The sequence below is a fragment of the Ylistrum balloti genome, unplaced genomic scaffold (assembly GCF_031769215.1).
Source record: "Ylistrum balloti isolate Yb309-2 unplaced genomic scaffold, AGI_CSIRO_Ybal_v1 Utg371152, whole genome shotgun sequence".
Lineage (NCBI taxonomy): Eukaryota > Metazoa > Mollusca > Bivalvia > Pectinida > Pectinidae > Ylistrum > Ylistrum balloti.
Window position 1 is genome coordinate 1 of NW_026782631.1, and position 111,359 is coordinate 111,359.

Sequence of the window (111,359 nt, forward strand, 5' to 3'; positions counted from 1 at the left end):
GAACTTTATCAATAAATTTCCATGATACCGCATCGAACGCTTTTTCAAAATTCACCATAAGGAGCATTCCTGGAATATTAAGTTCCTATGCATAAAACATTATATCATAAAGAGTATGCACATTTTCCCCAATATCACGACCTGATGAGAAACCTGTCTGATCTTCATAAATAAGCTTGTCAAGAACTGTTTTAATCCTTGAAGAAATTACTCCAGATGCAATTTTAAAAATATCCAAAAGAGGAATAGGTCTCCAATTTTTTAAAAGATGCCGACGTGGCATTGAGGCCCTCAAATGTCGTTTAAAAGTGTATAGATACTGACGGATATCATGTTGAAATGATGCAATATGTCCGCCAAAAGTCCAACCCTTATATATTAGGCTCACAACTTATCAATCAACCCTCGTAAATGAGTTGTTCAGTATTGATATTAAATTGCATTGTCGTAGATTTAAAGATCACCAGTACGCAGTAATTTGGTGTATGGAAATGCCTTAAAGTCATTTTATCTTTTATTTGCTTACTGCACATCGATATTAACATATAAGCGACAACTTTCGTGTAGATGAAAACAATACCATTCTATATGATTTTGCCCGTTTTTCAATTTTCGTCTTGTACTCACTTCAGTGAGTTGTCTTTCACTTTTTTCAGATTTTGTTTTAAAAGGAAAATACTGTTTAATCTAAACATTAAATGTTTGTTAAATGCAATATTCATCACATTATTCATATCTGTGAAGTCTTTTACAAGTGTTTTCAGCGACTAGACTTACCAACCATGAACCTTCATCGCACTAGAGGAAAACTGATCAACACATATAAAATTTTAAAAAGATATGTACGACTAAAGGGTCACCAGGAACGTTTTTGATATCGATAACACTGGTAGGAAAAGAAGAGATGAAAATTGATAAAAAGCATTGCCGTCTAGATGTAAATAAGAATTTGTTTTAGATTCCGGGTAGTGGATATTTGAAATATTTTACCTCAGCACGTGGATAATGCTTCTGCTCTGAAGCAAATTGAAATCTTGTTGGACGAATATTGGAAAATGATAATAGTACCATTGGACAACTAGGTACCTGAAATTGTGCGCCTAAAGTAATGTCCTTTTTGTTTCTTAAATGTATTCAATATGAACATAAAGACTGTGAACTTATGTCCTTTAGCGAGATCTAGAGTATACATGAGAGCGCAGACATGTTTTAGACTGTTCAGTGATATGTTAGGAATAACCTTACAAATGTCTCATGGATTTTAATAATGTTGGACGTATGAAACATATAAAGGATGAATCCCACATTCATTCAGGTTTTTTTTCTGTTAAAATTATAAGATAAATTACATTTGAAGGCCAACATACATAAAATATACAATGGGACTTACCTGTAGAGTTGACAAGTGCTTAGAGCAACTTACTTGTACACGGTGTACATGCCTGCCTCATTTGTATAATAGCTAGATTACTTAGTTGGACAGCTGAATTTAAGACTGAATGTAATGTAAAATAGGTCTAAAAATGATGATGTATTGTATAAGAATAGTATTTCATGTATTCGTCTCAGACCTCATAAGCTTTCTATGCTATGTATGTTACCTGGCCACGGGAATCACGCCGTGTGTGCAAGCTCAAATTAATTTGTCTAATATCGACAGAAATACGGCGATGTTTTCACAGCAAAATGGTATAGAGGTTTGTAATGGTTAGTGGTATTAAGTGTTTTACTCATATCGTCTATAAATGTGCAATTTTATGCGTTTTTCTAAGATTTAGAAAATATAATGGACTACACTCAACTGTATTCAAATTGAGGTATAAATAGACTCTATGCTCACCTGTGTGACATTTGCTTTACCTGTGAACGCGCACTCACTACAAACGTGTCTGGGACAAGTACTATACGGCCTATAGTTTTGACTTGTTGACCTTATTTGTGAATATTTTGAAAACGCAATTCCAATAAGGATGGAATATGATGGGGAGGTGGGTGATATTGAACGTTCAGATAAAAATACACTCACAGAATTATTACCAGTCAGTCAAGTGTACATGCAGCCGTCATCTTGGCAAAATGGTCAAATCTACTTTCATGATGACCATACTGAATTTGAGGAAAATTAGGTACATGATGACAACGTATACTATAGTGAAGAGTCGACCACAACGGACAAAAAAAGTTGTATAGAGATATACATGGAGCAGATTGAAAAGATAAAAAATTGTCCGCAAACGCTGTTAGTCGACGAGACGACAAGTGATAACGTTGCGGATATTGAACTGCCGCGTGAATCATTATTTGATGAAACGCGACTTGTACTTAAAAGTGAGCACAATAAGGAAATTAGACATCTGAACTCGAGAATTGACTATTTACTGAAGGAAAAGGAAAATGCAAAAAACAGGGCGACAAAGTACAGAGATCATGTAAAAAGAATACAGACATAATTAGAAGAATGCAAAACGGCCTGTGATACTTACCAGCAATCCATAGCAAAGCTGCAAGAAGCTGTAGAGAAATAAATTACAGGACGTGTCATGAATCAGACCTAGATGAGATAAAGGACTCAATCAAGCCATGTGCAGCGTCAGTTGTCAGTCTTAAGAAACAAATCGACAAAGTACGCGCTGAAGTACAGAGAAAGATCTTTCTGTCAGAAAAAAACATCAGCTCGAATACAATAGAAGCGATACCATCTGTCGTGACCTCCAACAGTTTTGAGGTCCTGGGTTCAGGAAACCAGGAAGATATCACAAAAGGTGTAGCAGCTCAGACCGCATCAGGCCGGGACACTCCTCAGGATTCTGATCAGTCCATTAAGGTGACTGGTACGCAACGCACGTCTGTGAACGGTTCTACGCAATCTTTCCACACTGGGCACAACAACAATGTAGAAAGGCACCACGAGTCTGATGCAGAATCACACTCTTTTAGTGTTCATTTTCCTTTTTCAGTTTGCAAATCAATAGCAAATCGATTTGTAGGATGCAGTCAAAAGCCAAGAAGGAGAATCAAACGTTTCTATGTACATGGCATTAACCGCCACATATATTCTGAAAACGCTATGCGAAGTTATCTCGAAGAGGCAAATATACGCGTAACATAGATAAGATATTTTGAGAAACGTTGGAAAAATACCGCTTCGGCACAACTCAGTATCGTGACGGAAGATGAGGAGATTATCAGAAACAAGTCCTTCTGGCCAGAAGGACTTTACATGAGGGAGTGGCAGCCGCGTGAAAGTTTTGGATTGAACACAGGCATGGCTGACTATGTGAATGCACTGTGTCGGAACATTGAAGGTATCATGGCAGGATCACCTTACCTTGTGAACTGTCTCCAGATATGCAACGTTAATATTTGAGGTATATCCGAACACTGGTTATGCGAATTTAATGTCTTTTTCAATACATTTAAATCCATCGGGTATAGTGTTATAGCTAAACCTGTTTTTGAAAGAGATCCGTTCAAATACAAATGCTCGGTTGTACAAAGAATCATTTTTCAGAGATCAAGAAATAGAGGTTGATAGTCCAAGAATAGTAGGGACGGAGATTACTCTTTCCAACGATTTGATTTTGTATTGTTTTTTTGTATATATGCCTGCCGCGTCTAGAACAATAGAAATGTTTACAGAACATGTTGAACTGCTGGAATGCCTATCCTCACTTTATTCTGAGAAGGGACAGTTATGTTTATGTGCTATATGAATGTCAAGATTAAAGGTCCCCGGTGTTGCTTTGTCAAAAATGATAGATCTAGGATGTTTCAGGAGTTTTTAAGCCGGTGTGATTTGATATCCATCAATGTATAAAATCCGTGTAGAGGTCCATTTGATTCTTTTTCCCCAAACGGGTAAATCAACACTTATTGGCCATATTATCATTGCAGAAAGCTCGCTTGGTTTAGTACGGATTGTATCAATTTTAGTTTTAAATAATATAAATGGACGAAGAAAGAATTCAGGAGAAACCTTAGACAAGCTTTCGATAAATACAGCATGTCAGATCAATTAAAAAGAAATGGAGTGAGCAAATGACGTAGATGAGAAACCTTTTTGGCATTTAATCACAAATAAAACGACACAACAAAGACATTGCCAAACTGAATTTAGATGTGACAGAAAAACTTTCAGAGACCCGGAAATTATTGTAGATAAATGGGCTTCTCACTTTAAGAGAATTTTAACAGATGATTATAATAGTATATTTTATGAAAACTTCTGGATCCATATATCAAATAAAGTGAAAGAAATAGAAAGAAAGATTTGAAAGATGTGAGATTTTTAAAAGATCCAAATGCGCAAGCTGAAATCGAAATAATCTGCAGGAATTTAAAATCAAATAAGGCAAGAGGTATGGACGGTCTAGTATTTGAATACTTGAAATTATGAAACTCGGACCGTTCTGCCCATTTATCAAAATGATTCAATGCAGTAGTTGAGAGTCAGTATATATTATATGGATGGAAGAAGGGGACTATTATCACATTGTACAAAGGTCATCCTAAACCTAAGGATGATCCTAATAGTTATAGGGGGTTAACTCTTCTACCAGTTATCTTTAAAGTGTTCGAAATGATTTTCGCGAAAAGATTGGAACCAGTTCTTTCTCCTGTTTCTTTTCCAAATAAGCAACAATCAGCTTACCAAAAAGGGCTCTATAGTTTGTTAGTCTCATTTAACCTGCAGGAATGTATGCATTATAATGTTGAAACGAAAGAAAACGTTTTTGTAGCCTTTTTAGACAGTAACAAAGCTTTTAACACTGTCTGACATAACGGTCTGCTTTATAAATTACATCAATTGGGAATAACTTCTAAGTCATGGCATATTTCTGAAAGCAATATATACAGATATATGAAGCAGTGTTTAAGATAAAGATGGGAATGTATGGAAAGGGGGATCTTACAGGGGAGCGCATAATCTGCAATAATGTATCTCGTCTTCATTTATGATTTACTAGATTGTGTTGAAAAATGTGTAATGGGTGTTATTACGGCCGATTCAACAACTAATATACCAATACATGCAGATGATATTTGCCTAGTCAGTACACAACTTAAAAGTCTATAACACATGTGCATGAAGATTATAGTAAAAAGTGGCGCTTTGTGTTTTCTGCAGTGTAATATATTATGTGTTTTTCTAGAACAAAGCAGAAAGGGTCAAGTGTACAACTATATCTGTATGAGCATCCTCTTCCAGGAGTAGAACATATAACGCATGTTGGTGCTATGTTAAACAATAATTTCACAGTACAGACCGTACAATACGTGCATGCAACAGGTTAAAGAGTGGTGTGATGAGGCTCATGAAGTGAGATACTCATCCTTTTGTATTAAACACTATCACAGTAAGTAAAATAATTAAAACAAAAAATTATCCAGCAGCCCTATATGGCTGTGAATTATGGTGTCTTACAAAAGCAGAAGTTTTGATGTTAGAAAGGACACAACGTTTTATTCTCAGGGGTTCCATAATCGTTACCCTTACAACATTTGATCTGGTGACTTTGAAACTGAGTCAAGGTCCATACACAAACTTGGTAGCACTCTGTTACAGCATGCGTTAAGCCCAATATCAATACCACATGACCTTTTCGTCATCCAGAAGTTATCCAAGGATTGTAACACCTTTGCTCTCTGTGACTTTCAAAAAATTCAGCACCATAGGTCCCTCGGTTATTGTTAAGTTGTTTGAGTGGATGATTTATGCATTGTGCACTACAACAATCAAAACATGATGGATGTAGCTCAACCTGACCTTCGAATTTAAAGAAATTGATATTATATTCGTTTTTGTGTAAAAAGATATTTCCAGGAGAAATCATATGTCTGCAAAGTCATGGGTATATCAATTGTGTCATAATGACGTTCTGAACTGATATATCAACCATTCAACATGAATTGTATTATCTGTCCGATCTGGGCAAGATCTGTATGATCAGCATTTAAGCTTTGTATGATATGATAATTCCTCAGCACGTCCTAACAATTTCAAGGAAAACAAATGGCCCATAGAGCTTGTGATGCTCACCTGGATATTTCAAAACATTTTCTTCAGTTTTGTTACTACATTTTTCAAAAACGATAAGCTTCAAACTGAATTTTGACCTTTAAAACACTATATATATAACCATGATTATGGGCTTATCAAGTGAAAACAAAGTAATTCCTTGTTTATAAAGTTTGTCAGCCTTAAATCATAGAGCCTTTTGGCCAAATAGCCTGAATATAGTGGTTATTTAAGTGTTATTATAAGGTTCCATTCACTAAACACGACAAAATTACACCATAGTATAGTTGTAAAAATGTTCACCTTATCCATTCGGATTATTCTTACTGTTCTGAAGAAATAAAATAACAAAACAAAACAAAAATAAAGAAATAATAGTTACTAGTTTATTTAAGGTAAATACAAAACAATTCATATATACATAATGTATGTGGAATGAAAGCACAGGTATATATAGATATTCAAAATGTCCACCTTAACATCACAGGTGAAAATAGAAATGTTCACAGATATTTTACTCAAAACCGTACATATATTTATAAAAATAGGTATTTAATAACGTTATAAAAATATATAGCATTTCAAAAATTAATGTTTTTAGAGATCATAATGGAAGATCAATCCTGGCAATTATAATGTATTTCATTTTTCCCACACCTTTTACTGATGCCATATTTAATTTACCACGGTCTCTAAATATGCAATTGTTCTATCATCGTTACTTAACTAGATATTTAGTTCCAAATCTATACGTATATGATCAATAACGACAGCAGGGACAAGCGATGTCAAATTTTCGAGGCAATTTGTCCATTTATCAAGATACAAATATTACCTAAATTACATCACATACATAGAATATAAAGCAAAAATAAAGTAATGAAGCTAAATTGAGAGCGGTGGTGTAAATTTAGATATTATGATAAACCCATTGGCTGATGGAAGTCGAAGACCCTTAAGGGATAACAAGAGGCACAAGGGGCCTTAACAGTCACCCGAGTAAAAATGCTTCTTGTAATATGTCACAGAACTGATATTGTTAAAAAAGTAATATAACTTTAACTTTATTGTACACACGAAGCCAATGTTAATTGTGTATACAGAAATTGCTGTCCTATGCTAAGACTTCTAACCAAGTTTGAATTAAAAGAATTTTACCCGTTTTTGACCCTACCCATCTGCCCCTTGGGGTTAGTCAACTTCAAAATATGCATCTTATCTTTTTCTTACTAATAAAAAAAATTATCCAAGTTTGAACTGTTTCTGTAAGGAAATAAACAATTTAGGGTAAAAATAGAATTTTCCTACATAAAATACCGTAAATATTAACCCCCCACCCCTTACATTTTCATAAAGCACTGTTAGACACTTCCATCCATGAAGAGTTTTTAGTTCTACATTATCTGGGTGTTGAAAAGAAGTTTTTTTCAGTCAATTTGTCCATTTTTGGCCCGCCCAACAACCCCGGAGGTCAGTCGAGGTCAATATGTGCATCTTATTAAACTGTCATCTTCAACTAATAGCTATTTCCAATTAAGAATACACAAACTATAGAAAACGTCACCCTCTCCCCTGGGTAGTGAAATTAGAGAAAGATCTATGATGTAGATCTCAAGAAATGGCTATGATAACAAACTTTCAAAGTCAAAATCCGAAATGGCCATGTTTCATCCATTTTGTTTTTCTGATCAGACCCAAATTCAAATGGGCACAACTAGGGACCAAAGGAACTTGCATACGAAATTTCGAAAGATCCATCCAGTACTTCTCAAGAAATAGTGATAACAAAATTCATTAAAAAAATCCAAGATGGCCACCTTTTGGCCCTTTTGTTTTGTTTTTTATCTAGGGACCAAAGAGAACCTACAAGAAATGGTGATAACAAAAATTGTTGACGGACTGACAGACCATGAACGTAGGGCGATTTGAATAGCCCACCATCTGATGATTGACATAGGACATAATGATCAAAATCCCATGTCCATGTTCATTTGTAAAATATATACATTTAAAGTGAGCAACATGGAAAACTGGAAAAGACATCAGCCAATCAGGTCACAGCAGCTTCATTAAATATACACAAAAATTGCTGAAAATCAAACTTGAACAAGGGATGAAGGAAATAAGTCTACCAAGCAAGAATGGTCATACTTTATTTGTTCATTCAAAAGATAATGTGCAGAAAGCATTCAATTAGAGTGACGAAAAATATCAGCAGATCAGGTCTCAGCAGCCTCATTAGATATGTGTGGAATTTGCTGTTAATCAAAATTGGCCAAGGAATTAAGATAACATGAATCCTACCAGTCCTTCAAAAGCTATGCAGAAAACGGCATCCGGATGAACAGAAGGAATGATGGAAGACAGAAGGATGGAAGGACGGAACCCATTAGAATATCAACTGTCAACTTTGTTGAGCAGGGAATAATAAAAAGTAATTTGATAAAAATCACAAAATATGTTTATAAAGATATTATTTTGAATATGGTCAAATAGGCCCCAGATTGGTCAACTGCCCACAGATAACTCGTCCCACAAAATTAGAATTTCTACTGCTGATCTAAAGTTAATAATCAGAGCCAATTTTAGATAGGAAGAAAGCAGGATAAGGAACTAAATGAAAAGTGCAATAATTAGTTAATGGGGGAGGGTCGGCTAGGTGGGTTATATTTTACTAGTTGCCTCATTGGTAGCTTGAGATATACTGACTGCCAGGTATGTCTGACCTGACCTGTATGTAGTAGCAAGATCATCTCTTTTTCATGCCAAGCGGGTAGCAGGTTTGGAGTTGGTTGATCCAGTATCGCTCCTTACTGAGGTGTTGCTGGTCACCTCAACTCCTGTAGTGGTCAATGGGTGCCACCTGTATGTCATGCCACAAATAACTTGGCATGATGAAATGTCTTGCTACACACAGATCCAGGATTTTTGTTTGATAGAACATCGATGATTGGCGCACGTAATCAAGTATATTACATTGGCCGATGTGCAGGACACCGGCTGGAGGGTATGGTATTTCCGACCGTTGACCTCACATTTGAATGAACTGGCACTGTATACAGAAAAAGCTTGCACCTCTTACTATCATATGTTTTGAAACAGTCAGTTGCATGAGTGTGGACAGTTGTTGGTAGCTTAACGCTCACCACCAAGTCTTTGATGTTTTTAGGTCTGCTAGTATTGGTGGTTCTGGGAAAATGTTCTAAAGTTTTTTCTGGAAGATTGATGACAATGGTAGCAAGTTGGCGTGAAAGGTCACCACACAAGGTTTTAGTCAGACTTTGTATTTAAGTGTACTAGCCCTGTCTAGTTCCCTAACTCTATCGATTGCACAGTTGATCAGAGCTGCTTTATATCCCCTGTTGAGTAGATGAGACATCCGTTCGAAGCAAAGGCATCTAAAGATGTCATCGTCAGAAACATTACAAATGTACATAACTACATGAGTAACCAGACATTACATTACATTACATTTTTTTTGTTAATTGAAAAGTACTGGTTGAATGTTTTGGTACAATAAACAATACATGGTCCTGGTTAAATATTGAAATAATAATAAAGTCTTTAAACAGTTTCTTTGCCTTTTGTGTTTTCCCCTGTTTTCTTCATGACTTCCTCCTGACCTTTTAGAGGATCAGCCTGTTGGGAGAAGTCAACATCTGCATATTCACATCTGTTTTCAATTCCATGTACTACAACCCTGTGCTCATCTGTGTGATTGTCCTTAAATTCAACATCCAGGTACAAAAGTTCATCAGGATTCTAAAAAAAGCAAAAACAGTTTCAGTTTAAGACCTGGAAACTGTCTGAACACGTGGATCACATCACATGTAAACAGACTTAAATGAAGAGGATTTGACCAATTTAATGATTTATTATAGGTTTTTGAACAAGTTTTGGGGTAAGATATGCAATCTGGCTCACACTCACAACAAGGATCATGAAATAGGTCATAGTAAAGGTGACGTCTGAATTTGTTTTAGACGTAAATTCTTAGGAGTTTACTGGGGTAGTACAAATAAAACACAATGAAGATTGAATTTGGATGTCGCCAAAATTACATGTACCATGAAACTGGTCCTTTACATAATTCCACAAAAATGTTGTAAGCGTTGGTTGTGAAAACCACACCAATAATGTAATTCCAGGGGGATGTTGGCATCCAATATATACTGGACAAAATAAGTTAAGGATAATAATTGTGACCATAATATCTTTAAAAATTCAAATCATGTATTGCCGGTAATTGCACTCGTAGTTTCTCCAATATGTACCTAAAGTCATGTCAAAGGTGAAAGCACGTGCATCTGAAGGTCATGCCGTTCCGCTCTAGTTAACTATGGTGGTGTGAAAAACTGACTGGTCTATTACTACAGAGGAATCTTGCAGGTTTTGATTCTGTTACTTCTAAGCTAAAAAAAGTTGAATTTGGAAACATTTAATCAATTTGTAACGAAAACTTGAAAAACTAATCATGCGAAGACATTTAAATGATATGGAAGCCGCGCGAGCTATAGGGCTCCTTCAAGCTGGTCAAACTCCACGAAATGTGGCGGCACAGCTTCATGTTTCTCAGAGCGTGATTAGTAGGCTATGGAATCGCTATCAACAGACAAATAACGTCCGTCAACGCCCCAGATCTGGACGACCACGCTGTACGACAGCCCGACAGGACAGATTCATTTGCATCACGGCACGACGTCAGCGGTTTTTGAGTGCTCCTGTCTTGAATCTTCAGTTTCAGCGTGCTACAAATCTAAGGATTTCATCCCAGACAATCAGAAACAGACTCCATGCCTCTAATTTACGAGCTAGAAGACCAGCAGTCCGACCAATTTTATCCAGAGGTCATCGACAATCCAGACATCAATGGGCCACTCATCATTTGAATTGGCAATTACGTCATTGGAGAAATGTTATGTTCACAGATGAGTCTAGGTTTTGTGTTGACTTCCATGACGGTAGGAGGAGGGTATGGAGAACCCAAGGAGAGCGCTATGCAGACTGCTGTGTTGTCCAGCATGATCGCTTTGGTGGTGGGTCAGTGATGGTTTGGGCAGGGATCAGTGTTGACTTCCATACAGACCTCTACATCATAGACAATGGATCTTTAACAGCTGTTCGATACAGGGACGAGATTCTACACCCTATAGTAAGGCCCATTGCAGGAGTTGTTGGCCATGATTTTATTCTGATGGATGATAATGCTCGTCCTCACCGTGCTCGTGTGGTCAACGACTATCTTCAACGTGAAGCAATCGTTCGCATGGACTGGCCAAGTCGTTCTCCTGATCTGAACCCTATCGAGCATGCTTGGGACACCTTGCAACGCCGGGTTTCAGCTCGACCTAATCCACCACAGAACCGCCAACAGCTTATGATTGCTCTGCAAGAAGAATGGCAGCGCATCCCACAGATCAGCCACCGACGACTAATAAGGAGCATGTGCTGACGTTGCAGGGCAGTTATTGATGTCAACGGAGGTCATACTGCCTATTAAACTGCCAATTGCAGTTTGATGAGTTTTCCTTGTCTACATGATTAACTTGCTCTACTTCCTCTTACACTTTGATTTCAAGGGTGCTGTTACTCAGGGTTATCTGCTCTTGGTAGCAATTACCACAAATGAATTTGTTTTGTGTAATTAAAGACTAAAATGAATGTTCTGTCATTAAAATTTAAAATATAATCATATTATTATTTGTATGTAAAACTGCACTGTTTCAAGTTTATGATCCTTAACTTATTTTGTTCAGTATAGTTTGATGTGCATTTGTTTTTTTTAATTGGATCTTTTTCCTTCTTCTTTTTTCTCTAATTTATATGAAATAAAAGATGGTCACTTGTCAGCAGTTTTTTTGTTCAATAATTCTCACAACTAGAGAAACAGGGGGATCTAAAATAAAATTTGGGAGAGATTTTCGAAGAATAGCAATAAAAAAATTGTTTCAGGATTCACGATGATGGACGAAGGAGATTTAAATTGTTCACCATCTACTGATGGTGAGATCATGCTAAAAATGCAAATGAATACAAATTTAATCATGTAAATATATACAATAATAAGTCACCTTTTTCCTTGATGACATTCCTTCACCTGCAGAGCTATCCTTACTATTGGTATTATTTGGAATTATATTTTCATAGTCATCCATGCCTGCAATATATAAACATATAATATCTTCTTTTTTCTCGCAATAAAACCACATCAAGTAAGTAGGATTTATATTCATAAATACATCACCAAACACAACTTCAGTATATTTAATTCTAAATTTGTTCATACATTGTATTACGATTGCAATTTTCTGTAAATATTATAAGCAATAAGTAAGTATTACATGATAAACCTAATAATAATAACCATAATGTATATATCGCTCACCTGATTTACAGATCACTGAAATCACTTCTACACTAATTAAAAAGCATTTAGAAGATTTATATCTATTTCTATCCTTCAAACCCAAGAGAGTCAGAAGCAATTTTTACACAAACCAAACATGCCCTGCACCAAATATGGACAGCATTTGTCCTATTTCTCCTTATTCGGCCCCACTCCTACCACCTCAGGGGGCCATGATCCACTACATTTTCAGACCAAATTGGGACAAAATCTAAGAATTGATTCCCCTCCATCAATAAATGCTTCAGACTAAATGTGGGCAAAATCCAATCATTCTTGAAGGAGTAGAATTTTACAGAAATTGCACTGTTTTTTTATTAGGCCCCTCTCCTCCTGCCCAAGGGTCCAAGCTACATGGTTTATATAAGACTGATCCCCTCCACTAATGAATGCTTCAGTCTAATTTTAGGCAAAATCAAATCATTCCTATCGCAAAAGTAGGGTTTTAAAGAATTTACTCTATTTCTACCATTAGGTCCTGCCCCTCTCATCCCAGAGAGCCGAGACCCACTGTTCATACAAAATTGATTCCCCTTCACTCAAAAAACTTCTTGCCAATTTTTGATAAAATCCAATAATTCTTACAGGAGGAATAGGACTTTAACTATTATGCTCCAGACAAATTTGTAAAATCTTTTGTCAAAAAAGAGTAGTTAATTGTTGTTTGATTCTTCTATATAATCTCTACTCATTCAGTTCAAATCTTACATTCACTTAAATACTAATGAAACAACATTATTTATTTTATTATAAGAGTGATCATCCTTATCATATGTTAATTATCCCAGATTCTCTGGGGTATCTGTAATTTGGTACATGTACAGAATCGGGGTAAAATTTACCCCATATTTCAGCAGCCTCCTTTGATTAAACCCGCAAAATCACAAACATCCCTGACCAAGAAATTGTAAAACTTACCAGCGACAGTAGTTGCTTTCTTTTTGTTTTTTTTACCTCCTAAAATGTAAGGCAAAAATGCATCATTTAAACATCAATTTATTGTACAATAACTTTCTGTCATATGCCTACGGTCATATCTCATAGAGATTTATTGTTTTAATCTTTGATTTGTTGCAAAGTTAAAAGTTATGTTATAGGTCTTTCCAGAAGCAACATGTTACCTGTCTTGAGCAGGCACCTTGAATTTACCATACAAGAGGCCCACAGGGACTGTATCACTTATCTAGCTTTGAATGGGTAAGACTGCTTTACCCAAACTAAAAGAATAGGAATTCTTAAGGTGTATATATATTTACCAATTGGGCTTAGCCCCTATGACCCCAGGGGGTCAGCTAAACTATTTACAAACAAGAGTATCAGTGCAATTGATAAATGCTCCCCCTGCAAATGAATGTTAATGGACATGAAATTTAAACAAAGTGCAATAGCTCTGTAATTAAGGGGTTGAGGGCTCTTAATATGGTACAATGCACATTATCTTTGTGCGATCAATGTATACAGCCAGTTTTGTTGTCCTAGTTTAAATACAAGTCATGCTTCAGACACGAAATTTAAACAAAGGGCAGTAACTCTGTAATTCAGGGGTCGAGGACCCTGGTTTGGTACACTATACATCCTCTCTGTATGACCAATGTATACACTAAGTTTCATGATCCATGCTTAATTTTGGGCAAAGTTATGCTCCCAACACAAAAGTTCCGCGAAAAATTTCAGGGAGCATAGAAATTCCTTTACACCAAAGAATGCTTCAGATCAAATTGGGACAGAATTCTGCCATCCCTACAAAAAAAGAACTTTTGAAGAATTAACTAATTATTTTCCCCATAGAGCTCTGCCCCTGACCAATCAAAGAGGTCTGAGATTCACTGTTCAATGTTCCACCTTCACATTATATGCTCCAGACCAAATTTTGATAGAATCCTGACATTCCGATGAAGGAAGCATTTTCGAACATTTGCTCTGTTTCCCTTATTGGGCCCCACCCTTTCTACAAAATTGAGTCCTCTTCACCCAAGGATGTTTCATTGAACACTAAAATATGGCATAGAATACTAGGATTCCTTGAGCAGAAGGATTTTAAGGATTTTGCTCTATTTTCCCTATTGGTTACTGCCCCTTTCCTCCCAAGGAGGCAGAGACCTACCATCGATATAAAACTGAATCAATCCCCTTCACTGAATTTGGACCAAATCAAATCATTTCTACAAAAGAGGCTTTTGAAGAACTTGCTAAATTTACTTTTTTGGGCGCCGGTACTCCAAGTATACATCAGTCTATACTTAAGGTATACTATGAGTATAATTGTGATAATTAACGCACAACACAAGAAAAAACTTTGTGTGTACCTCATGCACATGAAATCAACAATCACCAATTTATAATTACAAAGAATAAAAGCATTTTAAATACCTTTTTCCTGTTTCTTGTCAGGTCGGTTCCTTTTGTCTAATGGTTTCTGTTGCTCTGAAAAGTACCATAACAGTACATTAAAATAATACAACTATGATCTCTGCTATCAAAAACAAGAGGCTAACTGGCCTTGAGGGTCATCTGACTGAAGAGACTTCAGTCGCGGACAAAACTGAATTTCACCAGTGCATGCTGTAGAAAGTTTCCATCAGATAAATAGCTTTAGAACATATTTTGCTATGAAAAGGTGACCAAAGCCAACACCGAGTCAATTTTGTTGGTTCTAACAAAATTTTCTCTTTATATTTAAGTAATAAAGACTCAGAAAACTCAAATTTGGAAATACACTTGAGATCCCTGAGGGATAAAAAGGAAAATGCATATGAAGTTTGAGAAAGATCTATTTAGTAGTTCTCAAGAAATAGTGATAACAAACTTTCAACGTCAAAATCCAAGATTGTTGGGCAGACGGACGGATGAAGGATGATTTTTGCTGATGGTTAGCTGAAAAGAAAAGTAAAAAGTTGGTCTCGAAAAGCAAAGTCATTATAGTACCCCTTAACCTCAAGTTCTAAACTTTAGTCATCAAACAAGCAGCCAAGAGGGCCCATTGCATGCCACAGGAGGTTATACAAATCTAATTCTCCTTCACCCAACAATGCTTAAGACTAAATTTTGGCAACATTCAATCAACCATATTTGTGCAAAAATTGCAAAAAAATACCACAAAGCACAGGGATACCCTCTTTTTCAATCATGAAAAGTAAACTGGAAAATTTATTTAACAAAACTCTTAAACAAAAGTCTTTAAAAAGTTTAAATATTTGAAGATGGTCCAATTAAGGATTTATGTCCTTTTGGAATATTTTCATAATTTCGTTGTTAAAGCTCAATAAGTCAAATGAGTATTTTCACATTTTTTTTTCTTAATATGTATCATACCCTTACTTTGTAATGAAAGACTACAATGCAAAAGAAAGAATATCTGTTATTCAGGAATAAAAATCAGAATGATATATGGAAACAAACCATTTGATGTTAAACACATTCTGACGCCTGCACCTGAAAATGTAGTGTGACAACATATTACTTTGCTTTTAATCTTCTTTCTAAAATCAAGCCGTCCATGAAATCACCACCATCAAAAAAGTTTAATACTGGAATTTGTTTTACTCTGAGGTATACATCCATTACAAAATTTAATTTGCTCTTGTTCTTATTGGGACCTGCCCCTCCCACCAAGGGAGGCAATGACCCACCATTTATAAAACAATTGAGTTTCCTTTATCTAAGAATGCTTAAGACCGAATTTGGGCAAAACCCTATCATTCCTGCAGGAAGAGCTGGGTTTTAAGATTTCCCCTTTTTGGCCCACCCATCTGGCCCCTTGGTGCCAAAATGGACATTTATACAAAATTTGTTTTCTTTCTCTCAAGGAATCTTTGAACCAAATTTTCTTTAAAATCCTGTATGTCGTTTATGACAATAGCAGCAAAAGTTGATGAGTGGATGGACGGACAGAGAGACGACAGGTGCAGTGATCTGCCAGAAGCTCACTTGGCTCTTTGGGCGTTGTGAGCTAAAGATTTTTGAAAAAGTAAATCAAACTTCTGACAATGTGTTATGAGAGATTGTGCCTGATTTACCAGGTATCTCATTTACATCGCTATCATAGAACACCTGATATCCCAATATCCGATCACCACTTCAGTTTGCAAAGAGAAAATCAGCCTTCATCTTGTCTCAATAAAGATATGTTTATATTAAGACTGATGTCATTAATGTTGATTAACACTAAAAGAGTATTTACAGAAAGTCATTTATGAACACTCATAGCCCATGACATTGTGACACAGAAATATAGGTCACAATGAGTAGTCACAGAGAACTAACCTGAACAGATGTAATCACAACCTTTATTGGTCTGGTACTCTGGCTATGTTTTTAGAATAGGGTATAGGTTATCAATAGAGAACAGTGCATCAGTTATCATCAAGTAGGTGATGATGAGTCAAGTGTCACATGATGTTCATTGCTTTTGTGTGAACTGTAGTACAGATTTCATATCTTCAACTGCATGAACACTCAGCTGTGGTGATTTTGTGCTCATTTCTGGTCTGAAACTTCATCTGTACACTGCAAAGTCTACGCTAACAATTGTAGGTAAGTGTTGTAAAATTATCTGTTTATTTCATGTCATATATATCATATATGACAAAGCTATGAACAAATTTCAAAATTTTGGAACTTGTTTTTCAGGATAAAATACCAAAAATACTTAAGTATCTATATCACTAATGTTTGATTTGTTCAGCACATAAAGTGCATAAATTCTTCCTTCAAACTTCACTACACCCGAAACATCATTAATTTAAGAAACCATTTCATTCTAAGTTTAAATGATGTTACAGATCAAATTTGGTTGTTGAAATCGACTCAAGTAATTTTAAGAGGGGTAGCATTTTAAACCCAAATTTGCCTTTAGAGTTCACATCCCCAGCAAATTTGAATTATTGTTTAGTGCTAAAGGAACAATTAAAGGACAATGCATGACACAAGAAAAAAAATGTGAATAGGTCATGATGACTCTACCAGTCACACAGAAGGTGAGATATTTCAAAAATAGGCCCTAAGGCAAGTCAAAGCTGATACATGTATGATAATGCTCAACAAATTTTATTACTTTCAATTACCTTTTCCACCTTTTCCTTTCGGTTGTTTCATGACTTCAGCATATAGATCATTTTTAGAATCCTTCTCGCCTTTACTTGTCTTATCCACAACAGCATAGACAGAATTTGGATCAACAGGGGCTCCATTCTTTTTGTTTGGTTTACATACAATAGCATACTCCGAAGATGGTCCAGGTGCTGGTTGATAATTTGCCCCGGCTGATTCATACAGTATATTAGGTTTCAGGCCATCTGAAAGTATTTTATGAACAAAATTTTTCAGTGAATCAAATTTACCAGCAAATAATACAGAAAATTCAAAATTTTCATAACAGGGAGTTTATAATCTGTGTTCCGCCAAAGGCATATAGAATCTAGATTATTGAGACACTACAGCAACGCTACCATAGAAAATATTCACTATGTGTTATTAATCACAGGTTGCAAAAACAACATGATTTATATTACTACAGAAACAATAATTACAAAATATTGCCAATAGATCTTGATGCTAGCCATCACATGGTCTTCATTTGGCTTTCAGAAGTTTGATCTTTTGCATTCTTTTTTATGCAACCAGAGACAATCTAAGACCATTATGTACTTCCTGTAATGTGGAAAATGAAACTATTGCTCATCGCCTATCGGATTTATGCTTGATTCTATTTGCCGATAACAGAAAACATCAAGATAATACCAATATGACAACCTAATCATAATCAAAACTCATTAAACTAGAATTGTCATCCTGAGGATAACTAATACTCATCTCAGTTGACCTACAAATTGCTCCAGAACAAACTTTGACAATATCCTGGTACAGAATTATTTTCAAGAGCTAACATTTCCCTTAAGGGGCCCCACATCTCTGATGTCAGACTCCTGGTTGATACAAACCTAGGTTTCTTTCAATGAGAATGATTTGAGAGAATTTTCTCTATTTCCATCATATGGCTGAACCACACAAGGCCAAGAACGAACTATCATTTATACAAAATTGGTTTCTCTTTACCAAAGTATGCTTCACATCCAATCAGGACAGAATATAGATATTTGTACACAGGAAATGGATTTTCAAGGATTTTCTCTATTTCCTCTATTGGTCCCCTCCCACCTGATGGGGCCAAGACCCATTGTTAATACAAATTGACCCAGAGCTTGTATCAGACTAAATTGCGAAAACATTTAGGCATTCCTTCAAAAGAAGAAGGATTTTTCAAACATTTCTCTATTTCCCCTTTTCATCCCAACCCCCCAAGGATGTCAAAACCTACTGTTTATCAAAAACTGATTCCCCATGAGGAAAAGATGCTTCAGAATAATGGATGATGCATCATGACATAAACTCACAAGTTCTTTAGACCAAACAACTGATCTATGCTTACCTGATGATTCAGGCAGATTGTTAGGTTTGGCATCATCTGTTTAAAGATATAAAGATTGTTCAATAAAAAGATATGAATACATCCGATACAAAAAGGTATTTTAGGATATGTGTGGTGGAAAATGCCACTAGGAATTATGTACAAACATCCACTAATAAGCAAATATCACTTTGTGGTCTCAATTTTAATGATTTTCACAAAACATTGAATCAATCTCCAGAATACGTCAATGAGCAACATCTTTTTTTCTGTGATTTTGATTAAATTTTTCTATCACAAATGACTTGTGTCCCCTTGATATCCTTCATTATGATGTGAACAATGCAACTGCATTTAGCACAGAATAACACATCATATTTTAGATCAGAAATTTGTCTTACAGGGAAATTGGTTCTGATTTTTGCACCAATGTCTTTATGAATGTGCTCTATTTTCCCTTTTGGAACCTGCCCCTGAGGGATGAGACCCACCATTTGAACAAACTTTATTTTCTTTCATTCAAAAATGCTTCAGATCATTATTGGACAAAATCTAACTTCCTTCTGAAGAAACAGAATTACAGTGGAAACCACTTAATGTCATATCTGTTAATGCCACTTTCCAGTTAATATCATGTTTTCTTGAAATATCCATTTTCCCCATATCTATTCAAGTAATCCAACATCTGTAATTTTAGAAGATATTTGAAATTTCAGTCAATTTGACCCATTTTTGACCATGCCCTGTGGGGGTTAGTCAAGGTCAATTTGTGCACCTCATCAAACTCTCAGCTTATACTAATAAAAAAATCTATCCACGTGTGAACTGTTTCTGAAAGGAAACAAACAATTTATGCTAAAAATTGAATATTACCTCCTACTCAATTTTCATAAAGAACTGTTAGACACTTCCATCCATGAAGAGTTTTTAGTTCTACATTAGCTGGGTGTTGAAAAGAAGATTTGTTTTAGTCAATTTGACCCATTTTCCCACCACCCAACAGCCCCTGGTGGTCAGTCAAGGTCAATATGTGCATCTTATTAAACTGTCATCTTAAACTAATAATTATAATCAGGTTTGAACAAATTCCAATAAATGATACACAAATAACCTTAAAAGATGTGGTTTTCCCATAAAACTAGAGTAAATTTTACCCCCACCACAGGGGGAAATGTGACACCCTGGGGTCATGAAATGTACAATTTTGGCAAAGCATTTGGAGACCTTTCCATCCACAAAGAGTTCTTGATTCTACCATACCTGCGACTTGATAAGTTTTTTTTTACATTTCCAGTCAATTCTACCCTTTTAGGCCCTGCCCTTCAGTCACTTAGGGGTTGGGGACCATATAATTTTTCAACTTAGGTGCACCTTAAGCCATGGAAGGTTTTTGTAAAATTTCATTGAATCGGTTCAGGAGTTTTCCAGAAGAAGTCAAAAATATTAAATGTTAATGAGACATGATGCCGGACAAAAAGGAATCGCATTAGGTGACCTTAAAACTTACTGATAGGTTAATGCCGATTAATGCCAAGGGCATTGCTACATGCCTGGATGCATTGTGTAAACATTGCCACTGCCCTACAGGCCAACTTTTCATACCTCACCAAATCCTCAACAATAGACTGACCTTTTTACCTGTTAAGGCCAACTCTTCCGAGATATCCTCGTCTGACATCCCTTATACAAGTTCATGTTTTGAAGCCGTAATAATATCACCGGTGTCAAACATTTGGACTTTAAACATGAAATATGTTCCTATGGGGCGAAAAGTGTCAACTATTTTCCCAATCCTGCCATTTGCACCTACTCTCACCACACTTCCTACTTTGAAGTTCATGATTGATACCAATTCTATTATGTTAAGTTTGGATTTGCTAGGGGGTGACAAGTTGGTACCGTATTTGCATACTAAACTTATGGTAAGTAGTATCATTATTATTATTTCATTTCAGTAATAATTACCATAAATTTAGTATGCGAATTCGTTTTATCGTAGTGGTGACTAGAAGCCACGCTGCCCATCCAGCACAGACAAAGTAGTAGAGAGGGAGAGCAGAGTGCCAAAGAGTAGGAAGGGACCTTCCCGTGTAAGAGCAGGTGTACCCATGTGCCGCCATACAGAAAGACATGCCCCGGGGCTAACGAGGAGGCACAGCCACTGACTGTGCCACCACCAGAGGTCCCAATGAATACAGGCCTTTTGAGTGGAAAGCTAGGGATCGCAGATAAAAATATGTGAAGGTATCCCTGCCCCGCCAGAATGCTGCAGACATGACCTCCTGAAAGGAGGACCCATTGACAAGGGCCCAGGACGCAGCGAGGGCCCTGACTTCATGAGCCTGCACTTTCACTATCGCCCGAGTCTGATCATCAGAATGCTCGTAAGCATACTAAATCACCTGGCAAACCCATTCTGGAAACCGACTGGGAGGAGATATCTCGTTGTCCCTGTTTGATGGGCAAAAACAGGCAGGTTCGAGAGCCCTGTCCCCCCCCCCCCCCCCCTCCCACCCCTGGTTTTATCAAGATCAAACCTAAGAGCCAAACAAGGACAAAGCAACCTATCTCGCTCCTCTGAGCTAGTCAAAGTCGGGATGCTGATGGGATCGGGTGAGAACCCCAGAACCTGATTTTTCACTAAAAAGGAAGGATCAGTTAGGAGAGTTATGGCAGCGTGGCCTGTGGACCAACGTAAACAAGAAGGGAGCAACGACAAGGCATGGACTTCACTCCTCCTACGTCTAAAGGCCAGAGCCAAAAGGAAGACTGCCTTGGAAGTTGCATACTTCAACAAGGCAGACTCCAAGGGCTCATAAGGAGCCCTGGTCATTGAATCTAGCACCGAGGCCAGATTCCACTATGGGGCCAGCTTCCGAACTCTGGGTCTATCCAGAGCAAAGCCTCTGATAAGGCCAGAAAGAGAGGAGGACGAACCTAACTCTTTCCTGCCATAAAAAGCAAGGACACTGGCAATAGCTGTACGATAGCCAGCGATAGTGCCAGGTGCCAGCTTGCGGTCCCTAAACACAGAGAGTAGGAAATCCGCAATCAACTGCACAGAGGCTTCGAACAGATCAACCTCACTGCCGACACACCAATCACAGATCTTCCAACGTGACTGGTAGACGGCATAAGAGGAAGCCCTGAATGCGGTCTGACACCTCTCTTGGCCTTGGCGATTCTTCCAGAGATAGCCTTCACGCATGAAGGTGGAGGATCTCAGGTCGAGAATGTGTCATTCTGGACTGAGGCTGGCGAAGGAGATACGGTCTGGTAGGGAGAGCCAAGGGCTCCTCCACCAGAAACGACAAGAGCTCCGGAAACCAAGGTTGCCTCAGCCACAGAGGGGCTATCAGAAGTAAGGAGCAGTGATGCTCCCAGATTTCTGCCTTCTAGCAGAGACTGATCTGACAGACCAGATGCCCGAGGGGCCACCAGAGAATCTAAAAGGCTGGTGGACTCGGGAATCGACGAAGCCCAAGGTGGAGGGCAAACCTCCGCCCCAAGAATACTGGAGACATCGGCCCGGAGGGCCTGCATCCCGGACAGCGCATGTTGAGTCTCAGCTTCAGCAGCATCGGGACCATCTTCCTGCTGGAAGCCCTCCTCACTGGTAGGGCCGTCATCAGACGACTCGGATGGGTCAATATCTGTGCACCCAGGAGAAAGATAAATAACATCGTCTACCTCTGCTATGCCTGAGGCCTCAAAATCCATCTCCTCCTTGATAGGGACCGAAGTCTCTGTAGGAGGATCAGGGGCCACCGCAGCAGCCAACTCCAGAGAGCGCCTATCTGTCATGGCTGTAGGCTTAGGTTTAAGACCCGACGTTGACCCCTGGGACTTGGAGACCAATAGGTCTGCATTGAAGGCGGAAGTCCTAAAGGTCCGGCAAACCTTCTAAGGACCGGCCGACAAGGCCCCCGATGTAGCAGAACGTTGGGTGGATTTTGAACTGCTTAACCGTCTCCTAGAAGGACTGACCAACCCCCGGGGATTCCACAAGGGAAAATCCATAGGGTTTAACCCAAACCCCTGAGGGAATGGGAATGGCCCCGCAGGCTGGGAGTGACCCCCAGACCTGGCCAACATGGCCCGCCTGAGTCTGGTGCTGGCCATCCTGTCTGAAAGACAGGGATGGACCACCACTCCCACCATGTTGACACCCAGACATGTTCGGGATAGGCCCGTAACTGCATGGATACTGTTGGTACCCAGAACCACCCACAGGCTGGCCTGTGCGGCCTAGGGATGAATGTCTGCAGGCACCCGCATACCCAGAGCCCAGGGGAAAAGGTGACTGGAAACCAGATGCCTGGCTTGTAAACCCAACCCGTTAGGGGAAACCCCCTGGGTCACCTGAACAGGGAACTCTGGACTGGACCGGAACTGACCAGAACCATCAACATGTGAGGGCAGGAAGACAGGCCCAACATTGACGCAAGGATTAGTGAACTGCACGTCATTAATCCATGTAGCCACAGACAACCCTGACAAGAAATCTGTGGCCCCAGAACCTACAATCGAAATTACAGCTCCAGAGTCAAGGCGGCCAACAACACCACCTGGCGCACCGGGATCACTGAACGAATCAGTGACCGGTGGTTGGAAGTCCCTACCCGATGGTAACACCGTTGGCAAACAGGAGCTCCAAGCCAATTTGACCCTCGACTGCGCCGAGTCAGGGTCAGGTCTGTCCCCCTCCCCTACTCTATGGCGTGCCTGGACAGAGGGGACCACCCTAAGCTCGAGGGTAAAATTTGACAGGAAAAAACAGTCGACGAAGCAGCAAGAAAACAAATTCTAACTTCACGAAAATCTGAACAATGAGACGCATGGTCACGCATTCTCAAACACGTGGAGGAAAACACGGCTGGCAAAAAGGTCAAAATAAACACATGCCAATACTTAATTTCGAAAATAAGTTGGGAGAGATGGGTTGCAAACTACTAAGGGAGTAGCAATATACTCAGACAATAATAGCAGTACGAAGAGAAAGAGTAAAGAAAGCACTCAGCTCAGACATCTCTGCACTCGTCGACAGCCATAAAGGTAAGAGGAAGGGAGATCACTCTATGTTCCTGCCATAATGGCTCATGGATCATAGGGAGGGCGGGATTATTTGAATCTTTTGTTGTTGGGATACAAAGATAAGGGGTCTGGAAAAATATTTTAAATCACTCGGCACAGGACTGGTTGGATGAAAAATTTACTCGTCCGGATTGGAAACTTACTCGTCCAAATTCAGCTATGAAATGGCGACTTGATCAGCGAGGATGTGACATATGACAATTTTTTAATTTTTATTTGAAGTTTTAGTGAAAAAAAACTATGTAGTGATGACTGTAGTGATGGCTGTTTTGTGTCAGACGTTGTGCTCAACTTAGGCCTAGTCGTAGTGTTTGTTTGCATCCGACTGACTAGGTGCTGTTAAGAACGAGAGCACCTGACATCAGTATGACCACTGGAAAATGACTAAGGTATTCCGAATGCTATATTTGACGTCATGGGAGTTCCGGTGTAATCGAAAGTTAGAGAGCAGACTGGAATATTTTGTTTTCGAAGTACCGTAAACATGTTTCTTTGTTTTAAATTTTCTCCGACTGACAAAGATAAATCTGGTTGTCCGAGACAATTTTCACTCGTCCATGATGACCGGACCAGTGCTTTTTCAGACCCCTGAAAGATTGGTGTAGGTACCTTATTTGCATACTAAAGTTATGGTAATTATTACTGAAATGAAAATATATCTTACCGGTGTGAAATCACTTAAAATATATTCAATAGATAGCATATAAGTATAGACTGAGATTGCAACTATACAAAATGTACTTAACAGACTTTGATATACTCTTTATTTTGTGAAAATTTTACATTTTTTATATGAAAGTTATCAATATGCTTACATTTTTATGCAAATATAACATATGTGGTACCAAAATAACAGACATTTTATGTACTTTTGACTGGTATATAAAACTTTTCATTTAAAAGTCTCATGTAGCAAGTATTTGTCATTATGTTAGGGTACCTTTGTCTCTCAACCTGGTGTTGTACAAGGAGGTCCAGTATGACTATTAGTAGTCATAACGACTAATCATTTATGTGGTTGTATGTTATTTCCATGTATTTACATATGGCGAAAAAATAATAGATATCTTTGTGGGAGCCAAATGTTGACCCCACCTTTGTTCTCCTTGCATCAGACTAAATTTGATTTTAAAAAAACATTCTCTTTCCCCTATTTGACCCTACCCCATATGGCAGAGATCCACTGTTTATACAAAAATTATTCCCTTTTCACAAACAATGCTTAATTTTACTTTACATTTTGCCAAAATCCAATTATTTCTACTGGAGGAGTAGGATTTTAAAGAATTTACTTTATTTCCCCTATTGGACCAAGCCCTCCTGTCCTACAGTGCCAAGGCTCACTGTTTCTTCAAAAAAGATTCCCCTTCTTTTTAACAATGCTTCCGACCAAATTTTGCCAAAATCCAATCATTCTTACAAAGTTAGGATTTCAAAGAAATTGATCCATCTCCCCAATTGAGCCTGGCACCTCCTGCCCAACATTGCCAATTGAGCTGAAAATTATCATACATTACTATTCATTCTGGGTACATACAGAATGATAATGACTTCATTGGAAGTACTGTATGTAAAAGAACAATTTTGTAAAGTACAGGTTGATTTTTGAGTTAGAAATGTGATAACATGTTGGCCATATAATCAACACAGTTGTCCTATATTGGCTGTAAAGTTATCAAGGCATCTTTTTATCTGGATTATTCAACTGAAATTCTATAAGACAAGTTGGGGAATTATAAATTGCCACCGACGCACCATTTATAAATGTGAACAAGTACACCAAGTATGAGGTTCCTCCGTTGGTCAATGGTAAAAATATACTAGCAGAAAAAAAAAACTACCGTTAATTTGCGTGTATAGTGCGCAGGTACTTTTTTGGGGTCAGATTCAAAAAAAAAAAAACAGATTTTCTACAGAGAGATTAATTGATTACTGGTTACCGCAAGGAAACAGTTGATGTGGTTTGATCCATTGATAATTAGGAAACCTCAATCATCGTGACCCTAACATATTTAATTACCTTATGTAAACAAATTCACTCCGGTACCTGACTTAACAAGCATGAAAGGCCTGGCTAATTGGATAATTCACGGTTATTAACAGGTAACAAACACGTTCAGTATGAGGAGATTAATGACACCCAGCTTGGACTGAATTCATGCTATCGCTCAGAAAACAATGTTGTTTTAACTGTCTGAAAAGATTCAATCATACCTTGTCCCCATATCTGTACCTAACACGGTATCTGAAGGTACTTAATTATAGATTGTTTACACTGACTTCGACATACGGTACATAGTATAGCATGCTATAACTATGGAGTTACAGTCAAAACTCCCTATCCAGAAATTCAAGGGACAGTGGAAAATATTTAGACTTATCCTAATTTTGACCCAAACATGTGTCCAATATGGTTGATGATATCAGTTTTCTGACGTTGTGTACGGTTGCAAAAAGTAGGGCTACACTAGTATGCCAACAGCGTAATTCAATCTGTCATTTTAAATGGGAGTAAATAAATAGAAACAAATAAATTTCTACTTTTCATACAATTAACATGACATATAATAACTCCAATCAAATGTACTCTGGTTGTTAAGTCCCATACACATGTACAATACCCAAGCACATATACATCCTATATTATGCAGAATGCCAAAAAACCAAACTTAAAATTTGCATTTGATTTGCTACAGGAAACAAAGTATTAAGTTACAGCTCATATTAATATCACTTTCTAAATAAACATATGAAAAACATGGCACTAGAAAGGCTTTACATGCTACAGAAAACATTGTACAAGTGCTATACTTAACAAGATGTCCAGAGGGCCTGTATCTCTCACCTGGATCTTTATGACCAACAATACTATATCTGTGCATATGTCATACAGTAGATGCTTAAAGCAATATGACAAATTACTCCATACTGTCCCTTAGTATTCAGCCCCCTCATCTGTGTAATGTTGAATTAAGACTTTCTTATGATGTTTCCAGTTAATTATAATTGACAGCTTTCTTTTCAATCAGGGAAAGAAAATGGTCAAACAATATAGCAGAAAAACTCTAAGTAATAGCTGGAGAGATGACCCAGGATAGCAGAAGCTCTATGTTTTCACACACTATGTGGGCACCATTAACGGAAACTTTTGGCCAAATATTATGATTCTAGGCCTTTATGTTAATCAAAAGTTTTTCAAAGGTTTAACACATTTGACTGTTGTGAACTTGAATATGGGCCAAGGTCATTTCTGTTCACAAATATTACCAGGCATCATTGTGAACCTATTTTAGAATAATATCACTATCCTAGATGATTTGGATAATCAGAAAATATCATTTAAAGGTTTAACACATTTGACCCCTGTGACCTAGACTATGGGTCAAGGTAATTTCTTTTTGCAAACTTTCTTGGACTTCATCAAAGGAACATACTGGCCAAATATAATGATTCTAGGCTTTTCGATATTTCTGCAAAAAATTGTTCAAACGTTATAACACATTTGACCCTTGTGACCTTGAAGATTGGTCAAGGTAATTTCTTTAAGCAAACTTTGTAGCACACCATAAGCAGAACATAGTAGCTGTGACCTTGAATATGGGATTCATCAACGAAACCTTCCAGCCAAATATGATAACTCTACACCTTTCGGTATTTCAGAAGAAGTTTTTTGCGACGGAGGGACTACAGACGCTGCACTATGGCATTAGCTCACTTCGGACCAGTTGAGCTAACAAATAATGCACAGATATAGACTCTATCCATGAAAAATACTTTCAGCACTTTATTATCCAAACACTAAATCCAGCGAAGTGCCTGATCATAGTCCTTTAGTAAATAAGTTCAAAAATGAGTTTCTCTGGGAATTGTCAGGATCAGATTTTGTCAACAATATCATTTTGGTTTGATGGTTTTATTTTTATTGTTCCTGAAGATGCACACAACCAAGATAAATGTTGTCATGTTTTGTGTAAATGCGCTACTGTTTCAATGTACTGATAAGTCACTGCTACAGGATGGTGACACTAAGTAAGAAGCCAACTTTAAATGGGTAATTAATTATCAGAGACCAAGTATAGTGTGTATGATGGACCAATATGAAACAATGTATGAATTTTTCCTTGCTTTACAATTAAAAATCAATTTGACTCAACTCAATGAAATCTGAGTCAATCCAACTAAAATCAGGAAGAGACAGAAAGGAAAAAAATGAGATTTCAAAATTACTTCAACTCAAACGGAATTATGAGACGTGTTTCAACTGTATTCAAGAAACTGCCTACAAGTTTTCAACAGGGTTTGATCTGACATTTATTTAACACCGGCTCAATTGATCAATTATTGCATCAGCCACGTCTTGGATAGATATCAGTTTCCACAGACATTCTGTAAACAAAGTTCAGCTCATCAATATTGTGTATGTCTACACTTGGAAATGATGCATGCTTGACAACAATACCTCGTTGATAGGACAAGTGTGCTGAAAAATGCAAGGGGATGCCATTCCATATTCTTACAAGTGCCTCCCACACATGTTCTATAAGCGACATATCTGGTGACAAGAGCTGCTCTGCCATCCCAGACTATGATACTACCTCCGCCAAATGGACGTTGTAGAATCACACAACTGTCATGGAAATGACCATCACTGCTGTGGTGATGAAACTTGGACTCATTCATGAAAAGAACATGTGCCAATTCCTGTTGCATTAAGTGTATGGGCATCTCCACCAAACATAACCTGCTACATGATAACGTTGCTGGAGAACAGGACATATGGCTGGACATAAAGGTTGTATACCTCGCCTAAGCAATAGATTACATACCATTCGGAAACTAATTCTTCTAAGGCCAGGAATACTTCTAGCCATCAAAGAAGCTATTCTGAGTTGTTCAACATTATGTTGTGTGTTACAGGTTTGACACTATGCTTTCACACAGGTTTAGGCAACAAAGATGTTTGCGATAGACTGCTAGGCAGAAAAGTATGCGAAGACATAGGCCAGATAGACAAACTACCCAGTGTAAATGACGGAGAGGCACACACAACTTATCTGTGTAAAGCTTCAATCTGTAACACATAAACATTTTACACATGCATAGTTTCCTTTTTCCGCTAGAATTTATGTGAGAGTGATCTACCTTTGCTTCAGATCACATGTTTAGGCTGATGCTAAGCATATTTTATCTACATTGTTTACAAAGACACAAGTAACAAAATGGACAACTTTTCAAGGCTTGAGTCAAGGCATTGGTCAAAAATCTAATATGGCCACCATGACGTCATAAGTTAAAAACTTAAAAACAGCAATATCTCGAAAACTATTTATTATACAGAGATTGTGCAATATATTATTTGTAGAGAATTTCCTTATCTAAATTTTTGTCATGACATATTATCAGAAAATGTCAAATAAAAAAGCTCGCTGTGGGGTAAAGTTTTCAAAATTTAACAATTTTTTTATATTTTTTTCCATTTTGAACTTTCTTGAAATTTTCATCTTCAGATCGATGCAGAACATCCTTCCGATGAAATTAGTGTTTTTAGTTCTTCTGAAACGTTTACCATTTCCGCTGTATGCCATTTTGAAAATTTCCTTCGATCTTTTAAAAATGCCAACAAATAGGAAAAAACTCGTTCTAGATCAATATTGATGGGCTATATTTTATCAAATTGTTACTGAGAAGATGTATTCTACCACTTAGTGACATATTCAAATTCATCGGAAAAACAAAATGGCCGCCATGACGTCATATCCGATTTTACCTAAATGCCGTAACTCAAGAAATGTTTAAGCTAGTGACCTCATTTTTAATCATATTATGTAAATTAAAAAGAAAAAAAAACACTTTTCACAAGAAAAAAGCTGGGATCAATGGTCAACTTCCGGTTTTTGGTAGGGGTCAAAGTTCAAAAGCGTTATTTTCAGTTACTTTGACTAACTTCTTCTCAAGTTCTGCAAAGCCTGAGTCTTGATATTTCATTTGTAAGATGTCTGTTTGATTATCTATCAAGTTTGTTAATATAAATGACCTTGACCCACTTTCAAGGTCACAGGGGGTTAATTATGTAAAAATCATTAAATGGTAATTTCTCCATTGTTAAGCTGCCCAAAGTCTTCAACTTTGGAAATAAATATTCTGTGGACATTTCCAGTTGTATCATATAAGGGAAATGTACCTCAAAATTCAACTTCCGGTTTGCAGTAGGGGGGTCAATGTTGAAAAGTGCTATTAAGGGTACCAATCTTTGAAAAACTTCTTCTGAAGTTCTGAAAGCCCTAGAGGCTCTATATTTCAAACAAATGAAGCATATGTAACTGGCAAAAAAGTTTGATAATATAAATGGCCTTGACCCACTTTCAAGGTCACAGAGGTCAATTAATTAAGAATCGTTAAACGACAGTTTCTCACTTTCTTGAAGGCACATAACAATGAAAATTGATTATAAACCTTCTGTGGACACTTCCTATTGATTATCATAAGAAAAACTTCCGTAAAATTTCAACTTCCGGTTTTCTAGGGGCACAAATTTGGAAAGAGCTATTTAGGGTATCAATCTTTGAAAAACTTCTTCTCAAGTTCTCGAAGGCCTAGAGGCTTGATATTTCATATTCAAGAATGATATGTAACTTGTAACAAAGTTTGATAATATAAATGACCTTGATTCACTTTCAAGGTCACAGGGGTCAAATATATTTGAGTCTTAAAAATTGTTTAATTTATTTTGATGTAGTTATACTCGCTTAACGTTTTAATATAGAAAGTTCATCTTTGGATATGTTATAGATATTAACAAACGAAGAAACTTTCTCATATATTATTATCAAGAAAAATGTCAACAACCGGTTTCTGAAAGGGGTCAAAGTTCAAATATACAAAATAGGGTACCAGTGTTCAACAATCTTCTTCTCAAGTTCCACAAGGTCTAGGGAACTAATATTGGGGATATATTGATCATCAGATGTTACATTATAAGGCTTGCAAATACGAATAACCTTGACCGACATTCAAGGTCACAAGGGTCAAATATGTTTGAACCTTTAAAAAGTGTATTTCTTTGTTATTATGTAGTTGTATCTCCTGAACGTTTCAAGATACAAAGTTCATCTTTGGATATGTTGTAGAGATTAACAAACAAAGAAACTTTCTCATATTGTGTTATGAGGAAAAATGTCAACTTGCCGTTTCCGGAGGGGGTCAAAGTTGAAATCACTGTTGAAATGTACAATATAGGGTACCAGTGTTAAACAATCTTCTTCTCAAGTTCCACAAGGTGTAGAGGACTAGTATTTAGTATATACTGATCTACAGGTGTTGTTTCATAAGGGTCGCAGTTATGAATCACCTTGACTAACATTCAAGGTCACAGGTGTCAAATGTATATGAAATATTCAAACATCTTTGATCAAACAAAAAGCAAGGGGGAACGGATATTAGGCTTGTAGCATGCTGGGATGAAGGACTACCATTTTTGTCCTAACTAAGAAATGTTATTTTCTAAGTTGGTCCGATATCCAAGATGGCTGCCATGACCGCCATTTTGAAAATGGATGTTTTTGAACTGCTCAGGTCAGCTTGTTGAATTTCATTTAGGTAAGCCATAAACGATGCTGAGATTAACTTAAACTAGTGCTGTTTATCGGGGAGTCTGTCCAATATCCAAGAGTTTAGCCAAGAAGTAAAAAAGCCCAGAAAATTGTTAGCAACAATTTCTAGTTTGATTTTTAAATTCTATTTGAAAACTGGATCTTTTCCTTCTTTTGTTTTATCTTCTCTGTTTTTGCTCTTAATGATAAGACATTTGTACATTTCTTTGCAGAAATAGGGAGGATCTTTACCTGCCAAATCCAAAATGGCTGCCTGGAAGCCATTTAGATACTTCTGATCACTTCCAAAATCAAACAAGCACAAGGAGAGACCAAATGGAACATACATATGAAATTTGAGAGATATCCATTCAGTACTTCTTAAGAAATAGCAATAACAATTTTTAGAAGACAAAATCCAAGATGGCTGCCTTTCAGCCATTTTGTTCTTTTGATCAGTCGAAGAGCCACAACAAGAGATCAAGGGGGACATACATATACAATTTGAGAAAGGGCCATAAAGTACTTCTCAAGAAATGTGATAACAAAAATTCTTTATGGATAGACTGGACTAGATGGACTGACGATGGACTATGGACACAGCGATTTGAAGCAGAGGCAAAAGAGGCACATTGTATAAATAATTATAATGAATTTAGGATTGATAAGTGTTTTAGTAGTTTTTCAAATAAGATGCCTCATTTACTTCTATTGTTTACCACTGATGCAGATATCAAGAGAAGACAAGAATATACTTAACTTGTGCCATAAACGAAGATCAAGGATATTCACTTTAAAATACAATGAAAACTTTTCTTATTAATATGCAACCAGCTAAATATCTTGACCTTGGGACTTTTGGTTGTTGAGGAGAAAATGGAAGATTTAAATACATTTCAAGATCTGCATTTATTTAATCAAATTTGTCAACCATTCGTGAAGTGATTTTTACTTCAATTTCCAAGTGAACATCTCTTTCCTTAAATCCATTATAAATTTCATAACATTTTGTTAAAAAGGTCAAAGAGATAGGAAATTTCAAGTGCCTTGAAAATGTTAATGTCATGCAAAGTTTTTTTACATAAAGTATTGTCTGTGCACAGTTTATCATCAAAATTGTAAATCTATTGCACAACGAAAAGCCATTATGAAGACTCTAAATTGTGTTTGATGTCCCTGTGTGTCTTAGGAACAACTAGCGATATAATGTAGCACATGCTTCTCATCTGATATGTTTCTTGCATATCTTGGGTTTCCTTGTGTTACTAAGAATAAAAAATATTACATTAGATAGTCCTTCATAGGGATGAAAGGATCAACGCTAAACCACATCAAACAACATAGCAGACCTCGGCTAAAATTTGTCATGTTAACCCACAATATCTTCAATTGTCATTTTGCAGTGAAATATAAATATATCAAATATTCAATGACTTGTAATTTTAGATTTTTTGATAAATTCTGTCATTTCACACATTTTCAATGATTGGCCTATATATTCATCAAATGTCTGTCAGGTAACTTTGGACTTGTGTCACAGATACTCCAGTATAGAATGGCGCTTTAACATAACCCAGTTAAAGCAGCTCAGGTGGTCTGGAATTATTCCACAATACATGAAGGGACATGTATCAGATGTTGGACCTGATATATGTTAGGGTCCTGTTTCAGAATTTCCTGTCAACCATAAACCCATGAACTAAAATAAGCTTTCATTCATACTTATTAGCACAGAAATATGTCTGTGCACCGACCCTAATTTATGCTGAAATTCTGAAAAAACAATGATACTCTGCAATTTAGTTTCAGACAGGTACAGCTGGGCCACTCAGGCTGTACATGCCATATATTTTTCATTCCAGCTTTGGTCCTGATCTGTACTCGATATTTTTCTTGTTCATGATCACATCACTGTATTTTAAACTGCCTCGTGATATATATGTATTTTCATTGCAGTAAGATTTCTCAGTCTTGATTACTATGAATGCTGACAAGTTATCTGAGAGCATCTTTATTCCTTAACATTCATTTTTACATGTGCATTCATCAATGTCTGCTATTTTATCAAATTATAAACCTGTTTTATCTATAAGAAAATTTACCATTGTCACCTTTTATCTCATATTAAAATTTGTATTTATACTGGTGTATCGAGTTGAATATATCTGAAAGCCAATTCATTGAATGAACTGTTTGCATTAGCCAAACAATAATCCTCGTGGCCTTGACAGTCAACTGAGATAAGCAAAATTATATAAAAATGCTTTAGACCAAATTTGGGTAAAGGTTGACCATGTAAGGATGGACAGACAGACGAGCCAGGGACACTGTTTTATACACTTCAAGCCAGCTGAGCTAAAAATGATTCCCTTTCCTTGTACAAATCTTCACACTAAAGTTGAACAAAATCCTACAGGGGGACCAAGATATTAAAGAATTTGGTCTATTTTCCCATACTGGGCTTTTCTCCTTCAGCTTACGGGGATGGACGGATGGACGGAGGAGGGACAAAGGGATGGATGGATGGACGGATGAACAGACAGAAGAAGAATACCATTGTATGTTTATAGCTCACTTTGCCCTTTGGGCATAACCACTAAAATATAACCGTCAAAGAAATATGAATGTTCCAACTAAAAAAAAAAACAAAGAATATTACAATGCTTTTTTTTGGGGTCTCAAACAATGTATGTAAGAAGCACATCAGGAAGTCATTATCATTAAGTTACTATTACATTTGACACATGATATTAAATGGTTTTCACTCTGCAAAACTAAATCACCTCGCAGAATGGATCAAATCTAGCTTAGGAGACGTCAGATGAGGCATATTGCATAAGCTCACCAGGTGAGCTAAAATCCTGTCATGCAGGTTATGGCAAACCTCGGAGATAAACGTCTGCCAGAACAATATGATATATACTGAGAGGAAAAAGAAATGCAATTAGGAATTTCCAGGTCAACTACGGGAAATAGAAAAGGGTTTTAGAATGTAATTATGGTGTAACTTGAAGATAGTTGACCACTCTGTCATCTACGAGAATTTCATTCGTGTACATTAAGTAAACCTTTTAAATTTGACGTTGATTCAAAAGTACCCCACTCAAAATGAAGTGCGTTCTGGACCCATCAATATCTTCCCATAAATGTTCTATTGGGGAGATGTCAGGGCAGTATGGGGGCTAGTCTAGGGTGGGGACATTGTTTGCTGCGAGATAACCACGGCAAACCCCCGCTACATGCGACCGGGCGTTGTCCTCCTGAAACGTCAGTTGACGCTGCTGTACTAGAGGAACAACATGCGGCACTAGGACTTGATCTCTATAGCGGACGGCCACAAGATTTCTCTGAATAATGACCAGATGAGTCTTGATACTATGCACAATCCCTGCAAAGCGCTCGTGGGTACGTCTGTAGACACGACGTCGGCAGTCTGCCCATTAAAGCGAAATCCTGGACTCATCTGAGAACAGGACCCTTCTACAACGTTGCATTGGGAAGCATCTTATGGAATGTGCGTTCAGCCATTGCATTCATCTGGCACGTCGCCGCGCATAAAGCTGTGGTCAACATATGGCCGCCGTGGTCTTAGACCGAAGGCACGCAGTCGAGTACGCACTGTGTTTGGATCAATTGGAACATGATGACATCCAATTGTGTTCCTTGCTGTTTCCCTGGCCGTCAGAAAGCGATTGCTTAGGTGCGAAAGTCACATTGCCCTATCTTGCATTGTCACACGAGGGCGACAGCTTCGGGGATGGTCTGCAACCCTTTCGGTGGCATGTGGTCTTTGGATGAGAGGCAAATGTTCGATGGATGGACTCCAAATTGTTAGCGACCTGATTTTGCCGGATACCTTGCATAAGAAGTGCAATGGCACGACCCCTGCCAACTTCGGACAGTTGTGGAATTTTTTACGGTGAACTGTTTATGTTTAAAATGTGGGAAATTTTTTCTTCTCAGTATACATTCTCATCTTCATTGAGACTCTAATAAGGACTCCAAAAATATGGAGTACCACATCAATGTGGAATCATTGTTACCTATGAACTGTAAGCTGAAAATCTGTATTACCTTTGCCATTGCTTTTCCGTTTGTAAATAACACCAGCCACAACAGCTAGTGTGAGGCAAACTGCTGCTCCTGCCATTCCTCCAATCAAAGGGCCGATGTTTGGTCCCTCCTCATCAACAGCTACGCATGAAATTTAAAAAGAAAATCTTCATGATAAGGCATTTGAACATTCATTTGCAATAGCAATAGCAATGATAATCTTTACCTGCCAAATCCAAAATGGCCACCTCAAAGCCATTGTTTTTCTTCTGATCATCTCCCTAAATCAAATTGGCACAAGTATACAGTAGCGTATAACAAGCTTGCAAAGCCAAAATCAAAGATGACCGACTGTTGACCATTCTAATTTTTCTATCAGATCCAAAATCGAATGCGCATAACAAGGGGAACCTACATAGACAATTTGTGAAAGATCCATCAAGTATTTCTCAAGAAATAGCGATAACAATCTTATATGAAAAAATACAAACTGGCTGCCTGGTGGCCAATTTGTTTATTCATCAGTCCCAAAATAAAATGGGCACAACTAGGGACCAACGGGAACGTGCAAATGAAATTTGAGAGAGGTCCATCTTTTACTTTTTAAGAAATAGTGATAACAAACTTCATTGCCTATCAGCCATTTTGGTTTTTTTTCATCACTATCAGAATCAAACAGGCACAACTAGGGACTGAGGGGAACAGACATATGCAATTTAGGAAAGATCCATCCAGTACTTCTCAAGAAATAGTGATAACAACAATTGTATATAGACAAACAACAGATGGATAAATGGGTGATGGACCACAGGGGCAGAAGGATTTGAATAGCCCACAATCTGATAATGGTGGGCTAATAAATAGTGGACAGACAGACAACCTGATTACTACAAGACCCACTCACCATTGATTCAGGGCCAAAATTATGTTAAGAAATTTTGTCTTCAAATTTCGATACAAAAACAGTAATTATGGGTTAATAAATAATCAACTTACCAGTTGTATGGTTTAGAAAAACAAAATCACTATGACCAATTTTATTTTCAGCATATATTCGTATGAAATGTGTTGTTGCAGCTTTCAGTCCAGTAATTTGGTATGTTTGGTTAACATCATGAGAATCTGGTATTGCAGCAAGATCATCGAAGTCCTTTGATATGTCAGTCTTGTATCCAATGATAAACCATTGTTCTGCTCCACCATTGAATCTCCGCGTCCACTGTATTGTAATACTGCTGCTATCATGAGATAGTGGTATAACGTTGTCTGGTGGTAACGGCGGACCTGTTGTTATATTAACAAAGATAGTTAATATCACAGTAAAGTTATACCACATTGTCTGGTAGTAAAGTTATACTTCATTGTCTGGTGGTAAAGGCGAACCTGTTGTTATATGAACATCAGATAATTAATACCACAGTAAAGTTATACTTCACTCTCGGGAAAGAAACAATTTCTCTTATTGGGAACGTCACCACTGACGTAGGAGGCTAAGACCAACAATTGATATTAAACATATTTCTCTTCACCAAATGATGCTTCTGACTAAACTGTGGCAAAATGAAATCATTCCAACCAAAAGAGTTTGTGTTTAAAATTTTGCTCAACTTCCCGTTTTCCACCCTCCAACGCATAATGTGAAGAGCCACTGTTCATGCAAAACAAATGCTTGGACCAGTTGAGCAAACCAGAGTGACCTTGGCAACCATTGTTGGAAGTATATTTGCTTTTCTAAATTTGGATATTTTTCCCTTCTTTCATTTTTATCTTAATTATATGAAATTTGAACATTTCTCTGAAGAAATAGCAACAATAATTTTTAACTGCAAAATTGAGGATGGTCACTTGTTGGCCATTTTTTTTATTTTTTATTCTGATCAGTCCCAAAACCAGATGGCCATAACAGGAGACAAAGAGGAACATACATATAAAATATGAAAAAGTTCCATTCAGTACTTCTCAAAAAATAGCAATAACAAACTTTCATTGTGGAAATCCAAAATTGTGGCCAAATCCAAAATGGACAGATTGAGGACGTAGGATGACTTGAATAGCCTGTCAGCATTTATAAGCCCACAATCATCAGTTATTACATTTCATTTGAAATTTCTGTACAAAAATGCATTTTACATACCTAACTAAACAACAAAATAAAAAAAAAATTGAAATGAATTTTGAGAATTGAGAATCAAATTTACTTTTTTTTTCTTTGATATGTTACAATGCACAAGACCACAACATATCTATGGTGTTTATTAATGAATTAAAAATTGAATTACTTAAAATTCTCTTTAACATGGGAAAAAAACTAAAGATCAAGGTATGAAATTGAAGCACCTTGCCCCTTCCTAAATTTCCCCACCCATTACATGCTTTTGTTATATTTGTGTTTAAATAATCTTGGTAATTAGAAAAAATAAGAAGCACATGGGGCTTAACAGTCATCTGACTATAAAGTCCCATATATGAAAGAGGCAAAATTGGCCAAAAATAAATTGCTCAACTACTCTACAGCATTGTTGGTTCATCAAGACATTTTTGCAAACTTTAAATCATATTCTTAATACATACACTGCACAACTGCCATTACTCCTGACGTATTGCTTGTTGAAAAAGCATGCTAAGGGCCCAATATCAAGATAAACATTTTTACACATTTGATACCTTTGACCTTGAAAGTGTCATTCATATTAACAGATTCGGTAGCTCCTCATTCTAGCATGTTATATGCCTAATATCACCATTCTTGGCCTTTTGGCTATTGAGAAAAAGTCAGTTAAGAATTTTAACATACATTTATGTATTTGATCCCTGTGAGCTTTCAAGCTTATCAAAACTGTAATTTAGGAGTCGATTCCCCAATCTCTATGATGTTTTACACTTAACTTGGTTCAAATCCATTCAAGCATTAAGAAACAGATGCATTTTGATAAAAGTCCTGTCTAACTTCCCCTTTTGGGCCCTGCTGACACATCCCTAGGTATCGAATCAACTTTTCTGAATTTAATAAATGATTTTCCACTCTCCATGATGATTCAGATCATATTTGGTTGAAATCCATTCAAGCAATTAGAAAGAGTAGCATTTTGATCCAAAATGTTGACCAATTTCCCCATTTGGCACTATGCCCAACCCCAAGTACCTAGGGAAAAGCATTCTGAAGCAAAATATTGTCTTATTTTCCCTTTTGGGGCCCTGTCTCCAAGTCCCTAGGGGTAAAATCAAATTTATGAATTTAAGAAATAATTTCCTACTCTTCAGGCCAAAGCTTGTCAAAATCCACCCAGACAGAAAGGTATTAGGGTTTTAAATCCAATTTCAGCACCTCTCTCTTTGGGGCCCCATTCCTCGATCCCAAGGGGTCAAATAAAAATTCCTAATTAAGGAATGATTAACTTTACCAAATGATGCATCAGACCAAATTTGGTTGAAATACATTTAGGTATGAAAGAGGAGAGGGTATTAAAGAAAAAGTTCCACATGACACATGACGCATGGTGCATGACAACAGAAGAAGCACAATAGCTATCAGTCTTCTTGATCCTTCAAATTAGATGACCCAAAAAAGGCAAAAGAAGTTAATAAACAAGAAAATATTCAAATGCTTAATTTACTTTACCATGGCCATGTTAAAATGATACCCCACCCTTAATTTTCCTAACTTTGGTTATTTTTTGTTTTAGTGTTTGGAAGAAAATAAATAAATGATGAGAAATTATGTGAAGAAACATCAACTGATAACAAAGACAGTGTACATTTCACTACCATTTGACGCCAGTATATTTCACTTTGCTATACACTGGTACATCTTTTCATCAGCTTTCAGATAAGCAGTGGTAAGAGGATTACAGAAATGGAATGACAAAATCAAAGAGCTCAAAAGTGATAAATACTTAATTTCATTTCAGTAATAATTATCATAACTTAATATGGTACCTACTCCCATCTTTGTATCCCAAAAACAAAAGATTCAAAATTCCTGCCCTCCTTACTATCAATGAGCCATCAAGGCAGAAACATAGAGTGATCTCCCTTCCTTTTTCCTTTATGGCTGTTGACGAGTCTGGACGTTTTTAGCTAAGTGCTTTCAGTTCCTTCTCGTCATACATTAATTCATTATCTGAGTATTATTTGTTACTCATTTGGAAGTCAGTTACCCATCTCTCAATTTATATTGTTGTTATATGACTTGATTTTATGTTTATTTCTGCCTATTTTTCCACCGTCTTTTTCTCCACGTTTTTGAGTGCATGTTTCACTGTTTCGGATATTAGGTAAAGTTTGTTATTATTTTGCTGCGTTGTCGGCTGTTTTTGTGCGGCCGTTTTCTTGCAATTTTTGCCACGTTATGCTAATTTTTTGCTTTCATTCATGGTTTGTTTTGTAAGTTTTTGTCTAAACCTTTCCTGCCTGTTTTTCTTGTTTAAAATTTTATTATTGTTTCAACCATGGCTAGCACTGGATTATGTTGTGGTTCAACAAATGGGCATTCCCATTTCTTCGGAGTGATTCATTCAGTGATCCCAGCTAGCCAGGTGGTGTTGTTGATGGGACTGCATTGACGCTGGGCCTATACTTTCGAGTTTCAGGGCCCCAGACTTTTAGTCAGGATTGTCTGTGGCTACGAGGATTAGTGACTTGCAGTTCACTAATCCTCGCGTCAGTCTGGGGCCTGCTTTCCAACAGTCATAGGTTCCTGGTTCTTGGCCTTTCTGGTCCAGTCCAGAGTTCCCTGTGCAGGGGTACCTAGGAGATTTCCCCAAAGGAGCTGGGTTAAAAGGCCAGGCATCCAGTTTCCAGTCGCTGTTTTCCCCAGGCACTGGGTATACAGGTGCCTGCGGGCATTCATCCTTAAACCACCCAGGCCAGTCTGCGGATGGTTCTGAGTACCAGCATTATTCAAGCAGCTGCAGTCCTAACCCATACATGTTTGGGTGTCCACCTGGCAGGAGTGGCGGTTCATCCTTGTCTTTCGGACAGGATGGCCAACCCAAGGATTAGGTGGGCCATTTTGGCCAGTTCTGGGGGTCACTCCTAGCCTGCAGCCCATTCCCATGCCCTCAGATGTTTGGGTTTAACCCTATGGGTTTTCCCTGGAGGTTGGTCTCTCCCTTCAGGTGACATTTAAGCAGTTCAGAATCCCTCCAATGATCTGCTACTTATGGGGCCTTGTCAGTCAGCCCTAGGAAGGTTTGTCGGACCTCCCGCGTGGACCCTTTTTTCACCAAATCCCAGGGGTCGGCATCAGGTCTTAGTCAGACCCAAGCCTACAGCCACAGCCTCCCTCTCTGGAGTTGACTTCTCTGGTGGCCCCTGTTACTCCCCCAGAGACTTCAATCCCTATTGAGGAAGAGATTTTGAGGGCGCGGGCATGGCAGAGGAAGATGTTATTCATCTTTCTCCTGGGTGCTTGGTTATTGACACATCTTTCTGGAATGCATTCCATCCTGGCCAATGTCTCCCGGATTCTTGGGGCAGAGGTTTGCCCACCTCCTTCAGCATCATCATTCCTCGAGTCCACCACCTTCTGCCAACGACTCTGTCAGGTACCAAGGGCCAGGTGATGTTTGGTTCTAAGGAAAACCACAAGATGGAGAGAATGTTGAGCTGTCCATCCATATTCTGTCATATAAAGACAACCGAACAGTTTGTCCATATACAGTATCAGACTTGCCTGAGGGTCCGATATCTGAGGCAGCACAGGCCGACATACAGGACAGAATCACATCTGCCCTGAACATGGCATTGAGAGCATCAGCTGCCTTGCAAGTGTCTTTGCTAGACAATGTCGTGTTGGCCAGGCGGGTTTCAGTCTTGAAAACAGTCCAGCTAAGGATCCCTACCTCTCTAGATTGTTGACTGCCCCCTTCGCGGGCTCTACCCTGTTCAGAGGAGTGCTTCCTTCTGTTCTATTGGATATGAAGAAGGACTCAGTCGCCTCAGCAATTCTTGTGAAGAGGTTTCAGGCTGAGAAGGCCAGTGCCTCGCATGGGTCACTGCCTCCCAAGAAGAGGCGCAGCCCAAGTCCCAGCCTCACTTCCAGGGAAACAAGGGGAAGGGTAGGAAGGGTAAGAACCCTCCTGGGAGCAAGACGAAGGGTTCCTGACTCCTTCAGCTCCTTGGCCACTGCTGACCAACAGCTGGGTTGGATGGACAGCGGTCCTCCCGTCTCAAGCTCTTGTCCCCACAGGATTAGGCTCCGGATTCGCTAGTCTGGCAAGATCTCCATCTGCCCTATCCAGAACTTCCTATGGAGAGGTGTCTTTCCGCTTTTATTCCCCAGTAGCAGAGATCACAGAAGATGCCTGGGCATTGTCTATGGTCAGGGAAGGTCTAGGCATCCCCCTTCTTTCGGGATCTGCCCCTCACCGTCCAGCTGATTTTCTTTCCTCCTTCAGGGGATGCAGAAAAGGTTTAGACACTCTAGGAAGTAGGTACCATGCTTGCCAAGGACGCGATAGAGGAGGTTCCTATGTCAGAATGTACCCCTGGCTTCTACTCCAGAATGTTTTTGGTTAGGAAGAAGTCCGATGGGTGGCGTCCAATCATAGATCTCAGTGCTTTCAACAGGCACGTAGATTCTCCTCACTTCAAGATGGAGACTCCACAGGGCATTATGGCCTCTGTGAGGGATGGAATGGGGCAACTTCAGTAGATCTGAAAGATTCCTACTTCCATATCCCCATCATTAAGTTGGCACCCAAGTTCCTCTGTTTGAAGTGCAACGGTAAGGTCTTCCAATTCTTACCAATGCCCTTCAGGCTTATGACAGCTCCTTTGGTTTTCACCAAGCTGCTGCAGGTGGTCTAGGATTCCTTCACTCTCGTGGAAGAGACATCCACATTTATTTCAATGACTCTCTCATGCTTCCCTTGGTGAGGGAATCTGGTCTGGTCTGGTCCTGAAAGTCTTGCTCAGAGTCAGCTTCATTCCTTCCAGACTTCATTTTTTCCGAGAAAAGGACACGGTTCTGGGCTTAGCCCATCCACCTTTGGATAACTTTGAGTAGGCCAGGGCTCTGGCCTTCATCCCCTGGTTGCATGTCCAGGTGTGTTGGTTCCTCAGTTTTCTTCGGTATCTCAACTCAATGGCAGATGTAGTCCCCCTTCGGAGGCTTCACATCAGACCTCTCCAGATGTTCCTCCTGTCCAACTGGGTCACGTCATCCAGGAAGTGGGAGGCCTGATTTCCCCTTACACAGTCGGTTAGGGAGTTCACTCGCTGGATGACCATTCAGGATAATGTTCTCCATGGGGTGCCACTGACCAAGCCTGTCCCCACTATGATGATGGATGCACCCATGACAGGATGGGGAGCTTACCACCACAGTCAGTGCCGCTCAGGGGAGTGGTCAGGGGACGGCTCTCAGAGTACATCTTTAAGCTCGAGATGAGGGCTGTTCTTTTGGCTCTGCAGTCCTTTGAGGGTATCCTGCAGTCCAAAGTGATTTGTGTGACTACCCAGGTCAAGCATCTTCCTGGCAGGCTGAATGTGTTTGTCAAGTGTGGAACAGACTTCTTATAGACCTGTTTGCCACTTCCCTGAACAACCAGCTGCCAACCTTTATATCTCTGGTCCCAGATCCCAAGGCTTGGGCTGTAGACGCCCTTTCTCTGGACTGGGACGGGATGTATGCATATGCATTCCCTCCCATCAACCTTGTGGACAGAGTGCTACAGAAGTTCTGGGAACATCACTGTTCCTTACTTCTGATAATCTCTCTGTAGCTGTGGCAACCTTGGTTTCCACAGCTCTTGTCATTTCTGGTGGAAATGCTCTCCCCACTAGACCAAGTCTCCTTCACCAGCCTAGGTCCAGAATGACACACTCTCAACCAGAGATCCTCCACCTTCAGGCGTGGACACTATAAGCCTCGACAAGGCAGGCTTTTCTCAGGAGGTGTCTGATTGCATCGCGCAATCAATCTGGGCTTCCTTTTCTGCCATCTATCTTCTGGGATTGGTGTGTCAACAGGGAGGTTGTTCCATTTGAAGCCTTTGTACAGCTGATTGCAGACTTCCTACTCTCTTTGTTCAGGGAACGCAATCTGGCACCTGTCACCATTGCTGGCTATCACACAGCTATTGCAAGTGTTCTCGCTAGCAACACAGTGGAATCTGGCCTAGATGCTAGATTCAATGACTAGGGCTCCTTATGAGCCTTTGGAGTCTGCCTTGTTTAAGTTTGCAACTTTCAAGACAGTCTTCCTTTTGGCTCTGGCCTTTAGACGTAGGAGGAGTGAAGTCCACGCCTTGTCTGGCTATGCTATCATAACTCTCCTAACTGATCCTTCATTTTTGGTGAAGAATCAGGTCCCGTGGTTCTCACTTGATCCCATCAGGATCAGAAGAGGGGCTCTCAATCCCGCCTGTTTCTGCCCATCAAACAGACGAGATATCTTCCCCTAGTTGGTTTTCCAGGTGAGTGTGCCAGGTCATTAAGTATGCATAAGATCATTCTGTTGATTAGGCTCAGGCGAGTTTGAAAGTGCCAGCCCATGAGGTCAGGGCCCTCACTGCATCCTGGGCCCTTCTCAATGGGTCATCCTTTCAGGAGGTCATGTCTGCAGCTTTCTGGCGGGGCAGGGATACCTTCACAGATTTTTATCTGCGATCCTTAGCTTCCCACTCAGAAGGCCTGTATTCATTGGGACCTCTAGTGGTGGCAAAGTCAGTGGCTGTGCCTCCCCGTTAGCCAAAAGGCATATCTTTCCGTACCGCGACACGTGGGTACACCTGCTCTTACACCGGGAGGTCCCTTCCTACTCTCTGGCACTCTGTTCCCCCTCCCTACTACTTCAGCTGTGCTGGATGGGCTGCCTAGCATCTAGTCACCACTACGGTAAGACAAATTTGCATACTAAAGTTATGTTAATTATTACTGTAATAGAATTGAGGTTTTTTCATGTAAAACCAATTTTCATGAGGTAATTCTTACCATAACTTTATGGAGTCCCATCCTATCCTCCACTCTTCCTTTTCTGCCTGGCTGCCCCTCAGTGGTGCTCCATAAAGGTTGTTAGAGGAAGGGAGATCAATTTATGTTTCTGCCGTGATGGCTCATGGTTCGAAGGGAGGGCAGGATTTTTTAATCTTTTGTTTTTGGGATACAAAGATGGGTGTAGGTACCATATTTGCAAACTAAGGTTGTGGTAAGCATTACCTCATGAAGATTGGTTTTACATAAAAAAAAATTCAAGATAAGATGTTTCAAACACATAAGTACAAATGTATTGCTCTATATTAAACTTACTTGCAGATTTGAACTCCAGCATGTAGCTAGCCCTCCCTTGACTGTTTTCTATTGTCACTGTGTAATTGCCAAAGTCCGGTTCCATCAGACTGTGTATTGTTATAGCGGCCACATAACCTTTGACCTGAATCTGAACACCATGGAATGATACACGAACAGATGTGTCCACTATAGACATAGCAGTTTTATTACTATGAGTTAAAGTCTTTGTTCCTTTGGTCCACGTCACATCAGTCTCACTGACCGCTGGTCTGCTGTAAAATTCCACCTCTATAGTGAAACTGCTCCCTATTTGTCCCTTGACCTCAGTTGTGTTCGTTATCACCACAGGAGGAGCTGAAATTTACACAAAACATGTTATATTTTCATAGGATGGAAGATTTCAATACTTCATCATTTATTTGATGTTTGAATCTCATTATTAAAGTCTATCATCAAAAGGATCACATAATATCCTTAACAAGAGGCCTAATGGGCCTGTGTTGGTCCCCTAGACATTTCAGCTTTCACATTTTAACATCTTTTCTTGACATACATCCATCCTAACCTGAAATAGAACAACAGAGTCAGAAGGTATGTATCTCTCTCACCTGCTATTCAATCCTTTCCCAATATATGTTAGCATTTCCAATCACTGATATCAACTAACTTTTTGGTTATTCAGAAGATCTTGTTTAAAGTTATCAACATTTCATTCTTTTCACAAAATCCTACCACCCAAATATCAAGATTTTAGGCATCTTGATAAATCAAAAGAAGTCATTTGAATGCTTACACAAATCAAAACCCTGTGACCTTGAATACAGACAGAGGTAAAATTTCTTTTCCCATCTTTGTTGGATTTCAAATGAGGAAATGTCCAGTCAAACACCATGATTCTAAACTACTAATTGTCCTAGAACCAATGACTGGTAATGATAAGATCAACAATTTACAATTATATTGAGGTTTACTTCTCAGCTTTAATTGGCCATGGATTTATTTACAAGTATTAGAAATGCCATGTGATTGGTCCAGCTTTGGTTAGTTCATAAAGACATTTTTGCAATCTTGAAATCATATTCTTTATACTGGCACTACACAATCCCTACCAGCACTTTGGTAACTGAGCTTACATAAGTACAGAAAATGAAATAAGATATTGGCCCAATACTCGGGGTACCTGTAAGGTAAATATCGTACACTCACACATTGGTATGTATGATATGTAAAGGAGCTATCCTGATTGGTTGAGTGAGTAAGAATGTGTGCACATACTAAACACCTATCTATACCCTACCCTGCACATTCCTTCATTCTGGGCAGGACATCGGACAGTGGTTATCATCTTCTACATATATGTTTGCAGTTCTGACTCATCATCCCTGGTGAGATATTTTATACATAGTTTTGTCTTTTGTAATGTCTACAAGTATATATATATGTCGGTTTCTAATGAAATATTGAATCAAGTTAGACAACCGGAACCAGTTGCTCAAAGCATGAGTTAGAGTAAACCAGAATTTAGTACTGATTGAAAATATTGTCAATGAAAAAACCTGGACTTCAGGAGAACAAGAGGCCTTATGGGCAAGCAGCGCTCACCTGGTATATATATACCAGACAAATACCAAGCCTCTAGGACTTTTAGTTCATGAGAAGAAGTTGTTTAAAGGTTGTAACAAATTTCACCTCTGTGACCTTGAATATAATTCAAGGTCATTTCTTTTCTCAACTTTATAGGGCTTCATCAAAAGGAATATACCAGTCCAATATCATACATCTAGGTCTTTTAGTTTGCAAGAAGCCATTTAAAGGTTTTAACAAATTTTACCCTTGTGACCTTGAATATAGGTCAAGGTCCTTTCTTTTCACACACTTTTATAGGCTTCATTCTAGGAACATACCAGCCTATTATCATGCCTCTAGGCCTTTCACGCTTCCTTCACGTCAGGTGAGCTAAAATTTGACTCAAAATATATAATTCTGACGAGTCTCTACAAATCCACAGCTGTGAATTGATAAACATGGCCCTTAATGGTCATCTAACAATTGATGCTGTATTGACAAACTACAGAATTCAGTGATGGTGGTCCGACAAATCTGGTGAATTCAAATTTTGAACATTCATTGAAAGTATCAGAAACTCATCAATGGCAGGTTCTGAGCATGAAAAATGGCTACAAAATAACTACTGCGGTTACCATGTTGAAGTTTTGATCAGACTGAAAAGTAAAAAATCATCACTTTCTTTTCATTAAGAAAATAAAACTCCAAATATTTTTCTGATTGATTAGAATGAAACAGGAGAATAAGTTCAGACTATTTATAAAAATAAAATTTGGTCTGGACAATCTCAGGATCACTTCATGCATGTTTGGTATCATTGACACTCCCTGATAATGTTTCTGGGCAAATTTGGCTGAAATCTAAAAAGGCATTATCAAGGAATAGCGTTTTGAAACAAAATATTGTCTAAGATCCCCATTTGGAGCCTCTTCCCTAAGTCCTTGGTATCCAATCAAATTCCTGAATTTAAGAAATGATTCTCCACCAACAAGGATGTTTTGCACCACATTTGGTTTAAGCCCATTGATGTATTAAGGAAGAGAATCCTTTTGAAGCAAAAAATATTACCTAATTTCCCCTTTTGTGGCCTTGCTCCAAAATCCCTAAGGGTCAAATCAACTTTTTGAATTGAAGAATCATTTGCCAACCCCTACTGATATTATGGACAAACTTTAAATGAAATCCATTCAAGCATTAAGGAAGGGTAGTAGTTTGAAACAAAAGATTGTCTAATTTCCCCGCTTTTGCCCCAATCCCCCAGGTTTTATATCATATTTCAGAATTTAAGAAATTATCCCAACCCCTAATGATGTTTCAGACAGAATTTGCACAATGACGGACAATGCACGACAGCAATAAGTCATCTTGACTCTTTGGGTCAGATGACCTACCAATTTTCACAAGTTTGTTTAATTCATATTTGAAAACTCTCTTTAACCATTGATTAACTCAAACCAAGCTATCTTGGCACCCACCATTGTTCACTCTTTATTTGCTCTTTAAAAGTTCTTTTCTGTTTTCTTTTCTTCTTTGTTTTTGCTCTTAATGACAAGGAATTGGAACATTCATTTGCAGAAATAGCAGTGATAATCTTTACCTGCCACCACTTCCAAGATGGTCATCTGAAAGCCATTTTGTTTTTTCTGATCATTCCCAAAATCAAAACACACAAGTAGAGACCAAAGGATTGCTAGCGTCCTTGCTTTTTACGGTAGGAAGAGATAGGTTCCTCCTCCTCTCTCTCTGCCCTAATCTGAGACTTTGCTCTGAGTAGACCTAGAGTTTGGCAGCTGGCCCCACAGTGGAATCTGGCCTTGGTGCTAGATTCTCTGACTAGGGCTCCTTCTGAGCCTTTGGAAACTGCCTCGTTAAAGTTTGTAACTTTCAAGGCAGTCTTCCTTTTGGCTGTGGGCTCTGGACATAGGAGGGGGTGGGGGCTGCCAATCAAACAGGGACAATGAGATATCTCCTCCCAGTTGGTTTCCTGGTGGATTTGTTAGGTCATTAAGTATGCTTACGAGCATTCAAATGATCAGGCTTGGGCGAGGGTGAAAGTGCAGCTCATGAGGTCAGGGCCCTTGCAGCGTCCTGGGCCCTGCTCAATAGGTCCTCTTTGCAGGAAGTCATGTCTGCAGCCTTCTGACTGGGCAGAGATACCGTCACAGATTTTTATCTGTGATCCCTAGCTTCCCACTCAGAAGGCCTGTATTCATTGGGACCTCTAGTGGTGGCAAAGTCAGTGGCTGTGCCTCCTCATTAGCCCTGTGGGTACACCTACTCCTAAATGGGGAGGTCCCTTCCTACTCTCTGGCACTCTGTTCCCCCTCCCTACTACTTCGGCTGCCTTGCATCTAGTCACCACTATGGTAAGACGAATTCGCATACTAAAGTTATGGTAATTATTACTGAAATGAAATTAATTTTTTTTCCATGTAAAACCAATTTTCATGAGGTTATACTTACCATAACTTTTGTATGCAAATATGGTACCTACACCCATCTCCCTTCCACTAACAACCTTTATGGAACACCACTGAAGGGCAGCCAGGCGTAAAAGAAAGCGGGGAGGATAGAGTGGGACTTATGTTATGGTACCTAAAATTAAGGGTGCGAACTCCTTAAAGCAACTCAACATTGTAAGACAGGATCTAATTCAACTACATTCATTGAAGTACATTTATAAAGTCTTATCAAACAATATAGCAGATTGAAATACATTCATACCAGTAACAAGGTAATATTGTCAAGTATCAGAATTAATTACAGTCATTAATCCATACTCATAAAAGCAATTGATCTACAGAATTTCATGTGAATTCTAAAAGTCTCCCTTTTTGGACTGTAAACTGTTAAATGTGAAGTTTTTATTTGCCAAGGAATTATGTTAAGGTTTTAGTCAAACAATTGTAAAACATCATTTAAATATTTCAAACGAGTACTCATGGGTTTTTTATTTCTAATAAGATGTTCCTAGTAAGATTACAGAGCTAAATAATGTATTGCATACCTGCCAACTTTCCCAATTCAGTTGGGTGTTTCCCGATTTTCACTCTCCCTCCCAGCTTCCTGATTGTATGGATCAAAATTGGAGTAATCTCCCAATTTCAGATATCCCACTAGGTAGGTCATAAGAAACCTTGCAATGTTTGTCAAATTAGTAAGTCTGACCACCTGGCCACATAATCAAGGCCCAGATAGGTGAGTACACTGCTTAATTATCTAATTAGTGTCATCAATTTCAGTTAATCCTAACTGACCACTACTCTTGAAAGCACACTCATACACAGCCGATTGTTCCCTACATATTAACAGTAGACTGTTGGTCAGGACTCAGTGATGGGTCCTGTAAATGTTTGGTTAAGAGGAGGCCATTATACATATAATTAAGTAGTTATTACCATGTTTATACTACCTATTTGGTCAAATAATAAATTCAACAAGAAAATGGTTTGAAAAAATCTTTTTTTATTACCATGTACAGGGCAAAAAAATATTTTGAAATCAGGCCACTAGATTTCAAAATTTACTTGCCCGAAGAGAAAATGTACAGGCCCAGGATTTATTAACTCAATTGTTTGTTTGGATTCATATGTTCATTCCTTTATCTTAAATATTTTGTTTTACATGCTGAATAAAAAATCAGATGCATTGATTGTTTTGTGTCTGTGTGTTTATTCAACAAAGTCATACAGAGGTTTCTACTAGCTATTCACTGTCACTGATTGATTCAGGCCTGCGTCATCAACTGGTATATCTGGTAGTGGCTGGGCAGGAACTCTGTGAAGCAGAAAATGAACCAGGTTGTGGCTCAGTTAACTTTGCTGTGGGTGTTTTTTGGCCTTTGCACTTGGCAAATACATGTCAAAATTAGTCAAACAACCAGACATTTGGATGTGGAGAAGATGCTAGAGAGTATCCTGTTTCATGTTGTTTTTTTTAAGATTTGTTTTGAGTTGTAAAAAAGACGGCGACAATGTTATCAAGTGTGACCGTCACAAGTACAATCCAGAATAAAGTATAAAACTTCACAAATACTTGTCATCAAGAGTCTCATCACATTCATTGAGGTATGGTACAGTTTTCACAGCATCCATGATGACCAGTTCTAACCTGTCAGAAACTAATAATATGAGGTATGGTCAGTTTTAGTAATGCAGAAACACACCCTTTGGCTCCTATCATATCATCAGCTCCATCAAAATTACAACCAACTATTTTTTCTATTTGTGACATTTTTGAAATGCCGACACATAAACAAGTTCTTGGTGCATCCGTGAAACCATCGGCAAGAACCGACACGAAACATGCTTAAAGGACAGCGTCACATGTACCTTTAGCTTCTAATGATGTTATGGCTTCGATCATGGATTTGCATGATTTGTTATTGGTGAGGCTGTGTTTAATTTGAAGCTTACATAACCCTTCAAAGCAATTGAATGGTAAAGCCTCTTTGGCTTCACAAAAATGCAGTGTTAAACAGAATTTTCATTCTGTTATGTGTTACCATATCAAATATACATCTGACCCAATACCATGCTGTCTTTTTCAGCCTTGGCATCTATTCACGCATAGTCTATGTGTAACACTGGTATCGTGACTTGCAAGAGACCCTTTTTCTATAATTTGTCAAAGTTTTGGAAAGAGTTGCAGTAGTGTCAGCAATATTAGGATGTTTTTGACTTACGGAACAGAACATTACATTTGTAACCATGTCAAAATAAACCCACAGGAATTTTTTTGTCCAGGACATTTTGTCTCATAATTTTGGCAGAAATGGAACTTTTTTCATCAATAGTGCTTTAATACTTTCTCTTTGTTCCTTTATTGTCGGGCTCTTTATTTTTTCAACTAGTGTCACCAATTTCTTTTTCAGATACTTGTCTATGTCGACAACAACTAGCAGTTGCTAAGCATTGCTAGCATGATCTGTGTCAAAGTCTAACAAGTGCTTGAAAGGCAAACACCACTGTCAGGAATTGTTTATAGCTAAAGATTAATTGGACCACTTTTTTACGAAAATATTCTTATCATTGAAATAGCTGGTTATTTTTTTTCCAATAATACCAAAATATTACTCACACGTCTAGCAAACTCATGGGAATTTTCACTTGCATGACGATGAAAGTTACTGGCTTCAGGCCATCTGACGTGGACTATTTCCCACCCTGGAAACAGTTATCGATAGGTCCTAATGACAATGTATGGACAGTAAATTGAGTAAACATGACAATTCCTTTCTGATGAGAGGTGGTGGGGGGCAATACATTAATTTACTCTATCTTTTTTTTAACTTTCACAAAAAACAGTTACGGTATGTTCTAGACAATTGATACCATTTTGCTGATTTATTTTGAACTAAGTTACACTCTTTTTCAATCTTTCTTTCTTTATTCTTATTTTTTTCAGATAATGAAGAATGGAAATGAAGACAGTCATGAAGTACAGCTCTGTGATATGCAACAAAAATCTTTTTCCAAATGTGCTAAGGATGCTTATGTAACATTAATTATGGTTGATTAACCCTATGTTGTCCAATACTGTGTGTGTACAATCAAAATACAACTTGTTCATGTCATTCTGTTAAGTGGTGATACGAAGCATCATAAACCTAAGTATTGGAAATCTTCTATTTATTTTTTTTTGTTTTTGTTTCTACCCTTTGTTGAAAGAATTATGCTCCTTGACAAGCAAATTATTTTTTCTTAATTCTTGACAGCTCCATGAATGTTCAACTTACACATATGCATCAGAACTACACCCTGAAAATTCAGTCTGACCGCTTGGTACTCAGTTAAGCTTATTTAAAAAAAAATTTGTGTATATCTTTTTCCAAATAATTCCTCTATTCCTTGATGAATTAAGAAAATTTCTTTACACATTGATTTTCATAAATATCCCTGGATGTTCCTCATCTTAGTTTTTTAGTCTTTCTTTTTTCTATCCGAGAGAACTTTTGTATAAAGTTCTGGATGGTCTCCATCAGAGCAGAGGGATAGGATCAATTTAGGGATATAGAGATAGATATTTCAGTAAGTGAAGACCATGTCAGAGGTTTGAAACTTACAACACTGGCAATTTATATTATGATTTGATATGAAGATCATGTGATCTAAATGTAATTTATAAGGAAGTATATAATCAATTTTCCCTATGAATTGGTGAATAATTTGTTCTGATGTTATAATAAATCAAAGGCAATTCGAGACAAATGATTAGTAAACTACCTGTACAGGATCAGGGGGAAAAGCATAAACCTTTTTCTCACAGGAGCATAGACAAGACTTATGATTTTGACTGTCTGTTGTGAAACTCCACACTAAAATACCTTCCATTTCTTTTGTTGAATATAGTCCAACAGTGGAGCACTGCTCTAGGCAGAGGTTTACAACACATACCCGGAGTTAATGACATTAAATTTAAGTACCAAACAACATGATACTGATTGAAAATCCAAGGTAAAGAAAAAACCATAAATCAACAGGAATCCAGCTGTTATAGTTACCATATATGCTATTTCCTATGGAGTTTGATATCCAAAACATGTAACTGTACACTGAAGAACTCATACAGGTGACAAGTGAAGTGCAATTCATTTGTAGACAATATTGTGTTATCCTGTGACCTTAATGGAACTACATATGCATCATGTCATGAGAACTTGTGATATAGAGCTTGTTTATCAGTCAAACAGTTCACATATATTGAATAAATATGATTAGTATGCATCAACAATGGACTCAGTGAAACTTGTGTTTTAAGAAAAAATATACTGTTTGGCCATGGAAGTAGGACAGTTTTTTTCACCCAAGCATGCTTCAGCCCAAATGCTGGCAAAATCTCACCATTCCTACAAGAGAATTCGGATTTGAAAGAATTTTCAAAATACCTCCTTTTAGGTTCCAACTTTCAGGCCAGCCTTGAGGCAGAGACATACCATTTATATTAAATTTGTTCCCTTCCCTAAAGGTTGCTTCTGACTGAATTTGGTTAATAGCTGATCAGTCGTTTATGACAAGTAACAAATTGTAGAAAAAGTTGACAGATGGACCCTGGATGCTGTGGTATGAAATAAGCTAACTTGATCCTTTGGACTTGCTATTACTATTAGTGGTTAAAAAAAATAAAAGTTGTTTTAAGAAATTTTTGACATGGTGAACAGAAGATGGAAGTGGAGGTCAGCATTAGCTCACCTTGATCTATCCAGAACAGGTGAACTAATCTCATTTAATCAAACATCATTATTAATATATTATCAATATTAATTACATTTAAGTACCTTCTACCACAAAGAAGACTGATCCGGATGTGTATGAAGCGGAGCCTGGAATGCCATTGGAGGCTGAACATATGTAGTACCCTGTGTCCTCATACCGACGTGTAATATCAGAATCAGGTAAGGTTAGGATCGACTCTGTGGAACTGGAAATTCCGGTAAACTGACGTATCACTGTACCATCTTCCGCCGTTTGTGTCCATTGTCTAAACTGGTACATGGCCGGGTTACCATCAGGGGAACATGTCAATATCCTGTCTGACGACATGTGGGTGACATTGACATAGTTGATATGTATGTCAGGAGGATCTGAGAACAAGATGTACATATATAAGTTAGGGTCAGTAGTGAATTTACATGCCGCTTAGCACAGTTGACAAACGATATTGTGACCTCTTAAAGGGGAATAAGGTCTGTTACCGTCTGAGATACATGTCAATACACTCTCTGACGACATGTAGGTGATGTTGGTGTAACTGATATGTATGTCAGGAGGATCTGTAAATTAAGATACATATACCAACTTCAGGTCTCTAGGTGCTGTTAAAAAAGAACATAAGCTTTCTAATTTTAAGGTACTAAATGATTAAATTTTTTGTTTTTTCTTGCCTTTAATCAAATGGGAACAACTGGGGACCTATGGGAACCTACATAGAAATTTGAGAAAGGTCTTTCAAGCATTCAATAGAAACAGAAATAACTAACATTCTTAATCAAAATCCAAGGTAGGTGCTAGTCAGCCATTTTGTTTTTCAGATCTGTCCAAAATTCCTATAGTCAAAACAAGGAACCAAGGGGAACCTACATATGAAAGTTGAAAACGATCCATCAGTTACTTCTCAAACAAGATTATCAAAATCCTGCATCTTGGTATCTCATCTAAATCAACAAGAGACCCCAAAGGGATCTTGGTGCCCACCATTGTTTGATCTTTATTTGTTCTTTGAAAGTTGGATCTTTTTCTTTCTTTTCTCTTCTCTGTGTTTGCTCTTATTCGTAAGAAATTTGAATATTAATCTTTTGCAGAAATAGTAATAATAATCTTTAACTACAAAATCCAAGCCTTTTTGCATTTGCTGACCAGTCGCAAAATCAAACAGGCAAAACTAGGGATCAAAGGGATTCTATACATAAAATTTAAGACAGATCTGTGTAGCATTTCTCAAGAAATAGTGATAATAAACTTTCAATGTCAAAACCCACTGGCTTTTTTTTCATCAATCCCAAAATCAAACAGGTAAAACTACTGATCAGGGAGAACCTACTCATGAAATTTGAGAAAGATCCATGAGATAACAAACTTTTAAAGTCCAAATCCAAGATGGTCATATGTTGGCCATTGTGGTTTCTTTTCTAATCAGTCCCAAAAATTAAACAAGCACAACCATAGATCAAAGGGAACCTACACATGAAATTTGAAAAAGACTTATGCAGGTGTTCTCAGGAAATAGCAATAACAAATGTCAAAATTCAAGATGGTCATCTGTGAGCCATTTTGCTTTTCTGAACAGTCCCAAAAATACAATGCTACAAATTTGGGCCATGGGGAACCTAAATTGGAAATTTGAGAAAGATCCATCCATCACTTCTAAAGAAATAGAGATAACAAACAAGAGTCCAAAGTGCTTTAATGGCCTGAGTCAAAATGTCTCTTGTAACATGTCATAGAAATGATGTGTTTAAAAATTAAGACAACTTTAACTACATTGTACACATAATACAAATGTAAATTGTGCATAATATTAACTGCTGTGTCATGCTAAGGTTGAATTAAAAGAAATTACATTCAAAAATTGAACTTCTACATAAACTATTCCATCCATGATTGCAGCTGAACATCTTTGAAATTTCAGTTAATTTGACCCATTTTTGGCCCCGGCTATCAGCCCCTGTTGGTCAGCTGAGGTCAATAAGTGCAGCTCATCAAACTATCATCTTCTACTAATGGTTTTTACCAAGTTTGATTTATTTATAAAAGAAAATAAACATATTATGCTCAACAAGTCATCTGACAATCGATGAATGAATTGACAAAACTACAGAATTCACTAATGGTGGTCTGACAAATCTGATGAATTTGAATTTCTAATATTCATAGAAAGTATCAGAAACTCATAAATGGTAGGCTCCGTGCATGAAAAATAGTTGAACCATCATGTAACAAAATAACTACTGTGGTTACCATACTCAAGTTTTGATCATACTGTAAAATCATCCCTTTCTTTTCCTTAAAAGATCAAAAGATTCTAAACATTTTCCTCATTGGTGTGAAGGAAACTTGTTAAGTATTTCAGACTATTTGTTCTAGATGAGTTATGTTGGAATTTGGACCAAAGCATGACAATAAGATTTGGTCATGACAATTTCAGGATCACTTCATGTATGTTTGATTTAATTGAGAGTTCTCTGGCAAAATTTGGTCCCAAGGGATCAAATCATCTTTCTGAATTCGAGAAATGATTCCCTACTCTCATTGATATTTCTGACCAAATTTGGTTGAAATCCATTCAAGCATTAAGAAAGAGTAGTATCGTGAAGCAAAATATTGCCTAACTTCCCCTTTTGGGACCTCCTCCACAAGCCATTAGGGGCCAAAATAAATTTCTGAATTTAAAAAATAATTCCCCAATCACAATTATGTTTCAGACCAAATTTGGTCAAAATCCAGTCAAGCATTGATATAGAATGCCACTTTAAAGCAAATTATTGATTGATTTTCCTATTTGGGGCCTCACCTGCCCCAAGGTCCCTTAAAGTTGAATCAACAGTCTATACTGAAGACATGATTCCCCATTCTAAATGATGTTTCAGACCAAATTTGGTTGAAATTCATATAAAGATTAAGAAAAAGCATTTTGAAGCAAAATATTGACTAACTTTCCTATTTAGTATCCTGCCTGCCAGCAGGTCCCTAGTGGTCGAAACAACTTTCTGAATACAAGAAATGATAACCCACTTACAAGAATGTTTTACACAAAATTTGGTTGAAATCTACTGAGATATTAAGAAAAAGTAGTGTTTTCAAGCAAAATATCTAATTTCCCCGTTCGAGGCCCCACCCCCAAATCACTAAGGGTGGAATCAAATTTTTGAATTTAAGAAATTATCCCCCTAATGATGTTTCAGACCAAATCTGGTTGAAAGGTGTTGAGTAACTGTTTACAGATGGCTAACAGCGTTTAGCACATGGCAACGGAGGATGCACAATAGTAAGTTGTAATTGAAACTGCGAGACTGTTGGGTCATGAAATTTACAAGTTTCCATCCATGAAGAATATTTGTTTCTACTTAATTTGGGTTCTGAGAAGGAGATATTTAAAATTTCAATCAATATAACCCATGTTTGGCCCCACCCATCAGCCCCTGAGGGTCAGCCAAGATCAAAATGTGCATCTCATCAAATTGTCAGATTATACTATTTTCAAACCGAAAAGAAACAAATCATACTCAGAAAATTTATTTTCCTATATAAACTGTAGTAAATTCCGCAGGGGAAATGTGAGACCCTGGGGTCCTGAAATTAAAAACTTCTTAAAGCACCATAAGACACTTCCATCCATGAAGAATTTTTGTTTCTACCATACCTGGGATTTGAGAAGATGATTTGAAGTTTCTATCAATTTGACCCTCTTTCGCCATGCCCCTCTGGCCTTTGGAGGTTGGCAACCATTTAATCTACAATGTTTGTGTGCCTTTATGCATGAAATGTTTTTGTAAAATTTCATTGAAATAGAGTTTTCCTGAAGAAGTCGAAATTATTTTTACGACATACAACACCGGACAAATTGTTTACTGACAGGCTGAAACCTGTCATAGGACAATTTGAATAACCATCTGATAATGGAGGGTTGAAAAACAAGGTGTCCATGAGTCATATACATTAGCTAAATAAAACTCAGATATTTCAATGGCAGTATGCTGCCTTAGTAAAAAAAAAAATACAGAAATTTTAAGGTAGGTGTGAAACAGAAAGTAAAGTGTAGTCCCATGAAATGATCAAGAGCAAACAGTGACTGTTTTCAATAAACTGAAACTGTCAAAACTAGTGATCAACTGAAACCTACACTTGAAACCTGAGAAAAATCCAAGATTGCCACCTGTCAGTACACAGACTTCCTATTGCTCTGATGTGTGCCTGTGTAAGAGATGATATACTTACACAATACTGTTATAGTCTTGTGTTCTGATTCAGTCCCTCCAGATAAGGCCCGGTTATTGGCTCTACAGTACACAGATTTCCCATCGTCTGGACGTGTGACTTGGAGGGAGAGTGTTGACGTCACGTTGTAGGTTTCTGTAGAACTGTCAATCACCTTGACCTCTGTTGGATTACTTGACTGCCATGTTCCCCCAACATTCCACTCAATGTCGGCCGCAGGTCTACTTCCTGTAGACTCACACACTACCTGTAGGTTTGTGTTCACTGTCGTGGACATCTGGCCAGATATAGTAGGCTTTCTCGGCTTCACTGTAATAAAGGAACAAGAGCTAATATTAAGAAAGATGTTATTGATCCAACATCTGAAAGTGTATGTGGATCAAATCAATGTTATTGTGAAACTGTCACTTGAGTTATATAACGCTGTCATTGTTCCTGTAACACTGAAAGCAATTATACTCAAAAATGTAATTTTCCTATAAAAACTAAAGTACAAATTGTATACTTGATCCCTCCCATGAAAATTTGAGACCTGGGGAACATGAAATGTTCAGTTATGGTGAAGCACTTAAATTTTTAAATATTTGGGTATATTGAATAAAGATTTTCGAAATTACAGTCAATATGATCCTTTCTTGGCCATACACATCCGCCCCTGGGGGCTCGCCAGGTTCAATATATGCATACCATCAAACTGTTATTCTATCTTATCTATTCTAAGCAAGTATGAACTATTTCTAAATAACAAATTAAGATGGGGCGTAGCTATTATCCCTAATCAATTTTGCATATTTTACATAGAAAATCAAATTTCAGACATATATGTTGTATTTGATGCAGATGAGAGTAAACAAAATTTCTATATTTCAGTTTTGAATAACAACATTTTATTGCTTTCAAAGCAATGAGTTCCCTGCATGCCAGGCATGTGCTCACCATGCAGTAAATAACTGACTGATCAAAGGCCCAGATGACAACAAATTGTCTATTAGCAGAGAGGTATAGATAGATAAAGACGGATAGGCAACTGCCCAGAAACTTCATATATGTATTATTCACCTTCTGTGTTTGAACATTGAAGCATGGTGTTGCGCCGCCCACAGTCGAGCTCCAATTTCATTTCAGTAATAATTACCATAACTTTATTATGCAACTACAGTACCTGCACCCATCTTTGTATCCCAACAACAAAAGATTCGAAACAATCCCTCCCTACGTTCCATGAGCCATCACGGCAGGAACGACAAGTGATCTCCCTTCCTTTCACCTTTATGGCTGCCGACGAGTGCGGATGTGCCTGAGCTAAGTTCTTTTCTTACTCCTTCTCTTCATATTGCCATTGTCGTTTGAGTATATTGTTACTCTATTAGTAGTCTATAAACCCATCTCCCAACTTATATTGTGAAATTAAGTATTGTCAATTGTTCATTTTGACCGTATTTCTGGCCGTGTTTTCATTGTTACAATTTTTGTTGTTTCGATAATGGATAATAGTGTCGGGTTTACGTCCGGGGTCAGTGCAGGGGTGTTCCCATTTCTATGGAAAACGGGACCCCCAGGATGCCTGTCCTGTTTGCCAACCTTGCAGCCAGACCTCGCCATGTGAACTTTGTTTGCACATGGGGTCTGCTGCATAGGCTCCCATGCCTGTCCAGTGAACTTCCGCAGGAAAAGGGACTCGTCCTCTTCTTCTGGTAAATGAAATAAGTCCTCATCCTCAGGTTCTGAACCAGTAGGTGTTTTGGGCGTTCCTGCTGAGGGTGCTTTCATTCCGCCAAGCTCCGCCCTTGAGCAGCGGGTGGCTCCCCCTGTCCAGCTGCATACTGCAGTAGAGGGGGGAGGGGGGCACCCCGACCCTGACTCGGTGCAGTCTAGGGTCGAATTGGCCAGTGGCTCTCGATAGCCGCCATTGTTACCATCAGAAAGGGACTTCCGGTCGCAGGTCTCTGATTCCTTCAGGGACCTCGATACGCCAGGTGGCGTTGTTGGTGGGGGCCACTTTCAGTCTGGACCTGTATCTTCGGGTATTGGGTCACGGGCCACAGACTTTTTGTCATTATTGTCTGCGGCTACGGGGATTAGTTCACTAATCCTGGTGTCAGCGTGGGGCCTGTTTTCCCACCCTCACAGGCTTCTGGCTCTGGGACTTTCCACTCCAGTCCAGATTTCCTGGTGTAGTGTTTACCTGGGGGTTTCCCCCAAGCGTTTGGGGCTTCAGGCTAGGCATCTGGTTTCCGGTCTCCCTTTCCCCCGGGCTCTGGTTGCCGGGGTGCCTACGGGCACTTATTCCTGGGCTGCCCAGGCCAACCTGCGGATGGTTCTGGGTACCAACAGTTACCCAGCATATCTGGGTTTGCACCTGGTGGGAGTGGCGGTTCATCCTGGTCCTTTGGACAGGGTGTCCAGCCCCAGCCATCTTGGCCCGTTCTGGGGTCACTCCCAGCCCATGAGACCATTCCCATTCCCTCAGGGGTTTGGGTTTAACCCCATGGGTCTTCCCTCCTGGAACCCATGGGGTTACTCTCTACCTCTAGGAGATGTTATAGCAGTGCAGAATCCCCCCCAACGTTCTGCTACGTCGGGGACCTTGTCGGCCAGTCCTAAAAAGGTTCACCGGACCTTTAGGACTTCCACTTCCAGCGCGGATCCGTCGGTCTCCTGTTCCCAGGGGTAAGCTTCGGGTCTCCGACCCAAGCCTACAGCTACGACTGTTAAGACGCTCTGCATCTGAATGCCGTATAGAGGAGTCCTCTGGCGGCCCCTGTTCCTCCCAAGGGGACTTCAGTCCCAATTGAGGAGGAGATGGACATCGAGGGCGCTGGCTCTGTAGAGGAAGATGATGTCATTCATCTTTCTTCTGGGTGCTCGATTGATCCATACTCCCGGCCAGGAGGGTTCCCAGGGGGTAGATGGCCCTTAGACTGCTGAAGCCGAGGCTCGGCATATGCTTTTGGGGATGCGGGCCAGATTCTCAAGTTTTGCCCACTGCCTTCTGCATCGTCAGTGCCCGAATCCACCACCCTTCTGGGCTCTCTAGTGGCTCCTCGGGCTTCTGTTTGCTCAGATCGGTCTCTGCCAGAAGGCACTATCATGTCTTCGTCTCTGGCCACTGCCTGGGCTCGGGTTTAAGAGAAGGTCTCCTCCTCTACCCGCGCTCTAGGGTTTGCCGGTCTGCAGCTTGGTGTAGGCAATTGTCAATTATGGTACTTATGCCACATACAAAGGGCAGCTAGCCTCTCAACCTGCACATTTGGAGTTGAAAGAGCTGGCTGCCTGGCCCGACAAATCAGTGGACCATGTGGTGCTCACTCATACATAGACTTCCTGACAGTTTGTCTATACAGGGTATCTGATTTGCCTGAGTGTCGATTATCTGAGACAGAACAGGCCGACATACAGGACAGACTCACCTCTGCCCTGAATGCGGCATTGAGAGCATCTGCAGCCTTGCAAGTCTCCCTGCTCATCAATGTCGTATTGGCTAGGTGGTTTTCAGTTCTGAAAACCTACCTAGTCGAGTAACACTACCGTTCCCGCTCGTTGACTGCTCCCTTCTAGACTCTACCCTGTTCAGGGGAGCACTTGCTTGGGTTCAAAGGATATGAAGGAGGACTCAGTCACCTCAGCATTTCTGGTGAAGAGGTTTTAGGCCGAGAAGGCCAGTGCCTCCTAAGAATAGGGTGAAGTCTTCGTCTGCTCAGTCTTCTGCGCAGCCCAAGTCCCAACCTGACTTCGAGGGCAACAAGGGGAAGGGTAGGAATGGTAAGAAACCTCCTGGGGGCAAGAAGAAGGGTTCCTGACTCTTTCTGCTCCTTGGCCGCAACAGACCAAGGGCATGGCCGGGTGGAGGTCGGTCCTCCTGTTCCAGGCTCTCGTCCTTCTCCCACAGGCTCAGACTCCGGGTGAGCAGATGATTCGTTGGTTTGGCAGGGGCTCGATCTGCCCCATCCGAAACTCCCTGTGGGCGGACGTCTCTCCGCTTTCCTTCCACAGTGGCATGAAATCACAAAGGACGCTTGGGCTTGGTAGGTGACAAGGAGGGCCTAAGTATTCCCCTTCTTCAGGATCAACCCCTCACCGCCCGGCTGATTGTCTTTCCTCCTACGGGGGGGAGGGGGGGGGATTTGGAAAAGGCTTGGGTGCTCCAGGAGGAAGTAGGGACCATGTTTGCCAAGGGCGCGAGGCCCTTCGGGCTCACGACAGCTCCTTTGGTGTTCACCAAGTTGCTGCAGGTGGTTGTGGGATTCCTTTGCTCACGCGGAATAGAGGTCCACATCTATTTCGATGACTTCCTAATGCTTGGTTGGTGAGGTAATCGCTAGTGAAGGTCACTCGTCTGGTCCTGAAACTTTTACTCAGATTCGGCTTCATTCCCTGAGTTTTCCCTATCTCAGGACTGCATCTTCCTTGGGAACCATTTCGAACATGGTTCAGGGCTAAGCCCTTCCGCCTTTGGTGAAGTTCGAGAAGGCTAGGGCTATGGCTCTGACCTTCATCGCTTGGTTGCTTGTCCAGGTACGTTGGTTCCTCAGTTTTCTGGGGTATCTCAACTCCCTGGCAGATGTGGTCCGCCTAGGGAGGCATCACATTAGACCTCTCAAGATGTTCCTCCTGTCCGAATGGGTTCCGTCATCCAGGAGTGTGAGGCCTAGATTCCGCTTTCGGTCAGGGAGTTTGCTCACTGGTGGACCATTCAGGAGAACGTTTCCTGTGGGGTGCCTCTGACCTAGCCTTTCCCCTCTATGATCCTGTTCATGGATGCGTCCATGACAGCACATCAATGTATTCTAGATGAAGGTTGTTCTTTTGGCACTGCAGTCCTTTCAGGGTATCCTACAATCCAAAGTTATTTGGGTGGCTACCAACAACTCTACAGTTGTCGAGTATCTGGAGAGGCAGGGGGCACCAGGTCTCACATCCTGTGTGTCACCATCCGCATCCTTCTTCTCTGCCAGGACATGCAGTTGACCATAGTGGTCAAGCATCTTCCTGGCACGCTGAATGTGTTGGTGGACACTCTCTACAGGTGCCGCCAGCCTGAGTTGACGGAATGGCAGCTGTGTCCCTTGCTTTTCAAGGGGATTTGTTAGGTGTGGGACAGATCTCTTATAGACCAGTTTGCCACTTCCCTGAACAACCAGCTGTCAACCTTCGTCTCCCCGGTCCCTGACCAAAAGGCTTGGGCTGTGGACGCCCTTTCTCTGGACTGGGATGAGATGTATGCATATGCATTCCCTCCCATCAACCTTGTGGACAGAGTGCTACAGAAGTTCCAGGAGTATCACTGTTCCTTACCTCTGTGGCGGAGGCAACCTTAGTTTCCGGAGCTCTTGTCATTTCTGGTGGAGTAGCCCTTGGCTCTCCCCACCAGACCGAATCTGCTACTCCAGCCTCGGTCCAGAACAACACATACTCTTGACCAGAGAATCTCCACCTTCACGCTTGGAGGCTATCTCTGGAAGCCTCGCCAAGGTAGGCTTTTCTCAAGAGGTGTCAGATCTCTGGGCAGCTGATTGTGGATTTCCTACTCTCTCTGTTTAGGGACCACCATCTGGCACCTGGCACTATTGCTGACTATCGTACAGCTATTGCCAGTGTCCTTGCCTGTTATGGCAGAAAAGAGATAGGTTCCTCCTCCTCTCTTTCTGCTCTAATCAGAGGCTTCGCTCTGGATAGACCCAGAGTTTGGCAGCTGACCCTACAGTGGAATCTGGTCCTGGTGCTAGATTCAATGACTAGGGCTCCTTATGAGCATCTAGAGTCTGCCTGTCTGTTTTTGCCCATCAAACAGGGACAAGGAGACATCTCCTCCCACTCGGTTTCCAAGAGGATTTGCCATTGGATTAAGTATGGTTATGAGCATTCTAATGATCAGGCTTGGGCGAAAGTGAAAATGCGGGCTCATGAGGTCAGGGCCCTTGCTGTGTCCTGGGCCCATCTCAATGGGTCCTCCTTTCAGGAGGTGATGTCTGCAGCATTCTGGCCGGGCAGGGATACCTTCATAGATTTCTATCTGGGATCCTTAGCTTTCCACTCAGAGGGCCTTTATTCGTTGGGACCTCTTGTGGTGGCATAGCCAGTGGCTGGGCCTTGCTGTGTCCTCTGATTAGAGCAGAAAGACACAGGCATGTCTTTCCGTACAGCAGCATGTGGGTACACCTGCTCTTTTATAGAGAGGTCCCTTCCTTCTCTTTGGCACTCTGTTCTCCTTCCCTACTACTTTGTCTGAGCTGGATGGGCTGCCTGGCTTCTAGTCACCACTACAGTAAGACGAATTTGCATACTTAAGTTATGGTAATTATTACTGAAATGAAATTGAGGTTTTTTCATGTAAATCCAATTTTCATGATGTAATACTTACCATAATTTTATGGAGTCCCACCCTATCCTCCCCTTTTCCTTATCTGCCTGGCTGCCCCTCTGTGGGGTACTCTATAAAGGTTATAAGAGGAAGGGAGATCACTGCGTTCCTGCTGTAATGGCTCATGGATTGTAGGGAGAGTGGGATTGTTTCAAATCTTTTGCTGTTGGGATTCAAAGATGAGTGTAGGTACTGTATTTGCATACTAAAGTTAGGGTAAGTATTACATCATGAAAATTGGTTTTACATGAAAAAATCTCAATTTACTTGCATACCATTTATACATCAGGTTACAGTGTAGGATCACTATGATATGTACATTAATGACTGGTTCAATCAATTAGTTGTCATCACCACCAGGAGAGAATAAATATAGTGAAATAAACCCATGATATACTCAAAGCCTACATTGTGAAGCCAATGAAAGTTCATGACCGATGGAGGCTTAAAAAACAATTTTGAAGGAGGCATTAGGAGCTGCTGAGGGAAGGTGCTAAAAGCGATCAACCATCTACCATAGTTGTCCATGTGAAACATTCAACTCTTCACCAATAAGAAATATAACAGCACCAGTCAGAATTGCTTCAGTTGTGTGATCTGAACATGCATTATTTATTGACAATCATTCCAATAGAAGGAGAAGGATTTTAAAGAATTTACTCTGTTTCCCCTATTGGGTCCTGCCTCTTCCACCGAGGGAAACCAAGATCCACCAATTACATAAAATTGAAGGAGTAAGATTTTTAAATATCTACTCTATTTCAATTATTGGGTCCCTCCCTTCTCGTCCCAGGGGCCGAGATCTATCATTTATACAAAAGTTATTTCCCTTCACCAATAAATGCTTCTGACCAAATTTGGGCAGAACCCAATGATTAATAAAGGAGGAGTATGATTTTAAAGAATTTAATCTATTGCCAATAGTGGGCCCACCTATCCCACCAAAAGGGTCCAAGATTCACTATTTATGCAATAATTGTTTTTCTTTCACCTAAAGATGCTTCTGACCAAATTTAGGCAAAATCCAATCATTCTCTGATATCAATCCATCATACTAAGTGTCCATGCCCTTGGCACTTAAATTTCATTTCATTAAGTTTCATTGCAGCCTGGGAGTCTAAAAGGACTTGTATGGACATGACAGATGGATGATTTCAGTATTCTCCTCTTTGCTTTGTTGGAGGAATAAGATTTTAAAGAACTAGCAAAATTCCTCCTTTTGGCCCTTCCCCTCTAGCCTAGGGGAAAAGGACACATTAATATACAAAATATGCTACTGTTACCTTAAGGATGCTTCTAATAAAATGTGATCTAAATCCCCTCAGTTGTTCATGAGTTTAGCATTTTGTGAAAAACAGATGCCTCAGTATGTTAATAGTATGCTGTGTGATTATATCGACACACTGGTGGTCTCAGGACTGGTCAGGGCTGGACTACTAGACTGACATGTGCACACACTCTATACTCACAATCTAGGTATATCAACACACTGGTGGTCTGAGAACTGGTGAGGGCTGGACTACTAGACTGACATGTGGACACATTCTATACTCACAATTTAGGTATATCAACACATTGGTGGTCTGAGGACTGGTGAAGGCTTGAGGACTGACATATGTACACACTCTTATACTACAATCTGTATATCAACACACATGTCAGGGCTGGACTACATGTGGACACTTTACTCACAATCTAGGTATATCAACACACTGGTGGTCTTAGGACTGGTGAGGGCTGGACTACTAGACTGACATGTGGACACATCACAATCTAGGTATATCAACACACTGGTGGTCACAATCTAGTGTATATCAACACACTGGTGGTCTGAGGACTGGTGAGGGCTGGACTACTAGACTGACATGTGGACACATTCTATACTCACAATCTAGGTATATCAACACACTGGTGGTCTGAGGACTGGTGAGGGCTGGACTACTAGACTGACATGTGGACACATTCTTTACTCACAATCTAGGTATATCAACACACTGGTGGTCTGAGGACTGGTGAGGGCTGGACTACTAGACTGACATGTGGACACATTCTTTACTCACAATCTAGGTATATCAACACACTGGTGGTCTGAGGACTGGTGAGGGCTGGACTACTAGACTGACATGTGGACACATTCTTTACTCACAATCTAGGTATATCAACACACTGGTGGTCTGAGGACTGGTGAGGGCTGGACTACTAGACTGACATGTGGACACATTCTATACTCACAATCTAGGTATATCAACACACTGGTGGTCTGAGGACTGGTGAGGGCTGGACTACTAGACTGACATGTGGACACATTCTATACTCACAATCTAGGTATATCAACACACTGGTGGTCTGAGGACTGGTGAGGGCTGGACTACTAGACTGACATGTGGACACATTCTATACTCACAATCTAGGTATATCAACACACTGGTGGTCTGAGGACTGGTGAGGGCTGGACTACTAGACTGACATGTGGACACATTCTATACTCACAATCTAGGTATATCAACACACTGGTGGTCTGAGGAACGGTCAGGGCTGGACTACTAGACTGACATGTGGACACACTCTATACTCACAATCTAGGTATATCAACACACTGGTGGTCTGAGGGCTGGTCAGGGCTGGACTACTAGACTGACATGTGTACACACTCTATACTCACAATCTAGGTATATCAACACACTGGTGGTCTGAGGACTGGTCAGGGCTGGACTACTAGACTGACATGCGTACACACTCTATACTCACAATCTAGGTATATCAACACACTGGTGGTCTGAGAACTGGTCAGGGCTGGACTACTAGACTGACATGTGCACACACTCTATACTCACAATCTAGGTATATCAACACACTGGTGGTCTGAGAACTGGTCAGGGCTGGACTACTAGACTGACATGTATACATATTTCTGTCGTCTTCTCGCGTGAAGACCTTTCTGTACTGTACTGCATTGGCTGATGTCACTAAGATGACGCCACCTTTAATCCACGACACATTAGACGCTGGAGTACCACCAAATGCATTACATGTCAAGTTCATACTTCCATCCTCCGTTCCTATAGTTCTGTTCTGACCTTCAACACTGACTGTGTTTTCTATCTTAGGAAAATCTGGAGGAACTGCACAAAGTGAAAATATAAGCCAAGACAATAAGTCAATCATATACATGGTCAAATTGGTGACTCAGCAAAAAGAACCTGACAGTACATTAATGGGATTTATGTTAAATGAAGAAGATTCATTTAGTCAGAGGGTAAATATCTATAATGATCAGGAAATTCTAATGAGGATAAAAATACCACTAAAACGATAAATTGTAACATGAATCAATAAAGTTGTCATGATTTTTTTTTTTTTTTTTGAAAACTTCAGCTAATGTACAGTAGAAGATAATACAATGTGTCTGTATTACCAATCTGACATAACTTACTTTACAGTAATATATGATAGAACGTGTCTGTATTACCAATCTGACATAACTTACTGTACAGTAGTAGATAATAGAATGTGTCTGTATTACCAATCTGACATAACTCACTGTATAGTAGTAGATGGTAGAATGTGTCTGTATTACCAATCTGACATAACTCACTGTGCAGTAGTAGATGATAGAATGTGTCTGTATTTCTAATCTGACATAACTCACTGTATAGTAGTAGATGGTAGAATATGTCTGTATTACCAATCTGACATAACTTACTGTACAGTAGTAGATAATAGAATGTGTCTGTATTACCAATCTGACATAACTCACTGTGCAGTAGTAGATGATAGAATGTGTCTGTATTTCTAATCTGACATAACTCACTGTATAGTAGTAGATGGTAGAATATGTCTGTATTACCAATCTGACATAACTTACTGTACAGTAATAGATGATAGAATGTGTCTGTATTACCAATCTGACATAACTCACTGTGCAGTAGTAGATGATAGAATGTGTCTGTATTTCTAATCTGACATAACTCACTGTATAGTAGTAGATGGTAGAATATGTCTGTATTACCAATCTGACATAACTTACTGTACAGTAATAGATGATAGAATGTGTCTGTATAACCAATCTGATATAACTTACTGTACAGTAGTAGATGATAGAATGTGTCTGATACTCCAACAACACATCTGTATTCCCTGACATCTGACAGTTGTACATTACTGATCTGTAGGCTATAGATTCCACTCTCGTTGTTAACAGCGAGTCTCGTCTTTATTGGGTCTGCTAGGTTCGGGTTGATTCGTGTTCCGCTGGCGTAAATAAATCCAGTAGAAGTGACAACCCATGATGTACTACCACCAGTATCAGGACATTGTAATGTTAATGTTCCTCCCTGTCTGGTGTATACTGGACTGGCTGATGTCACACCTTAAATATAAAGAACAGATTTTGTATACTTCATGCCAAATATTTTCTTCTGCAAAAAAAGGGGGCATAAACTTTGTTCATTTGGTATTCAATATTCTTTGCAAATAACTGAGCTTAAGACATCAACAAGGCAAGTATCTATTTAATCAATCGAATAGTTCATTGCTTTATAACAACATATATGGATATCAACACAAACATGGCGATAAGTCAATTGAGGATTCAACAAGGCTGCTGAGTAGTGTACACACTGCTTTCTTGCTATGCATTTTTAGCCATACCCCACCAGCATCACTGTAATCTCTGAAAACTTGAAAACAAGTCATTTCCTGGAGGGGGAGTGTGTGACCCTGGTAAAATACCAGCTGCAATATACCACTCGGCTAGAGAGAACTTCTCTTTACCTCGATTGGTTGAGCGTCAGACTAGTAAGTCAGAGGTCCCGGATTTGATTCCTAGTGGAGGCATTGAAATAAATAATGACCTCTGCTAAAATGATAACCCAAAATGTAAGCAAGCTATTCATAATATTATTGATGCATGTAATCTTGTTGATCCATGGAGAAGTTTTAACCCTGAGTCAAAGGCCTGTACATGGACGCAAAAAACACCTGTTAGACAGAGTCGGTCAGATTACTATCTAGTGTCAAAAGAGATATATCCTAGGACAAAAGATACTAACATAATTCCAGGATATAAATCAGATCACTTGTGTTACTATTCAGATAAATCTTAACAACCTTCCTAGAGGTAAGGGATATTGGAAATATAATTCAAAGTTATTGGAAGATGGGGAGTGTATTGAAAAAGTGAAAATATGCATTAATGAGACAATAGATGAATACTGTGTTTCTGGTGATAGGGAGAATTTGGAGGAGGTGACTTTCAGAACAAATGATCAAATGTTATTTGAAATTTTGAAAATGAAACTCAGAACTATGACTATTGCCTATTCTATAGCCAAATCAAAAGCAAGAAAAATTGAAGAAAAGAATTTAGAATCAGAAATTGAAACATTAGAAGAAAGAATTAACATTGAGTCAAGCAGTGAAGTTTATGAAACTCTGGAAGGGAAGAAAAATCAGTTAGAAAATATCCGTAGACAAAAAACAGAGAGTCTTATTTTTAGATCAAAGGTAAATTGGTACGAATATGGGGAAAAGAACAGAAAATATTTTTGCCGTCTAGAAAAAAGGAATATAAATAAAACGATGGCAGCTGAATCTTTCTCATTTCTTCAAATTGGAAAGAGGCTGTCGTCAAGGCAACCGATATCTCCCTACATCTTTGTTATTGGGGTTGAGCTACTTTCTTTAATGATAAAGTCTTACCAAATGATTGGGGCTCTTACAATTGTTGACAAAAAGGTATTACGAGGACACTACGCAGATGATGCATATCTCCTGTTAGATGGTAAAAGTGAATCACTATACGAAGCTGTATACATACTTGAAGATTTTTCTACCATATCCGGTTTAAAAGCAAATTTAGCAAAGTCCCGACTTTATTGAATAGGCAATAAAAAATTCTCAGATGAAATCATTTGTCCAGACCTAAACCTAACTTGGTCAACTGAAATTTTAGACTTCTAGGTATCACATTCTCCTTGAATCTGGATGAGATGGATGAAATAAATTATGAACACACTTTGAATCAGTTTGAAAAAATGCTAAGGCTTTGGGTAGTACAAGATTTAACTATTATCAGCAGAATAAATGTATTGAAAACACTTGTTATACCTAAGCCTAATCCGTCAACAGAATTTTTTAATGGAATGAAATTGAGGTTTTTTAATGTAAAATCAATTTTCATGAGGTAATACTTACCATAACTTTAGTATGCAAATATGGTACCTACACCCATCTTTGTATCCCAAAAACGAAAGATTAAAAAGTCCCGCCCTCCCTACGATCCATGAGCCTTCACTTCAGGAACATAGAGTGATCTCCCTTCCTCTTTCCTTTATGGCTACCGGAGCGGGCGGACGTGCTACTCACAGATGAGTGCTTTCCTTTTTTGTAGTATTAAGTTCTCCTTGTAGCCGAGTAATTCTTTACTCGGTTTTTGCTTAAAACCCACGACCATTGTTCGCTCCACATACCGAGTGTGATCTGCCCCATTCGGAACTTTCTCTGGGGGCGGGCATCTCTCTGCTTTCCTGTCCCAGTGGCAGGAGATTACGGAGGACGCTTGGGCATTGTCAGTGGTCAAGGAGGGTCTAGGTAATCCCTTTTTCGGGATCTGCTCCTTACTGCCCAACCGATTTTCTTTCTCCTCCAGGAGATTTGGAAAAGGCTCGGGCGATACAGAAGGAAGTAGGGACCATGCTTGCAAAGAGTGCGATAGAGAAGATTCCTATGTTGGAAATCACCCTCAGTTTCTATTTCCGAATGAGAAGTCCGGGGTGTGGCGTCCAATCATAGATCTCAGTACCTTCAACAGGCACGTAGATTCTCCTCACTTTGAGATGAAAACCCCACAGGGCATCATTGCCTCCATGAGGAACGGAATGTGGGCAACTTCGGTAGATCTGAAGGACGCCTATTTCCATATCCCCATCAAGAAGTCGGCACTAATGGTAAAAGAGTTTTAAAAGTTTATACTCATTCCCCTTTTGGGCCCCAAAACCTCTGTCCTTAGATGGTCTGCCAAACCATTTATATAGAAGTCTCTATCATTCATTGCAACATTGACGGAATCTTTATTTCTAAAGAAGAAGAATTTTAAAGAATTTGCTCTTCTCCCCTGATTTGGCCCCATCTTTCCAGCTCCAGGGAGTCTAGACCCAATGTTTATACAACAATAATTCTGAAGCATACTAGAGTGAAGACTAGTATGATTCAGACCAAATTTGTACAGAATACTGACATTCATGTAGAAGAAAAATTTGCTCCATTTCATCATCAGAATGCCTGCACCCTTCGCTTTTATTAACTATCTTCAAGTTTAGCATTTTGCAGTCATAAGATGCTGACTACCTTGCTTTTACTTCACAGTCTTACAATATTCTGTTTCCTCTTCTTTCATTAACAGAGACAATTCTGAGTTTGCTCTACCATGTAAATTAATTAATATTTGAATCATGTTTCATTATATCCAATACGTAGTACAGGGAACCTTACAGGCTTCCAAAAAAATACAATTCAAGGTGTCCAGGCCCTACAAGTCAGAAGACTAAAACAGCTGACAAAGGACAACAGATGCTGCATCATGGCATAAGCTCACTACTCTTTCTGACCATGTGAGCTATATAACTTAGTTCAGTCTGCTGAAATTGTTACATCTAAACGAAAGAAAAGGTATTTCAAAGACTTGTATATCTATTTCTCCTAATATGAAATAGGCCCTGCATAAAAGCGAGCTCAAGTTGGTCAACAAGATGCACTTTTTGAACAGCCTGATCCATGTCTGCACTGAAGCGTGTTTTTAAAATTGTATATTTCGCAAGATTTTAACAAAATATCTGCACATACAAATGTGTCAATACATCATCATCATCATCATAAACAACATCATCGTCATTAACACATCTTCTTCTTGTTGATCTTTTAGAAAACAATGTATCAACATGATCAGTCAATGATTTGGAGGCACAGTTGTAACACACTTGTCTTTCACTTCGCCGTCCGGGGTTCAATTCAAATAATTCTATACAAAGTATTGAAATTGAGAACTTCTGCTAGAGTACTAACTAGATGCCTGTACAAAGTTTTGAGAAACAGTAATTACCTTGAATGGTTTAAGAGAACTGGTCTGAAAAAACCTGAACTTTGTGATTTGGCCTTTCTGTTTCTATGGTAATAGAGAAAGTATTTAAATGGCGAATTTCCCCACAGCAAAGAAACTACAAGCCTAATAAGTGTAAAAAGTTTTGAGCAATTATCTTGAATGGTTTCAATGGTAACAGTAAATCTATTAATAAAGTCTTTAACAACAAATCTAGACTAAAAAAAATGATAAAAAAGTCTTCAAAATAAATGTACAAGAGTTTCCCTTCCAGAGAAAAAGATACTGCAGTGAGGACTATATGTTGACTTGGATTTAAAAAAGAGTTTGTAGTCAAAATATTGTGAAAGACAATATAGTTTTAGTTTTCATTATTGACAACAGAAGGTTACCTACCATGTTTTTTTGTTCTCTCTGCTGTTGAATTTTTCATTCTGTTATTTACAAATCATAAAATACTTTCGCGCCTTCAGTTTTTTAAGCAATGTTGACTTGTCTTGATAGCAAAAAGAGGGTGAAGTTATAAACACTGTTGAGACTATTGTGTTATACATTGTAATTCAGAAAATCAATATCAATGTGAATGTTTAAATGAAATTCTAAAGTCACAATAATTACATGAATTGCATTTTTCTAAAAAAAAAAACCAACAAAAAACATTTTAAAAACTCATCACTAATAGTAATCTTATCATCGTGCCTTAAATGTATCTGCTGGAAAATTTCTAAACATTCATATACTGGATCATAATTAATTTCAAATATTTATCAAAAGAATATCCACATCTTGCAGAATGAATATAGTTAGGAGACAGGACAGGTTTTCGCCAAATCGGTACCTTTCAGCTGCTTTCATGTAAAAGACCATGTCGTACTGAATGTGATGAAAGTTCCCGAAGGTTAAACCGGAAATCAGGTACATTGGTGCATAATCGTGCTCATATCTTGAATGGTTAAAATTGTAATTTTTCATCGAGACATTTGTTATATGCGTTTAAAACCATTAAAGTATATATTTGTTAAATCCATTTGAGTTATTTAAGACTTTTAGTATGATTTCATTTCTACACAAGAGCTTGAAACAATATTTTGTCAGTCAAAATAATTTTAAACCATTCAACGGGTTGGCAGTTATCATTGTGTGCTGCAGTAAGTGAATTGTGGGTAATGAAGTTCCAGCCACACTTCCGCACATTTTGGCACAAGCTCACAGTCCTTTGGGCCAAGGGAGCTGAATTGCATATATATATTTGTTATGAATTTAATGTTAAGATCTCAAATGTGAAGCAGTATCATTCATAAATATCCAAATAAATCATTTCATCATCAATGACATAAAACTCTACATAAACAGCCATATGCAAAAATTGGCAGTCCTAAAAACACTCTTATAAATACCTTGTACAATGACCATTTGTAGTTCCACTGTTCATGTATATATCCTAGCATCCCTGGACTAAAATTTTCCTGTGTGACACACCCGTATACATACCTTGTACAATGACCATCTGTAGACCCACTGTCCCGTCAACCGTACATCTATATATCCCGATGTCACTCGACCGGAACTCTGTAAATGTGAGTGTATAACTCCCTCCTGTGTGTCTCGCAGATATCCGTAATTTAACATTGTCATCAAGATCAGCGTCAGCCGTAGTTCCTGTGACATACAGGGTACCTCCGGGTCCAGTCCAACTGAGAATCGTAGCCTGGTCATCAGCCGGACAGGTCAATGTGACGGGGGTGTTAATCTGGATATATACTGGTGTTATGTTCTGACCTGCAAAATAATGATGTTTAATTTTTGCTATTTATATACAAAAGACGAGAACCTTTCACCATCTTTTCTAGTGAGATATTCATTAGTTTGTATGTTGTTGTACTGTGTAGTAAATTTACTTTTCATTACAATCAATTAGCATAACGAGCTATAACCTCTCATGTAAAACTTAATGGGCTGAATGTCTAAGTATACATTAATAAACCTAAATCTAACAACTATTGATACCAATATATATCTTGCAGAGATCTAGAAAGTGGGGCAGCTGGTGTGATACATAATTCAATTTTCAACCTTTTAAATTTCAGGACAATCAGACAATACTTTCTATATGAATTCAGTATAGAACATGCAAATATGTAGCAGTGACCTCAATTTTGACCCCAGTAGGTTGAGATGAAATGTATACAAAAGCAACATCAACAGGGCAAAGCATAATAATATAATCGGACACAAATCAGCAAACAATTCAATTTACAGATGAAATAATTCCCTTACATGGATCACAGCTTTAGCTAAAAGGGTTTTCAATGACTTGTGTTTCAAAACACCAGATAAAAGTACATACAGTACACAGCTCCTCGATAGTTTACATGACTGTTCTGTCATCTTGAAATGTCCTCTCCCAACCATGTGCATGACAGTGATTTTGCAATATTGAATAATATTGCTAATTTCAGGACCATTCCAGGTATGTTACAAATAAGAAGAATAGAACAGAATAGACCAGAACAGCATAGATGACCTAAAAATATACGCGGTGGTTATCTCATGTACTTCATACTCTGTGAAAAATATCCTGAATCAAAAATTCTGTATCCGAAAAAATTGAGTTTTGACCACAGAATATATTCAAATGGGAATAAGAACAGCGGTATGGAATGGAAGAAGTTAATCATAAAAATGTACCAGTACCTTTTTAAAATAAATATCATAAAACTAAGTTGTATTTATTACATAGGCATTAATTTATGAGAAAATAAAACTTCAGTTAAAACAGATCACATCTCACTATTTTTTCTACATTATGTATATATGTACTCATTATCATAACAAAGGTAGGTAGCTAGTGATAACTCTTTTTAATAATCTCTGTGATTACACTACCAGTCAGGGGCCTAGTCTATGTACACACAATTCGCCAGGAACCTGTTGGTCACAGGGGATTAGTGGTCTTGGCATGATACTAATTGGTTAATCGGGTTGTGAGCTCACCTTGATAAGACAGTCTGATGATCAGTATTACCTGTATTACATAAATAAATGGACTACCTGCCAAACTCAATATCGCCAACTAAACCCTGGTCACTATACAAATATTGATGTTATAAACAAAACTGCAACAAAATATTCCACACTATTATACTTCATAGATAACTGTAAATCTAGTTCATCATTAAAGTGCTGAAGATTTGAGAGCATTTCAATTAACATAGTAAGGACATTCTAAAATGAGAAACACATTTTGAGTAAAGCAGTTTATTTTCTTCGCATTCAGACTGGTTACTTTTTGTCAAACAAATATTAAAAAAGACGCAGTTTGGCGTCATCAAGTAATAAGCAGGCAATTAGTGGTCAAGTGGCCAGGGCGGATAAATTAGTGGTCAAGTGGCCAGGGCGGATAAATGAAGTGTATTACCTTCAATCGTTTCCAGACGACAGGAAAGTACCGCAAAGGCAACAAGAATTAAAAAGAGTCTGTATCGCATACTGTCTTTTTCACTTCCTTCTTAAATAAGACAACATTTCAAAACAGGAAGCAAAACCAACGCACAGGCGTACTGTTGTACTTTCGGTTTCTAATTATGGTAGCAGTACACAGTATCTCGGTGTGGCCATGTGGTGATATTTTTGTTCAGTAGATTTCCCCATTATAAACGTCTTAATTAAAATTTGAAAAAAAATCATTTCTAAAATTGGTCTTGTCATGTTGAAATCGACATTGTGGGGTTTTAATATTTTTTTTCAGAATAGTTTTGCATTGCTTTGAAGATTACTGTTTGTGCAGTTTCCGAACCGGTTAGACGATTTACAGGATCGGGCAAGATCGGGCAGAAGCGGGCAGGATCAGGCAGAATCGGGCAGGATCGGGCAGAATCGGACTAGAATAGTGCCGTTTTATTCATTTTAATGAATTACTTTTGCATTAATACCAACATATGTTAAACTCTTTGTTCAGTTTTTAAGAAAAAAATGAGACGTATTACATAAAACAGGAAACTGAAGACGCATTTACATAAAACACTCATATCTGTTTTGGTCGCGAAAGACGATTTGCATGATCGGGCAGAATCGGGCGGTTTATATCTAGAATTTGGGCATTAAATTATTTTTATTGTAATTATTGTGGTGTAATTTGACCTTAGTTAAAATATAATAATGTCATATTGATAAAAAAACGGCCAAAAAAGGTATTATGTCCTTTTCACATAACGTAATGTGCCGCACTGGACCGAAAGACGATTTGCAGGATCGGGCAGAATCGGGAGGTTTATATGTAGAATTTGGACATTAAATTGTTTTTAGTGTAATTATTGTGGTGTTAAATGATATCAGTAAAATTATTATCTTTTCATACTGATCCAAAAACAGCCTAAAAAGAGTATTATGTTCTTTTCACATAACGAAATGTGCCGCACTGGACCGAAAGACGATTTACAGGATCGGGCAGAATCGGGCTGTTTATATGTAGAATTTGGGCATTTGGTTATTTATGTCTATCTGTACCTAAACAACACTCAACAAATGTCATGATAATACTTTGTCAGTCCTTTGTCATTGAAGTGGACAAGGTCTGTCGTATAAATCGCTGGATACGGAATGTTCATTTTTACTACCCTGTCCTTGGAAACCTATGTAATATTTATCCACACTGTGGTGCAGATTTAGACGGATGTAAAATGTTGGGTTTTCTGCACTTGGTGGGTGGTTAGTTTCACATATGTACTACGGTTGCTGACTTCAGAAGGAAATGCAATTTGTAGCCATCAATAAGTATGGTTCTATGAATTTAAGACAGTTATTACTTGTGTTGAACTTGGAATATTAACATAATAGTAATTTAGTTGTTTGCGTCATTTAAAGGGTAGATAATACATGCACAGGTGATACCTCATCATTCACTGATTTCTGGTTGTAATGAGTTGGCATGCCAATGAATACATATATAAATACTTAAACTTATTTTTTAAAACAAAATCTCAAATTTAATCCTTAACTGTTAAGTTGTTGACTGTTGTTGAAGGCCTGATAATGAATCATCATGTAATAGTCTACCGGACGCATCAGGCTATGGAAAACGTACTGGTGAACAATATCATGGGAAGGCAACACCCCTTTCATTAAACAATATTATTTTGTCCAAAAAAGATAACAAAAAGTTGAATAGAATGCAATATAATAATAAGCATACCAAAAATTATTTTGCATTATCATGTGTTGTCCTCTTGTCAGTCTCTTAATGACATTCTCTTTCATTCTGCAGTGGTGTGATCCTTGGAAGTTACTTGGGCTGCCAGTCTGGAATAAGTTTTGTTTATTTCCTGCTATAAAACTGGGTAGGGGGCAGGTATATAGTATTGCACATGTCCAGCCCATACTGTCCTGTCCTGTGATGTGATGTAACCATCTGGCATCTTCATTCCTTGACAAATGTTTATCAAAATTTATACAAAAGTCAATTATAAGTATACTTTAGACATTGTTGTGTTTCAAGGGCCCACATAAGTGAAGGCCAAGGTCATTCATGCTGTATACAGAAAATTGTCAACTGAGCTATTACAGCAGGAACATAGAGTGATCTTCCTTCCTCTTAACTTTATGGTTGCCGACGATTGCGGAGGTGACTGAGCAGAGTGCTTTCTTTAATAATTCTCTTCATACTGCTATTATTGTCTGGAGTATATTGCTACTCCCTTAGTAGTTTGTTAACCCATCTCCTAACGTATAATATTTTCGAAATTACAAGTACTGGCATATGTTTATTTCGACCATTTTCCCGGCAGTGTCTTCCTCCACATGTTCGAGTGTGTGACTACAGGTCTCGCCTTTCGGATTTTCGTGAAGTTGTAATTTGTTTTCTTGCTGCTTCGTCTGCCGTTGTGTATGACCGTTTTCTTATTGTAGTCTGTTGCGTACGTTAGGCTTTGTACCCTCGTTCCTAGCTTTTTGTTCGTCAGAAAACTTCATAGCCTTGTTTTTCCATTGTTTACGATTTTTGTTGTTTCGACGATGGATAGTGCCAGGTTACGTTGGGGGTCTGCACACTGGTGTTCCCCTTTCTATGGAGAACGGGACCCCATTATGCCTGTCTCTTTTTGCTGGCCTTGCAACAAGACTTTGCCGTGCAGACTTTGTTTGCACATAGAGTCTATTGCCAAGACACCCATGCCTGTCCGGCGAACTTCCCGCCAGAAGATTGATTCGTCCTCTTCATCAGGTAGCAGAAGTAAGACTTCTAAGTCTTCCGCCTCTTGTTCTGAACTGATGGGTGTTTTAGGTGTTCCTGTCGGGGGTGCTCATGTTCCGTCGAGACCTGCTCTCGAGCAGGGTGCCCCCCACCTGTCCAAGCACACCCTGGAGTAGCAGGGAGAACAGCCTGACCCTGACTTGGCGCAGTCCAGGGTCGAATTAGCCAGGAGCTCCCGTTTGCCGGCAGTGTTACCGTCGGGTAGGGACTTCCGGCCGCCGGTCACTGATTTGTTCAGTGATTCTGGCATGCCAGGTGGTGTTGGTCGGGGCCACCTTGTACTTTCAAGTGTAGGTCCGGGGCCACAGATTTCTTGTCAGGGTTGTCTGTGGCTACAGGGATTAGTGACGCGCACTTCACTAATCCTTGCGTCAGTGCGGTGCCCATCTTCCCGCCCTAACAGGTTGCGGGTTCTGGTCCTTTCCGGTCCAGTCCAGAGTTCCGTGTGCAGGGGTACCCAGGGTTTTTCACCAAGGGGTTGGGTTTACATGCTGGTTTCCGGTCACATTTTTCACCGGGCACTGGGTATACGGGTGCCTGTGGGCATTCAACCCTGTGCCACACAGGCGAGCCTGAGGATGGTTCTGGGAACCAATGGTATACCAGAAGTTTCGGGCCTAGCCCGTTCATGTCTGGGTGTCAACCTGGTGGGAGTGGTGGTTCATTGTTGTCTTCAGAGAGGGTGGCCAGCCCTAGACTCCGGCGGGCCATGTTGACCAGTTCTGGGGTCACTCACAGGTCGCTAAACCATTCTCATTCCCTCAGGGGTTTGAGTTAAACCCGATGGGTTTTCCCTCGTGGAATCCCTTGGGGGTTGGTCTAACCCTCCAGGAGACGGTTAAGCAGTTCGAAAATATAAACGCCGTATGGAAGAGCCTCACTCTCTAGAGTTGGCTCCTCCGGTGGCCCCTATTCCTCCCACGGATACTTCGGTACCTATCGAGGAGGAGATGGATTTTGAGGGCGCAGGCAAGGCAGAGGAAGATGTTATTCATCTTTCTCCTGAGTGCTCCTATATTGACCCATCCAAGTTGTCCAATGACGACCCTACCAGTGAGGAGGGTTCCCATGGGGATGATGGCCCGAGGCTGCTGAAGCTGAGGCTCAGCATGCTCTGTCTTGTATGCAGGCCATCCGGGTCAATGTCTCCCGTATTCCTGGGGCGGAGGTTTGCCCACTGCCTTCTGCATTCTCGATTCCCGAGTCCACCACCCTTTTAGGTTCCCTGGTGGCCCTAGGGCATCCAATCAGTCAGATCGGTCTCTGCAAGAAGGCACTATCGTGTCTTCAGCTCTTGCTGGACTGCGACTTGGCATTGGTGGTCTACTAGCAACTAGTCTCTCAACCAGCTAAGCTGGAAGCGAGAGAGCTGGTGGCCTAGCCCGGCCAATCGGTGGATCAGGTGGTGTTGGGTGCTAAGGAACACCACAAGATGGGGAGAATGTTGCGTCTATCCCTACAGATTCTGTCGTATATGGGCAAGAATTCGCTAACGAAATTTTAGTATCAAAGTAGTTTATCCAATAAAAAACAAACAAAATCATGCAAGTATGCAGAATAAACATTGTTTAAATATTAAAGTTGGTTTATTTTTATCGTCATATAAAAAAAACAAATTGATCTAATTGATTAAATAACAAGGAAGCAGCTCAAGTTGTACGCCGCCAGTGGATAAATTATAGACAAAAAGTGTGACATTTCTTCAGTAGTGAAACTCCAAGTCGTATTTATCAAATTCCTGAAGAGTTGTGGTGTAGTAAAAATTGTTAATCATCTGCAAAATGATCGGTCTATCGATAAAAACGCTTGTTTTGTATAGGATTTGATTAATGCTGCAAAACATAGGATTGAAAATAGACCAATGTACGTAACTTTTCGCGTCAATAAACATTACGTGCACGTTTCGGTCTGTAAATTTGTTTGGAAACGTATCATCGACACGACATTTGCAAATTGACGAAGTGTCAACACAAGGTATGATATGATTGTCGTAATTTTCATCTAACAAATGGAGTTCGGAAAATTTATCGGATAATAAAATATAATTAATTTTCGTGCCCAAATTACCCTAAAATACCCCCTCTCTTTGGAACAGTTGTATTTCTGTAACAGATAATGTTTTAGCGATATTTCGACCAGCTCCCAGTAATGTTAACACGTGACTATGCAGTTTTCCAAAATAGCGTCTATCGGTGTAGAGGAATTAGAGGAGACCACGGAATCTGGTCATTTTGATCACGTAACGAAGTGTTACGCACACATTCGGAGTAAAATATGGTCATTGATAATGTTGTGTGATTTTTTTCTTTGTATTTTTAAACAAAAAGAAAACCAGTGATCTGGTATTGGAAACAGGTTTGACCACACGATAGCGATTTTTTGGTGGGAACGATTTCCGTACGTATCCTTGACCCGAAAATAAATAGTTGCACGAATTTAGTGTCAATGATACATGCGACTACTTGAACGATATTATATTTGAGATGTTTAGGAGTATAGTTATAATGTACATACAGATAGTGTATTGGGGCGCTTTTAATATGTTTTAATAGCATTTCTGGCATGCTTTATTATTCAAATCTTTTGTGTCCGTGTTACATGCAACATATGTGTAGCTACTTTATTACTGAAATGAGAAGGTTGCAAAAGTATGGATAGAATTTTCTTTATACGACAGTAACACAATGAAAATATGACTTTTCTTGTTTACCAAGAACATAATTCTGATTATATTTATCTCTTAATAATTACATGTAACATTGACAGAACAATAAGAGGAAACCTGTTTTCATAGCATTTCTGAAATACATGATAAATTTGAAAAATGCAATTTTTTAAGTCGAGATGATGGATAATGTTATGAGATAAACAAACCTAATACTAAACTTAAAACAGGTCAAAGAACAATCAATCTCAGTTTGGAAATTGTGTCAATGTTACATGCTCTAAATTCATTAATTCTCTTTGTTCTTAACTGAAGTAAGTTTCAAAATGATTTTTTGTTACACATTTTACAGTTATACTTCAAACAAAATTTGTAGGCTTATGAATATTTTTTTTTTCTTGCAATGTCACACTTTGGGTTATATTATTGAATTCTTGCCCATATATACTACCTGACAGTTTGTCTATATAGGGCATCCGACTTGCCTGAGGGTCGGTTATCTGAGGCAGAACAGGCCAACATACAGGACAGAGTCACCTCTGTCCTGAACACAGCTTTGAGAGCATCAGCGTCATTGCAAGTCTCTTTGCTCTCAATGTCGTGTTGGCCAGGCAGTTTTCAGTATTGAAAAGCCGCCTGGTTGAGGAACCCTACCTCTCCCGGTTTTTGACTGCACCCTTCACAGGCTCTACCCTGTTCGGGGGAGCGCTTCTGTACAGAAGGACATGAAGGAGGACTCGGTCGCCTCAGCACTTCTGGTGAAGAGGTTTCAGGCTGAGAAGGCCAGTGCCTCGCAGGGATCAGTGCCTCCTAAGAAGAAGGCGAAGTCGTCGGCTGCTCAGTCCAAGCCTCGCTTCAAGGGCAACAAGAGGAAGGGTAGGAAAGGTAAGAACCCTCCTGGGGATAAGACGAAGGGCTTCTGACGCTTTCAGGTCCTTGGCCGCGGCAGACCAAGAGCTGGGTCGGGTGGCGGCTGTCTTCCCGTCTCAAGCTCTTGTCCCTGTACCGCAGGATTAGTCTCAGGGTGGGCAGATGATTCGCTGGTTTGGCAGGGTCTCGATCTGTCCCATCCAACACTTCCTGTGGAGGGGAAGTCTCTCCGCTTTTCTCCCACAGTGGCTTGAGATCACGGAAGATGCTTGGAAAAGGCTAGGGCGCTCAAGGATGAAGTAGGGACCATGCTTGCCAAGGGGGCGGTAGAGGAGGTTCCTATAAAGGAATGCACTCCCGGCTTCTACTCCAGAATGTTTCTGGTTGGGATGAAGTCCGGTGCGTGACGTCAGATCACAGATCTCAGTGTCTTCGACAGGTACGTAGATTCTCCTCACTTCAAGATTGAGACGCCATGGGGCATTATGGCCTCTGTGAGGGAGAGAATGTGGGCAACTTCAATAGATCTGAAGGGTGCCTACTTCCATATCCCCATAAAGAAGTCGTCACGGAAGTTCCTCCGTTTCACGTGCAACGGCAGGGTCTTCAAATTCCGGGCCATGCCCTTCGCGCTCACGACAGCTCCTTTGGTGTTCACCAAGTTGCTGCAGGTGGTCGTGGGATTCCTTCACTCATGCAGAATAGAGGTCCACATCTATTTCTATGACTCCCTCAAGCTTCATTTGGTGAGGAAATCGCTAGAGAAAGACACCCTTCTGGTCCTGAAAGTCTTGCGCAGAGTCGGCTTCATTCCTTCCAGAGAGAAGTCAGAGATTTTCCCATTTCAGGACTTTGTCCTCTAGGGAAACAGTTTCGACACGGTTCGGGGCGTAGCCCTTCCACCTTTTGAGAAGTTCGAGAAGGCCAGGACTCTGGCCTTCATCCCTTGGTCGCATGTCCAGGTGCGTTGGTTACTCAGTTTTCTGCGGTATCTCAACTCCCCGGCAGATGTGGCCCCCCTAGGGAGGCTTCACATCAGACCTCTCCAGATGTTCCTCCTGTCCAACTGGGTCACGTCATCCAGGAAGTGGGAGGCCTGGATTCCTCTTACCCAGTCGGACAGGGAGTTCGCTCGGTGGTGGACCATTCAAGAGAACGTTCTCCGCCGGGTGCCTCTGACCAAGCCTGTTCCCTTTATGACCCTGTTTACGGATGGGGAGCTTACCTCGACGGACAATGCCGTTCAGGGGAGTGGTCTGGCGAACAGTGTTGACGGAATTGCAGCTGTGTTCCTTGATTTTCAAGGGGATTTGTCAGGTGTGGGACAGATCTCTTATAGACCCGTTTGCCACTTCCAAGAACAACCAGCTGCCAGCTGTTCCAGCTCAACATGCGCAATTTTTTACCTTGGGCCAAGATTTAATATAAAAAAGTGCAACCTTGTTTTGTGTTACTTAAAGCCTGCGTTTTACTTCATTTGATAGCCCTTCATACCAAGAAGTGCAAGCATAATCAAAGTGACATTGGATGAGTGCTGAACAAAGTGTCCTGCGAGGATTTAATGACAAGCAGCCACTATTCCTATATAGGAATGTCAGTCTCAGATTTACTGTTTTGATAATATTCTTCGCAGTTAGCGCTCACCTGAAAGGTACTCATCAAATAGTAGGACCAAGATAGTTGACCTCCGGCGTGGTCTCAATTTCATTATCACGATACATCACTTTAAAAAAAATCAGGGAGTTTCTTAGCTTCCTTCTTCGGCCAAATAGGAAGTGAATGGATAGTTTATTATCTATTAGCCAATTTCTACGGTTTTTGATGTAAATTTGATAGGTGTTGAAATAACGAGGGCGAACACCGGTTCCGGTTCCAGTTGTTTATTCGGTTTATCTAATTATAAAGACCCTACAACATAGCACACATAAAGCACATAAGCACGATCCCTTATAATACATATCAATACATTAAATATCACACATAATGTACATTATAGATCATATCACAGCTGTCATTATCTCAAAAGGGAGTTTACTATACACAATGTATATCTACTTGTAGTATATGGATACAAACGGGTAATACTTTGTAAATATATAGCGATGTACTATAGCCACGTACGTTATACATTATTAAACTGCATTTAATAGAACGTTATGCTACAAACAATATGCAGAGTGAAAACCTACCCCAACAATGGGTCAAGGGTTCTAAAGTAACATAGGGCTCATTAATCACATGAATATCATCAGTATCGTAGACGATCAACTGTAATAAAAACAACGCATATATAAGTAATTAAACAGTACGGGTCATTGAATATTTGTTTTGCATAAAACTACACAAGATCAACGATATTATTGGCGTACACAATACACGCGGATTTTGATAAATAATTATCAACATCATTACAAATGATGTTACACAAGATATATAACACAATTATCGATCTTTCAAAGCAATATATAAAAATATAACTTACAATTTACGGGACAAACGCCTCAAATGTCGAGCGGAGGTTTGAAACGTCCGTACTGGTCAACGTCCACTTTGTCCACTAAACAACCCGCCAAATACAGACAAAGACCAAAGAACGAAAACGAGACAATAACTGGACATACGTAGACACACTACGTCACATAGGTAAACTGGACATATAGACGCAACATATATACATACATCTTAACGATAACAGACGACGCGAAAATTCAAACGACGCGACGCTAAACAACGGCGGCCAAATTAGCTAAAAACCGACCCTATTACATTGATAGTATCCTAGATATTACCTCTGGATCATTGTGAGAAAACAGTATTGCACTGCCATTGGCATATAAGAATAGCTTGTATTTAGGATCAATACTAATGTGCATGTCATTGACATAGATAAGTAACAGGAGATACCCCAACAAGCTACCTTGGGGGACTCCACAAGGAACAGTTCTAGTGTCGGAGTTTGTTCCATTTACATTGACTCTCTGTTTTCTGTTTTTCAGGTACTAGCGAAACCATTCCATTGAGTCCATCCCAATTACCCTCAATTTATCACACAATATAGCGTGATTGACGGTATCGAACAACTTTTGTAGGTCCAACAGAACCATACCTGTGAATAGACCCTTTGCTTTTTGAGTTCTTAAGTGTTCTACCATGTGAATAAGACAAGAGTCTATTGAAAAGGACTTCGTAAAGCATTTTTTTTTAAATTCTAGTTGTACATATGAATATTTTTTCTAATGTTTTTATACTATACGTAGAATTCTGACTGGTTTATAGTTTTCAGTCTTCAATCTGTCCTTGTTTTTTTACTTAAGTACTTCATGACAATTTACTTTTTTAAACACAGTGTTGACATTGGATGTTTTGGAAGTAATTTGTTAACACGATACTTGATTTTAAGACAGGTGTTCAGAAATGAGTTTCTTCTATAAAGTTGGAGTTAGGTTGGAATTAGTAGCATTTTAAAACATGTGGGGAAAAACATGAAGATTTGTCAAAAACACATTTGTGTTGTAGACCGGGGTTTCAACTTGCCCAGTATCCCGCTTTCGAACAGTATGCGGTATCAGGTACTCCCAACTACCCTGGGGGTACAATTGACCCCTATCTCCAACCGCCATTGTGTTATACTACCATTTCTACTTGTACTAGTACATGGTGCGCACGGTACATTGAAAGTAATTGAATTTAGCCTTTTACCTTGAATGTCATGGAAATTTACATTGAGCTTTGAAAAGTACTTCAATTTCAATAAATACCTTGAAAAGTCCTTGATTTTTAACAAAATCTTGATACAAAATGTATTTTTTATGGTGTTTGGGTTCAGTTTTAAAAACGAACAGAACAAAAATAACGATATTTTATCAAATCTCTTACAAGCGGTCCGTGTGTGCAATGTGAAATCCGGATTTTACGACTTCGTTTCTAACACTGGTATCTGCTTCCGGTATCTCGAACGTTCCAGACCATGAGGCATTATAATTATGTGCTTGTTAAAAAGCGGAAACGGGTCCGGGAAGACAAGAAAGACTGACACAAATCCTCATGTGCGATATGTGCAAAAATTATTGACTTATAGCATTGACAAGCCACACCAAAAGCGCTAGGAATACAAATTTAGAAAAAAATACACATAGGAGAGTCGTTAATAATCGCAATTACTGAAGGTTCGTCGAGTACTAGTATAAGCACATGTAGTACTAGTGAAGAAATGAAAACAACGGCATCGGCTTCATCCGGAGGCAATCCCGTGACTTCATCTACAGGTTCTATAAAATCTATAAAAGTTCTTAAGCAACACTGATGTTTTTAAAGCTGAAATTATATGGGTCTTGCAAACAATCCACACTCATAATTCATACCGGTCGAATGAGAATGCTTCAAAAATCTTTAAACAGATGTTTCCTAATAGTAAAATAGCAGAGCATTTTTTTTTTTTTTTTTTTCAGCGAAAAAAAGTCTGCATACATGTGTGTATTTGTCACTGGAGACCACATAAAGACATTGTTAAAAGAACAAATATCAGAAAGTGTTAACCAATTTGTCATTTTATTTTGACGAGAGCTTAAGTCATATGGATGGGAAACCAGGTTTCAGCACCATCTACAAAGTGGTAAAACTCTTACTTGTGCTATCAAATGGACACGCCTCTGTTGAGAGAGGATTCTCAGTGAACAATAAAGTTGAATGTGAAAACATGAAAGAGGAAACAATAGTTTCCCAACGAATAATTTGTGACTATGTGAATGAGGTTGGAGGGGTACTCAATGTTCCAATCACTCCAGAACTACATAAATCTGTTAAAAGTTCAAGACAAAAATATGAAATGCACTTGGAACAAGAGAGACAAACTAAAAACACGAAGCACAAAAGAGAAAAAGGGAAGTAATACAGGAGAATGAAACAGAATCAGACTGATAAAGATGCACTTCACTCACTAAAAGTGCAGATGAGTTTGCATTTAAAGCAGAAAAAGAGGGAAAACTGTCTTTACTCACACAATCCAATTTATTGCGGAAGTCTGCCAAAGAAAAAGACACTAATATAAAACAGCTGTCACAACAAATTGCCAAGTTAGCTGAACTGAAAAACTGTTAGATAGCACGTAAATATGATGAAAAGGCTTTGAGCCTCTCGTAAAAAAGAGTAAAGAAAATTAAAAATAAATACAGAGATAATTGATTTATTCTTTCTGTGCATTAATATTGTTTATGACACATTTCACAGATTTATTGCCCATCAACAGTCCGTGAATTTTTTCTTGAATTTCTGTACGAACCATGTAGTATACGTCGTAACAGGTGTCGCATGCCCCCACCAATTCCCGTATGTAGGTATGTGTATTAAGACGCCTTATATCAAGACAAAAATCAATGACGTCATGGACATCAACCCGTTAATCAAAGTACTCTACCATATTAGATACAGAAATGGTAAGTAGACAAAAATGATGATCTCACAAACTCCAATGAAGCTGATGAGTGGCCCAAGGTTTGGGGTTGCTAAGGACGCCATCTTTAAATATCAACGAAATAAAGATGGCGGAACTTCCTTAACAACTCCCTGCCCCTATCCCATCATCCACTTCCACTTCATCAGATCAGACCAAGATATAATATAATTCGTTCACATCGATGACAAAATGGGGTCCGTTTATACACTGATATAAACATCAATTAAACTTTTTTTCCAAATCTCTGTAAGAAAATTATCTTTCATTTTCTGATTTCCAATATCAATTCATATATATAGAAACCAAACCACCATTATACATTATGTGGCAAAGATACGCACAGTACATCGACAGCAAGGGGAAGCTTGTCGATTGCAAAACCTTAAGAGAAGATACAAGAAGTCACCACCACTAAGTGCTACGGCTGTGATATTGACCAACCTAGCCAGAGACAACATCCCTGTTTTATACATAACGAAGGAGACAATTTGTATTGCGATTTCACGTACGCACAAGAATCTCTGGATGAGTAGACAGTTTTAAAAGAATAAGAGTAGCATTCAGCAATAACCATTTTATTATCAACCTGCACGGGAAGTACACCAGCTGACAGTGCAAGGGAGTCAACTCCTCCGCCAAAACAATTTACATGTGTCGTGGAGCCGGCTACCTACCCCGTAATTGTTGCTGGAATGGAAATGATATGATAAATACAAACACATAATGTCAGCTTTGCTCACAAAATGGCCATACAACATTGTTCTGTAAGCAGTTGTAGGGAAAATTCTCAACTCTAGGAACCCAAGGGCACAGTTCTCAGGAATAGAACATTTAAGTCAAATTGCATGTGCCTCCCACCCGGGGGATAAAACTGATGATACTTGTGACAGTACTTCTGATGATTTTGCAGGTGAATACCAATGACACATTCAGTTATTCCAGTCACTATAAAGAAACAAAAGATTGCAGCTCTTGTTGGTAGCACAATTAATATATTTTCACAGGATCTGTACATCATAATCCAATTGGTTTTAAATCTCCTGTTGCCACTGACGAACGTGCAGACATTACTTTGTCTAATAATCAAACCGTCTCTGGTTTGAGAACAACGATAATCAGCATTCAAATGCCACAGGGTTTTCATCTTCATGTTTACATCTTACCTCATACTATACATCCACTCATGAGTGCCTCTACAACACCTTCAATCCATCATTAGGACCTACTGTTATACCCAAGGGTAAGATTGTAGCCCACTTTCATGCAATGAGTCAAGACTATTCTTTTATTTAAAATATGCAACGTTCCAGATCAGGTTATCACAAGGAAATCAAGACTACCCCCACTTTAGATTTTGTGTAGATTTAAGTTACTTAAACAGCCTACCCAAGCATTTTCAATATGAGATACGAAATTTCCAGGAACCCACAGAATCAATTTCAGCCAAGGTTCCGAATTATGTTACTTTCATAGACCTCATTTCTGTGTTTTTGCAAATGCAGATTGATCCAGCAAGTGCCACACGCACTGCCTTTAACATATGATTTGGAATGTCAAGTTTCTTCGCCTACAGATGGGCTTAAGTTCATCACCTGGAACTTTCGTACTATTGATGGATCTGGTACTAGGCGACTTGACATTTAAACGACGTCCTGTGCTTTCAGGCTGCTGGGTTGAGGGTCGGACCAAGGAAGTGTTCCTTTGCCAAGAGTGCATGTATTTTCCTGGGCCATCATATCTTGAAAGAAGGAATTTCATTCCCTCCGCACAGAGTTGCTGCTATTCAGCACCTTCAACCTGCATCCAACCTCAAAGAGCTTCCACGTCCCAGGTTTCTTTTGCAGACTTCTTGAGCAAACGAGACAAAATTCTTCGGAACAGTCAGGTTGTTTCTGCTTGTGATATTGATCTAGGATATGATGTTGATTCCGATGACATTTTTGATGTAAGGATACATGGGAATCGCAGAAAGGTCTTGCAACCAAGGAGAGTTGTCGTTGATCCTGTACTTAATGATGACGCATGGGAAAATCTATCCATGAAATGTGCTAGCTGAGCGAAGAACATCGTTTCAATATACCTTCTCCCGGCGACACCAGTACATCTACTATTTCGTTATCTCACCATGATCAGGACACCCATTCAGTTGGACATCGAATCAGATAAGACACGAAGGCTTCTCCCAGAAGCAAATGGCTATATCTTGTTAGATGTATTACTATTACTTTCCCGTGTCATCAAATCGAAGCGTTCCTAGAATTTCCTAGGAAAGTGGCGAAAGCCCACACTAATATAGGAATCATGGCTTACCCACTTGTATTTAACTGTTTTTGGGAATCATGCATTGAATATATTGGCTCGAGATTGTCTTACTTTCGATTTTTAATCTCTGGTCCCGATTTCCTAGGCTTTGCAAAGCTTTGCGTTACATATGGATTTCGACAGAACGTTTTTTTTTTATTTTGCTGTTTTGATATTTTTATATTAACAATTCTGATCTAACAAAGTCCGACGTCTCTCACGCTTTTCCTCAAGAGTGGGGCGACAGTCTTCACTCCTGATTTCAGTAATAAAGGTAATAAACGGATTTGAATAGACTTTTGAACAGACCTCCTTTTCCATGACCTCTTTGCCTTCGAGTTCCTCTGAAAATGCCCTCTAACACCTTCTCAAGCTAGACCTATCGAATAGGTCTGATCGCTATGATTAACAACTTTCATGTTGATTTTTTTCATATAATTTCAACGTATCCTTCCTTATATATACTTTAGGTCTTGTAGAACGTTTTCTGAAATATATGGTGATTATAATTTTTTTTCTTTCGAATGGAATGGGTTTATCCGTATCGTCTTTCAACCTGATTCTTATTTCTTGAAATTGTCGTTGTTGCAACGGCATATAGTGAATGGCTTGAAATTCTTTACTAATGGCGTGTCCTAGTCTAGTTTGATATTGTGAAGCAACATGAAATGAACCGGGTTCAAAGTACCATAATACTGAAATCTTAGTAAACAAATATATGCCAGGGATGTGGAAATTAAGGGTGGGAAATGGGGGCCTCACTTTACGATTAATTTCTCCACTCCAGACATATGTTTCGGTATGTGTGTTGAATGAATGAAGCAGTAATTGTGAATGGTTAAATGAAGCTCCCTGCCTCTCACTAATTTTCCCCACCCAAACTTATTTTAATGTTAGTTTCGGTTTTATGTGTTCAAGTAAAATGATCGGTATAATTAGAAGAAAAATGCTTCATTTACCATGGTAAAGTGAGGGCTCCTGCTAAACACCATAAATTTGCCTACTCTTGTTAATTTGTATATGTTTATTGATTATGGAGGAACAAAATTTAGTAAACTGATCAAACATGAAGCAAAAAATAGCAATTGAAAACAAAATATAAAGCAGTTTAATTTTACCATTGAGGAGGGTGAAATGAACCGTGGTTCACATTACCATGGGCTTCAATTTATCATACAACACCATATTATCTTTAATCAGAACGTAAATTGAATAGAAACCATGCCGAACGTCAGCCATATTCATTCCAGTGTGGTTACCTTTGGAAAACTATGAACATTCGAATCATTACGGTTTCGTCAACATGTGACTCAACTGTAAGCGTATACCTATAGATACAGTCAGCGTTATCCTTTCGATCGGTGTCATCCGTGGAAATTTTGATAATTTGTTTGGCATATTCTAAAATATCGATCACGTTAAGATAACAACATGCTTTACCGTGTAGATCCTGGATCGAATTCCACAATGGCAACGTTTTCACTACCACTCACGACATCTCCATCCATAGTTCACCTTCAAGAACGTTGAATCAAGAATAATGATATCGAATTTCGGTTAAACTCATTTCCCATGAGCCTTTAAGGTCTAGAGGTTGAGGTAGGCGTGAAATACTCTGTGTTAATAAGAAGGGCTACGAAAAACATCGTTTTTGTTAAAGGTAGGGCTAGGTTATAAATATCTGATACCGCTACTTAACAATAAAATCCAACATATTGTTGAAATGATATGTACTACAGACGATGATGATGTAAACGATCACAATTTCTACTCTGGACAATTTGTTACCAAACAATAACCAGGATTTCAACATGTCTGACAATTATGGTCTGAATGTCAGTAACCATTAACTTGGCGTCGATGTTAAAGCAACTTTCATCGTCTTTATCGACATCGAAATCTTTTCATACCATCGACTGTTTGACTTATCGACCGGGGACGTAAATCTAGTTGAATTCAGTGTTGTGTCTTGAGACGTTCTCGATGATTTCAATGGAGTATCTTTAGATTTCCACGGTGTAGACAATGTGATAACTTGACATGTTCTTGTTATAGTCGAATGGGTATGTTGGAATGACGTAGCGTTGGAGTACCGGCAATGTTTTGCATTTTTGCTAAATTGGATTTATTACTTATCCATTACTGAGGGACGTTCAGGCCTTAAGGATTGATAGGTTTCAGGGATCTTTAATGTGCAGCCAAATAAATAGACAAGATTCGAACCTGAAACATGAGTTGACTTTTAATTCGCCTCTGCCGTTCCAATCGATGACTTGTTTTAATATATCTTTCAACATTTCGGTCTTAGGATGAACAGATGTCGGTATGGTTTGTCATATACTCAACAAAAAAAGAAAGGTTAACATGTTTCCTTGGCGAATACCTGTAAATGAGTGAAAACAAAATGACGTTTGTGCAATATTGGAAAATGGTAATGTTTTACATTACAAAATCCAAAGGGGTTACCAAAATCATTCAAGCGTAAAAGTCTGTATTAGCGAAAGAGCTGCACGAGGTTTTCTGCGACTAAATTGTACCTTCGTTTGAATTTCATAAACATTCAAATTGACAACTGTTCCTTAGATCCTTAGGACTTAGAAATCACCGAATCTTGTCATCTATCAACTTTATCATTATGTCCCGCCTCTCACAATTACAGAGATTGTGTCTTTGGTATAACAGCAACAGATCATTATATAAAACTGTTTCAAGGAGTGATCATGAATGACAAAGATCTCGATATAAGAAGACATCGTCACAAAATGACTTTTACTTTCCAAAGCGCAAACTTTTGAACGCCTTTCCTTCCCCGGAAACATCTCTTGAGACAAACGTCTGATCCGAGATATGTCTCATGATGTTATGAGCATTTTAACGTTTATCTCGAAAAAAATATATTTTAGCTATATACATTACGCTAATATTGTAATGGTTGCTTAGTAAAAAAAAATACGTCATGTCAATATTCACATCAATTCGTCTATGACAATCGGTAAACCTACGTGAAATTCGTATTCTTTATAACTCAGTCTCACTTGCTTTTCTATCTTGATCTTGTTTTTTCTTCATCATCTCTTCTGATATTGTGTCCTTACAGAGTTCTTACGGAGTGTTTTCTGCTGTTGTTAGTACGAACGAGACCTGGTCGTTAAACGTAAAGGTATGACAGGAATGAAACTATCTATGTAGATGTTTTTCAGCCTCCCTATACTCGATTCGGAAAAACTAACCTTATGGACACTGTGGCCTACAATGTGGATGACACGTATTGATTGAGAAATATTGTTTTGACAGCTTCCAGGACGGTATTAGCTTTCTTGGTTTTAGAGGCTTAAACAAAGCGTACCGTGGAATATTATCCCCAACCACAAGTGAGAATGTGATGCCGTCGTTATTGTCTTTGGTGTAGAAGACATCGGCCCAGTCGGCACCTCACATGTAATAAACATTCACCAGTGAAATTTTGTTTGTGGATGCTTTGTGTCGAACCTGGATTTGAAAGCTGTAAGGATCTGGATTTTGCAACCAATCGGTGAGATTTTTTCCCCTCAAACAAGCACGTATTACTGATTTTAGATATTTTTCGCAATGGCTAGCGAATTTTCATTAAACCTTTTTCTGTGCTACTGGCATTTTAAATAATTTTAGAAAACTAGCATTTAACATATCAATACTCAACTAGTATAGTCTAAAGCATTCATCACTTTCAAATATTTACTCTTTTCGTTTGAATACTCATTATAAGCGATATCATTTTTTCCCTCAGTCCCTTAGTGTCTACCTCAAGTAAAATTTACAATAATATAATACACACTGCATGATGATATGATAACGATGTGGGATCGCAGGTTTATGGTCCAGTTTGAAATTAGTTTTGAAGGGGTCGTCGGGAGAGGATGTAAGACGTTATTGAGAGAAAGGTTAGTTATCTTGTACTGTGTCTGACTACTGAATACTTGCCAGTCGTATTATATTAGTAAACACTAAGTATACTTAAAATGAAATGTTGCAGGAATCCATTAATCATTGTTGACCAGTTGCATCAACAGTTTTTTACACCAAAGTTGGTGGGGAAAATTAGTTCACAAGAAACAGACTACAGGTAAACGCACAAGGGTCTACACAGGTATTGTCAAAAACTGATATTTAATGGTGTGGCGTTTCAGCTCAGAGACTGCACAACGGCTAACGGTGGTTTTTTTCTGGGCAGCTTTTAAATTATAAAAATCTTTTTCAACATTGATAGACTGGAAATCCCCTCCTCAAGATTATCTAGCTTGTGTGCCCACAACGTACAACACATCTCTCTTGTAACTAGCTTACCGTAAAATTCTAGGTAATACACGAGGGGCTTCAAGACAAGACGATGAATCAGAAAAAACCCTAAGCATACAAAAAAATAATAGAATGATAGAAAACGATCTTTTTAATACATACATGTATGTAATTTGAAAAGTATGGAAATATGTTGAATGCTTAGCATAATTACACAAAAAACTAAAACTTAAATTTATAATAACACCTAAGTGAATTTCTGAAATCCTCTTTTCAAACAATTCTAAAAACAAAATATGGACTTTTATTGAATTATACATTAAATCATCGTATTATGCATTTAATTATTTGCATTTTTTCTGGTTACACAGATTTTGCTTGAACAATGTTATCAAGTATATCAGATATTCACCAATAGAACGTTCAATAACAAAAGGAAAACATCATTTGTGATGCTAAATTAGGAGAAGGTATGACAAAATTCTTAAAGGAAATTGTGAAAATCATAATCGTGGATCAAAATTAAAATTTATAACTCCGCCAGGGCCACATCTAGAACTGACCAAAGTTTAAGATTTTGCTTATTATATAACATAATCATGTTAATTATTTACTTGTAGCCCGACTGTGCCATATATATAATGACAGTCTTGCAAGTACACTTGCTTTACGGTGTGGTATAGGTTTTTTTTTTTTTTTTTTACATTGAATTGAACATTGTACATAGACGTGACCCCTTCCTGTGGTTTCTAGACAAAAGACCTCATTACAGACACCTCAGCCTGGATTGTCACCTCACCGACATCAATATTTTTATATGTCTTTCATTAATGGTTTATCGGCTAATCACTTCCTTTACTTTCCTGGATCCATCTCCCTTTAAGATATATATTTCAGTGATTGAAGTTTGTATTTTATTCCTGATATATTCAAATAAAGCACTTCAATTAAAAGATAAAACTTGGATATTGTAATACGGATACTTGTTTCTAAACAGACGTAGTTGATCATAACACCATAACATATTTATAAAAGTTGTTATTGTTTTATCTTCTAAATTCATTAAATTATATATGCTTTCTTATATCTGTTTTAAAATCTTTGTTTGATTACACATTTGATAATAACCAGTAGATAATGCTTCCAATTAATCAATTTTCTAACAATATAAAATTTGTGAATTACATATCTTTCCTTTATAGATAATGCCTTTCATTCTTCTTTCATTCCTGTTCTGCACCTGCTACTTCTATACCATTTAAAATTTATAGCTGTTCAGTATATTTTATTTTGAATTATGAAAGGCATAAGAATTTCCATTAGAATGAAAACAACAAGGTCATTGACACACCTGTAGGATAATATACAGGTAAGTGTGTATTCCCATTTTGCCTTAGATACATATTTTAGAATAAAACAGGTGGAAATGTGCTAAGGCGAAATGGGAATTGGGCAAAGTGTGGAAAGATAAACAAACCAATCACATGCAGCAGTCTACAGTTAATTTTTAATTAAAAATTTCAATTATAATTGACCAAAGGCCACATAGATTTAAGATATTTATAATGTCTAAAACATATATGAAAAAATAAAAATAACTACATGTTGTATTGGAACATGTACATTTTTCACATTGAAAGAAATAAAAATAACTACACGTTGTATTGAAACTTGTACAATTGAACACTAAATCAAGTAAATATTCTTAAATAAATATTAAATTCATTTCTTAATTCTTTTAAATTTCAAAATCTTATTTCAGAAACCTAGTTTTTCTATAAAATATTTGTTTATAAACAACTTATTTTTTTAGTTATAGTTTTAGATAGTTTTTCTTGGGGGTATATGTATACTAAAACATTCAAAGTAGATTTTTACAGACTGAATTATCTGTTCACCTTAGAAGTAACAGCTTGGACTAACTCCTCATCTCAGCTTTCGTATCACATTCCTGTTCACCCTAGCAGTAACAGATTGGACTAACACTAGACTTACAGAGATTCAGCTGGGAATAACTCCTCGTCTCAGCTTACATGTTTTATATAAAAGACCTTCGACAGTATGCTAAAGTATCAGTTTCACAATCAACATGGCAGGAGTTATGCTACATGAAGACTTTTTAGAGACTAACAGAGGTGGTAGACATCTTGTATGGAATGGCTTTATATATCGCCAGCGCAACAAGAGAAACACATGGATATCATGAAAGTGTACCGAGAAAAACTGCAAAGCTACATTATGCACCAGAGATGACGTACTCATAAAGATAGATCAGGTTCACAACCGAGCAGCAGTAGAAGGCAAGGAGATTATGAACAACGTACAAACGATAGCTATAAACGAACGTTATCCACTACCAGCCATCTATGATGATGAACTATCCAAACCCCGAACTTCACCATGGGATGCCCAGAGTATAGAGATTGCCTCTAAACTTCAAACTTTTGATGACAAGAAGTCGTCACTCGACCGTAGCAGAAAGAAGACTACCGCCAATTCCGAACACCAGACCAGAGATACAACTTGAAGGTGCATTTACCCAGACCACCAGTGGAGAACAGTTTTCACAAGCAAATGATGGAGACAACGTCAAAATACTGATATACTGACGAGAACCTGAACTTCCTAACAAGCACTGTTATCCTTGATTTCGAATGTGTTTCCCTTAATGCCGTCACTCAGACATTTCCAGCAGCAGAACTCGAAGGATGCCTATTCCACTACACAAAAGCAATCTGGAAAAAGACGCATGAATATGGACTTCAGACTACCTACAAGAACCTTCCCGAAGTCTAGAAACTTGTCCGCCGTGCAGCAGCTTTGCCACTTCGTCCACTACACGAAGTTGAAGATTACTGGCTACATGACCTAGAAGATGCCGCACAGATTACGTCACAGAGACATGGATTGAAGGGCGATATCCTCAAAGAACGTGGAACCACTTTTTAACCGAATGATCCAGAATGGCACAATAAACTAAAGAAGTGAGTAGAGACAGCACATCCCAACATCTACAAGATCATCGAGGAATTCCAGCGACTACAAGCAGCTACCGAGGTGACGATAATCCAATATGCAGCAGGCGGACAGAGACGAAAGAAAGCAAAGAAGTACAGAGAAGTATAAGAACGTCTAGCAAACCTAAAGACTGATCTAATGAATGGGACCAAAAACTTCATCCAGTATGGAGACGCAGCATCCTACACTCTGAAACTCAATGACTAGTTATACAATGTTGTAACATTTATAGTGCTTAATTTGAATCATGTTAGGACTATTCATTATATCATATTGAAGCAGAGAACATTTCAACATTAGGGCTTGATTTAAATTAATGATATGATAAAATATAGTGCTTAACTATAAGCACGAAATGTATACGTATCTGTATCAATATATATAATGTATCTATAATGTTTTTATGTTTGTATTTATGACATTGCAAATATATAGCTAAATAAACAGCATTAAATTAAATATTACTTGACTTCATTAATTTGTATATACAAGGTTCCATTTCGCCTTAGCTGACTTCTTCCTACCTGGTTTTGGCACTAAGGCGAAATGGGAATAATTTTACCATGAAATTGACAGCTAAGGCGAAATGGGAGTAAGCTCAGGTAAAGACATCAGATTTTACATAGATACAAAGGCACAAATCAACGGTAGCCATAGGGACTGTCATTTAACCCATATTTTGTGAAATAGCTCACTTGTACCATGTGTAGTGTACAAATAGTTTACCTGTAGTCAAAATGTAGTCTTTATCTTGTGAACTACAAATGCACTCGGTGTTAAGACAAGTCTCCGCTCAATGAATGGATTGAAAGTCAGTTTTATATAAGTTTCATCGTGCTATTTCAGCGGTTACATTGATCCATATGGCATAAAGTTCATGGGGTGTTTACGTGTGTATTCCAAGTAGGAGGTAGGGGTGTCTGAATTTCAGATGATGGGAAATCTCAATTCTTACTTATTTCACGGCCATACGACGTTACACCACTGTGATGGTTCTTTACGGTGTCCCTATCTCTCTCACCCACGGTCATCATTTACTCATTCCTTTCTATTTTCTAAATGTTTACATGTATCCTTATGCATGTAATTAGGTCAATTCGAACGACTGTTCGACAGGCTCCGACAAGTTCATGCAAGATAATGTAATGAGTTCACGGGAGAATGATGGTGTGTTCTACATATAGTAATCACAATCTGATAGGGATCACACCTAATAATTAGCAAAATTTTCTTTTAAAATAAAATAATACGTATTCCTTATATTTGTTGGTTTATATATGTACCGAGGTCTATGTGTATCGGGTGTTTATGTGGTCAGTCACCCGTAACGCCTATACTTAACGTGTACACGCACGATCCTCCTACGTGCAGATTGTCATCAATGCTTTTGTGGCAGAATATCTCGCTTTTTGCTTTACATTTTGAATTTTAATGGTTTCAAAATGCCCGACAGCAGGCTAGAAGACGTCTAAGCACTTCAGATAGGGATAGGGGCATTGGTATGAACCAGTCTGGTAGGTCACAAAGGGAGGTAGCCAATGACCTTGGTGTGCCCCAAAGCGTTAGGTCCCGTATGTGGAATCGTTACCAAAACTATAGAACTGTCTCTAGAAGACATGGTAAGGGTCGGGAACGACTTACCTCGCAGCGTCAAGACCGCTATCTTGTTATTGCAGCTCGACGCCGAGGTTCATCAACGCTACGTCACTATGTAATGACTTCCTGTATGCCACCGGAACTCGTATCTCCACACAAATTGTGAGAAAAAGACTTCATGATGCTGGTTTAAGGTCGCGCAGACCTGCTGTGAGAATTCCTTTGACGTTACGACATGTTCAAGCTAGACTTGCTTGGGCTCGTGATCATGTGAATTGGAACCTCCATGACTGGTCCCCCGTACTTTTTACAGACGAGTCTAGATTTTGCTTAGATTTCACTGACCTACGTGCCAGGGTGTGGCGACTACCAAATGAGAGGTTCCTTGCCGCTAACGTTTCCCAACATGACCGATACAGTGGTGGATCTGTTATGGTTTGGGATGGCATTAGCATGCAAGACAAGACCGACCTTCATGTGTTCCGTAATGACAGTCAGGCTGCACAGAGGTACTGTGACGAAGTCCTGGACGTGTACCTCAGGCCTTATGCTTGTGCTATAGGTCCGGAATTCATTCTTATGGACGATAATGCGCGAAAATAAGGATTGGCGTAAGCACTATAAAAGAAGCATCACGAAAATACCAATATGTCATAATCATAATCCAATATTGCTAAATAATTTGACAGGAATTTATCCAAAAAACAATTTTTACGCTTTTGTCAGATTTTTTTCCCTCAAAAAACTTCATGCATATATAATTAGAAAATCACGAAATCAGTTTTTACAAAATCTGAAAATTCAGAAATGTTTTGAAAATGTTAACTCGTATAACTTTTGCTTATCAATATTTGAAATTCCTGATAAGGACTATGATGTTGATACTGAGGAGGACATTCAAGGCCTTTGTCGAAAAAATGTTACACTCACAGGAAAACTAGACTACAACCTTCTGCTTTACTTCGAGTTTGCGAGCTTAATACAGAACATGTGGAGATAGAGGACAATTTAACTGATGTACATGGTGACACTTCTGCTGATAACACAGGCGGCGAGTCTGACATGGAAGTATGTTCAGGTAGTGATCTGGTTCAGGAGGTAATTGACAAATGTGAGGACACCTCCAGTGTTTCAAGAGACATTGTTAGTCTCACTACTGATAATAATGATCCATTATTGGATGATTTACCAATTCCTATTGTAGCTGACAGCTCCAGTGTTCCCACAGACATGTATGATTTTACTACGGACATTGATAGTCCTTTATCTGACGGCTTACCTGCAGCACATGTACCAACCCAAGTCAACATGGCTAACAACACAAAATATGAAGTCGACACTGTTGATGATTTTTTCCCAGATCACCAATAACATACTGTTGTTGATAATGATAGTTCACACATGCATGAGGATACCCAGATTGTGAGCTCAACTCAAAACCCAACTGACAGTGAACATTCGCAGAATTTAATGTGTGAATTTGGTAAGAGTGTTGAGGACCTTGCCAATCTACAAAGACAGGATCCTGATTTTAAGTGTATGATTGACTACCTGCAGTCAAATTCTCTCTGTCCCAGAAGGAAGCAAGAGAATTACTGTTGGAAAGTTCTGCCTTTGCTCTGGTTGATTCGCTTTTGTACCATTCTCGTATCTCAAAGTCAATACGCACGAAGTCTATGTGTCACTATCAGCTGTGTGTACCCTAAACACGTATACCTACTGTAATTTACAACTACCATGACTCATTGCTCACAGCTCATAGCGGAATACAGGATATGCTGAACCGTGTTTGTCGGAAATTTTACTTTCCAAGAATGTCGGTTATTATCAGTGAGTATGTCCGCTCATGTGAGTTGTGCCAGAAAAGGAAACTTGAATCGCGACTAAACAAAAACTCTATCACTGCATTCCCTACACCGAGCAAAACCGTTTCAAGTCTGGGAAATAGACCTTTATTGCCCTCTACCATTGACATCTTGAAAGTCGTATATATTTACCGCTGTGGATCTGTTTTCCAAACTTTTATTTGCTCTGAAAGTTGGGACCGCCATATTTGAACTTGTGTGAACTTATGGTGTCTGTAATACCTTTATTTCCGACAGGGGATCAGAGTTTATCTCAACAGCTACTATGGAAACTTGTCTTTTATTCCGAGTACAACAAAACTTTACTCTGAGCTATGTCCTATATTGCTTAGGTGCATGTGTGAGGACACATTTTCTGCTTGCTGCAACCCGCACTCCTTATGTGAACAGTACCAGAGATAACTGGGGACAGCTTCTACCAGCTATTGTGTTCGTGATGAATAATTGAGGTAACTCCACTTCAGGATATTCTCCTCCTGAATTTATATTTGGTTATTGTCCGCAGTTCCCACTCTGTTCAGTAGACCAAGATCTAGAGAGTGGATAACCAGATATTGATTCTTACATCTCTTCCATGAAGAAGAAGATCAACATGATTCATGAACAATTACTTGTCAATGTTGGGAAATCTCAAATTGCCATGAAGAACAAAACTAATGAGAAAGCCAAGCCACTAGTGTTAGAGAAAGGTGACTATGTTTTCCTGTAACAAGAACCTACAGGAAAAGGACAGAAGCTCCAGAACATCTACAAAGGTGTTTATGTTGTCACCTCACCTACTGACACTGGAAGAATCTGAAACTTCCAAACTTCTACCACGTCCTGTTCACATCGACCGACTTAAACGTGCATTTGTATGTGCACCTACTCCAAACAATTTCTTTAAAATTACAACAACAGTGAAAATGGAAACAGCAACTCAAACTGATCCAGTGTCAAGCGAGCTTCAGGATAGTGTTGTCTCTGAAATTGAGGATGAATTGCATACAAATGATACTAGTAGTGATGATTGGAATTCCATTCCAAAACCTTTAGCTCCTGTTCAAGGACGTCCTGTACGGAATGTTGGCAAACCTCTCCGATATTGCAGTTTTCAGGATAGCTCTTCTGAATCCTCTAAAGCCAGAGACAAGCATTATAAGATAAGGAAGATCATAGACCAAACACAATCCAAAACTGGAAAGGAATATCTTATTCACTTGGTTGAAGAGCCATCCCAGAATGCACAGTGATTGTCTTATGATGCCCTCAATAATGCTGCATAGAAGGCTGTCAGGATTAAACCACCACCATTTGCGTAGATCTGAATATTTCTTCATGTATGATATGTTTATGAACATTTATATACAAGGCACTTTGACTTCTTCAAGGTTTTTGATAAATTGTTTTGATAAATCGTTTGAATACATTTTGCCATGTTAAAAAAATAGGTGAATAAAATTGGACTTGTATCATGATAAGTTTACTTACACTTCTATAATTGATTTTTTTTTTTTTTTTGTATTTCATTTGTGTTCAGAAAGGCACTTATTTTCATATATATGAAGTAGTTAATTATTGAAATTTGATGCTAATGTTTAGTTTCTTAGAGAATTACCTTATTACTTGGAGAATGTCACTTCTATATAATTGAATTAGTGCATATTTATTGTAGTATTGATAATTGATGATTATGATGGAGTTGTGTATATTACATAAATTTCAAATTTGTGTAGCTCATTTGAACTGATTAATTTGGTTTGAAAGTTGTTACGTATGTAACGTGCACCCTTATGGTAGCGTGCGTGCACGCCGGGCTCTCAATTTATACGGAGCTACCTGCTCCAGAGGCGATCGGGATACCTCGGCTACCTGCCGAATAGTTGTACAAAATAACACAAACTAACGAACAATATATAAATCTACACTACAATAGGATAGACAGTACCCCTGTCCTCCCTACACCGTACCCTGGGCGTAGATTACACCACAAAGCTACAACACACCACAACACTCAACAGCCTGCCAGCACCACGACACGGTCACTACTACAGGCACGTCCTTGTTCGCTGAGCAGACCACCGTACAGCTCCGACGTCGCCTGCCAGTGTCCTGCTGTTACCAAGTACTAAGTAAGGTGTCAGTTCTTGTATCAGCAGTCAGGTGTGCCAGAGCAGCCTTTTCAGGCAACCCCTTATCCAGGAGCTTCTGGCTTACCTAACCGCGACCGGCACCAACCACAAGTACAATACCTGTTAACAGAGTAGCCTTATTCAGGCGACCCGTTATGCAGAAGCTTCTGGTAGCAGTATGTATCATATTGTGTGTCAGAACTTCCAGTCCAGAGTACTGGTTTCAATTAGCCTTTTTATAAAATTTGGTGTAATATTCTGGGTGTCTCATTATTTTGCAGATTAATAAAGTGTAACGTGCACCCTTATGGTAGTGTGCGTGCACGCCGAGCTCTGTTTATACGGAGCTACCTGCTCCAGAGGCGATCGAGATCCCTCGGCTACCTAGCCGAACAGTTGTACAAAATAACACAAATTAACGAACAATATATAAATCTACACTACAATAGGATGGACAGTACCTCTGTCCTCCCTACACCGTCGCCTGGACGTAGATTACACCACAAGGCTACAACACACCGCAACACTCAACAGCCTGCCAGCACCACGACACGGTCACTACTACAGGCACATCGCCTGCCAGTGTCTTGCTGTTACCAAGTACTAAGTAAGGTGTCAGTTCTTGTATCAGCAGTCAGGCGTACCAGAACAGCCTTTCCAGGCGACACCTTATCCAGGAGCTTCTGGCGTACCTGACCCGTCAACTTACTGGCACCAACCACACGTACAATAACTGTTACCCGAGTAGCCTTATTCAGGCTACCCCTTATGCAGGAGCTTCTGGTAGCAATATGTGCTGTTAACTCTGTGGTCCCCTGTGTGTCAGAAACTTCAAGCCCACAGTACTGGTTTCAATTAGCCTTTATACAAGATTTGGTGGAGCATTCTGGGTGTCATTATTTTGAAGATTAATAAAGCACCAAAAACTCATAAAAAAATCTCATAACCCAAAATACGTAAGACGTATATATTTATTCACTTATATAGTATGATTACATGTATAGAAAACACCAGTTTCCTTTACAAATTACTCGATCATTGTTAATTACATTAATTAGGTATATTACATGAAGGGAGATAACTCAAACTGAATAAAATCATCACATTTCCCCCTCCTTAAGTGAATGCGTCCCGCATGACAAATACAATATTTACAAACGTATGCAAAACACATGTTAACAACAACAGTCTTTCACATTTAATAAACGTATAACTTTCAGGAGGTCAAAAGGACACAAACACTTCCGTCCACACTTATTTAACTGTCCAGTTTTGTAGCACCACAGATACCACAGAAGGTATCCGTCTCCTGCATTTCCACAGTTCGATTTCCTTATCTCCCTCGGTGTACCTTGTCGTTTTCCAGACCACATGCCTCAGTACAACAGGTTTTGTCTGACACACTCGTCACTGCTTTGAACACCTTAGGAACTTGATGGAGATTAGTAGGATGCCTTTCTACCCTTGGGAGCTTCTGTGGGATACAATTCCTGGGATCCTTGGGACTCAGTTTCTCTGGCGCCCGTTTAAGGGTGAACACTTTATCTGGCTGTGTAGGCTTCCTCACAGTAGGATCGGGAATGACCTCTATGTCAGGTTCCACGCCAGCAGAATCAATATTGTCTTCTCCATTGTCAGAGTCTGACACATCACCTAGGATGCTAGCAAGATCACCAGGGTCATTGTCTTTCCACGACTCTTCATCCTCTCTATCAGTTGACAGGCTGTCTCCTTCCGTGTGAGAGTCCTGGCTGTGCCGTATGGTCTGCACTGTGCCTTCTCCTTGTATGCCGAAGAAGATTGCTTGCGGAGGTGGTAGTAAAGGAGCATTCTTCAAATACGAAAAATTTCTTCTCCATTTTCTTCAAACCACATCTGACAATATGCTCCTTCATCTTTTCAATATCCACACAAGTGAATGTACACATGGGATATCGCTGTTCCTTTCTTGGAGTGGTCTTTGTCTTCACCATCTCAGATTCCGGGGGGATGTTAAGAGTATTGGCAACAGCCACATGATAATACCTTATATTCACCATACTTAACAACTCAACCTCCTGCTGTCCAATTGTAAGTTCTGTTCTGTTACATTGACAACACACTTTTCATCTTTCATAAAATGCAACCCAAGAACTCCATCTACTGATAGCTTGGCTACAACAAGTCCCTTCATGTAAAAGTGGTTATCAAGTAATAATAGTACAACTGTATGGCCACTTACTGCCAGTGGTTCTCCGTTCGCTGACAAGATGTCGCGGGACACTTTCGTCAAGGGATGCTGGTACCCATCTCTACTGCATATTGCTTTAAACACATAGTCAGATACGAGCGACACAGTCGCTCCCGTGTCCACTAGAATTTTTTCTTTTACTCCCTGAATCTCCACATTGACATAGATTCCTGGCTCTCCAGCTTGTCTATTCACACCAACTTGTTCTTTCTTTGTCGCGGAGTTGACTTTTCTTTTTTTTATTACCTTGCTGGTTATCCTTTCTCTCTTCTGGGCAATTCCTCTGAAAATGGTCCTTTTCACCACAGTTAAAACATTTACCACCTGTACATCTGTTGCGGAATTTAGATGCCGGCCGCCAATTGCGGTGTCTAGACTTCAAAAAAAAAGTATTATGTTCTTTACATATCACGTATTGTGCCGCACTGGACCGAAAGACGATTTGCAGGATCGGGCAGAATCGGGCGGTTTATATGAAATATCAAATTCTACATATAAACCGCCCAATTCTGCCCAATCCTGCAAATCGTCTTTCGGTCAAGTGCGCCCAAATACGTGATATGTAAAGAACATAATACTTTTTTTGGCCGTTTTTGATCGATATGAAATTATGATATTTTAACTGATATCATTTAACACCACAATAATTACACTTAAAACAATTTAGTGTCCAAATTCTACATATAAACCGCCCGTTTCTGCCCGATCCTGCAAATCGTCTTTCGGTCTTGCGCGACCAAATCAGAAATGAGTGTTTTATGTAATACGTCTTCATTTTTTCTTAAAAAACTTTCATAATGTGTAATATATGATGACATCAATGCAAAAGAAATTCACGAAAATCATTTAAACGGCACTATTCTAGTCCGATTCTGCCCGATCCTGCCCGATTCTGCCCGATCCTGCCCGATCCTGTAAATCGTCTAACCGACTAAAACTCCAGCGCCATCTGTAGGGTAGACTTCCGTGTGGATACGCCTGAGGTTGTGTAATTGTAAGTTGGTTTTTGTCTTTCATTTATAAAGTGCCCATGAACAAATGTTACACGATAAATGTTACTGAATGAGAAGAAAAAATCCCTAAAAATCTCCAAACACGGACTTAGATATAACATAAGATTCAGAGAAGTAAGTATTAGGAAGGCGAACTGACAGACCTGTGGCTGTAGAGTCTATCTATTCGCGATTTTATTATTATTTTTGTGTTGGTGATGGTCGATGGTCAGAATTCCTCTCTAGATATGTAATCACGGGATCTTAGGCAACGTTTTATTGCGATCATTAGAAATAATTCGGATTTTATTAGTATTTATAAGGAAAAATAATGGATGCAGGCTGAAAGCCTCTATGTCCATATCAACACTGAATACAGGGAGTAAATTTACATCCCCCGGTACAATGGCTATGTAGAGCCAACTGAATTTAAACATTACGACGACTATTTTTTCAATGGTCAAGCAATAATTTGAAATGGTAAACGTTACCTGTATTGGTGATATGTAGCGGTAAATTGTTATATATATCTACAATTCTGTGACTAAAGAAATTCCTTCTGATATAAATGTTCTGTTTTTCAAAAATCTCTTTCTGAATGACCCCTCGTTGATCCGAGGTGTCCATTTGGAAAAAAAAATTCTGTCATTCTATAATCATCACAATTTTAAAAACATTTATATCCCCTCTGAATTTGTTATGGTTGATCGTTTGGATATTTAATCTCTTCGGGCGCTTCTCAAGATAAATTCTTAAAGGTCATCAGAAAAATGAAATAAAATTGAAAATCATATACAGTATGTACTGGAAAATATTCACAAAATTGATTTTCAAAAACGTAATGTTCAAAATTGGTCTATCCTGCGTGATACAGGTATACTATAAATATTTACCTGTCATTTTTGCCTTGCTTCCGTTACAATCAGTATGTGACATCACATTAGGTTATGAGGTGCCATAACATCTGAACCTGACAACTACTCAACTTGTTTCACTTCTCGACAAAGTTACGGTGAATTGTGCAGTTGCTGAATGCACCAACAGAACCAATGACAACTGTAGTTTTTTCCGTTATCTTAAGAAACCTGAATTTTAAAAATGATGGATGATGAAAGTGAACAGAGCTGACGAACAATCAGGACCAGTGTCTGACAACCTTTCTCTACTTCTGTGAGATGTATGGACCATTTTACCTTTGGAAGCTTCGCTAGAGACCCAAGGACACATCAGTCTTGTGGATTTACAGATTTTAAGAAGCTTAGATTAGATGAATTGGCATTTCCGACCATATTTCCACTGAAGGAAAAAGATGAGAAAACATCACCATTTGTACCAGCATGCATTCCAGAAACAAGAAAAGCCGAGGGTACGTAATGCATGAGAGTAGAATGGCAGCTTAAATTTACTTTGCTTTTCGATACATATGTTTAGTATATCAAGTGATTGTTTGTGAATGCAATAAATGTTTTGGCTACCGGACAGATGCAATTTCCTGTTAATAATATTGTATAATGAAAGCTGTTACTGTCCCTTAAAAAATGCACTGTTCAGTGATATAGGTGAAAAAATGCTATGTCATTGAACATTGCAACATATGACATAAATATTTACTTTGATTATATCAAAATAGGAAATACTAATGCAAGACAAACACATGATTTAGTGTAATTTCTTGTGGATATGTAAGAAAAAAGAGAGAAAATATATAAATTAAACCAAAAATACAGGTATCGTACATATTGATAATTGTACTTTATATTGTAAATAGGAAATGTATTTACTGTATACAATATTATACTGATATAACAAGTATATCTACTTGTACAATATGTATGTCATTGTGGAGATAACCCCATTTGCATCTTATTTAAAGGATTTCACTGACAAAAAATGGTGATTTCATTATATGTTGTATGCAGGTATTTGCTGAGGCATTAAAGAATATGACAGAGTTTTGAATAAATTCCAGGTTGAAGAAAATAAGAGATCAGAAGAATGATGAACATGTCCAGGGCCAGAATATGTTGATAACTACTCAGTTATTGTGCTGTTTCCTCACAGACCATGAAAACAAAGGTAAACTTGACCAGTCATAAAAATGACTTTCATTATTGTAAATATTTTATTACATTTGTTACTTTCATAAAATCATGAAGCACAGAATTTGAGATGCTGATTCTGGTATCCAATCAAAATTTGGTTGTATCAAATATACATATATATCTCAAGTAGTAAGACATTTGTTTAGTGGCGAGTGAAAATGTGGAAAAGAAACCTGCTAACTATTACATTTAAATTTCAGCAATATGTGAAGATTTGTCAAGACAAGCAGGATAACAGTCACTCAAGGAACCCAGACAAATGCAACTAGTTTCTGTGGGCACTATGGCCATATTGTTGCATGCACATGTACCATTTCATCTTGCCATCATAATGAATTGATTTCTCCATCTTCTCCACAGACAGAATGTGATTCAGAAAGCTGTGTTGCAGACCTGATGATGATGGTAGTGGTGGTGGTGGTGGTGATGATGATGATGTTGCTACTGCTGCTGCTGCTGATGATGATCACAATCACATAACCTACATGCAGATAGCAAGTCCCTTAAGTTTGACTCAAAGACAAGGTAGTTCCTTTCCATCATTGGATTATCCAGCCTTTTTGGGATTTGAAAGGTGAAGATTATCATTGCTATTTCTTCAAAGGAATGTTCAAATTTCTAATCATTAAGAGCAAAAGAGGGAAGAGAAGAGAAAAGAAGGAAAAAGATCCAACATTCTAACAGCAAATAAAGATCAAATAAATGTGGTTGGCAAGATCCCTCTGGGATCTCTTGTTGTTTATTTTATTTTTTAAAACATGGTATATTTACATATCATATTAATCACTCACCACTGTTCATCGTAACATTAGTTTAAATTATAAATGCCCATCAGAGGCACTCCCATGACATATCATTGAGATAAAATATAAGTAGAATCTTCATTAATGTATTTGTTGAGTAAGTATTCACATACATACACACTGAAACTTATACATCTATACATATCTAATACGTCAAAACCATTCACACAGATCCTTTGTAATGAGTTCCTGGGAAGCAAGGCATTTTGCTCATAAATATTTTGACCTTATCATTATTCAACTTCTGTATCTAATCATAATAGTTTAGCTCACCAAGTTATTCTATGAGTGTAGTTGTTGTAAATCTATGTTGTCAATAGATCAGGTTTTCAAAATAAGTAGCACTTCATAAATATGTATTTACAAATAGTCCAAATTATTCCTACATTCTGTCAACTTTTATATTAATTGGTGTGGATAGACTGATACCATATCTAAAAGTTAATAGAACATCTCTTATTGATAGAACATGACTCGGACAAATATACAGATTGCTGGTAAAGAAATAAAATGTGATTGAATTTTGGATCTAACCATTCACCCTTGGTGATAGCAAGTCATGATATCTTTTTATTTGTAGTTTATGATGTAAATATACTGTTCTTAATTGTAACACCTATAAAACAACTCCTAGCTACTGATAGACCGGGATATCTTGTTTTGGCCCTTTATAAGTGTAAATAAACATATTAGTTATTTCTTTATGATAATCAATATTTATACAACAATAACATTTCATCTTCTAGATATTCTAGATATATTTTGTAATAAGGTTTTAAAAGACTTGAGTGCTGTAGGAGGCAAATTTTGCCAAATTAGTTCGAGCATAAACAATACTTAAACAATCCTGATCATGTGTTATATTTTGAGGCAGTCTGAAATCCAACATGGCCCCCCTCTTGGTAAACACATTTTAAAACCACTGGTGCCATGAAATTAAGATTTTGCAAGGAAACTGAATTGAGGAGTATTTTTTGTTTTTACTGCTAAATTTTACAAATACTAAGACTGCAGTAACAGTATATCCTACACAGGTCTTTATTGCCATATGACTGTTAAGGTCCACAGGCCTCTTGATAGTCCACGAGTCAAATGCTACAAAAAATTAATCATCCTCTACACATCAAAACAGACTTCTGGTCATGACATTTGACCAGAAGTAATGTGGTATTGAATGATTATCAAGTTTGTTCAAATAGTTTGACCCACTGTCAAGGTCACAGGGTCAGGTTATATTTTTTTCCAAATTGTAAATATATTGCACCAGTATATGGCATTTGCAGGCCTCAAATTAAAAAAAATTTGTCAATTGCTGAAAACAGCAATTGCCTTAAATTTGTATTTGCTAAAATGACTTTTTACTTGCTATTATCACAAATCTCAATGTTCAAATAATGTGTTTAGTTTTGTGATTTATAATGTATTACCTTGGTTCATCCAATATATATCAACATTATAGAAGAAATGCTTTGTCCCAATATTTACACTTTGAAAATCAAAACTCAAAACAATTTAATTCTGTGAAATGTTAGTAGACAGGCACTGACAGTTTGCATCTGATGAATCCACTTGCTGAAAAAAGCAAGTAATTATTTTTTCTACTTGCAATTCTTGGATTTCTACTTGCAATTAGCCAATAAAAAGCCTTAAATTTGAGGCCTGATATGTAATATCTTTGAAATGTTCAATGCATGTTGTTTAAAATACAAGTTAATATATCAATATCATCCATTTACTTCTTGTCAATAACCAAAAGGCCCAGGATATTCGTTCAAAAGCATACTCTTATTACCTAGAGAGCAGTAAATTGTTGATTTTGTAATGTGAAAAAAATATCATATACATGTGTTATGGCTAAATTACTGATTGAAATCAAATAGGAAGTTAACAGAAACTACATGCAAAAATCCAAGAGAAATTAATTGGGTCACCAGGTCAAAGGTCAAGGTAACATTTTAACTAGGATGTATTTTATTGGCAGATATTCTGTTGTCTCATTATTAAGCAAAGCTCGCCAGAATCAATTGATGTAAATGAATGATTTAGTCAAATGACTGAACATCTTTGTTTAGGAAGTTGCTAGTTGTGTCCTCCAGATAAAGGAGGATTTGATAACTTTAAAGCTAACTTTCACATCTCTCCTTGACCATTAGCTTCGTTGATTATATGTGCTACATATTATCAGATTTCTAAATAAATATGTGATGGTACTTTACAAAAACATTTGTTTACAGTACTTCCAGAGGAGTTCTCCATTTAGATACTTTTCTGTTACCATTTTTCGGACCAGTGTTCTGAAACCGTGAAGATAATTACTTGAAACCTGGTACAGTTATTACATCTGAGCTAGTACTGTAGTGGTGCCTTTAGCTATTGGGAATATTTCATTTGAATAATTTGTTTTTGTGTTACCATGGAAATATGTCAGAAATTAAAGGTAACATAACCACGTAATACAGTGAAATTTTTAAACAAACTTGCTGATTACTGGGATATATTTAAAAATGAAGCTGTAGAATATGATGTGATGAACGTCTGTTGCAGTTCACCAGGTGTCAAACACTTAATATTTCACTT

The 111,359-nt window shown here is 38.6% G+C and overlaps 1 protein-coding gene across 1 annotated transcript; it reads right to left on the minus strand.

Annotated features, from left to right (window-relative positions):
- Window positions 1-9,557: 9,557 nt before the first annotated feature.
- On the minus strand, window positions 9,558-74,643 carry LOC132561150 (nephrin-like). Its single transcript, XM_060225878.1, has 15 exons — window positions 74,628-74,643; window positions 73,747-74,034; window positions 68,242-68,529; window positions 66,995-67,282; window positions 57,800-58,108; window positions 53,644-53,949; window positions 44,820-45,155; window positions 36,564-36,851; window positions 35,589-35,708; window positions 18,853-18,888; window positions 17,489-17,719; window positions 14,796-14,849; window positions 13,344-13,382; window positions 12,091-12,176; window positions 9,558-9,781 (listed from the first exon to the last, which is right to left on the minus strand). Exons 1-15 carry the CDS (start codon window positions 74,641-74,643, stop codon window positions 9,584-9,586), a joined length of 2,883 nt encoding a protein of 960 aa, XP_060081861.1. The 3' UTR covers window positions 9,558-9,583.
- Between the last annotated feature and the right edge of the window lie 36,716 nt (window positions 74,644-111,359).

What these genes read in the sequence shown, in the direction of transcription:
- LOC132561150 (XM_060225878.1), bottom strand. An exon ending in TTTTCTAAACCATACAACTG is followed by an intron (nt 35,709 to 36,563) that starts GTAAGTTGATTA and finishes TTTCATGCGTAG; the next exon opens with CTGTTGATGAGGAGGGACCA. An exon ending in TGACAAGAAACAGGAAAAAG is followed by an intron (nt 13,383 to 14,795) that starts GTATTTAAAATG and finishes CTTACATTTTAG; the next exon opens with GAGGTAAAAAAAACAAAAAG.